Genomic DNA, 144,179 nt, shown 5'->3' on the forward strand with positions numbered 1-144,179 from the left:
ATGAGAAAGGGGTAGGAGGGAGAGGGGCTTGGATGAGGAAGCGGAACAAGCAAGAGGAAATTAAATGAGGTACCATACTGGATTAGATGAGGAAAGAAAGAGCTACTGGGATTACAGGGAGGGGATGGGATGATCAAGAGGACTGTAATGAGGTAGAGGGACAGGGATGGAAAGAGGGACTGGATTGGGGAAGAAGAGGGACCGAGGTGACAAAGAGGGACTGGAAAGACGAGGAGAAAGAGTGATTAGGACAATGAAGAAAGACTATGATGAAGGTAAAAAGAGGTTTGGTGGGAGTTACTGAGGGAGCTCAAGACTGAATATCTTCAAAATAGTACATTGTGCATTTTAATGAAATTTTGTATGCTCGTGAGGCCCAAGGGAAAGATATGTTGCTGTTTGATAGGGAAATGCAACCTGGACCTTTTTTCAATCTGGGTGAAATAGAGGCACAAATAAGGGGATTAAAGAATGAAAAAGCGGCAGGCCCAGATGGGCTGAGACCTGAAGTTTTTGGAGCTTCAATGGACTGGTGGTGTTATGCTGCGCTGTTCCCACCCTGTGTCACAGCGCTCTTCCATGCACCTGGACAGGCAGAATCCTCCTGGGAGGAATAAGTGCAGACCTGTTGCCCTGCATCACGGTGTGCAGCGCTTTACTGTGCCGTTCTATGCCCGGTGGAAGCTGCGGTACAGTACGAGTTAATATGGACTACATTTCCCATGCTGCTCTGTGTTCGGGACATGTGACTCGCTCCACCAATCACGCTGCTCCATCTCCCTTCCGGGCTATGTTCGTTTCCCCTTTCTCTTCATAAATGCAGCTGGGTGTTTAAGAACGCTGATTCTGTTTAAAGTTGCGAACCAACTTCCCGAAGTTACCTCTTCCTTGATATTGCCTTATTGTGTACCGCGACTCTAGCCTGTTTCACGGATTTCTGCTTGCCTTTTGTTTTTGTCCCTGATTCTGCCAGTCTGTGTACCAGAATTCCTTGCCTGTTGACATGGATTCTGCTTGCCTTTCGTTTTGTGTCAGAAGCTGTCAGCTTGTGTACCAGATCATCTTGCCTGTTATACAGATTCCGTTTGCCTTTCGTTTTGCCCCAGAAATGCTAGCTCGTGTATCGGATATATTTGCCTGCTTCCACGGTTTTCCATTTGTCTCCATACACATCACCTCCAGATGCTTCCTCTTGTTTGCCGGACACACCTCTCCGATCAACTACGCGCAGTTCCTCTTCCTTCCCGGGAGCTCCGGTTGTTCAACATCACGCAGCATACGTCTTAACAGAGCTCCAACACGGTGAGTCTGACAACTGCTTTTCTGCGTGCTTGGGAAAGCTACAATCAGTCTGGTTTGAACAATTACCCGCTCCATTGAACCTTGCTACCTAGGAATTATCTTACTTCTACATTACTCTGCCTTATTACTGGGACTGCATACGCTTTGGTTCTACAAGTGCACAGGGGGACGCTGCCAAAAGTGTGCACCAACCCGTACCGAGCACGCTCCTCGTGCCCATCGGGATAAGTACCCTCACTTACCTTCCTGTTTGTTATTTTATACTGTTGTTGTCTTCCCTTGAAGTAATCCCAGTTCATCAAGTGGTAGGAGGAATTGTTTCTGTATTCCTAGTGACTAACCAGCCAGAGAAACTATCAGGTAGATTCCTATAGAGTCTTGAGAATTGTTATTAGCCTATCTGCCCACTGTATCTCACTTCTTGTTCTTTCTTTGCAGCTGGTTCCATGGCGGTGCGTTCTCCCTGCTCTTTTATGTGATCAGTCTCTCTTATTGTTCATACTGCAGAAAGTCATATCATTGAAAAGATCTATAAGCCCCACAGAGAGGAGGCTCGGGTGGAGGCTCCAACCCGAGCTCTCCGATCAAAATCCAGAGTAACACAGACGTGGTCTCCTGCCTCAGTCATTCACCGTCCGGTGAGTAACAGATGGGCTCCGGTTTTGCTCCAGGTCTTTATTGCTGATATATTTGTGTTGCCGCAATCATGGAGAATGAGTCTAATAATTCCAATCTTTAAAAAGGGTAATATAAAGGACCCCCATTGCAGCGTTTGGAAGAATGGGTACATGATAACAAGACAATCCCAGATATACAAGCGGGGTTCCGAACAGGTTTCTCAACCGTAGGTCGATGTTTTATATTAAATGTACTGGTCGAGAAATACCTGGATAGATGGAAGGGTCGACTGTATGTTGCCTTCCTGGACCTTGCAAAAGCCTTCGACTCAGTTGACCGAAAACAAATATACGAAAAGCTTAGAGGGATTGCGGTCTCATTAGGGCTCCTGCAGCTAATTATGGAGCTCTATTGTGATACTTCAGCAAGGGTTAGATGTGCATCAAACTATAGTTATTCTGAACATTTTACAGGTGTAAATAAGGCTGCCTACTGGCCCTTTATTGTTTTACCCTATTCTTCTATGATTTTAATCCACAGGTAACAACTCAGGGTTTGATTCCAACCATTTTAAATGGAGTGACGTTCAGTGCCTTATTACACGCAGACAATATGGCGATGTTTAACCTTACTCCAGGAGGTCTACCGAGGAATTTAGATTATGCTAATCAATGTTTTAAAGATTTAGGTCTTCAGTTGAACTTCTCTAAATCTAAAATACTAGTGTTTGGCAAGAAGAAACCAGTTTTTACATGGCGTCTGAATCAGCAATTACTTGACGCAGTGAATGAATACAAATATCTGTGTCTTCTGTTCTCGGAAAGTGGGGGCTGGAATCATCACATAAAGATGGTAACAAAGTAAGCGTAAAGGCACCTAAAGGGCCTGCTCCATTTTTACTATACTTTTGGGGGGAAACGATTGGACAAGTGCCTCCGGTCAGTGCTGCAATGCTGTATGGAGCAGACATGTGTGGTGCAATTCAATGCGGGGCTTTGGATGCGACGATGAACAGCGGGCTGCGGAAGAGCACAGGTCTGCCTACTAGCACACCATGGGATGCTCTAAGAAATTAACTTGGTTTATTAAGCTTAGCTCTTCAAAGCCAAAGGAGGTTTTGAGTTTTTTCTGAAAGTGCAACAGACTCCTCCACAAAACACGACCGTGACTGCTGCGCAGTGTGGCTCAGCGCTCAATTCTGGTAACGGAAGAAAGAGTTGCTACAGTTCGGGAATACGTTTAATAAAGGTGTGGAAGCTGGGAGATGTAAAGGCACTGGGCAAATGATCCCGCAGTCAGCATAGCGTTCTGCTTAAGGAGAGAGAAGCAGAAGAGGAGTGCAATGATCTCCATGAAAGAATCACATTTTTAAATTCATTGAAACATACTCCAGCGCCAAGGTGCCTTGGTGTGCCCCCTGCTGTACTTACGATTAAGTCCCCCGACTCCCAAAGACATATTGTTATGACTAGACTAAATATACTCCCCTTAAGATTAAGAACACTGTGGTTGGTTAAAGAAAAGTTTTCTCCCTGCGATTTGGGCCAAATCAAAGATATATGCCATTTTTTTATTAGACTGTGCACTTCTGATCACTTTAAGAAAACAGTGGTTACGGCCTGATTTTATTAAAAAAGAAAAATCAATGCGGATACGCAGGGATACTATTAATGATATTTTAGATTGTGATGTGACATTTTTAACAGACTTAGCTCATTGCACTACGAATGCATTGATTGTTATTAACACTAATAGGTGGTGGTTTTTAACCTTTATGACAACGGTTTTTATGTATTTTTGTTTTCAGGTAACTTGCTTTGTATTACTTATTGAGGGTGTATAATTGTATATTTATTTATTTTAGGTGTTTTTGTATGTCTTTTAATGGATTTTACTATATCCGAATAAGGATGAAGGAGATGACGAGGTAAAGAATGAGAAAGAGAGGTGAGTAAAAGGGAGTGAGACGAGGAGGAGGAGCTGGGATGAGGAACAGGGACTGGGATGAGGAAAACAGATTACTAAAAAAGGACTGGGAAGATGAAAAGAATGAAGGACGAAGAAGAGGCGCTGGGATGAGGAATCTGAAGAAGGATTGTGATGAGGCATAGATAGAGGAAAGAGGCAAGGACTAGGGATGAGGAAGATGGACTGAGATGACAAAGAGTACAAGGAAGAGAGAGCCATGCAGACAGTGACAATGAGAACACAGTATCCACAATTTGTTAAAGCACCATGAATACAATTTTGGGAGCATTGCCCGCGGCCAGTGTTTCATCGACGAAGTGTGTTCATGGCAGAAAACATTGGAGAAGAACCGCAGTAAGTAAGATTGCTGAAAAGCACATTGAGATCAGTCTCTGCGACCAGTCAGATACTGGAAAGTCTCAGGTGGGCTACCAGTCCCTGGCAATCAGCATTTGGAGACCAATGCTCTAGGAAAAGAGACCTGCTACCCCTTTCCCACCAGTAGTTTTTAATATGAAAAAATAAATATTGAATACAAATCTGTATCTCTCCTGGTCGGCTCCCTCTTTACCAAAGCAAAAATCTGGAAAGCAAAATTGAAGTTTTGCTTTTGAAAACCCTGTGCTCCAGCACTGCGTCACGGGAAATATATAAATGTGTTTGGTGCCAAGGGTCACCACGCTCAAAGATATTTAGCTGAGAGTTGCTGAGTAGTGTAAAGAGGTCCACTGTATATATGTAGAGGACGGTCACATGATGACCCCTCAGCCTGCACCCCCAGCTCCCCATCTCCCTTCCACACCACATTCAATGGGGCCCCTCAGTGAACACAAGAACAAAGGGACCAAAAAAGACAAATCAAGAAACCCTTTTAGTATTGAGTGTGCCTTCCAATCTTTTGAGCATTCCCCTTTAAGGAAACAATGTTGCACCATTTCTAACTCGCAGCCATTGACGGTTAAAGTTTCTTTCTTTCTTTCTTTGGCATCAGTGCCTTAGGATAAATTTGCTGTTATGAGTCATCCATGTCAGTCGAGGGAGGGCCCGCGGCTGCAAATTTGCAAATGAAACTGACTCGGAGTATGTGAGAGAATTAAAATAAACGAAGCCCATTTTCCTGCTCAGGTAAACTTCGCAGCGGTTACAAAGGTGCAACTCTCCATCAAAAAGGTTTTTTTTTTATTAATCCTGGTTTTTAATCCACATGCTACGAAAACAGACCGATCTAGGGGGAAGCAGGCAATGGGATTATTGGTCCCAGGGGAAGAAGGAGAGATCTTTACCGTGTTCACAGCAATGCTACAATCCAAAATGATGGCAGGCCCTAATATAATTGTAGGTCAGTGGTCTGGTTGTTTATGTATACATTGAATAAGGTAGGGAGTCTGCACACCCTTGCCTATTTCTGGTTTTAATGATGAAAATATTTGTCGCTTCAGAGTCACGGTTTACTTGGCAAAATACTCCCCTGAATATGACAATAATACAGTACATTTTTCTCGGGTATAATCGAGTTTTGATATAGATCAACAAAACGGTCCAATAGTCATGGAGACTTTAAATGTGAATGTCTACCCTACACGTCCAGATCCTGCCTAGTCAATGATCAAGCCGAACTTTCAAATTATGCACTGAAAAATATATGTCTAAGACTATATTGAAGATGTAACATGGTCCAGAGAAGAGTGGGTCTTTTTGCACCCATTGCACAGAACACACACGGAATTGATTTGCTATTAAGGGGAAGAGAATTCTTCCATAGCTTTCCTGGCACAGAATTTCTGGGTAGAGCGGCATTCGAGCATTTGCTGTAGTTACCTGCCTGAAACGTAGTATGGAAATGCTGAAACTCAAGCAAGCAAGGCGAGTGTCCAGAACTAAAGGCCATCCATCCGTAATGTAAGACTGTTGCTGGAAACATTCTAAGTGGTTATCCAGGGTAACCCTATTAGTATAGCACTGCACATGGTGTGAAAAGGACACTGATTTTTGACGCACTCTTTACTGCCAATTATGTTCTCTGTACTTTATAAATTGTGCTGTAGCTGTCCCATTGCCTCCCTCTCACACTTGCCTAATGTTTCTGCTACTACTACTATTGTACAGAGCACCCAGCCATGGGACTGTCCTGTAAGCAGTAAGGCCTTCTGAACACAGCTTCATGTTGAGCTCTCGTTGCTCTGTCCCCTCTTTTCTTGACCCTTTGCAGAAGGTGGGGATAATCGAGAGCCATGACAGAGTTGTGGCGTGGGCTTTGGGACACCAAAGTGCCCATGGTTATGTTAGTATTTGAGGCAGACGATGACGCCTACTGCTATATAGTCTCGGGAGGATAGCTCGGGGGCAATGTGCTCGCCTTGGAAGCAAGCCCACACAAAGCAACACAGGTTCGATCCCCGGGTCCGCGTTAAAAACCTCTGGGTATTAAGCACGTTATGAATAAGCTATCATATCATACATCTGGACCAATGTTAACATACACTGAGAGGAGGCCAAATCCTTTTAACATTAAGTCCATGAACTTGTTTGCTGGGTCTGGACAGTCAAAGTGGCAGAACTGGCTGCTTCCAGCCAACATATACAGCCCATGTACTTCACCATTTCGCTCGCCATCCTTTCCTAAGTTTGCCGGTGGCTTGTGAGAACCTCTACCCGACGGACTACAATATTCTCCTTTTTCATGGATCCTTTCCATTTCCCAAAGGCGCAACACTCTCTGGGCATCTCCATCCTCACGTTGTACATCAAGATCTTAAGCCCCACGCCTGAGCCCTATTGAGGGCGCTGGGAGTGGATATTGTTGTATAGGGGTTGAGTGAGTGTGTCTGGGAGGTCCATGCGAGTATCTCCCTCATCAACATCAGTCAAAGTATCAGGATCGTACTGCTGCTGCTGGACAGACTTCCATGGATACTCATGATCTTCCTCTGTTTTTGCACCCCCCCATGGTTCCATCACCCAGCTCCTAGATACCCAGATTCTCACCACTCACTGTGATAGCCTTGGTGGCTGCATCAGTTGAAAGTGGTGGTTGGCTATAGAATGGCAGTGAACTCGTTTTCTTTACAGGTGCTCTACCCTGCAAGATGCCATATTTTTGCTTTCCCACAGTGATAGAGGCTGATAGGGTCATAGTGACAGTGGCTATAGAGGGGTTAGGGTTGGTAGAAGCAGTGGTAGTGGTGCCAGCGGTGGAGGTGGCAAAGGCAGCTGATACAGCAGTGACTTTGTGGTGACAGTGGTGGTGGTCGAAGGCTGGCTAGCAGGTACATTGTGGAAACATCCTGAGTCTTGGTTGCAAGTCACCTACTCTTCCAGATTGGTCTGTGGGACTCCAGTTGGACTAGGGTGTGGCTCTTTTTGGGTATGATGATTCGTGACCCCTAACTTAAGCGAGTTCTTGGGGCCCATCGTGCCTTACCTCTATGTCATGGCTGTTGGCATATGGATGTGGCTGATTTTGCATTATGGGCAAGAGGCTGCCGATATGTTAAATTGCTCCATGCAGCATCCATGCAAGCCAAACGATTTGTGTGGGTTGACAGACGTATTGCCAATTGCATCCAGGAGCTGTGTGTACATACAATCTGTTGGCAGGGATTGATCCTGCACTGACCTCTGCCGCCCCAGTTTCTGAAGTGGATATGGGGTCATGGGTCGCAGATACATTCTCCTCCTAGCTCTTCAGGAAAAGTGGATTTACTGTGTATCCTCCATTTGCTGTGGTCCCTATCCAGTGTCTGGGCTCGAGTGATCCATCCCTGATTTTTCTTGCCAGCAGACATTGCCATGATCTGGGCCCCAAACGGGCAGGGGGTGCCTCCTTGATGGTCTTATCCACAAGGATGACAACTCCTTCTTTGGAACATTGTGCTTTCCTCTGCGTGGACTGTCAGCACATGGATCAATTGAGCAAACGCACAAAGGGAATTCCATGTATTAGGTTTTCATTAGGACTGAACGCAATGGACCTCATTACGATTTTGCCAGTAGGTAAAAAGGTGACGGTTATTCTGTTCCTGTCACATTTTATGTCTGTAATGGAATACCTGCCACTTTCCCAGCACTGATGAATTCCGAGTTTGGAAATAAAGTGGATGATTCACCTTTACCAAAAATCTGGAGAGGAATCCGCCACTTAACCTCCATAAATCAGCAGAATTACCACAGCGGAATTACCTCTCACAGCAATTCTGCCAAAATACCCATGGAGTCCTATGGAGTAAAACAATTTGGATTTACACTGCCCTGCCACAACTCTAATCCCATGGCAAGTGGCTGTAACGGTAACTTATTTTGGCAGAAATTTGGGAGATGTACTTCGATATCATCGACAAACTCATAATGAGGCCCATGTGTTATGGTAATAATACTTTTAAAGTGCACTGTACCCACCAAAGCCAGTTTCCTGGAGTTGAGAACACACATTAGCCATCTGGCTAGTTTTACAAACAAGTCCTACTACAAGGTCTCATGTTATGGTTAAATGGAAACAAATAAATGTGTTTCCAGATGTTTTCTGAAAATGAGATGATCTTGGATGGGACTAAGGGAAAGAGGAAGATTGTTTCAAAGTTGAGCTGCTTGATGAGAGAAGGATCTTCCTCACAAACTTATCTTTTCACATCGAGGAGCCGAAAGCAGATTTTGAGACCTTGAGTTTAAGGATTGTTGTTGGTCATAAGGTCTAATTTTCTCCTGGAGAAAATAAGGTCCTGTCTGATCGGCATATACTGTGTGTTCTATGCAGCCTTACATTTTACCCTGGCCATTACTGGTAGCCAGTGAAGGATGTGCAATGCTGGTGTAAACAGGGCCTGACTGGCATAACAAATAAGGCCAAGCATAAAAATAAAAAGGGCCCACATTTGTAAACTGCGAGTTGGACCTTTTTGGATAGCATAGCCTCCAAACCCTCTAAATCATCTCTAGCGACTAACCATTTTGGAATGTAAGGTACTGTGAGATTAAATGAGTTACAGATGATTAAACATGTTGGTAAAATGTGGAAACCTGAATACAAGCAGTCTCCAATTTACACACGTAATCACATTGGAAAATATTATTTGTGAATATGTGGGTTTCCAGATCTGACCTTATGATCGGTTCCATAGGCTCTGTGATATTTCCGCTATTTGAAGGCCGCACACAAAAAGACCCATTTATTTTGTCCCTCAAAAAGCAGAAATAGCACAAAACTGGGGGGGGGGGTTCAAGCCCCCACCTCGCAGGCAAGCCGTTCCCCCTGCCTGCTCCCCTTGCCCTTCCCGCGATGGCAGCTTTTCTTATCATTTGGGGGTTTCACTGCCAACCCCCGCTTTCGTCCTTGTTCCCTCACCCCACCACCACCCTTCCCCTAAGCATTCACACTTAATCTCCCACCACATACACACAGAAGCACGTAAACATGCAAACAGTTAAATTTACACCTGCCCTTCACCCTCTGCCATCACAAACATTCCCCCTTCACACACAAACACACACTCACATGGGGTTCCCTCGACTCCTCTTCTGGGTCCCACTGTGCCTGTCAGCCCCTGCACGCACTAGTGTGTGCTTAGATAAACAAAACCAAAATTTCAGGGTGAGAGGTCACACCATTCCAACATTTTAACAAACATAACAGTCACTAGCAATGCATTTTTTTAACTGAATGTATTTTAATGACATCTGGATAAAATTGGTGGGGATAGAGTACCCAGGGGTATTTGAAAAAACAATACAAATAGCTATGATCCAGTAGAAAAAAACTGGATCTCAATGGAAATAACAACAACAAAAAACTGCTACTATTGGTCAATTATTTCAATTGTGCAGTTACAAAATGAACATAAACCCAATTTCATGGACATATAAACAAAGAGCACAAAACAATGCTTGAACTGTGCACTGTTCAGATGGTATTATCGTCGACACAACAGTGTTTCAGCCTAGAAGAGCTGTAAGGTGCAGCTTTGTGGGCAGACCTTCATCAGGACGTGTGATGGAATGAATGGTAGTCCCGGGATCTCTATCTATAAATAACAAATGGAGTATGGTGAGTGGAGTGGTGACCTCAAATATAAAATGATGATTCAGAAAGCTCCCTAGGGATGCTTTGTTAAAAAGAAGGAAAAAACTCTGCAATGGAGGAGCCTAATTCTTACCAAGGATTTATCCCATGCAAGGGTAAGCGAGAATATCCATCATGGGTATAGATATCTGGACGGCATTGAATGTGCCGTTGAGGAAACAAGTGTGTACCTGTAACGACATGAGAAGATCTGTGAGGGTTTTGTACAGATCCTGGTTCTACGCATAAGTGAATGGAAAAAAGGTAAAATCTTACCTCGGGCGGTAAGAGGTGTCATCTATGCTGGTGGTGGTGGAGAGACCCACTGTGGATGGTAGATGCTAACCCAGATTGTTCAAAAGTGACAATACCTGTGTACAACAAGCACACAAGCGTAAGGAAACTATGTAGCTAAGGCGCGTGTCATGCATGAGCAAAAAGTAACTAATATTGGTCAAGAATATATATAAATATAATATTCGTATTGGCTAGTGTCTGGGAGGCATAACTAATATTGGTCAGGAATATATAAATATAACATTTGTATTGGCTAGGGTCTGGGAGGCGTTCTAAACTAACCCAAACTAGTAGCCCAAGCCGAGGAACATTGTATGGCACTTACTTCCGTAACTTGAAGTGTTCATCTGGGCTGTGCGGCGCGGCATCTCTGGACGTGAAAAGCTGCCGAGACAGTGAAACCGTGGCCATGACGACCCTGGGTAATTAAACTAGTGGATCGTGCTGATTGGTTAAGCGGTGGCGCTCCACTGGTAGGGTGTCATCCGACGTGTAACCAATCACCGGCTGTCACGGGAACCCCAGGGGGGGGGCCCGTAGGCCGTGTCGGCCTGGAGCACGAGTGACATGTGCTGCAGGACTAGAATGGTGCGTGCAAATAGCACGTCTGCTGCAGGGCTAGATCTAGCCCGGTGTGCAGGAGCTGGAGTGTCAAGCATGCGTTGCCATGAAGGCAAAACGCCCGATGCACGAGTAGTGTTAAATACAGATGTGTGTTGCGAATGGCCTAAATGTGAGAATGCACAAGCCAGTGTCAGAGGAATTATTGTACGTCTATAGTGGATACAGGCAATCCGAAAATACACACGGCGTGGACCCAACTGTTATGTTAGTGTCCAGCCCCCTGCTGGGCAATCTGTAGTACAGGAATAAAAACATATTAGGAGGTGCATGTTGAAAACACATATGTGCTGGTGAAACAGCGTGTGTGGTTCTTGATTGTTATTCTGTATGTAAACAAAGGGGTATGCTTGTTGCAAAAGATTATAAACATACAGATTGAAGGTGCCAATGGTGGCAACCATATATTCAGAACATTTGTGTATAATCACAATCTCTACCCCATTCATCCACAAGCAACAAGTGCTAATGATGACAAAAGTGAACAAGAACTTAAAAACAACACAACCCAGTCATAAAATCGCATATGACTTGCCATCTGCAGGCGACCATTTGGGAAAACATTTGTTCATAAGTCCTCAAAAAGTGTGTGGCGGTACACATTTGGAATACAACTCGTGATAGTACATTTGATTGATGCAGTATACAACAACAAGGTATGAATGTCAACAATATTTAGTTGTATCCAAACCAGCAGCTAGGCCTGCAGTACAGACAGGTGAAGCGGTACAAAACCACCCCATATATGGACAACAAACCAAACAGATGACAGAGGGTTGTTAAAATGTCTAAATGCGGGGTGACCACACAGTTTTGATAGTAAAGGCTTGCCAAACAGAACAATATTTAGTTTTGACCCAGCATCGAATGATGAGATAGCCCCATGATACGTGAGTGTGATATATAAGACCATTCTTACACTTGCAGCCCACAATTTGTAAATAAAGGAGCAACAAGGTCACACACAGCGTGCAGGGAGAGAACGGGATTAATCAGACTATAAAACCAGGCATTCTCCTTTGCACAACGATTCACTCTTACTCCTTTCATTAGGAACTGTGCCACTGGTACAAGATGGAGTGAGTCCTCGGGTACAGAGACACTTTTTATAGGACGCCCTACCCCTTCAGTCCTTAGGTTACTTACCTTTGCACCTCTAGAAAACATCTAACCCACACCCTAGATTCCATAAATGCCTTGGTTATATTCAACTGACTGTGTGCTATAGCTGAAGCCCCTAGAGAGACATTAATGTAGAGTGGGCCTTGGACAAACTCACTCGTTAAAATTCTTACCTCTGACCTATGTGATGTGTGGTGCAAAGAAAACTCTTGGAGAGAAAATCCGATGTGAAGAACCTGAGATCCTGAAACATTGGCCTCATTACACGGTAGGAGGTAACCATGCCGCTATTAGCGGCATGGCTACTCCCTTACCGCATACCGAGTCCGTGTAGGCTGTATGGGGATTTACCGGGTCTTTCCGACCCTGGAGGACCTGTTAAATCCCCATTCCAAATACCATTCCCCATTCCCATATGAGCCCCCATAGGGCTCAATGGGGAAGGAGCTAATAATGATGCCGCAATTTGCGGTACCGTTATTAGCTCTGAAGTCCCTCAGCGGGTCCCGTCCTTAACGCCTGGTCAGACCAGGCGTTAAGGACAGGACCCGCTGAGGGACCTCGTAGTAGGGTGCTAAGGGATTACCGGCACCAGTGACCTTACCGGTGCCGGTAATCCTTTAGCGCCTACCCTGTAATGAGGCCCATTGAGTCCCGAGACATGGGGCCTTATTACATCCCTGGCGGTAGCCGTGCCTGTAAAACAGGCACGGCTGCCGCCGGAGTTGCATTTTTCCCGGCGGCCAGAAATGGGTAATTACCGGGTCATTACAGCCTTACCGGACCCGGTATTTGCCCATTCCTGGGCACCGTAAAAAATTCTTCCCCATTCCCATTTGAGCCCCATAGGGCTCATTGGGAATGGGGAACCTGGAATCAGTGTTCGCGGGTGCCTTTCATTCTGCCAGGCCAGACCTGGTGGAATGAAAGGCACCTGCGAGCACAACTCGGAGTTTGCCGGTCCAAATACAACGGTACCGGCAAACTCGTAATGAGACCCATAGTCTTCAAAGTACGATACAGAAATTGTTTTTGCACTTAAAAGAATGAAGTATAATTGTGGCAGCTAGATTCCCACGAGAGAGAATTCCCATCAAGAAAATTATAGATTTTTCCTCCTTTAGCAAGAGCAATCAGCAGACCTGCCCTACTGAGGCACTCCCATGAAATAAGTTGCATGGAACTCCATTGCATGGGCTTTCCAGAAATGAAGTCAGAACAATGGTTCATTCACCGCCTGCTTCACCAATCCTCCTCCATGTTGTGTTGACCACCCCAGTCCTTGAGATTGGTCAAAGTCCTGCCAATGTGCTTGGACGTGCCTTCTACATCAGTGGTTTATCCATTGCTAATTATAGCACATTTGAGTAATTATTTGGAGGCTTTAGAGCTGGTGTATTTTTTTTGTCACCCTAATTGGATTTTTCTTTTCTTGTAGTCTTTCAGCACTATGTTGTTCCACCCGATTAGGTTCAGAAGAGGTGCTTTACCCTCAACCTGCTATTAAGCCAAAAACAAGCATACATTTGAAGCCAGGTAACCTTTTTGTGCCTTAAATGGTAATGCTTTCAACAAAGTCTGCCCTTTATCTTTTACTCTTCCTACAGCGGGACGTCGGAGGCCAGAGGGGTCCCGCTTTAGGAAGGAAAATCCTTTTCCAAGATGGCTACCATGGAAAGGGAAGGCGGGGCTACGTACAGAGACCCTCTTCCCTTTTCATGGCAGCCTGCAGAAGGTGAAGGCAGAACCCTATGACCATATTACCACAAGCACATATATTTTCCCTTTCAAACCTATCCCACTTTCGAATAACTTCACCACATAGCCGGTCCAAGGTGGACATGGCCACTTTAACACAATTTTCCATCCTTTGCGGTCATGGCCAGTAGCCAGATTGTCCGGGTCATGACCTTATACCATGACCCGGACAATCTGGCCACTGCCCATGGCCACAGGCTATACCTCAGTCACCAAAGGTATATCACTATTTTATGTACCTATATCATGACACTTGTCAAAAAATAAAAACACGGGCACATTTGCAAAACCATGCTTAAGGACCTTGCCAATGCTCCTTACACGAGTTTGCTTGAAATCAGCTCCGCCCCCCTGGGCTTATCTGCGCCTTCCCAGCCCCGCAGCGGTGAAGCCCGCGGCGGGGCAAGGGCGCGGTGTTTGGCGCCGCTTGGTGGGTCTCCGGGACTTCCTGCTTCATTGGCTCCGCCCCCCTGGGCTTATCTGCGCCTTCCCAGCCCCGCAGCGGTGAAGCCCGCGGCGGGGCAAGGGCGCAGTATTTGGCGCCGCTTGGTGGGTCTCCGGGACTTCCTGCTTCATTGGCTCCGCCCCCCTGGGCTTATCTGCGCCTTCCTAGCCCCGCAGCGGTGAAGCCCGCGGCGGGGCAAGGGCGCGGTGTTTGGCGCCGCTTGGTGGGTCTCCGGGACTTCCTGCTTCATTGGCTCCGCCCCCCTGGGCTTATCTGCGCCTTCCTAGCCCCGCAGCGGTGAAGCCTGCGGCGGGGCAAGGGCGCGGTGTTTGGCGCCGCTTGGTGGGTCTCCGGGACTTCCTGCTTCATTGGCTCCGCCCCCCTGGGGTTATCTGCGCCTTCCCAGCCCCGCAGCGGTGAAGCCCGTGGCGGGGCAAGGGCGCAGTGTTTGGCGCCGCTTGGTGGGTCTCTGGGACTTCCTGCTTCATTGGCTCTGCCCCCCTGGGCTTATCTGTGCCTTCCCAGCCCCGCAGCGGTGAAGCCCACGGCGGGGCAAGGGCGCGGTGTTTTGCGTCGCTTGGTGGGTCTCCGGGACTTCCTGCTTCATTGGCTCTGCCCCCCTGGGCTTATCTGTGCCTTCCCAGCCCCGCAGCGGTGAAGCCCGCGGCGGGGCAAGGGCGCGGTGTTTGGCGACGCTTGGTGGGTCTCCGGGACTTCCTGCTTCATTGGCTCCGCCCCCCTGGGCTTATCTGCGCCTTCCCAGCCCTGCAGCGGTGAAGCCCGCAGCGGGGCAAGGGCGCAGTGTTTGGTGCCGCTTGGTGGGTCTCCGGGACTACCTGCTTCATTGGCTCCGCCCCCCTGGGCTTATCTGTGCCTTCCCAGCCCCACAGCGGTGAAGCCCGCGGCGGGGCAAGGGCGCGGTGTTTGGCGCCGCTTGGTGGGTCTCCGGGAGTTCCTGCTTCATTGGCTCCGCCCCCCTGGGCTTATCTGCGCCTTCCCAGCTCCGCAGCTGTGAAGCCCGCGGCGGGGCAAGGGCGCGGTGTTTGGCACCGCTTGGTGTTCGGTGCTGCTGGAGTCCAGCCGGAGTCCTAGGACCTAGGAGCAAGATTCGTGGGACTGGCACTGGGACAGGACTTTGAACTCAGAAGTGAGCTTGGGAGGCGGACTGCGATAGAGGTGTGTGGCGTGCCACCCCATAAGTATCTGGACACTGGACACTGAAACCCCACAAGAATCGGCTATGGCGCAGCCGACTACTGACCCCTTATCCCCGTTTTCCACACTCCTGTCCCGCCCCCATCTCACTGACCATGACCCCCCCCTGCAGAAATACCAGCGTAAGATTGTGGTATTGAGGAGACAGCGACCACAGGGGGGGTACCCTCAGCAACTACCTTGGGCACTACTTTGGGGGCCATTGGGACATGTGCCGGCTTGTTTGCCACTAAGCCCATTGCTAATCAGTCCCTGTCTATGTCTGGCACCCTAGCAGTAACACCTAATCCACCTCCAGTAACGTTCTAGCAGCACCTGGGGAGCCAAGACACTGTGCATTCTAATCAGGGTGGACTGTTCAAGCTGTTTCCGGATGACAGCGCAGTTGCTGGTGGCAAGCCGGAACTAAGCCCTTCCCTGTCCCAAAGCACGGCTCCGGGCCTGACCACAGCAACACCCATCGAACCTCTCTTCCATGGAACCCCCTCAGCACTTGCGTCATCTCTCCTGGCTTTAGGGGACAGACTGGAACAACTTGTCCAAAAGGGCAAACTTTCCTCCAGCTCCCATGACAGTTCGTGGAGTGATGTTCTCTCGTCTACAAGCTCTGGGGCTAGCCCGTCCCCCCGTTTGACCCCACCCCGGATGGTCGAGACCATCAAGCAACCAACTGTCGCCAGTAACCATGAGTGTAACATGTCCATCGCCCGACTCCCAGAGGAGGCTCTGTTATATATGGGGTGTGGGTGTAACCAAGTTCTGGCGGAACTGGCCATCATCAAGGATCTCTTACTATCTGTACTAGAGGCCCAACCGAAGGGTGGTGGAATTGCCCAGGAGGAGCCCTTGGTGACCGCTTCAGCTGCCTTGGGGCACAAGATCTCATCCCTGGAAAGTCCTGTGGAAAGTTTCCCCCCAGTCCTGACCACCCTCAAAGGGACTGCCGTCCCCCTTAACCTGGCACTAGGGGAATCGCTCTCCAACAACGGGCCCTGTGTTCCCCATGTAATTACCAGGGAGAGTAGCAGGGTCTCCAACTTTAGTTTAAGGTCTTTGCCATCGGTGGCTCAGTCCTCTGCCATCTTGGGCTCTGTGGGTATTGAGTCCAATCCCTCTGTACATGGAAAGCTCAAACGCCCTATTGTCTTCCTACAGGGGGTGCCCAAATTGGTAGTAAACAAGTCAGAATCAAAGGACGCCCTACTTAACAAATGTCTATTTTGGCTGAACACTTCTGGAGGTTGCCCGTTTGTACGTAGAGAAGCTTTGGTGGGCTGTTGCAGAATTCCAAGTATGGATAAGAACACCTTGGATAGTATTAAACTCTCTTTTTGGGACCATAGTACAGCTAACCGGGTTTTGGAAGGTTGGGGGCGGGCAGGCCATCTAGCTATGAGGGGGATTTCAATCAGCATGCGCCCTTTTCTAAACTTTGCTGCCCCTCCCAGATCCGCCAGAGTAAACACTGGGGTTTTGTCTAACAACAGCCCCCTCTCAGGGGCAAATCTGACCACCTTGGGCCAGAGGCGCCTTGGGAACTGGTTGAAGTAAGGGGATGGTGGGTTTAGACCATTGTCTCAAAGAACTGTTTAGGGTCTCCTTTGAAGGGGGTGGCATGTTCGAACGGCCTTGTGTTTTTCCTTAATGTTGTTTTCCTGTAACTCTGTTTCTGATTTGTATATTTATTTCTAGAATTGTTTTTTTGCAGGATGTACTTTGATGGTCTTTTTTTGGGCCGAATAAAGGTGTTTGATGATGATGATGATAAAATCAGCCCATGTTTTAGTTGTTCAAAAGTGTCGAAATGTATGTATATAAAATAGTCATAGAACTTAGCACCCACCTAAAAAAATCCATTCAGACTTTATACAAACATGACTGTTAGGTCTATAATCTTTCTGAAAACCTTTGTCCACATTCGTCAAATGGCAAAAAAGTTATAAGCCATCTAAAAATGGTGAGAACCCCCTCTAATTTAGCCCCCTCCTGATAAAATCCCACCAAACTTTAAAAAAAACATTTATATCTAGATCTAAAATTCTTTTGCAAACTTTTCTGTAGATTTGTCAAATGGCTCCACATTTTTTAAGCCTTTACAATATTATGGGACCCCCCTCTAAATGTGTTCCCTCTTGACAACACGGCTTCACACTTTCCAAACCCATTCAGAATAAAGTCTAGAATAACATACCAAAATGACATGCAGTTTCATTGAGTGGCGCCAAAGTTATAAGCCATCCAAGAACTGCTTTTCACCAACCCTGTAATGCAGAAATAGGCACAGATGTCCCCAAACATTTGAAGTGCCTTCAAACTTCTGAACTGTTTGCAGACTTTCGGGGTGAAAAACCCCTGTTTTTTGGCTTCTCATGGCCATATCCCATCCCATACTACGCACCCTTCACCTCTCCAGAGATTGTTTGGTAAGTTTGACAAGTGCAATGTTGTGTTTTTTTGTTTTTACTGCGATGTCCGCGGACACTGGCGGATGTCCGTGAATCCAACATGGCAGACGTTTCCCAAAATCTGACGCACTTCACGTTTTTTACCATCCAATCAGGGGGTGCGGCCGATGTCTGCGGACATCACGTCACCCTCTCGACCAATCGTATGCCTGTCCGCGAACCGGACAGGGAAATGGGTCAGCGGAGCCAGATATCACTAGTTTCTTTTACCTAGATTTTGCCTGTTTTAAAGAAACTACTGTATGGATTTTCACCAAATTTACAAAAGCACGCTTTCGGACCCAAGCCGCCGCTCCTGCCGCTAATTTGGTGAAAATCCGTCCAGCGATTTGGGCTGTAGGCGTGAGCAAAGTTTTTTCCATTCAGTCTATGGAAAAAAAATTGGAACCTCCCTATAACTTCCCCCCCGCCCCCTTGACGAAACCTCACCAAACTTGCTAAAGAAATTCAGAGCGGGCTATATACGTTTCATGCACAGTTTGGTGAGGATTCGTCCAGGGAGAGCCAAGTTATAAGCCGCCCAAAAAGTGCTCTTCCTATGGGTTTAGGATCTTAACCATAACTACACGGCCGCTAACACAGGCCGTGTAATATGTTCAATGAAAAAACTTTGTTAAAGGGATGTTATGGTCATAAGTAAAACTGAAAACCTCCAGAAATGTGCCAGTTATGGTAAGGTAAGCAACCATAACGTGCGCAACCACCGTGCACTGCTAAGACTAACACCCAGGACATCAAAGATGATATCGCAATGGCATCACAACATAATGGAATGCACCTACCACAAACCATTACTGTACACCTCATATCACCTCAGCACAACTCTGCAAACAGACTTACATACACCAGGTGCTTTTTTCGAAAACAAGCTCTTACTAAATAGTAAGTACACTGTATTTATTTCTCTATTATTACCATTCATTATATAAACAATTCTTATAGAGAGCATTAAGAGTGACACCTGCTTTGCAGACCACCTTGGAAAACATATATCATGGCATCTGCCATGGCCATTCCTCCTCCCCAGCCACAACCACCACCACCACCACCACCACCACCACCTGGAGGGCCTGGACAGGGGACCAGGCATGTAGGTTCAGATGAGGATCTAGAGGAAGGTGAAGATGAACTTAGGGAATTGAAATCTATCAATGTTTTTAAAGGTAAACTCAAGACGTGGCTTTTTAAATAATCTGTTTTAACTGGCACCCATAACTTTTAACTTTTAATATCCTCTTTATCTTCTGCTCATTGTTTCATGTTTGTATGTAATTTTGGCGCCCTGAAGCCTCCGGGTCCAAGGATAGCACGGTATAAATTATTAAGGTAAAGTAGAGCAAGTCCCTATTTCCAGCAACCAAAGTGAGTTCTGGACAAAGGTTAAGTGCTGTCGAATGGCGCTATGTTTATGTTTGTTTATGTTTGACATTGATATAGCGCGCCAATTACCCTAAGGCTTAAGGGTGCTTTAACACAAAACTCAGACAAAAACGGACACAGAACAAAACTGACCGAAGGCCAGGCCAAAGAAGGAGAACAGGGTCAAAATGCAATGGGAGATGAAGATCTATGAAAAAAGAGCGGTTTTCAGCCCTTTCTTGAAACCTCAGTGGATGCTGTGACCCTCAATAAAGATGAAAGAGAATTCCACTTCTGGGGAGCTGCAGATATAAAGGCAGCATCCCTCGAGGCTTAAGAGCCAGCAAGGCAGTCTCAGTGCCATGGTTTATACGAAACCCAGACTTATACTCGTGGTAGATATGATTCTGCTCCAAGAAGATGGAAATCTGATTATAAGCCACCCTTTCCAGAATCTTCAATAAGAAGGGTGTGTTTGTTATTTGTCTATAATTGGATGAAGTAAGGGGGCAGAGATTAGGCTTTATAAGTAAAGGTGTGATACACGCGTTTTTAATGTTATTTGGGACCTTATTATGCGCGAAGGACACATTAACAAATTTCGTCAGAGCTGGAATAAGGACTGGAGAACATTCTTTAATAACAATAGATGAGCAAGGAGCCCCCTGGCAGCTAGTGCTTTTTTTTAGTTTGGAGATGACCTTGGCCAGTTCTTGTTCCGAGATGGGCTGAAAGCTGAAGGAGGCTTGTTCCTCAGGCTTATTAATTATGGTGTGTAAATTATCCTCTAACACTTGCTTCGGCATATCGAGTTTCTTTTCCTCGATCACCTCTCTGATTTTCTCAGGCTTATTGCATACGGCCGATTGTATTTCCATACACCATGCCTCATCTTTGCTAATAGTAGCTTGCATCGGGCCCGGAGTGTGGGACGGCTCTTAAGATTTTAAACAATTCTCGGCTATCTGATTTTGCGTTTATTATCCTGGTGTTAAAAGATTCTTTTTTGGCAGAGTATGTAGCCAATTTAAAGTCCGCGGACACTTTCTTATAGGCTTCGAGATTGATAGAATATCTACATTGGCACCAAATATGGAAGAGTTTAGTTTCCTTGGATTTGAGTGCTTTCAGCTCTTCATTAAACCACGAGTTGCGTGCTACTGAAGGTTGTGTTTTATTTTTAATTGGCGCAAGCTTCTCTGTGACTGAGCAGAAGGAATTCAAGAGTGAAGTTGACATTTCTTCAAAATTGTCTGTTGCAATGATCTGATTGTTAAGGGTGGATGCCCAGTCAGCGAGATGAGTGAGATTTAACTTATTTCGATTTCTTACCTTAAATGATAACTTAGGCAAAGTAGCTTTCCTTTCAAAATAGTCCATCTGTATTTGAAAACAAATACAGAAGTGATCTGACCAGGGACAGGCGTTAACCTCTATATTTGAGAGGCTCAGGTTCGTGGAGGACACCCAATCGAGTGTGTGTCCCTTAATATCTGTGGGGACTCTAATTAGTTGAGACAGGTCTAAAGAATCAAGTATATTTTCCATGGTTTTGGCTGTAGCGTCTGTGGCGCATCCCACCCATAGATTAAAATTACCAAATAAGACTAGTTTAGTTTTAGGTTTGAGAAAAGATAAAAGGAGGCTATTCAGGGTAGCTGCGAAAGTGGATTCTAGTGAAAGAGCTCTATATAATAAAAGGATATTCAAGATATTTTCTGCGCTTACCGCTAATTTAACCCTAAGAAGTTTGGTACCGGGTATTGAATCAATCTTACAATCTGATGTTCTGAACTGAAATTATATGATAAGGGCCACACCCTCCCCTCTACTAGATGTTCTAGCCTTTCTAATTATGTGATAGCCCTCTAGAGTAGCTAACTCCAGTATAGGATCTGGTGCCTCATAGCCCCAAGTTTCTGTGAGGGCACATATATCCAGATCTAAGTCCTGAATAATGGTTGCTACCTGGGTGGCATGTTTTAAAAGGGATCTGGTATTTAGCAACATGCATTTCAGGGAACAGGCAGTCTGGGAAGGCTTGTCGGTGGTAAACTTGTCCCTATGGGTAGGCATAAATACAATAGGTGTTAAAGTTTCAGTGCATTCTGATGAAGCGCCCTGTAAAGGCTCTATTATCGAGGTAATTTGCACTGACGTGGTGCCTGCCACCACATGGGTTGTTAAACTGGAGTCAGTTGGATCCAGTTGGGGGTCTTAACTGATATAGGTGGATACGGGGTCGGAAGCAGGGGGGTAATCTGCTTGTCAGTAACCCTCAAAAGTGGCTGACAAGATAACTGTTTATCGAGAGAAGTCTCCAGTGAGGTGGAGCTAATATTAGTTGTCTCCCCGGGAGCACATTGTAGACATAATGCATCCACGCGGTCTCTAGCTTGTTGAATAGCAGCCATGACCTCAATAATACCCATGTTGCCGACTTACCTGGGAGGTGTAGTCAATCCTGACCCCTGGCTCCCGTAACGAACCGGAACAAACCGGCTCCTACGCGCCGGCACTTACGCGCCTGATGTGAAATTAAGTACTAGGCAGAACTACAATCTTCAAGGGAATTGTAGTTCAATGGTGTCTCTGGCTCCAATCAACACGAGAGCGGCTATGACCTCATTTACTAGCATGAATGAAATATTTAAGCAAGAGTGTCCAAAAACAATTTCTAGATAGGTGTCTCCAATGTGCTTTAATCTCAAACTGTATCTGAGACAGCCGACACGTGTTTCGGCATTCGCAGCTGTTTTCAAGGCTGTAAAGCATTGTATACATAGGTGATTGGCACATATATGCAATCTCGCACACTTTAGTACACCATCGATAACACAACTTTGTAAACTCTTTTCCCCCAGAACGCCTCCTAACTTCATAAATAACAACCTGGCTTACTAAAAGTACCCACTAACTTTCTTTTACAATTACAGGAAAGAAGAAGATTGCCAAAACCTGCTGCTGAAAAAAAGAATACCCTTCACATCCTACAAAGTAAGTACATTGTATATTTCTGTAATTGTAACAAAATATTTCCACTATATATTAGGCCAGAGTATTCTTTTCCAATCAACATTTATTTCACTCTAACTCATTATATTGCAGCATTCACACTCTTTCTATTCCCATCTGAACATCACCATTAAAATACCCACTGTTTTCTTCAAAATATCACAATGTTTCTACGTATTCAATCACACCACCACTCCCTTCCTCACTAACCCAAGCCATCACACCTCTACAGACTCTTACTCTTCCAACCTTCCCAACCACACCTATTATGCCACTTCACAATCAAACAGCACTCTATTCATCTCTACAATGACACCCACACATACCCATGCACCATACATGCATATACATTCCACAACTTTCAAACCCAAACTTTCTTTTTTCCCCAACAAACACAAAAAATGCCTACTAAAAAGCAAGTCCATCAAAAACAAAGAGAAAATCAAGCAGGTAAGCATAAAAGCAAGCCATATAGTCATCCACCTCTAAAACAATTTATAGAAAACATTAAGGTGTCGATTCATGGAATTAATGTGCGCCGAAAATTCCCGCGCAGAGGTGCCAAAACGTGCGATTCGCAGTAAAAGTGCGAAAATCGCAGTGCAAGTGCGAAAATCGCAGGGAAACCAGCGCACATCGATTCATGGAAGCCCGTGCGCGAGAAAAATATTGGATGTGCGCTGAAAAAGTGCACGGCGCACGCCGGCGCACAGGATATCTAACGGCGTGCGCCACGGCCACAGCGAAATCGCACATAGCGCGGCGCACACAACAAAAGTAGGCGGAACACGGGGCGTAACACTCGGAATGGGGAACAACTCGTCAAAATGTGGGCATCACGGGGGAAGTACAGGAGGCAAGTGCGCGGAACGCCCACACGCTCGCCTACAACACGTATTCATGGAATCCAATAGGGCAAACCAGCGCACGGTCAAACCAGCGCACAGGCCCAAACACGTCCGCCACAAGAAAGCAGGTGGTAGTGTCCCTGCCCCTGAAATAAATGTGCGCCAAAATGTGCGCCAACAAAAAGCACCTATATACAGCTATGATGAATGTCACATACTGTGGCCCTCTAAGACAAATGACATGCAAAGGGGTACGCGACAAACACGGACACCCGCTGTGTGAAAAATAGCGTGTGCGTGTATTCTGTGCTGCGCGGAAAGTCCCACACGTGATTTGCCTGGGTACGTGTATTCTGGGGTGCGCGGAAAGTTCCACACGCAATTGGCCTGGGTACGTGTATTCCGGGGTGCACGGGAAGTCCCACACGCGATTGGCCTGGGTACTTGTATTCCGGGGTGCGCGGGAAGTTCCACACGCGATTGGCCTGGGTACGTGTATTCCGGGGTGTGCGGGAAGTCCCACACGCGAATTGCCTGGGTCCGTGTATTCCGGGGTACGCGGGAAGTCCCACACGTGATTCGCCTGGGTCCGTGTATTCCGGGGTGCGCGGGAAGTTCCACACGCAAATTGCCTGGGTCCGTGTATTCCGGGGTGCGCGGGAAGTCCCACACGCGTTTGGCCTGGGTACGTGTATTCTGGGGTGCGCGGGAAGTTCCACACGTGAATTGCCTGGGTCTGTGTATTCCGGGGTGCGCGGGAAGTCCCACACGCGATTGGCCTAGGTATGTGTATTCCGGGGTGCGCGGGAAGTTCCAAACGCGATTTCAGCAGGGTATGTGGATTCCGGGGTGCACGTGAAGTTCCACATGCTAATTCTGCAGGGTACGTGTATTCCGAGGAGCGCGGGAAGTTCCACACGCGATTGCAGCAGGGTACGTGGATTCTGGGATGCGCGTGAAGTTCCACACGCTAATTCTGCAGGGTACGTGTATTCCGGGGTGCGCAGGAAGTTCCACATGCGATTTCAGCAGGGTACGTGTATTTCGGGGGTGCCGGGTAGTACTACACGTGAATTGGCCGTGTGGGTCCTCCCAGGTGTTCCCTCTACACCCTCCACGGCCCCTGCAGGCAGCCCACACCACAGGGGACTACCCTGCACCCCTGCTCATGTCCCGCAGGCAGCCCATCCACCATGGCCATGCCCCCCAGCCAACCCACATGTCACCTTGCACTACTGATCACCAACGCATGTCTCCCAGCACCCCCACCCACCAGCAGTCAGGGGCACCCTCCACCAGGCCCCCACTCATGTCCCCCTGCACCCACACCCCCCAGCAGTGAGGGGCACCCTCCACCAGGCCCCCACTCATGTCCCCCTGCACCCACACCCCCCAGCAGTCAGGGGCACCCTCCACCAGGCCCCGACTCATGCCCCCCTGCACCCACAACCCCCAGCAGTGCGGGGCACCTGCCAGCAGGCCCCCACACATGTCCCCCTGCACCCCCACCCCCCCAGCAGTCAGGTGCACCCTCCACCAGGCCCTCACTCATGTCCCCCTGCACCCACACCCCCCAGCAGTGCGGGACACCTGCCAGCAGGCCCCCACACATGTCCCCCTGAACCCCCACCCCCCAGCAGTCAGGGGCAGCCTCCACCAGGCCCCCACTCATGTCCCCCTGCACGCCCACCCCCCAGCAGTCAGGGGCACCCTCCACCAGGCCCCCACTCATGTCCCCCTGCACCCACAACACCCAGCAGTGCGGGGCACCTGCCAGCAGGCCCCCACACATGTCCCCCTGCACCCCCACCCCCCAGCAGTCAGGTGCACCCTCCACCAGGCCCCCACTCATGTCCCCCTGCACCCACACCCCCCAGCAGTGCGGGGCACCCTCCACCAGGCCCTCACTCATGTCCCCCTGCACCCACACCCCCCAGCAGTGCGGGGCACCTGCCAGCAGGCCCCCACACATGTCCCCCTGCACCCCCTCCCCCAGCAGTCAGGTGCACCCTCCACCAGGCCCCCACTCATGTCCCCCTGCACCCCCACCCCCCAGCAGTCAGGTGCACCCTCCACCAGGCCCCCACTCATGTCCCCCTGCACCCACACCCCCCAGCAGTGCAGGGCACCTGCCAGCAGGCCCCCACACATGTCCCCCTGCACCCCCACCCCCCAGCAGTCAGGGGCAGCCTCCACCAGGTCCCCACTCATGTCCAACTCATGTCTCCCTGCACCCCCACCCCCCAGCAGTCAGGGGCACCCTCCACCGGGCCCCCACTCATGTCCCCCTGCACCCCCACCCCCCAGCACTGTGGGGCACCCTCCACCAGGCCCCCACTCATGTCCCCCTGCACCCCCACCCCCCAGCAGCCAGGGGCACCATCCACCGGGCCACCACTCATGTCCCCCGGCACCCCCACCCCCCCCTCCACCAGGCCCCCACTCATGTCCCCCTGCACCCCCACCCTCCAGCAGCCAGGGGCACCCCCCACCAGGCCCCCACTCATGTCCCCCTGCACCTCCACCCCCCAGCAGTCAGGGGCACCCTCCACCAGGCCCCCACTCATGTCCCCCTGCACACACACCCCCCAGCAGTGCGGGGCACCTGCCAGCAGGCCCACACACATGTCCCCCTGCACCCCCACCCCCCAGCAGTCAGGTGCACCCTCCACCAGGCCCCCACTCTTGTCCCCCTGCACCCCCACCCCCCAGCAGTCAGGTGCACCCTCCACCAGGCCCCCACTCATGTCCCCCTGCACCCCCCCCCCCCAGCAGTGCGGGGCACCTGCCAGCAGGCCCCCACACATGTCCCCCTGCACCTCCACCCCCCAGCAGTCAGGGGCAGCCTCCACCAGGCCCCCACTCATGTCCAACAAATGTCCCCCTGCACCCCCACCCCCCAGCAGTCAGGGGCACCCTCCACCAGGCCCCCACTCATGTCCCCCTGCACCCCCACCCCCCAGCAGTCAGGGGCACCCTCCACCAGGCCCCCACTCATGTCCCCCTGCACCCCCACCCCCCAGCACTGTGGGGCACCCTCCACCAGGCCCCCACTCATGTCCCCCTGCACCCCCACCCCCAGCAGCCAGGGGCACCCTCCACCAGGCCCCCACTCATGTCCCCCTGTACCCCCACCCCCCAGCAGCCAGGGGCACCCTCCACCAGGCCCCCACTCATGTCCCCCTGCACCCCCACCCCCCAGCAGTCAGGGGCACCCTCCACCAGGCCCCCACTCATGTCCCCCTGCACCCCCTCCCCCCAGCAGTCCGGGGCACCCTCCACCAGGCCCCCACTCATGTCCCCCTGCACCCACACCCCCCAGCAGTGCGGGGCACCTGCCAGCAGGCCCCAACACATGTCCCCCAGCAAACACGTCATCACAATTCAGATCCCAGGCTCCTATGCCCACCCATATCCCACCCCACGCCACCCCAGTCCAAACACCCAACCAAGCTTTACATCCATTCAAAATTGAAATACCCATTACATGATAGATAACAAATAAGCAGTATGCGCATGAGTACAAGTCCGTCAGACCCACACAATGGCAACACATGACTGTGAAAACCCACATTGTGACAGGCATGAAACCAATGAGAGAAGTCCACACATTGAAGTAAGAAACAAAAATGTATTACAGTGTAAATGAAGTGAATGAAATCTAAACAAACAATAATGGCAACAAATATCAAAATGCAGCATGTCCACAAAAATAATAAATAATGAAAATGGGAATCCAAAATAACCGTAAAGAAATTGTGTCCAAAGTCACCGTCCATCAAAGCAAATCCAAAGGGAAAGTAAAGTCAAAATCCATTGCTCCATGGTGAAAAAATAATAAAAGATGAAGGCCACAAATCCACTGTCAAACTATGTACAAAGAGCAAATCCAGGGTCCATGATCCCAACGATGTAAATGAAACCTACAATAAAACCTACCTAACTAATAACTATATACAAAAAAGTGGGGCATAGTGCAAGCGCCCCAAATTAAAAAAACAAAATAAAACCTAACACTAACTATATACAAAGGGGGCGGGCTAGTCCAGCGGCTCACTCCGTGGTGTCCCGGGCCAGGGCATCATCGAACTCCTGTTCGATGTCCCGGAGGCGGTCCTGTTCCATGGCCCCGAGGGTCCGCAGGGACGCCGACATGTCCTCCTCCAACTCCCTGCGGATTGCCTCGAGGCACTCGGCCCGCCTCAGGGCCCTCCGCATGGAGTTCTCCGCCCTGACCATTGTGAGCCGCGCCTCTTCCGCCCGCCGCCGCTCCGCACCTATCTGCTGGCCCAACCGCTGCCACACGGAAGACACTTCCCGTCCTGGGTCCTCCTGCCCTCCGGCCGATGCCTGCCCCTCCGATGTAGATTGCCCCGAGCCATGATGCCTCCCACGTTGACTCCGCTGCTGCCTCCGAAGCAACTGCCTCTGCCAGCACGACGGCATCCAGGCTGATGGAATCCACCGACGCCGTCGTGCACGTGCCCTGCCCAATGATGCCGGCACATCCTCCATCTGCTGGGGTCCAGTTGCTGTGGTGTCCACCCCTGCTGGACCTCCGACTCCCGACTGTGGCAGGGATGGGATCCCCACCAAGCTGGCTGCGTTGGTCAGGGCAGGTCCACAGGGGGCCCTGGTGGCATCTGGGCTGGAAGACGGCATGGAGAACGACTGGCGTATAGTCTCCACAGAGGAGGAGAGGGCCGCCAATTGGCCGACACATGTATGAAACCCCCGACCACGGCCGATCCCAACTGGGCCACGTCGGCACGGTGCTATTCGTGATGACGTGCAAGCTCCTCCCGAGAAGTATGCACGTCATCACGAATGACACCCGTACGCAACGCGACACCAATTAGGACCTTCTCCATACGGCCACGGGGCCCCTCGTCCACAGGTGGAGGGGAGTCAGATGACATGGACATCCCCCCTACCTGCGGACGGGCCTGGGATGGGGCATCCCTGCTGGTGCATGGTGGTGCAGTCACAGTGTCAGAGACAGTGACATGCACAGGCCCCTCCACGGCGACCTGTGCTGCCTCCTGCCCCTGGACTGCACCACTTGCACCAGCAGGGATGCCCCCACCAGGCCCCATGTGCGCCTCAGTAGCGGCCTCCTCCTCCTCTGTGGGAACCACCAACCTGGATGGCTCCACACCGTCTTCCGCCGTTGCAAGCCCCTGTGGGGGCTCACCCACCCCTTCCGCTGCAGCCGCGGGGGCATCCCCGCCGCTTTGCTCCACAGCGCCGTCTCCGCCCTCTTCTTCACTTGCCGCTGTGTAGAGGGAGACATAGAACACAAGCATCAGGGTACTGTACAATGGTCCCCTAGAAAGGAAGCAATAGCAGATGAGTGGCACTGTCAAAGATCACTTCCATCATGTCCCTCCACAACACATGGGTCAGTGCAGGCAAAACACACGCAGTAACAGGCATGGCACATGCTATGGACATTTGCATACATGTCCAAGGGACTCTCCAAACATACAATGTTGTTATGGAACTCACATGCATCATGGGTCATGCCTATCACATGCACACACATCACCGTAGTTTCACCCATCTGGCCTTGTACACCCCAGACACAGTGGATACAAGGATAACTAGGCTGCATCTGTGAATCTGTACATTGTCACAGACATGTGTCATGCATCCATGGCATTCACAAGTCACAGACACGCAGGTCAGACACGCAGACATGGATACCATACAAGTACATGACATCAACACCCGTCCCTCACCCCCACCCATGTCCAGGAACAGAGACTGACATGCTCTCATGTGTCCAATCCGCATAGGGCTCCCCATGTTGCATTTAAACACATGCACCAACCGTGTGGTTCACACATTACTGGTCTCACATGCATGACCATGATGTCCCTGCACACATACATGCGTACATGGCCTATGTCACACATACAGGCAAGCATCAGACAACCAGCACACTGCAACATGCCCTGTCTCACACAGCAATGCTTGCCCACTTACCGCTCAACTCCAGACGGGTCTGCCTCGCAAGGATGTGGGCGTGAAGCGCTTGGTCTACACGTTCCAGGACCCTCAGCTGGATGGTACTCATGCGGCCCCGGCCCTTCTCCACGAGGCGCCGGGCCTTCAAGAGGGTCCTGGACCTCAAGTCCTCCCAGCGCTTCTTGACTTTCTGGATGTTGCGGGTTGCCACCCCCTCCGCATTGATGGCAACCACCAAGTCGTCCCAGATCCTGTCCCGTCCTTCCTTGTTGGCGCGTGACGATCGAAGAGGGCATCATACTGCCCCAGGACTTGCTCCACCAGGACACCAACTTCGGTGGCAGTGAAGCTGGTGCCCCTCTGCCTCTCTGGCCGGGGGTTGCCACTGGTGCCAGATGTTGCAGTGCCCGACATGGCAACCCCAGAGGCAGGAGTGGGTGGGCAACTGGGTCCTGGGGCTGGGCTGTGGAGCGATGGTATACCAGTCGGCAGTCTTCTGTTCCAGCAGGGGTGGACACAGCAGCAACTGGACCCCTGCAGATGGCAGATGTGCAGGCACAAAATGGCAGGGCACGGTGGCAGCAGGCAGGCAGGCAGCAGCAGATGGCTTGTGGAAGGCTGCTCGGGGCTCTGGGGGGCAGTAATTCGGCCTTCTGGGCAGGAGCGTGGTCTTCCGTGTGCTTACGCGTGGCCAGCTTGATACGGAGTGAATTGGCACGTGAAAATCCTGCACGTCAACGTGAAATTCGAGGAAAGGGCCTTAGCGCGTAAGCGCGTCAGCACGCATACGCGATTCCATTGGACCAAAGGCCCTCCGCGCGTAAGCGCGTCTGTGACGTGACGCGCGCGGGTGTTTCCCTCATAGCACGTGATGACAGAGCACACGTGGAAACACTGCACGTCAGAGTATCATCGCGTGTAATTGGAGGAAAGTGCGCGTACACGCAATTGGCCTGGGTACGTGTATTGCAGGGCAGCGCGGGAATTCTCACATGCGATTTGCTTGGGTACGTGTATTACAGGGGTGCGTGGGAAGTTTTACACGCTCGCCAACAACACGTATCCATGGAATTGAACGGGGCTAAGGCATGCGCACAAAAAAACGTGCTAATCCGGAAACACGTACGCCAGCAGGAAGCAGGCGTGCGTCGACCCGCGCAGCATAAAAGTGCGCGCAAACAACAAACAAGCTCATAGCCAGGATGAATATACCGTTCCTAGCAGCAGTGGCCGTGGGTTACCAAAGGAGGAGGAGGATAGTGAGGGCCCGAATTTTCACACCCAGAACCAGCCTTTTTTGGGATGCCTGATGACCAGGTGTATGGGAGGTACAGGTTTCCACCACACATAATACTGGACCTGGTGAGTGAGTGGGAGGATGACCTCACATCACCCACACTGTGCTCCCAAGCACTCAGCCCCCTGGAGAAGGTCCTTAATGTACTGCACTTCTTGGCCACTGGATCATTTCAGCGGACAAGTGCCATAGTGGGTGGGGTGTCACAGGCCACGCAGTCACGCTGCTTACACCAGGTCTTGAACATCATCACTGCACGCCCATCAGTCCACAGGCACATATACCTGCCCAGAACACCTGCAGAAAGGCAGGCTGCCGCCCTGGATTTCTACAGTGTGGCACAATTCCCCAAAGTGCTAGGTGCCATTGACTGCACCCATGTGGCACTACGTCCCCCCAGGGCATCTGAGCACATCTATAGGAACCGCAAGCACTGGCATTCCATCAACGTGCAGGTAGTATGTAATGCCAAGGGAATCATCACCTCAGTATATGCCAACTATCCAGGGTCCACCCACGACAGCTTCATTTACCGAATGTCTACTCTAAGCCGGGACCTAGAAGCTGGGCGGCATGGCGATACATGGCTGCTTGGTGAGTATGAATGCCACTGCACATGCATGCATGTCAGATGCAGAGTTATGTCACTACCCCACTAATGATACCCATCACCTCCTCACCAGGGGACAGTGCCTACCCTCTGAGCACCCACATGATGACGCCAATTCGGAACCCCATCACGCCTCCCGAGGTAAGATACAACACAGTCCATATTGCAACCCGGGGCATAGTGGAGCGCACATTCGGAGTGCTCAAGTCACGCTTTCACTCCCTTGACCGTTCTGGCGGGCAGCTGTTATATGCGCCCCCAGTAGTGTGCAGGATCATAGTGGCAGCATGTGTCCTGCACAATGTTGCAACACGCCGGGGCCTGGATGTGGACATGGTAGTGCCCCCACATCCCCAACCACATGCACGCCCGCTGCGCATGGGAGAGGAAAGGGCACGGGGTGAGGCAGCCCGTACACAGCTGGTGGCTAATTACTTCACATAGAAATCACACCCCTGTGGAGTGCACACAGCCCTGGCACATACCATCTGATAAGCAATGATGACTCGACCTGACAATTATGATGAACAAAGGGACAGTCAACTGTCAGAACCATAGCAGCCTGAGATTGTTCATGTGGAAGTGTCACAATGTGTGCATCCCTACCTACACAAACACCACCAATGCACTGTCATCAAAAGACACACTTCCATGCAGCAAAAATGAATACCCACTTGCAAAATACAACATGAGAACAGTGCCATGTCTCCCAACCCCTCCCCGGCACGGCCACACAACACACCATGGCATGTCATGCAATGTGAGAGCAAACAAATTAATCCCCACAACATGCCCCAAGTGTCACCAACTACAGTGTCCCTAATGGAAACTGGCCACACATGAAATGCTCACAGTAATGCAGGACCAACAACACACATTACCAAATACTTACCAAGAATACCAATCACCTACACAACCTCCAACCTACCATAAACATGACAGTACAGACTTAAAAAATTGGTAGCCTCACTACCTGATAATGCCAGCACTTCGAACACTTCCAAGTATACAGTGTTAGTGCCACGCAAGAGTGTAGGTGCACTGCTTACAACATGGACTCCAGTCCCAAAGTAGACCGCCTTGTGAAGACATGAGAAATGGACCTGCAAATTAGGAGGATGAGATGGATGCAGAGGCACATATCAGTACACCATGCAGTGTACAATACAACAACAATATGCACTAGGAATGTATACACAGTATTGACTACAGACTGCCCACACATCAAATGGGAGTCCAACGTCACCGTGATCGTCAATGTCACTTGGGCACACCCTTTGCAAGCCCATGGAAACGGGAAGCAGGAGGGGTGTGTGTCACACAAACCCAAGCATCTGACCCAAATTCAGGACAAGCCTGCATGTGCCCAGCCACAATACAGCGTATACCCACGGGAGCCACACAAGGCAACACACTGTCCAAAAAATCAAAAATCAAAAAAATAAATAAATAAAAAATTGCCATTAATGGGCCCGGGGGGGGGGGGGGGGTTGGGGAGGCCACCCAGGAAGTCCGAGGACAGGGCCACCCAGGAAGTCCGAGGACAGGGTGCACACCAAAACCCACCTGTGTGGATCTTGTGGAAAAAAAACACCTCCATGGGCTCATGGCCTGCACGGCTACCCTATTGTGAGAGAATCACTGCTGTCGCTCTCCCCAGACTCTGCAGCTGCCTCAGGAGGTGGTGGCACTATGGGAGGCAGCCCACGCAAAGCCCTAGTCTGGTCCTCCATGGCAGAAAGCATGCAGGTCTGGAAGGTCTGGTTCTGGAGGATAATCGTGCGGAGGTCCCCATGCAATAACTCACGGGATGACCGGACCTCCTCACGAGTTGCCTGCATCTCAGCTGAGAGCGTACGTGTGAGACGCTCCAGCTGCTGTTCTGTCCTTGTGTTTGTTGAAGCCTCAAGCTCAACAAGAGTCGTCCTGAGGTGACGGAGTTCCACCCTCAGGGCTTCCCTGTGGCCTTGGGACTCTATGGAAATGGCTTCCCGCAGAGTCGCCAGTGCCGCCCGCCTGTCCCTGTCGGACGCCAACATGTCCTCCCTGTGTGACTGGCAGATGGAGTCTGTTGCCTGCTGTAGTCGCTCCATCAGCCTTTCTGGGGGGACAATGGAAGTGGCCACCCTATCCATGGCCTGAGCCATCATCTCTGATGATGCTGCCTGTTGGGTTGCCATACCGTATATGGATTGCTCCCATGCGGTATTGCCAGGTGGCGTACGGCCACCACGTCGGCGGGCACCACACCTGTCTGGGGCAAGGCGAACTGCGCCTTGCTGTGCCGGCACTGCCTGAGGCTGCAGGACTGCATTCCCCCTCTGATCTGCTGGCCCAGGAACAGGATCAGATGTTGCGGAGTGTGACCCTGCATCCGTAACCACCAAAGGCGGACCTGCCAACACTGACATCCCCATTGAGGGTTCTACCCCTGGTGCAGGTGGGTCAGACAGAACAGAATCCCTCCCAGGAACACTCACCTGCGACGGCACATAGGTCTCATCATCCGAATCGACACCTGAATACAGCTCGGGGGAGGTGCACCCAGACACCCCTTGAGAGCATGACCTGCAGCAGTTGTGGGTTCTCACCCACCACCACACCACGTCCCTCACTGGTGGTCGGTCGGCCCTGAGACCCCTCCTGGGTCTGCACCATCTCCACAACCCCAGCAGTATCAAGTGCGTCATCCCCTGCAAAGACATGAAAGAAAAGAAATGGAAACAGGCATTAGCACTATGGCACACAATTAGGGCTGAGAAGCTACAGAAGCAGTACTTGATTGACACATGTCCCACATGACTAAAACCCTCCCATGCATGCACCGTCACTGCGTATGAAGGGGAGGCAAATGGCACACATTGATGACACCAAGATGGAAGATCAACTCATTTGCTGCATGCTGCCTAGCAGTGGCATCACACATTGGCCTGTGATTGGCAGGTCAAATACACATGCCATCACACAGATGGCATGTACCATAGCCATAAAGTGAAGAGGGAGAGGAAGGCACCACTTGTTCATTCAGTCTAGTTTGCTCATGAAATTGCTTTTTTAATTGAAATAGTTCAAATGTTTAACCTGGAGCTGCCAGTCCAAAATGGTCCTATAGCACAGGGACATGTCTAAACAAATGATATCCAGGAAACAGTCAGTCCACTTTACCATAGCCATGTCAGACATGTGACAATAGGACTGAGAAATGCCTAGTAAAAGTGGTGGAATGCAAACAATCTGCCTGAATAAACAGAGAAAAATAAGCAACAATGTTGTGGCAAGATGACACTTCAAGGGCAACTGGCGTGGTGTTGGGCTAGATGTCTACTGTTGGCAGAAGGGATACTGCTATACCCAAATGCTGGTGCGCAGAATGTATTGGATGAAGCACATGGGTGACCCAAACCACTCAGGCACCCACACCCTCACCTGGCACCCAAACAGAAGCCCTCACACACACACCATGCACATGGATGACACACACACACATGCATGTGCACTCACCGGACAATGCCTCGTAATCTGCCAGTTCTCCCACGCCTTGGATCTGTTCCTCCGTGACGTAGGTCCCAGCAACATGCTCATGTGGAGTGAGTTCTTTGTCCTCTGCTGGAGACCCACCTCCAGTCACTAGAGTAGCGACATGACTTGAGGCCAACTTATTCTTTGCCCTGCGCTTCAGGTCATTCCAGCACTTGTAGCATTCAGTAGCTGTGCACCTCACGATTCCAAGGGCACTTTTGATGTCCGCGATGGTCTGCCAGTGTGCCAGACGTTGTGCAGGTGCGGTCTTGGATCCTGCAATAATCACCATTTCGCGGTCATGTGCGGACACATACTCTACAAGTGCATTCAGTTCGGCCTCATTGAAGCTGGGCTTACTTGACGGGCCGGACTGTGTAGCCGTGTCTGGGGCATCAGCCTCTACTGGACGAGCACTCTTCCTCTTCCGCTTGGAAGGTGGTGGGGATCCTGAGTGTCCTACGCCGCTCTGGACACTAGGGGCAGGAGCCCCGGTGGACTCTGTACTAGGAGTGTGGGATTTCACACTCAGCATGGGAGTTGGTGCAGGCATAAGCTCAAGTGTGATGGTGTCAGGGGGAATGTCAGCAGGATGGACTAGGACCGACACTGTCCTGGCTGGGTGTGTGAGAGGTGGGGTGGATGGAGCCGCAGCTGCCCCTGCAGCCTCCCCACCCTGCCTACTCGGGGCAGCAGATGACCTAGCTGCCCCTGATCCACGTGGCCTGATGACACCAACGTGCACCGGCGCACGTGGCCTAGACCTGCTGACCTGGAAGTCAGCCATGGAGTCACCCTGTGCCAGGTCTGGTGCCACAGTGGGCTGGTCCAACAAGGGCTGAGCATGGATGGTGTCAGCCACGTTACCCTCAACCAGGGGGGGGCATGGGTGTCCCTGACTGGTCCTCCTCACATGGGGGGGCTAGAGGCACCCTGCAAGTGACGGCCACGTCCCCTACCGGATCCACCACGGCCACCACTTGGGGCTCGGCCACCTTTGCCACCCTTACGGCTTGGTCGCCTCCCAACCATGGCACTGATGTTATTGTGCGTATGGGAGTCACTGTAAACTATTGTCCTGGGCAATTGGGGGTCAAAGGGGTTGGGTACCAGATGGTAATCGTGCCCTAGTGCTCTAGCAAGGCTGTATGTCACCCCTGGGGAAAGATGACGGGTCACGCAACGCACAGGCACCCCACAAAAGGGAAGTAAGGTGCACGCAACCCCTCCTAGACCACGTGTGTGAAAAAATAAACCTGCACTACGCTGTGGCACCCAGAAACACAAGAATGAACGTATGCGTGTCACACGCAGCCTAGAATGACCTCTGAAGGGGTACGCGACACACGGGGCAAGCACAGATGTTAAATACGTGTGCGACTCACCGTCTGCCAGGAAAAAAAGCGTGAAAAAGACACGCGTGTGCCCGTTGGCAACACCCCCGCCAAAAGAAGAATTGTACGCTGTCTGAGGAGACAGGACAACAGTAGAAGGGAACGCTGTTTGAGGAAACAGGCCCAGGAAAAAGAGGAAAAGAGAAAAAGCTGTCAGAGGTAACAGGGAGTGCGAACTTGAAACGCCGTGAAGTAAATCGCGTGTGAACCGACAAGAAGTACAGATTTCACCCTCTCGCTCTCCACGAAAAGCACGTACAAGGAAATGGTGTTCTACACGTACCTTTTATACACACGTCACAGACGCGCATACGCGCTGAGGCCATTTCCACCAATTACGCGCTTTGACACTCGGACGTGTATTTTTTTTTTTTACACGCGCCATTCTCAACGGCCATGCGCGTGACATCATAGACGCCCCTGGGGGCCTTTGGCCCAATGAATTAACGTACGTGTGCTGACGCGCTTACGCGCTAAGGGCCTTTCCTCGAATTACACGCAGACGTGCTGGATTTTCACGTGCCAAATCACTCCGTATCAAGCTGGCCACGCGTAAGCACACGGAAGACCACACTCCTGCCCAGAAGGCCGAATTACTGCCCCCCAGAGCCCCGAGCACGCTCCCACCTGCCATCTGCTGCTGCCTGACTGCCTGCTGCCCACGTGTCCTGCCATTTGCTGCCTGCACATCAGCCAGGGGTGCTGTTGCTGTGACCACCGCTGCTGGAACCGACGACTCCCGACTGGGATACCATCGCTCCACAGCCCAGCCCCAGGACCCAGTTGCCCACCCACTCCTGCCTCTGGGGCTGCCATGTCGGGCACTGCAACATCTGGCACCAGTGGCAACCCCCGGCCAGAGAGGCAGAGGGGCACCAGCTTCACTGCCACCGAAGTTGGTGTCCTGGTGGAGTATGTCCTGGGGCAGTATGATGCCCTCTTCGGAAGGTTGCGCGCCGACAAGGAAGGACGGACTCGGATCTGGACGGACATCGTGACGGCCATCAACGCGGAGGGGGTGGCAGTCCGACTATTCCATCATGTGAAGAAGCGCTGGGAGGACTTCAGGTCCACGACCCTCAAGAAGGCCCGGCGCCTCTTGAAAGCAGCGGATGCTAAGGGGCGCCGGGGCCACTTGTCGGAAGATCAGATGAGGGTCCTGGAACGCATATCCCCAGCGCTCCACGTCCAGGTCCTTGAGAGGCAGACCCGTCTGGAGTCGAGCGGTAAGTGTACATGCATACTGATTGTAAGCTGTGCGTGTGGTGGTGTGGCAGGAGTGTGCAGGTTGCACATGTGGTTTTATGTGGCCAATTATGGGGGGGGGTACAGGGCCGTGAGGCTGACACATGCGAGGGTTCTCATGTGTGACACATGAATGGTGCTTGTGTGTGTAGGCTTGCATGGCAAAGGATGTGGAAGAATGATTGGCAGGTGTGACATGGATGCCGATCTGAACACTGCGACAGTTGGCGGAGGTGTACACATGCATGCAAGTGTGGTGGTATGTGTGCATGTGTAGTGTACTCCCTGTGTCGCATGTGATGTCTGGCTCACCTTTGCCTGCTCATGCTGTTGTATGTGTATGGATGGTGCTGGCTGTTGCGCTATGGCTGTGGTATAGCTCATGTGTGCAAGTTGAAATGACATGTGTGTTGGGGATTGTGATGCCATGTCTGAGGTTTGCCAATGCCACTCATGTACAACTGTCATGTGTTTATGAGTCCATTATACAGTGCCCTGATGCCTGTGTTTTATTTCTCCCTGTCTGCAGCGTCAACTGATGAAGAGGGCGGAGAAGGTGCTGTGGAGCACAGCGGCAGGGGTCGCACCACCAGCCGGAGACGCAAGGCCCGGCTCCCCTCCCAGGTTGTGATCTCGTCGGGGAGTGAAGTCCGGTGCCGCGTCTGAGGCCGCAGCTGCCGAGGGGAGGTCCAGGAGGTGGAGGTTGGAGTTGGACTCCTCAGCAGCAGAAGGGGCAGCTGGGACCCCACAGGGCCCAACGGAGGAAGATGGCACGGAGTCATCCAGTTTGGTGGGGGTTTGGTGGAGGAGGAGGCCGTGCAAGCAACAGAGGCGGGGTCTGGAGGTGGGGATTCCACTGGTGCTAGTGGTGCAGTGCAGGACCAGGGACAGGTGGCAGCACAGGCTGCCGCGGAGGTGCCTGTGTGCAATCCTGTCCCTGCTCCTGTCACTGCATCATCTTGCACCAGCAGGGATGCCTACCTCCAGACCCATTCTCAGGGAGGGGATTGGCTTACACCAACTGGCCTTCCTCTCCCTGCGGATGTGGCTATCCTGCAACAGGTTGAGCCTGTCCAGGGTGGGGTGGCGTTGCGTCAACGGGCCATGCGAGCTGACCTGCAGTCTTTCCATGATGAGACTGCACGTCTTCTCGCATGGCTCGTTGACCGCGTTGACCCACTGGGACAGCTCACCATGGCCGGATTCCTCCGTTTCCTGGACCTTGTTCCGACCCCCTCCTCAACGGAACCCCCTATGCCCCAGTCGTCGTCCATGCCATCTTCCCACCCATGTATCACCTGGGTGCCCTGTGGAGCTGCCTCTGACCGTGCGGCCAGGCTGGTGGACAACAGATCCCTGCTACAGTCGGGAGTCGGACGTCCAGCAGGGGTGGCCACATCAACAACTGCACCCCAGCTGGAGGAGGATGTGCAGGCACCATCGGACAGGGCACATGACAGCAGCAGCAGCAGGAGGCTGTAGGTGGGTGCCACGATCGCTCGGGGCCTTCGACATCGGAGGGGCAGGCATCGGCCGGAGGGCAGGAGGACCCAGGACGGGAAGTGTCTTCCGTGTGGCAGCGGTTGGGCCACGCCATAGATGCGGAGCGGCAGCGGGCAGAAGAGGCACGGCTCACGATGGTCAGGGCGGAGAACTCCATGCGGAGGGCCCTGAGGCGGGCCGAGTGCCTCGAGGCAATCCGCAGGGAGTTGGAGGAGAACATGTCGTCGTCCCTGCAGACCCTCGGGGCCATGGAACAGGACCGCCTCCGGGACATTGAGCAGGAGTTCGATGATGCCCTGGCGCGCAACATCCAGAAGTGAGCCGTTGGACTAGCCCGCTGACATTGTATGTAGTTAATTAGTGTTAGGTTTTATTTTATTTTTTTAATTTGGGGCGCTTGGACTATGCCCCACTTTTTTGTATATAGTTATTAGTTAGGTGGGTTTTATTGTAGGTTTCATTTACATCGCTGGGATCATGGACCCTGGATTTGCTCTTTGTACATAGTTTGACAGTGGATTTGTGGCCTTCATCTTTTATTATTTTTTCACCATGGAGAAATAGATTTTCACTTTACTTTCCCTTTGGATTTGCTTTGTTGGACGGTGACTTTGAACACAATTTCATTACGGTTATTTTGGATTCCCATTTTCATTATTTATTATTTTTGTGGACATGCTGCATTTTGATTTTTGTTGCCATTATTGTTTGTTTTGATTTCATTCACTTCATTTACACTGTAATACATTTTTGTTTCTTACTTCAATGTGTGGACTTCTCTCATTGGTTTCATGCCTGTCACAATGTGGGTTTTCACAGTCATGTGTTGCCATTGTGTGGGTCTGACGGACTTGTACTCATGCGCATACTGCTTATTTGTTATCTATATATAATGGGTATTTCAATTTTGAATGGATGTAAAGCTTGGTTGGGTGTTTGGACTGAGGTGGCGTGGCGTGGCGTGGCGTGGGGTGGGATTTGGGTGGTGCATAGGAGCCTGGGATCTGGATTGTGATGACGTGTTGGCTGGGGGACATGTGTTGGGGCCTGGTGGAGGGTGCACCACAGTGCTGGGGGGTGGGGGTGCAGGGGGACATGAGTGGGGGCCTGGTGGAGGGTGCCCTGCACTGCTGGGTGGTGGGGGTGCAGGGGGACATGAGTGGGACATGAGGGGGGCCTGCTGGCAGGTGCCCCTGACTGCTGGGGGGTGGGGGTGCTGTAAGACATGAGTGGGGGCCTGGTGGAGGGTGCCCCTGACTGGTGGGGGGTGGGGTTGCTGGGAGACATGAGTGGGGGCCTGGTGGAGGGTGCACCACAGTGCTGCGGGGTGGGGGTGCAGGGGGACATGTGTGGGGGCCTGGTGGAGGGTGCCCTGCACTGCTGGGTGGTGGGGGTGCAGGGGGACATGAGTGGGGGCCTGCTGGCAGGTGCCCCTGACTGCTGGGGGGTGGAGGTGCTGGGAGACATGAGTGGGGGCCTGGTGGAGGGTGCCCCTGACTGGTGGGGGGTGGGGTTGCTGGGAGACATGAGTGGGGGCCTGGCGGAAGGTGCACCACAGTGCTGGGGGGGGTGGGGTGCAGGGGGACATGAGTGAGGGCCTGGTGGAGGGTGCCCCACAGTGCTGGGGGGGGTGCTGGCAGACATGAGTGGGGGCCTGGTGGAGGGTGCACCACAGTGCTGGGGGGTGGGGGTGCAGGGAGACATGAGTGGGGGCCTGGTGGAGGGTACCCCTGACTGGTGGGGGGTGGGGTTGCTGGGAGACATGAGTGGGGGCCTGGTGGAGGGTGCACCACAGTGCTGGGGGGTGGGGGTGCAGGGGGACATGAGTGGGGGCCTGGTGGAGGGTGCCCCACAGTGCTGGGGGTGGGGGTGCAGGGGGACATGAGTGGGGGCCTGGTGTAGGGTGCCCTGCACTGCTGGGTGGTGGGGGTGCAGGGGGACATGAGTGGGGGCCTGCTGGCAGGTGCCCCTGACTGCTGGGGGGTGGGGGTGCTGGGAGACATGAGTGGGGGTCTGGTGGAGGGTGCCCCTGACTGGTGGGGGGTGGGGTTGCTGGGAGAATGAGTGGGGGCCTGGTGGAGGGTGCACCACAGTGCTGGGGGGTGGAGGTGCAGGGGGACATGAGTGGGGGCCTGGTGGAGGGTGCCCCACAGTGTTGGGGGGTGGGGGTGCTGGGAGACATGAGTGGGGGCCTGGTGGAGGGTGCACCACAGTGCTGGGGGGTGGGGGTGCTGGGAGACATGAGTGGGGGCCTGGTGGAGGATGCCCCTGACTGGTGGGGGGTGGGGGTGCAGGGGGACATGAGTGGGGGCCTGGTGGAGGGTGCACCACAGTGCTGGGGGGTGGGGGTGCAGGGGGACATGAGTGGGGGCCTGGTGGAGGGTGCCCTGCACTGCTGGGTGGTGGGGGTGCAGGGGGACATGAGTGGGGGCCTGGTGGAGGGTGCACCACAGTGCTGGGGGGTTGGGGTACTGGGAGACATGAGTGGGGGCCTGGTGGAGGGTGCCCCTGACTGGTGGGGGGTGGGGTTGCTGGGAGACATGAGTGGGGGCCTGGTGGAGGGTGCACCACAGTGCTGGGGGGTGGGGTTGCTAGGAGACATGAGTGGGGGCCTGGTGGAGGGTGCACCACAGTGCTGGGGGGTGGGGGTGCAGGGGGACATGAGTGGGGGCCTGGTGGAGGGTGCCCCACAGTGCTGGGGGTGGGGGTGCTGGGAGACATGAGTGGGGGCCTGGTGGAGGGTGCACCACAGTGCTGGGGGTTGGGGGTGCTGGGAGACATGAGTGGGGGCCTGGTGGAGGGTGCACCACAGTGCTGGGGGGTGGGGGTGCAGGGGGACATGAGGGGGGGCCTGGTGGAGGGTGCCCCACAGTGCTGGGGGGTGGGGGTGCTGGGAGACATGTGTGGGGGCCTGGTGGAGGGTGCACCACAGTGGTGGGGGTGCTGGGAGACATGAGTGGGGGCCTGGTGGAGGGTACACCACAGTGCTGGGGGGTGGGGGTGCTGGAAGACATGAGTGGGGGCCTGGTGGAGGGTGCCCCTGACTGGTGGAGGGTGGGGTTGCTGGGAGACATGAGTGGGGGCCTGGTGGAGGGTGCACCACAGTGCTGGGGGTGGGGGTGCAGGGGGGACATGAGTGGGGGCCTGGTGGAGGGTGCACCACAGTGCTGGGGGGTGGAGGTGCAGGGGGACATGAGTGGGGGCCTGGTGGAGGGTGCACCACAGTGCTGGGGGGTGGGGGTGCAGGGGGACATGAGTGGGGGCCTGGTGGAGGGTGCCCTGCACTGCTGGGTGGTGGGGGTGCAGGGGGACATGAGTGGGGGCCTGCTGGCAGGTGCCCCTGACAGCTGGGGGGTGGGGGTGCTGGGAGACATGAGTGGGGGCCTGGTGGAGGGTGCCCCACAGTGCTGGGGGGTGGGCGTGCAGGGGGACATGAGTGGGGGCCTGGTGGAGGGTGCCCTGCACTGCTGGGTGGTGGGGGTGCAGGGGGACATGAGTGGGGGCCTGCTGGCAGGTGCCCCTGACTGGTGGGGGGTGGGGTTGCTGGGAGACATGAGTGGGGGCCTGCTGGCAGGTGCCCCTGACTGCTGGGGGGTGGGGTTGCTAGGAGACATGAGTGGGGGCCTGGTGGAGGGTGCCCCTAACTGGTGGGGGTGCTGGGAGACATGAGTGGGGGCCTGGTGGAGGGTGCACCACAGTGCTGGGGGGTGGGGGTGCAGGGGGACATGAGTGGGGGCCTGGTGGAGGGTGCCCTGCACTGCTGGGTGGTGGGGTGCAGGGGGACATGAGTGGGACATGAGTGGGGGCCTGGTGGAGGGTGCACCACAGTGCTGGGGGGTGGGATTGCAGGGGGAAATGCGTTGGTGGGCAGTAGTGCAAGGTGACATGTGGGTTGGCTGGGGGCATGGGCATGGTGGATGGGCTGCCTGCGGGACATGTGCAGGGTAGTCCCCTGTGGTGTGGGCCACCTGCAGGGGCCGTGGAGGGTGTAGAGGGAACACCTGGGAGGACCCACACGGGCAATTCATGTGTAGTGCTCCCCGCGCACCCCTGAAATACACGTACCCTGCTGCTTTTGCTGTGATACTTCCCGCGCACCTCTGGAATACACGTACCCTGATGGAATCGCGTTTGATACTTCCCGCGCACCCCTGGAATACACGTACCCTGATGGAATTGCGTTTGATACTTCCCGCGCACCCCTGAAATACACGTACCCTGATGGAATTGCGTGTGATACTTCCCGCACACCCCTGAAATACACGTACCCTGATGGAATCGCGTGTGATACTTCCCGCGCACCCCTGAAATACATGTACCCTGATGGAATCGCGTGTGATACTTCCCGCGCACCCCTGAAATACACATACCCTGCTGCTTTTGCTGTGATACTTCCCGCGCACCTCTGGAATACACGTACCCTGATGGAATCGCGTTTGATACTTCCCGCGCACCCCTGGAATACACATACCCTGATGGAATCGCGTTTGATACTTCCCGCGCACCCCTGAAATACACGTACCCTGATGGAATTGCATGTGATACTTCCCGCACACCCCTGAAATACACGTACCCTGATGGAATCACGTGTGATACTTCCCGCGCACCCCTGAAATACACATACCCTGCTGCTTTTGCGTGTGATACTTCCCGCGCACCCCTGAAATACACGTACCCTGATGGAATCTTGTGTGATACTTCCTGCGCACCCCTGAAATAAACGTACCCTGTTGCTTTTGCGTGTGATACTTCCCGCGCACCCCTGGAATACACGTGCCCTGATGGAATCGCGTGTGTTACTTCCCACGCACCCCTGATGTACACGTACCCAGGACAATCGCGTGTGAAACTTCCCGAGAACCACTGAAATACATGTTCCCCGCTTGGCGTTTGCTGTTTGGCAGCCCTGTGAACTGGTCCAGGGTTAGCGCAGCCCTTTGCAATGATTTGGGAATTTTGAAGGCTTTTCCTTGCGCGTGGGCGTTCTTGGGGGCGTAACTGGCGCTGCTGCAGGGTCGCTGCGCCACTCTGCGCCACGGCTGGTTTTTGAGGCTAAAATCCATGAATACGCTGTGCGATGAAAAGGATTTTATCGCACGTGGCTGGCGCAGTGTATCGCACGGGGACACTGTGCGCCAGCCGCTTGCGCCACTTTTGTGCGAAATTCTATGAATTACCCTGTCAAACTAAAAAGCTAGTGACATCACTCCACAAAACTAAACTAGCAATGACTAAAAAAGTTAAGTCCCCTCTTCCAGAAACTAAAAGTAAAAGAAAATGTACAAAGAAAAGCAGACCTACTAATGAACCTAATACTATATCTACCAGTGTTAACGTAGCCACTATAAACCAATCAAAAAATAGTATTTTATAAAAAATGTTCCACCATAGAATTCTTCACAATCTTATAACGAAAGCTGAAAAATCACAATCTACACTTAAAAACTACTAAAACTACTGCATCAGACTGAACCTCGAAGCTCTAATTGACAGCTCATTTCTACTAAAGAGAAAATTGTTTATATTTATTTTAAACAGAAAGAAACCACTAACTAAATGCATTAATACATTACAAAAAGTACATCTAAACATATGCAAAGTCAATATAGATACCTTTTCAAACGTCTGTGATGGAGAATGGATTCTCACAATGAAGAGGCTTATAAACAAGAACAAAACAAAGAATTGCCATAGACAGTGATGGCCTAGGGTATAACATTGTAGAGGACACCCTTATGACAAAGAAACCCTTATAGAAAAAACATCCCCAACAAACTTTCATCCAAATATTCCATTCACCCAAACAAACTGTCCAGTGTACAAATGGACATGCAGCTCAATGTTAAACATACCTGAACAAATCCTTTAAGACAATTCCTCAATCACTATGTGAAACTAAAAGACAAAAGTAAAAGTAAAACTTTACAAACTATGGACTCTTGTCCAGTGTGCAGCCACACTGGAGTTCGAGGATGTTTATTAGCCTGCATTTTAGGAACTGCTTGCAAAAGCACCTTCCACCACATAGAAATGTTAGTAACACATCATTCCACTTTACAGAATCTTGTGCATAGACTATACTATGCAACCTGCTCTAGAACTGACTGCAAAATGTAAATGGCATTATCCTATTTGAAACAGCCAAAGAACTCCTTAAAAAAATAGATCACATCCAAAAGTAAATAATTTGGAACTGAAGTTTACTTAGAAAATTCGGTAAATTCAGAAAGCATTACCGAAAACCTCACACACACCAACCTCCTAACAAACATATACAAAAAAGAAATAGCTATGTTTCAAAACACATGTGCTGAAAAACCAGACCAAGTATATGTCTGTTGTCACTGAACTTTTTATAAAAAGAGCACAAAAATAGTAGATATGGCCTGCAAAATAGAGGGCAATAAAGAATCCTGATAGCTCCAATTAGCTTCATATCTAACAGCAGAACATAAATACAAAATAACGGACCCCTCAAAAGTTTGCATGTATTGCAAAACAAAGCTGGACAATAACCAAATGCTGTCACATGCTATCACTAATAACTTAGAAATATGCCTACTTCCAAAGCCTCTCCAACAACTTAACTTGTATGAATGCATTAGAATCCAAACAGTACACCCATTTCAAGCTATAATATGCCTTCAACCAAATCATCCAAATTACCTCCATCTGAGTTACTAAAGGGTATCTGTGGAAAAGTAGTATAGTTGTCATTAGATCTTAAATAAAATGTAGAACCTCTAGGAGTACAACGACCAATAGATCAATCTTTGATTGTACTAGTTTATGGTGTACCAACAATAGACAAAAATATGTGGCAACAACTAGTCGACTTAAAGTTAGACAAGCCCTACAATATCTGAAAGAAAACAATGAATACTAAAAAGATCGAAACATAGAGGAAAACGTAACAGAAACTATGCAAATAATTCAAAATTCATCAGCAACTGGCCATTTTGAATGTGTAGATCTTGTTATTGCAGCCAACATTTTAGACCAGTATACAATTCACCCACTACACTCCAAAGACACCATTGAAGATGCATTAGAAACATATCAAATGCATCAAGTTAAAGGATCCCCAATGAGCGTATGGGAAAAAAGTGTAGAAGCACGTTCTTTTCCTTTACTCTTTCCTACAGGAAAAAAGGAGGAAGATATGATGAATGGTCCACACAAATTAGTGCATCAGAATATCGCTCTTTACGACTGTATTTTGAAGACCCCAGATTCAGACAAAATCTAGACTACAATTTCCACCTCCGTTCGAAAGTAAACTAGCACATCTATATTATGGAGTTGCACACACATTAAAACCAGGCTCTAATTTTTTTAACCTGCCCGCTACCCAACTGCATAAAAAAATAAAAGACAAAGATGAAGTTTTGCAGTCAAGTATCACAAATCTCTTGGCAAACATGCGTAGTACAAAGAAACTCTGGTTACCATGTCACACTGATGTACGTCGTATGCTTAGGAACTTAGGCCCACCCACATGCTTTACTTTAAGTTATCCAGAGTATGCATTCGATCACTTGCACGACTACTTACGCACTGCAAACCAAAATAAAGATGAAATAGATAAAAACACCAGAAGAACTCTGTTCTATTGACCTTGTCAATGTATCAAGGTACTTTCGCCATTGCTTCATTGCAATGCTGCACTTCATTTGCAATAAAACCACGCCTTCGCTCGGAGAAGTGTAACACTTCTTTTGGAGAAAAAAAATCAATCAAGAGGATTACCACACATCCACATGCTTTTGTGGATAAAAGATGCTCCCGAATTGGGCCATAGCAGTGATCCCACTGTTTTAAAGTTTTTTGAAAAATATATTATCTGAGACATCCCTCCAGAAACCACAGATCGTGACCTAGATACACAAATCGTACGCTTCCAAAAACATAAGTGTGGCAAATACTGCTGATGTACATATAAAAACAAAAGTAAATACTATACCAAATGTCGGTTTGGCTTCCCTAGAACTGTTTGCACATAAAAAGTAAATAGCTTGATGTCTTTTGCTAGACACAGTGTAAAAGGCAAATCCCCTAAAAACACATACAACATTAAAAGGGACAAAGCATCAAAGTACATCATTTTTTACAATGCAATCACTGCCCTCTTGTGGAATGCAAACCTAGACATACAATAAATTGTAAACAATTCCACTGCAGTTTCAAGATAAGTCACAGCCTATCTCACTGAAGCTGAGCAAACGGAGCTAAAAGACCTCTGGGATGACACATCATCTTACAAAACACTGTCCCAAAAATTGTACAGCTTCAATATAAAAATGCTGCAAACCGCTTAACAGATACAGCCTTATATGGCAAATCTGAACACATTGGGCCTCATTACGAGTCCGGCGGTAACTTTGGCAGTAAAACCGCCTGGTTACTGGCGGACTCGTATTACCATTCCGCCTCTGTGACTCCCAGAAATACCAGGGCATTACGACCCTGGGGTCCTGGGAATCCCGGAGGCGGAATGGTGTAAATCCCCATTCCCATTGAGTCCCATAGGACTCAATGGGAATGGGGAAGTGGAAACACTGGCACCATCTTGTGATGGTGCTGGTGTTTCCACGTCTGCCTGCAGGCGGGAGGTGGTCAACCCGCCAGGTCAGACCTGGCGGGAAGATCACCTCCCGCCTGCAGGACTCGGGATCGGGCGGTCTGGAATTAACTTTGGCGGCGGGTTTACCGCCACTGTTAATTCTGCACCGCCCGACCTGTTCATCCCGAAAAAAAGTACTTAATTCCTACCAAGAGATAGAAACAATAGCCACAAATGATCCCAACAGCCAGGACATTTTAAAAAAACAAATGCATTCACACATACTACTCAAACAGAAGTACTGCTTTGGAAAACATGTGCCTGTACGACATAGCCCACAACTACTTCTACAAAAACAAAGTCACACCAGATGAGCCAACTGGCTCATCAAATATTCAGTCTCAACTTGTGAAGGAAGCCTAGTGTAACTTACCAAACCCAGCCTAAATATTCATATAAAGTTATCATTTAAATCTCTGCAACATAGAGAACGGTATTCAATGGCTCTTCTACAACTTTTTAAACTGAGAAAAGAAGAAGAATTATTAGGTGGCTAAGACTCATTTGAAGTTTCATTCAATGCAAATGAAAGCAGTATAACAAATGCCAATTTCAAACAATACAAAGAAATGTTGGACAATCAATGCCATCAAGCTTAACTAGATAAAGATACTCCTGAGGGCAGTCAACCTTCCCTCAAAGGAAGCCAAGAACCACTTGGAGAACCACTGATTCTAAATAAAGCAGAAATAACTATGACTGAGGTAGAAAATACCACGCATCAAAATAAACAATCTCAAGAAGACTTGTCAGTGCTCAAATCACAGCTAAATGATGAACAACTCACCATTTATATAGAAGTCACTGAAGACGTTGGACATGGTTTTAAACATGAAACTAAAACTTGCACCTGTAACAATTATAATCCTCGGCTACTGTATATAAGTGGTGTAGCTGGTTCTGGTAAAACATTCTTAATTAATATAATCAGCAAACTTCTACAAAACTTTACAAACAGCCCCCACAGGTTTAGCTGCCTACAACATAGGAGGTGTAACTTTACACCGATGACTACTCCTTCCAGTAGAACACTAAAACAAGTTAGAATACTACAAATTATCAGCAGAAGCTGCTGCTGAAGTACGCACAATTCTGAAACAAATGAAAGTCTTTTTAATAGATGAATTAAGCATGGTTTCCAGTCTCATGTTGGCTTTAATTCACCTCAGAATGCAAGAAGTCCTAAAAAACAACTACGAATAACTGTTTGGAGGAAAACACGCTATTGTTTTGGAGACCTCCTACAACATTAGGACACAAACAATGCTGCAACACACTCAGCAGCATTGGAAATGTACATCTCTGGGAACATTTTCCCTACAGAGAACTAACTCAAAACATGTGTCAGTCTACATGACATCATCTATGCTAACAAATAAAAAATCATTAGAACGGGTCTGCTTACTAAAGATGCAAAATTCATCTTAATTAGTATACAAACCCAGGAGCTATATGGGCAAAACGCATCTGCTCCTGATGTTATGCAACAATTAGCTCAACAAAATATAAAATGCATGTCCTTAATGCCAACCCTTCAAAGTTGTATTCAATTCAACGAAACAATGTTAAAAAATGAAATGCAAACCATACTGCATATCAGCTCCACAGACAAACTATGAGTGCATGGCATGACACTCCCTATATGTCAACAAGCAACGGCACAACTAAATAGCTTAGAAAAATCTATCTCCAACACAGCTGGATGGGAGAAAATATTAACTTTGTACCTAACCTGCAGAGTAATTCTAAAACATAACCTTGATGTAGATCAAGGTTTAGTCAATGGAGCAATTGGTACAGTTGTTGGCTTCCAAACATATCCACATGACAACAACATTCCGTTTTTCACCATCCACTTTGAAAAAATTGCAGAAGTTAACAAAATTGGCCACACAATAGCACTTTCCTTCTTTTCAAAGACATGTACGTACATAGAGAACCATATTCTCTGTCTCTTGCATATGCTGTCACTATTCACAAATTGCAAGGTCTTACCCTAGATCATTCATTGATTGACATTGGTAGCACAGTCTTTGAAGAAGGCAGGAGGTACGTAAAACTTTCACATTTCCGTACACTCAAAGGTCTATTCCTAGTAAACTTTGATGGAAACAAAGTAAACGCTGACATTCCTTGCATCCTAGAATACAACAGGCTACGTGCACTATACACCCCCATCTAGATATGTACTATGTACCTCAAAAAAGGAAACCTTTAAAAAGAAAAACTAATACAAACATAACCTATAACAGATCTCCCAACAATACCGCTACAGAAACAATGACCAACTTCTTCATCAAATAATTAAATCACAAAACTGTCTTGTACAAACTCAACTGCACATCAATCAGAAAACAAAGAGACAAATGTCTCTTCTCCAAAAATATCTGCAGGCCCATCAAATGATGCACAGACAGAATTCTCTGGTCCATTTAAATTCAGCAACACAACTGGAGTAAAAGGCTTTGCAAATATAACAATCAATCTTCTCTTCCAATTGGCACCAATCATTCACAACATTTACTTAAACCATTCAGACCAGTTGTGTTTGCAAATGCTTGTCCTTCATAGAAATGCCACAAATAATACTGACAGCACTTACAATGTCTCTGGCATAAGGCAAGAATTGGATTAGTGTGCAGAAATGATAACATTTACCATAAAACACACAAGAAGCTCCTCAATAATTCCAAATGTACTTACTACAAGTACTGGAAACCAAAAACATCCCTATAAATGAAATATTTCAGATTTCATACACATGAAAACATACATGCACTCTCTACAACCATGTTTCACAAGAGCACCTGCCTAGCGAACAAATTCTATATGTATCAATACCAAATTGTGAATTCAATTCCAATTTACCAGCTTCTGCAGAATGCAAATCATAGCATATTATGCCCTTGTTGCAATTAAGACAATCATTCCAGCATACAAATAATCTCACATAGCCAATATGTCATAATAATGCTTCTAAGGTACAATGCAGTTGGTACCAAAAATAACTGTAAACTCACTAGCTTTACACACAGCCAAGTATCGGTTGGCAAAAAAACCTTCAGAGCAATAGGCATAATAAACTACACCGGTGCCACAACCAGTTCAGGGCACTATACTGCACATGTCAAAAGAAGTGGTGGTTGGTTTCAATGTAACAACACCTCTGTTACACCAAAACACAGGTTACCATCAAACCTAGAAAATGCCTACTTAATCTTCCTTCAACCCAAATGCGCCCACTAAACTGTAGCACAATCAACAGTAAGAATATGCAAACAAGTAACTAACTACATCCAAAATACTAGTTAGAAAACACCAACCGGTATCTAACTACTTCAAAAATGTCCTTCATTACAAAACACTACAAAACATCTTCTAAAGGCTAATGTAGTTAGAATATGCCAACAGGTACCCAACTACTTTAAACATTCCCTTAATCAGAACATACTTCAAACAAACATACTATCACACTTACACTCACATAATTGTAATAGATTTTTTAAAATCCTGTATAGATTTTTTTCCAATGACCCACTGATTATTTAATGTCAATACAAAAACAATGTATCATACACTAATGTTGTACCTAACATAGCATATAGAATGTACTGTTTATGAGTGTCAAAAAAGTAAATATATATGTAGCATTGTATGCAATGAACACTCTTAAACTATCCTGCTTAACAAATAATACTGCTTTTTTCCACAGAAAATGAACCAGAGATTCCAGCTTCATTACTGTATGCAACTAAGTAACTGTACCAAGTATAACCAAATAAATATTCCATAATCAATAGCCTCAATTGTATTACAATCATAAATACCATATACTGTTCAATATCATTCTGCCATATTACAAACACTGTAAACTCCCACTACATTACCTATAAGTACAAGTACGTACAATACACCTTCAGATAACAAAACTCACCCTGAACCCCCAGCAATTTAAATAATGTCAGTGGACACTAAAATTGACCGCAGACTCGGTGGCTTTTGCAAACCCTTTTTTCACTTATGAAAACAGTTCCATATCATCTTTCTTACACACCCAAATGTGTTTTCCAGACTTTTTCCCCACTGCGCTAAACGCGGACACCACAACTGTCAGCAGACACTGCGACTGTCCGCAGACCCAACATGGTGGGCGTTTAAAAAAATATGACGCACCTCACGCTTTTCACTAACCAATCAGCGGGCTTGTCCGATGTCTATGGACATCAGACCGCCCCCTGATTGGACGAGAGGGCTGTCCGCGAAGCGAATAGGGAAGTCCCCGGACTGAACCCAGATATCACAAATCTTTTTCTACCTACTTTTTGGCTGTTTTTAAAAAACTACTGGACGAATTTACACCAAATTTACAAAAGCATGCTTTCAGGACAAAACGGCCGCTCCTTCCACAAATTGGGTGAAAATCCGTCCAGCTGTTTGGGCTGTAGGTGTGAGCAAAATCTTTTTTCCATTGCATCTATGAGGATTTCCACACATTTTGGGACCCCCCCTACAACTTTCCCCCCTGGATGAAACTGCACCAAACTTCGGGAAAATCATTCCGAGCGGGCCATATACTTTTTTTGCAAGGTTTTGTGAGGATTTATCCAGGGGAGGGGGGTGAAGTTTTAAGCCACCCAAAAAGCGCTCTTTCTAGGAGTTGAGTAACTTAGCAATAACTACAAAGCCGCTACCACAGGCCGTGTAATATATATACATACACCTTTTGCGACACACAGCAAAACATTTAATGAATAAAGGCAATAGGTCACTTGGTGCCTACATTGAATGCCATGCACTTGTCTTATTAAGTACTTACAAACCTTTACACAGAACGAGCATAGCTGCAAATGTGTTCAGGCACATAAAGCTGAGCTGAAGTTAGAGATGTGAAGGCAAACCATCCTTGGAGATGTGCAGTGTTGTCTGTGAAAGATGTCTTGAGATGAGAGGGCCCTAACTAAAAGCGACTGCTCCATGAGGTTTTGTATCTCAGTAATCACCTGGTGAACTAGAAGTTTTAAATGCAAATGCCTGCTGCTCCTACTGGCCACCTTCCATGATGTTCGGCAGAACTCTCTATAGGGAATGGAAGATTTAAAATTGGTCAATAATTTGACAGGTTATCTATATCTGTCTGTCAATGGTTTCTTAAAAAGAAGAGTACCGTTAGTGAGTGCTACTGGAATAGTCCCAGATAACAATGACCAGTTTTTCTCAGATACAAAACTACAGATGTTAAAAGTGCACGATCTTTGTAAATCTTGGGAGGGCAGCAGTCTGACGGTGACTCAGTGCACCTGCTGTCTCTCAGTAAAGGCAAATATTATTCAGTGTTCAGAGGTGTGAATAAAGACAGTGTTGTCTGGCTCTTGTTTTCCATCACCGTACCAAGTATACATAGGGGTGGTTGTATCAGGAATGGTACAAGCTACCCCTTCTTAACATTTTTTATTTTTTTTAAATAAAGGTGCAGATTTTATTGCAGTGCTTTGTGAAGAAAAGATATAGGGGTTAATTCATAGAATTTAGCACACAAGTGGCGCATGCGGCTGGCGCACAGTGTGCGCGTGCGAATCCCTGCGCCAGCCGCGTGCGCTAAAATCCATTTCCGCGCACAGCGCATTCATGGATTCCAGCTACCAAAACCAGCCGTGGTGCACAGTGGCGCAGCGACCCTGCAGCAGCGCCAGTTACGCCCCCAAGAACGCCTCTAGTGCAGGGAAAAGCCATCAAAATCCCCAATCCAGCGCAAAGGGCTGCGCTAACCCTGTACCAGCACGGCAAGCGGGCTACGTGTATCACTGGGGTGCGCGGGAAGTACCTCACGTCATTTCAGCTGGGTACGTGTATTTCAGGGGTGCGCTGGAAGTTCCACACGTGATTCCATCAGGGTACGTGTACATCAGGGGTGCGCGGGAAGTTTCACACGTGAATTCAGCAGGGTACGTGTATATCAGGGGTGCGCGGGAAGTTCCACACGCGAATGTCCTGGCTACGTGTATTTCGGGGTGCGCGTGAAGTTTCACACGCGATATCAGCAGGGTACGTGTATTCCAGGGGTGCGCTGGAAGTTCCACACGCGAATGTCCTGGCTACGTGTATGTTGGGGTGCGCGGGAAGTTTCACACGCGATATCAGCAGGGTACGTGTATATCAGGGGTGCGCGGGAAGTTCCACACGCGAATGTCCTGGCTACGTGTATTTCGGGGTGCGCGGGAAGTTTCACACGCGATATCAGCAGGGTACGTGTATTCCAGGGGTGCGCTGGAAGTTCCACACGCGAATGTCCTGGCTACGTGTGTTTCGGGGTGCGCGGGAAGTATCACATGCGATTCCATCAGGGTACGTGTATTACAGGGGTGCGCGGGGAGCACCACACGTGAATTGCACGTGTGGGTCCTCCCAGGTGTTCCCTCTACACCCTCCACGGCCCCTGCAGGTGGCCCACACCACAGGGGCCTACCCTGCACATGTCCTGAAGGCACCCCATCCACCATGGCCATACCCCCCAGCCAACCCACATGTCACCTTGCACTACTGCCCACCAACTCATGTCCCCCTGCACCCCCAGCCACCAGGGGCAGCCTCCACCAGGCCCCCACTCACGTCCCCCTATCACCCCCACCCCCCAGCAGTGCAGGGGCAGACTCCACCAGGCCCACACCCATGTCTACCACCACCCCCACCCCCCAGCAGTGCAGGGGCAGCCTCCACCAGGCCCCCACTCATGTCCCCTATTACCCCCACCCCCCAGCAGTGCAGGGGCAGCCTCCACCAGGCCCCCACCCATGTCTACCACCACCCCCACCCCCCAGCACTGTGGGGCACCTGCCAGCAGGCCCCCACTCATGTCCAACTCATGTTCCCCTGCACCCCCACCCCCAGCACTGTGGTGCACCCTCCACCAGGCCCCCACCCATGTCCAACTCATGTCCCCTATAACCCCCACCCCCCAGCAGTGCAGGGGCAGCCTCCACCAGGCCCCCACCCATGTCCCCTATCACCCCTACCCCCCAGCAGTGCAGGGGCAGCCTCCGCCAGGCCCCCATTAATGTCTCCCATCACCCCCACCCCTCAGCACTGTGGGGCACCTGCCAGCAGGCCCCAACTCATGTCCAACTCATGTTCCCCTGCACCCCCACCCCCCAGCACTGTGGGGCACCTGCCAGCAGGCCCCCACTCATGTCCAACTCATGTTCCCCTGCACCCCCACCCCCCAGCACTGTGGTGCACCCTCCACCAAGCCCCCACCAATGTCTCCCATCACCCCCACCCCCCAGCCACCAGGGGCAGCCTCCACCAGGCCCCCGCTCATGTCCCCTATCACCCCCACCCCCCAGCAGTGCAGGGGCAGCCTCCACCAGGCCCCCACCCATGTCTACCACCACCCCCACCCCCCAGCAGTGCAGGGGCAGCCTCCACCAGGCCCCACTCATGTCCCCTATCACCCCCACCCCCCAGCAGTGCAGGGGCAGCCTCCACCATGCCCCCACTCATGTCTCCCATCACCCCCACGCCCCAGCACTGTGGGGCACCTGCCAGCAGGCCCCAACTCATGTCCAACTCATGTTCCCCTGCACCCCCACCCCCCAGCACTGTGGGGCACCTGCCAGCAGGCCCCCACTCATGTCCAACTCATGTTCCCCTGCACCCCCACCCCCCAGCACTGTGGGGCACCTGCCAGCAGGCCCCAACTCATGTCCAACTCATGTTCCCCTGCACCCCCACCCCCCAGCACTGTGGTGCACCCTCCACCAGGCCCCAACTCATGTTCCCCAGCCAACATGTCATCACAATCTAGATCCCTGGTCCCTATGGTCAGCCTCCAAATGCAAAACGCCCACCCGAGTATTGCATCCACCCACTTAGAAATGACAATAACATGATAGAACACCAATTGCAAGTTTGGAAACGAACACATGTCCCTCACATACACCCAATGGGTGTTAGTGAATCTCAAAACCCATATCATGATATGCATGAAACCAATGAGATGATACTACACATTGAAGTTTGATCAAAAAATATATATTAAAGGAAACATAAATTGATCAAAAATAAACAAACAGAAATGGGAATGTAAAAAAATGAAAAGAAGCATGTCTGTGAAAAAATGCAAAACCAAAAATCATAATCTAAAGGAATGGTGTCCAAAGTCACAGTCCACAAAAGAAAACCCAATGGAAAATTATAATTGAAAGCCATTGCTCCATGGGTAAATTGCAAAATAAAAAGAAAATCCAACAGTGAACTATGTACAGATGAACAAGCCAGGGTCCATTATCCCAACAAAAGAAATGAAACCTATCTAACAACACTAACTAATAAAAAAAAAATATATAAAAAAATGTGGCCCATTGTCCAAAAGGTCCAAAAAAAATGCAAAAACAAAGGAAACCTAACACTAACTACAGAACTATGTACAAGGGCAGCGGGCTAGTCCGACGGCTCACTTTTGGATGTCCCGGGCCAGGGCATCATCGAACTCCTGCTCAATGTCCAGGAGGCGGTCCTCCTCCATGGCCCCGAGGGTCTGCAGGGCTGTCGACGTGTCCACCTCCAACGACCCTGCGGATTGCCTCGAGGCACTCGGCCCGCCTCAGGGCCCTCCGCATGGAGTTCTCTGCCCTGACCATCGTGAGCCGTGCCTCTTCCGCCCGCTGCCGCTCCGCATCTATGGCGTGGCCCAACCGCTGCCACACGGAAGACACTTTCTGTCCTGGATCCTCCTGCCCTCCGGCCGATGCCTGCCCCTCCGATGTCGAAGGCCCCGAGCCTTCATGGCTCCCACCACGTTGCTGCTGCTGCTGTGCCTCTGCCCGTGAACTGCCTCCTGCTGCCTGCACATCCTCCGCTGGCTGGGGTGCAGTCGTTGATGTGGCCACCCCTGCTGGACGTCCGACTCCCGACTGTGGCAGGGATGCCTCCTCCACCAGCCTGGCCACACCGTCAGAGGCAGCTCCACAGGGCACCCAGGTGACTGATGGGTGGGAAGATGGCACGGAGGATGACTGGCTCATAGGGGGTTCAGTTGAGGAGGGGGTCGCAGCAAGCCCCATCAAACGGAGGAATCCGGCCTGGGTGACCTGTCCCAGTAGGCCGACGCGGTCAACGAGCCATTCGAGATGACGTGCAATCTCCTCATGAAAAGACTGCAGGTCACCTCGCATGGCCCGTTGATGCAACGCCACACCAGTCAGGACAGGCTCAACCCGGACCCGGATAGCCACGTCCGCAGGCAGAGGAAGGCCAGTTGTCGTGAGCTCATCCCCTGCCTGAAAACGGGTCTGGACGTAGGCATCCCTGCTGGTGCAAGATGATGCAGGGACAGGATCAGGGACAGGATTGCACACAGGCACCTCTGCGGCGGCCTGTGCTGCCTCCTGTCCCTGGTCCTGCACTGCACCACTAGCACCAGTGGAATCCCCACCTCCAGACCCTGTCTCTGTTGCTTGCACGGCCTCCTCCTCCACCAAACCCCCCACCAACCTGGATGACTCCGTGCCATCTTCCCCCGTTGGGCCCTGTGGGGTCCCAGCTGCCCCTTCTGCTGCTGAGGAGTCCAACTCCAACCTCCGCCTCTTGGACCTCCCCCCGGCAGCTGCGGCCTGGGACGCGGCACCGGACTCCTCACTCCCCGACGAGATCACAACATGGGAGGGGAGCCGGGCCTTGCGTCTCCGGCTGGCGGTGGGATCCCCGCCGCTGTGCTCCACAGCACCTTCTCCGCCCTCTTCATCAGTTGACGCTGCAGACAGGGAGAAATAAAACACAGGCATCAGGGCACTGTACAATGGACACATGACAGTTGTACATGAGTGGCATTGGCAAACCTCAGACATGCCATCACAATCCCCAACAGACATGTCATTTCAACTCGCACACATGAGCCATACCACAGCCACATCGCAACTGCCAGCACCATCCATACACATACAACAGCATGAGCAGGCAAAGCTGAGCCAGACATCACATGCAACACAGGAAGTGCACTACACATGTACACACACCACCACACTTGCATGCATGTGTACACCTCTGCCAAGTGTCGCAGTGTTCAGATGGGCATCCATGTCACATCTGCCAATCAGGCTTCCACATCCCGCTGTCACATGCATCCATGTTGCATCACTGTTGCACCCTTGTCAAATACACACAAATGCACATGTACACAGTGCTGATACATGCAGCTGAAAACAACATACATGCGTGACATCACGAACATGTCTACTTACATACACATTCATCCAAACATGTGTGCCCACACAACTGCATTTGGCATGCAAGCCTACACACACAAGCACCATCCATGTCTCACACATTACAGCCCTCGTATGTGTTAGCCTCACGGCCCTGTACACCCCCACCCATACACGACCCCATACAAACAGATGTGCAACCTGCACACTACTGAAACATCACCACACGCACAGCTCACAATCAGGATGCATGTACACTTACCGCTCGACTCCAGACAGGTCTGCCTCTCAAGGACCTGGACGTGGAGCGCTGGGGATATGCGTTCCAGGACCCTCATCTGATCTTCCGACAAGTGGCCCCGGCGCCCCTTAGCATCCGCTGCCTTCAAGAGGCGCCGGGCTTTGTTCAGGGTCCTGGACCTGAAGTCCTCCCAGCGCTTCTTGACATGTTGTAAGTCGAGGACTGCCACCCCCTCCGTGTTGATGGCAGTCACAATGTCAGTCCAGATCCGAGTCCGTCCTTCCTTGTCGGCGCGGGAACTTCCGAAGAGGGCATCATACTGCCCCAGGACTTGCTCCACCAGGACACCAACTTCCCTGGCACTGAAGCTAGTGCCCCTCTGGCTCTCTGGCCGGGGGTTGTCAGTGGTAACAGATGTTGCAGTGCCCGACATGACAACCCCAGAGGCAGGAGTGGGTGGGCAACTGGGTCCTGGGGCTGGGCTGTGGAGCGATGGAATCCCAGTCGGGAATCTTCGGTTCCAGCAGGGGTGGTCACAGCAACAGCACCCCTGGCTGATGTGCAGGCAGCAAATGGCAGGGCACGTGGGCAGCAGGCAGTCAGGCAGCAGCAGATGGCAGGTGGGAGCGTGCACAGGGCTCTGGGGGGCAGTAATTCGGCCTTCTGGGCAGGAGCGTGGTCTTCCGTGTGCTTACGCGTGGCTAGCTTGATACGGAGTGATTTGGCACGTGAAAATTCTGCACGTCAGCGTGTAATTCGTTGAAAGGCCCTTAGCGCGTAAGCGCGTCTGCACGCCTACGCAATTTCATTGGACAGAAGGCCCCTCAAGCGCAAGCGCCCCTGTGACGTGACGCGCACAGGCGTGCATGGGCATTTCAGCGCACGTGAAAAACTGCACATCCGCGTGTAATCCGAGGATAGGGCCCATGCGCGTAAGTGAGGTGACGCGCGCGGGCGTTTCCCTCAGCACGGGTTAAAGGTGAGCGGGCCCAGCAGTTCGCTGTACGTGCCTTTCGTGGAGACCGACGTGTGTTGCTGCTTCCTGTTGTTTCGCGCGCCATCACAACTTCACAGCTATCAAGGACGTAGCTCTTCTTTTGGCGGGGGTATTGGCTACGCGTGTTTTTCTGCATCGCGCTAGTCAGACGGTGAGTCGCACACGCTCTTTTTCCCACTGCGGGTGCCCCTGTGTATCAGACCCATTTTCGATGTCATAGTAGCCTGTGTGTCCCACGCGTACGCATTATTCGTGTTACTGGGTGCCACCGCGTACTGCGGGAGGTTGAATCCATGCACGTAGGCTGCAGGGTTGCGTGCACGGTTTTACTGCAGTTTTGGGGTGCCTGAGCATTCGTGACCCGTCACTACATCACCGGGGTCACATACAGCCTTGCAGGTGCAGGGGGGCTGTTAACATCTTGCTTCCCACCCCCTTCACCCCAATTGCCCAGGTCAATTGTGGTGTACACCTCCCATTGGCACCACTCCATCTGTGCCGGCGCTACTACATCTGTGCCATGGTTGGGAGGCCACCAAAGGTGAGGGGCGCCTCAGCTGGGAGTCCTCCTCGTGGCGGGCGTGGTCGGGGACGTGGCCGTGGTGACCAGGGAGTAGGGGGACTCCAGGGTGTCCAGGGTGGCCACAGAGGGGGAAGAGGCAGGGGTGCGCCACTTGAGCACAATGTTGTGCCATGTGTCGGTGCAGTCATGCCACCACCCCCTGTGGTTCCGGGGGATGCAGCTTCTGCATCTGGCACTGGCGCCCGTGTGACCCGGCAGTCCGTTCCATCGACTGCCACGGGCACAAGGGTAGTGGTAGCTGCAGGTGCAGCTGTGGACACCGCCACCCAGGCTCAGGGTCTGCCAGCGCAGGCAGCGTTGGCACTTGAGGAGCCCTTGGTAGATCTCCAACAGGCCAGGAGGGAAACCATAGGAGCAGGCCGGGCTGCTCAGACCAAGACACGTGTCCCTGGGGCAGTCATGTCATCTGCTGCCCCGAACAGCCGGGTGTTGGCAAGTGCAGGGGCAGATGCACACAACAACACCCCGGTTGTGAGTCTGCCAACCATGACCGTTGCGGTCAATGACCCTGCCACAGCTGATGTTGCTGCGCAGGGTCCATTAGTGGGCACCCAGCTGCCACTGACACAAGTCAGGCCTTTGGTCGTCCCTCCACCTGCCACTCCCTTGGCTCAATCCACCGAACCCACTGGCCATACTGGTCAGGGCGGCATTAGCCAGCCAGGGTCTGCGCCACAGTCCAAGAGGAGGAAGGTTGCACCTGCAGCACAGGCTGGGACCCCACACACAGCCACGACCTCCTGCACGTCGAGGAAGAAGCCTTTCTGCAAGCAGGAACTGGACTTCCTCGTGGACTACGTGCGGGGCCACAGCCGTGACATGCTAGTATGACTACGGCTGCCCAACGTGACACCCACTGGAAGCATGTTGCGGAACATGTCAGTTCATTCGGCCATGAGGTGCGCATGGCGCAAGAGTGCAAAAAGCGTTGGAATGACATCAAACGCAGCACTAAGGCTAAGCGTGCCTCTAATTACAACTTGACTCTGGTGACTGGTGGTGGGCCTGCACCAGAGGAGGAAGAGCTCACTCCGCATGAGGCACTCGTTGCGGAGTTCATACCACCTGAATTGGTCGAAGGAGTGGGAGAGATGCTGGACTTTGATGCCCAGTCCAGTGAGTGTTGATGCGTGTTTGTTGAGGACGTGTGTGTTTCACTTGTGGGATGTGCTGTGCATGATTGCCACTACATGTGATGTGTACATGGTTCTGATGTGTAAGTAATGCAATGCTTCCGTCATGCATGTCTCCTCTGCCTGCATGCGGAGACTCCATGTAGGCATGCTCCCTTGCCCCTCCTCCTCCACTCTGCACGCCAGTTCCACCTTTGCACTGGTGTTCTTCAATCTTGCCAATGTGTACTTTCTTGTTCATGCGTCCTGTGTAGATGCTAACTTCAGCGTAGAATCTGCCAGACATATGCCGTGTGGTACAGCCTTAGTACTTGATGCAGGGTATCTCACTTGTACTGTGCATAGGTCAGATGTCCCGCAGGGACATGAGTGCCCATTCATGCTCCATGTGCATTGCACGCATGCCCCTATGTGTCCTTGACTGGATGATCACTGTAATACAAGTCCTTGGTTACATACATTGCCTGCCATCTCATCAGCCTTCCCATGTCAACTGTGGCTCAGTCCTGCGTTGCACACATGTTTAGGGTCTGACAATCTGTGTGGCTCACAGGTCTCACCCTGTTAATGGCCAATGACTCTGTCCAACTGTTGTTGTGTCTTCTTCACACATGGGCGGAATCCAGAGTTTTCATCATGTGTCCTGCTTACTGTCCCAGCATCATTTGCAGTGTTGTCACTTGAATCACATTAAGCTGTTGATGCCAGTCAACACTGCCTGTCAATACACAGGTGTATGGTCAGCCTTTTGATACCATGCTAGGCATCCCTGCTTTGGTACTGGGGTGGAGGGGTGCTTGGCTTCTAGATATGGTACACATTGAATGCACAATGCACGTGATGTCTGAATTTGACATTGCACTGCCTTCACATTTCCTGGCACACACCATGGAGTCCTTGTACATATAGGTAGTGAGTGGCGTACACATTTTCTGCACTGCATAGACCCACTTCCATGGAAACTGCCACCTTTCAACAGGTCTGATCACAGAAGCAATTCAAAGTTGACCCAGCATGCATGCCAGGTTATATATTGTGTGTCACATGTCTGCCTGATGTGTTTGCTGTCGGTGTGTGTGTGTGTTGTGTGCTTCTGACATGTCTAGTGACCTTTTTTCTCTCTATTTTTCAGGTGATGACGCAATGGAGGCGGAGGATGGTGTTGTCATGCCAGACACAGGGTTGTTACCACTACATCAACCCGGCACTAGTGGGGGTCGTGGGGTGGTAGGCCACGAAAACCCCCAAGTGCTACAGTCCATCTTGTCTCTGGCTGCCTATGAGTCCAGCCTTGATGACGACTCTGACGTACATGTTGAGTTGGATGAGCATCAAGTCCATGTGTCAGGGGTGAGTGATTCTGATCTGGACACTCCTCTGTCTGCGACACCTGCACTGAGGGATCAGAGAGTCTTGGTTCCTCCGCCCGTGGTGGATCGGGACACAGGGTCACCCTCCACACCAGTCACTGATGTGCCTGGGACATCACGTCGACGGGGGCATGTAGTCGTGCAGCCGTAGGCGGTGCCAACACAGCGAGGACCCCCGGTCCTTGGGTCCCGCAGGGGTCAAGCCCAGCAACGCGGTCGCCGCGCGCAACCGCAGTATACTGAGTGGGAGCAAGACATGACTGCCAATTCAGAACGGCAGGGGGCAGCAATGGAGAACATCGCTGAGAGCATGGAGCGTGTGGCCCGATCTGTGCTCCCCCCTGCTAGGCAGGTGCTTCTCCAGCAGCAGGCGGCACGGTCCATGGCCCGCTCGCTCAGGCTGGGCATGGCGGCCTCAGACAGGGCACGCCAGGCTGAAATGTCGTCTCTGCGTCAAGCAATTGCTGCTCACGCAGAGGCGCACATGGATGCCCTGAGGGAGGAGTATGCTTCCTTCAGATCCACTCTGGGTGTCCTTATGATGTCCCAGAGGCAGCGGGCAGAGGAGAGGTTTGCACAGCTTGAGCGCACCATCTCGGCTGAGCTACAGGCTTGCCGGGAGGTGCAGCGGTTGTCCAGCCAGGCCTTGCAGGAGGAACTCCATGTTACACGTGCTACCTTGCAAGAGGAAGCATGTGTAGCACGTGAGGTTCTGCATGCAGACCTACGTCACATCGTCACACAGAACCAGGCTCACCCGTCCGGCACACTTGCTGCCGACGAGGGGCAAGCTGCGGCTAGGCGTGGCCAGGCTACTGTGCCACATCCTCCTTTCCAGGATGAGCCAGACTCGGACGACCATCCATCTCCCACATAGGTCGGGCTGTGCAGGCGTTGAGCCCATGGAGGTTTTTTTTTTTGGCTCAGCATCATCGCATGTGGATGTTGAGCAGCACCCTGTACCTCCCCCCTCCTGGGTGCCTCCCCTGCCCCCCGGGTCATATGTGGCCATTTTTGATTTTTCTTTTAGTTTAGTTAGTTAAGTTTCTGTTTGATAGTTAGTTTAATTAGGTAATGTAGGTTTTCCATAGTTAGTGTAATTAGTTAATATAGTTTAAAATTGCTTGTCTATTGTGCTTTCATGTGACGGTGCGGTGCTTTGTGGCTTTTGGAAGGCATCCACTGTCTGTTCCAGCTGGGCCCTTCAGGCTTGTCTTGTGTATGTGTTTGCTGCTTGGGGTCCTTGACTCACATATGCCACTCCTGCCTCCCTTATCCATGGGCTCCTAAGGATGGTTCGGTGTCACAACCTTTTACACAAGGGCTTTGGACTGTCATATCTGTGGCATGTCTGGTGCTGTGTGACTTGTATTTACACCCCTAGTGGGGATGATTTTGGTGTTATTGTCCACTGTTCAGCTTTTGCTAGATGGGGTGTTTCATGATTAATGTGTACATTCATTGCTATGCATTGTGTAGTATGTTTCTTATCTTTACTGTACACGTGCTTGTTGCAATTCATGCTGTAGATAGTGTTCCACACTTTGGATGTGAAAGACGGACTGATGGTGTGATTTATGATGTGACTCTCTGACATGGTCAAGTAATGAGATGCCTGAAGAGACACACACAGATGACTTTGAAGCATGAATCATGTGTTTCATGCCCTTTCTGCAGGAGGATGAGCCTCCAGAGCACCTTTGCCAGCAGACATGGCCCATTGGACGACGGAATTCTGGACACGTTTGTTGGTGCCCACATGCACATGTGTGCACAAGCAGAGGCACAGGGATTGCAGACCTACATCCTAGAACTGCTGACTTGTTCCAAGGAACTCCAGGCAAGGTGAGCTGGACAGGGGGGCCACAACACAGCAAAGCTTGCACCAGGCGAGTTGCACATGCAGGCTTAGTCACAGCACTGAGGGTGAGCTTGGACGAATATTGGTGTTGAAGCACACAATGCAGCTCAGATGTGTTGGTGGACTGATGGCTGTTGATTGTAAGGTTGTCTGGGACACCTGCAGGGGCAGTGGCACATACCCTCCGGTACACCAAGGTCCATCGAGGCACTTGTATCAACCATGTAGCCTTCCGAGACATGGAAAGGGGCAGCTCACAGGGACATACAGCAAGGGACATACTCGGGTGCAGTGCATTTCATTTCCATGTACATTATGATAAATGCACTGCCAACTTTGTTTCGGTCATGGTGGTACACAACTTGCTCTGAAGTCATGGCTTGCTATATGGGTATGTCTGCTTACCCAGGGAACATTGCATGTTGTGTGAATTGTGACACATTGGTGTTCCATTTGCCACGCACCCACCAGCGGCTGACTTACTGCATTGACAGTGTATGACCCATCACAGGGGTAATGTTATATATGGGTACGAAGCATCTACACCAAATTGTCTGTTTGTAGAGTAGTTTGTTGCTATGGGGCATGTTTGGTGGTGTGTTTTTGTGTAATTGGCAAGTACAGGTTGTTGACTGTGGCTCTCTTTGCAGCATTGCAGTGCTCCTGTAACCGGACCTGAGAGTGCGCAGGCAGGAGGCCAGCACTCAAAACCAGAGCTAAGTGTCTTGTTGTTTTTCTTTCAAACTGCTCTGCATAGGCTTGCTGGGGGTGCACTAATGCATGGATGAATGTGTACTTCAATTTGGTATGTTTTTTTCCCCCTAATCACCCGGAATCCTATGCAATTTTGAACCCTGTACCCTCTACCCGGTGTTCCTGCTTCCCGTACCTATCCAAGCAACGTTCCCTAACCCTCTTTCCCCGCTGGGGTTGCGGATGCCTGTGTAAGCCCCAAACTTGCAGGCGCCAAAACCCTAGAGGGGGTGGTTGGTTTGTGCCACTCCTAAGCCTGGACTACAGAAGGCCATGACAATGATGTCCAAGTTTGTTTGTATTGTGTATGTGTTCATGCAGGTAGTACATTTTCGTGCATTCCCTACTTTCATGTGTCATTCCTCCTCCCCTCTCCTGCCACTCATTCCAGTTATCCAGTGTGCCAACACCTGTCCCGACTGCATATCCCTGAACCTCCTTCCCCTCCATGGTCTCAGGGGCCTGTGTGAGTTTGACCTTGCAGGCACCTGGGACACGGTGGGGGTGGTTGTTTCGTGACACTCCCGCGCCTGTACACGGGACCTGTGACAGTACACATCCGTTCATGGTGCATCATTCTATGTTATGTACCACACATGTTTCACATCCTGTTGTGACATTGTTTTACTGTGCTACCTTGGTTGTTGCATCATTGTGGTAGTACTTGGCCTTTGTGAGGTACTGATACGTCAAGTCATCTACTGGAGGGTGTTCTGGTTTGTTTTTATGCCTTGGATTTTGTGATTTTGGAAATGAGTGTGGATTCTGAGGGTGCAGGCACCTTTTTACACACAAGGTGGGAGATGGTGACGAAGGGTAAAGGTGATCCTGTGGCCAGGTGTAATTGAGGGTTGAAGGCTCCATGACCCAGGTGCAGTTGTTCAGTGGGTCATGGTCATTTGTGAGGGAGGGGGGGGTTGTTGTTGATAGTTGCCTTGCCCTGCAGTGTGATGGGAACCCTGACATTGTAATGGTGGTATCCTATGTACATGTTGTGTTCTGCTGATCAATGCCTGTTCATGTGTTGTGTTTACCTTTCAGGTGCGAGGGGATAGTTGTGGTTTGACATGCTGGGGTGTACACATGGTGAATGTTCACATGTGATGTGCAGAGAACACTGATGGTCACTTGATTGCACATGCATATGTTGAGTGCATGTCCTTGCTGACCCACACACTTGCACTCTGATGCACTACATGTACTACCACCCTTGCATATCCACGTGTACACTGTTTGCCTTCTGGTGCCCACTGTGTCCCTGCAGCACATGTTCTGTGACCAATTATGGGTCCTGTACATGCCTAATTTGCTTTTTGATGTGGTCTGTCACTTAGATGTGATGCTCAGGGTGTGCATCACACACAATGGCTGTTCACTGTGCTGTGCGCTGAGCAGTGTGTTGCAGGAGTAGGACACAGCACAGAGAAGCTGCAGTGTTGATTTTGCAATGCACAATGTGCATGTAGACCGGCATTCATTGTTATATTACGTCTACAACTCTTGTAATGCATTTGGAAATGACTTATTTTGGATGGGAGGTTGTTGGTCAGTCATTTCATCTGATTCCAGGTCAGGCATCATTGTCTGATGCCACTGTACATTTTGGACATGGCAATGTGTACCTTATTGTTACTGTGTTGGTGTATGGGTATTGCTTGCCATGTCATGTTGTGGTTTGGGAGGGTTTGAGTAACATAACAGTGATGGCCATGGCCTGTTTTGCAGGTGTGTGTGATTCACACCTTGCATGTCAGGGTCATCCGCTTCTCAAAGCAACTAGCTGGGGGTAGATCTCTCTCCGCGGCAGGGCCCTCCCTCTGGAACAGCCTTCCTGCCTCACTGGAACTTGAGGAGAACCATCTCCGGTTCGGGAAGCACCTCAAGACCTTCCTCTTTGCTTCTGCTTTCTCTCTGCCTCTCCCTTGCAAAATTCTTCACTGGAACTGCACTGGATCTGCAACTGAGCCACTCTCACCGACCTCGGTCCCTGGCCCAGCCACTCTCCACTTGCACTGCCTCCCTGGCAACCCCTGCACTGCGGTACTGTCTCTCTATCCCTACAGCCCCCCCTTCCCAGCACTTGTCTGCACTTACCTTTGCAGTTGCCAGCAGCTGGCCTATGTATTTGTTTTTTGGTCTACTTACCCTGTACTGCACTCCCCCCCTCCCCTTCCCCTTGCACTTTTCCCTTACCCCTACCCCTGCACTTGCACAATCTAAATGACACCTGGCCTAGTAGTACCGTTGTCTGTCTTCCCTTGTTCCCCCCTCCCTGCCTCATCGCACCTTGAAATACTTGTGTATAGGCCATATCATGTCATGTCATATGTGTGCCTTTTGGTCACACAGGATAGCTTGTGTTTAAGTAGCTAGGGATGCAGACAATGTGGCACTTCCATGGCAACTATCTCAGGGGGGTAGGGTTGTGACAGTTGACTGTCTCTTTGTCATCATCGATTGTCACCTGGTATGTGCCAGGCCTGTGTGCACTCCGCAGGGGTGGGAGTTTAGGTGAAAAATGTGGCCACAAGCTGGGTCCGGGCTTCCTCGCCACGTGCCCTGTCCCCTCCCATGGGCAGCACCTGTGCCTGTGGTTGGGGATGTGGGGGCACCACCATGTCCACCGGGATGCCCTGCCGTGTTGCAACATTGTGCAGGACACATGCTGCCACAATGATCCTGCACACTACTGGTGGTGCATAGAGTAGCTGCCCGCCAGAGCGGTCAAGGGAGCGGAAACGTGACTTGAGCACTCCGAATGTGCGCTCCACTATGGCCCTGGTTGTAATATGGGCGGCGTTGTATCTTACCTGGGGTGTTGTGGTGGGGTTCCGGATTGGCGTCATCATGTGGTTGCTCAGAGGGTAGGCACTGTCCCCTGGGGAGGTGTAAATGGTTGTGATTATTGGGGTTTGTTTATTTGTGTGTGTGTGTGTGACATGCATGCATGTGCAAGGGCATTTGTACTCACCTAGGAGCCATGTGTCGCCATGCTGCCCAGCTTCCAGGGCCCGGCTCAGGGCGGACATTCTGTATATGAAACTGTCATGGGTGGAGCCAGGGTAGTTTGCATAGACAGAGGTGATGATTCTCTCTGCATTGCATACCACCTGTACATTGATGGAATGCCAGTGCTTGCGGTTTCGGTAGATGTGCTCAGTGGCCCTAGGTGGACGTAGGGCCACATGGGTACAATCTATGGCACCGAGCACTTTGGGGAAGTGTGCCACCCTGAAAAAATCCAGGACAACGGCCTGCCTTTCTGCGGGTGTTCTGGGCATGTATATGTGCCTGCGGACTGAGGGGCACGCTGTCATGATTGCCAGTACCTGGTGTAGGCAGCGTGACTGCGTGGCCTGTGAGACCCCCCCCCACTATGGCAGTAGTCCGCCGAAATGACCCAGTGGCCGAAAAATGCAGGACATTGAGCAGCTTCTCCAAGGGGCTCAATGCTTGGGAGCAAAGGGTGGGGGATGTAAGGTCATCTTCCCACTCCCTGACCAGGTCTAGGATGATGTGGGGTGGAAACCTATACCTGCCATGGACCTGGTCGTCAGGCATCCCAAAAAGGCTTGTCCGTGGTGCGAAAATGCATGCCCTGGCTATTCTCCTCCTCCTGCGGTGTCCCACGATCAGTGCTGCGACAAATGGGGCATTCATCGTAGCTGTATATACGTGTTTGTTGTTTGCGCGCACTTTTATACTGTGCGCGGGGACGCTTCCGCCTGCCTTCGTGTGGCGGACGCGTTGACACCTGTGTGCGTCTTTTGCCGTGCGCGGGTTTTCCATATTCGAATACATGAATACGAGTTGTTCGCGTGCTTGTGGGCGTTCCGTGTAGTTTCCTGCAGTACTTCCCCAGTTACGCCTTCTTTTTCACGCGTTATTCCCCATTCCGCGTGTTACGCCCACTGTTCCGCACACTTTGGTTGTGTGCCCCGCGCTATGTGCGCTTTTGCTGTGCGCGTAGCGCACGCCGTGTATGCCTGCGTGCGCCATGGCTGGATTGGGCGCACGGACAGCGGGAAACACACGCAGCGTCTTCCTTGAATCGCACACGTGCGCGTGCGCTGCGTTTCTCGCGCTTGCGCTACCTTGCGCCTGCTTGCGCTGGGATTTTCGGCACACGTTTGCTCCATGAATCGACCCCATAGTTGCAACAAGTGAAAGGGTGCAGTTCCTTAACAAACAGACATAATTAACTCTGCACAAAGAATCAATCCTTTCCCTAGAATAGGATTTGTTTGTCTTTCTATTGGCTTGCTTATATATTCTGTAAAAACTTCGATAGGCTTCTGTAGCTATGGGACCATAAGAATATCTTCAGGTCCTTTCCAACTGGTTTTTGTGTTTTACATTTTTTTATTTCAGGAGTGAAACATTTAGGCCCTGATTCATGGAAATATTTGCGTGGAAAATCGTGGATTTGCGTGCTATACTGCGTGCACATCCATGTGCAGCAATTCATGGAACCGAATGCTCAGAACTTTTCTGGGACTTGCAAGGATTCCACGCAGGTCCAGCTCATCTCTGCGAGTGGACAAGCGCCTTGCGCGAGCGACCATACAAAGCGTGGGCGAGGCCTGCACAGAGGGTGGAATATGGGGCGGCACTCAGAAAAAGAGGAAGAACAAGGGAAACAGTGGGCGTTACGAGGGACGGGGTGCAGGCAGTCCATAGCACGCCCACAAATGGGGCATGACAAAGCGTATTCATGGAGGGGACCGAGCAACCACTCGCCTGCAAAATGCCCAACGCAAATCCTTCGATCTCTCCGCCACCCTACCAGCCCTTGACACCTAATGCCCGCACTTACCCATGCACTTGCCACATGCTGGCTGTTTATTTATTTATTTACTTATTGTTATCATCTGTCCCTGCCCCCTTCCCACGCACTTGTGCGATCTGAATGACACCTGGCCTAGTAGGATCGTTGTCCGTCCTCCCTCTGTTCCCCTCCCTTGCCTCGTTGCGCCTTGAATAGGCGCATTTTAAATATATCATATCACCCGAAGGCAGGCGTAAAGACACTTTCACATAGGAATCGCAGCGCAAAGGTGGGTTTGCATGTTGGATTTAGGGGTGCATGTATGCAACAGGGGATATGATCGGACTTAGGGGTGCTCGGATGCAGTGCAGTGTGGTGCAGGAACGGTTTCTGGAGGTTCGCACGCAGATTTTCAGAGTTTTACCCAAGTTATGATAAATCGTATGCATGTTGACGGGTGCCGGTACCAGTTACGGGGTACCACGCACAGGGTCCATGAGATATAGGCCTGATTGCAGGGGACACAATGAACTGTTAGAAGGTTGCGTGTATGGACACCTGGGGGAAAATGCAAAGGTAGCTGTTATGTATGTTTTTGCTTTGCATGGGGGCATGGCAGGGGTGTTCCGGCTGCGACTTGCATATACGGTTACTTTGAGCAGAACATTCCATGAATTTGCGGTGGCACATTTCTTATTTTGCATGCAGGCACACACAGTGTCGTTCTCGGCATGCAGCTTTTGCATGACAAATGCACACTTTTCGATGAATCAAGTCATTGGTGTTTAACCACTTTTTTGTCTCATATTTCTAGGTGTGAGTGAAATTTGTGCATCTTGGACAAAATAACAAAGCAGGTAGGGGTGATGTTTAACTGAATGGCTCAGGCTCTCTAATGGTGAGGATTAACTAACGGTTATGGGTTAGCCAAGAGTTCAGAATGGACTTTAATTATTCTGCCTGGATTTCCTTCCCAGAAGAGACTTTCTGGTGAAGGTTCTTGATACAGTTTCTGGGTTTCCACAAAGCCCTGAATATATATATATTGCTTCAGGCTTCCTAGCAGAGACACTTCAAGCCAGTAGCAGTCTCAAGGGTATGTCCCCCGTTCTTCGTCTTACTTTCATGTGGCTTCGTCTTTGGTGTCCTTGGGAGATGTTCTTCTTTCTGGCAAAAAGGGTTGCTTTTTATCTCATCAATATTGTCTCAATATTGTCTCCTGCTTTAGGTCGGTTGCAGTCAGGACAAATAAACAAGGGCTGGGGCAAAAGCTCTGGAAGTTCTGAAAGCTCCCAAAACTCCAGATGTGGGCCAGGTGAGATTGGCAGGTCAAGGGGGCCAACTACCCTGTTACCCATTCGTCTGTTCTCTCTTCTTTTCTCTCTCTGTCTTTCTCTCGCTCTCTCTCTCTCTCTCTCTCTCTCTCTCTCTCTCTATCTCTCTATCTCAGTGCCTCTGTCTTTTTCCACTATCGTCTTGCCTCTATCAATGAATCCTTTCTCCTTAAACTGCCACCTTTCATCAGAAGGAAGCTCTTTCCCTCATTTCAACAGTAATCCCGTACTGCATCTCTCTGGGTCTCTTAGGGCCTGTCACTCTATTCTCCTCCCACTGATAAAATCTGCATCACCTTCGTACCCCACTTTGGTTCCTTCCACTCACATCCACTATTCAACCTTGTACCACTGTTCCTCTTTAAAACTCTCCAAAAAAGAAATTTCTCCTCAAATCCTTTCTCTTCAACACTTCAGCTTTCAATCAAACATTCCCAATTTTCAAGAAGGGCAATTTGGCTGAACCTAAAAACTATCGCCCTATTGCCCTGCTGGATGTCTTGGGAAAAATCTTTGCGTCACTGGTATTGGTGCGATTGAATGAGTGGGTGGTGACATCTGAGAACTACAATTGTCGGCAAACGGGGTTTGTGAAAGAGGTTTGTTGTAATTTAAATGTATTACTGATAAACCTACAGAAAATCAGATCAATAAGGGAAGGAACTAAAATGTATTTAGCTTTCATAGATCTGGCGCAAGCCTTTGATAGTTGAAATAGAGATCTGCTATGGAAGAAATTGTTAACTCTGAACTTCCCGAGAGCTCTCCTTTTGGCTATTAAGGCGTTTCATATGGAAACATCAATTCAGGTCAGGCTGAACCATACAGGCCTTTTGTCTGAAGGTATCACTACATACAGAAGACTAAAGCAGGGTTGCCCTCTAGCCCCTGCTTTATTCAACCTGTTCATTTCAGACTTAAAGGATGTGATGTATTCAAATGTGGCTTTCCCTCCCAAATGACAATCTGGTGGGCTGGATGATGCATGCAGATGATTTGGTCATTCTTGACCAAATGCCCATTGGACTACAGAAGAAACTGAAAATTCTGCAGGATTAGGTGGAGCACAATGGATTGAAGATAAACGTGGCCAAATCTGAAATCCTGTTTTTGCAACATTTAAACAGGAGAAAGAAAAGCACTTTCCAATGGCTCTTAGAAGCTGAAATTGTTAGACCAGTGGAAACAACAAGGTATTTGGGAGGAAGTACCCTATATGTTCATTCACTTTTGTTTGTTAGTTCTTTTTGAACTAATTATAGGTGTACCTTTTGACCTTCCCTTTTGACCTACTTACCTGAACATGAGGAGCAGGGGTTGCGGGGATGTCCCCCGCTCCTCATGTCCAGTTAAGTAGGTCAAAACAGGGTTGCGGGGGTGTCCCCCATATCCTTAACAATGGATGCAGGGGACAAAAATTGCTCAGGCCCTCGTTTTCAATGAACGTTCAAAAGGGGGGTCCAAGCAGTTTTAAGGCAGGCAGTCAGCCCGCAAACAAAACGTTTGTGGGCAAATCGTACACATCCATTTGGGAATGTGTATACATTCAAGTGTAAATGATGCTCCTCCGATTACCGAGCTAAAAGCAAAGTTAAAGTGCGTGGCAGCCCAATGTGTAGTAATACATACAAAATATGGAAAATTCTCATTAATTCCAGTCTTAAAATTCTATAAACAGAAAGTGGTACCAATATTGTCCTATGGTGCTGAAGCTTCATTGTGCCTCTCGTGGGAACTCTGGGTTACCTTGAAGGGTATTTTTTTTGGAGAAGGGTCCTACGTCTATCAAATTCTGTACCAATTACAGTCACAAGATATGATCTAGGGCTTCTTTCAATCTATGCAACGTTGATCTGGAAATCTCTCTCCTTTTATCGTAAACTCATTACAGATGTAAACCCTCCCCAATTTGCAGTTTTACGAGAAAGAATTGGAGATAACTATGGCTGGGTATTGATGCAGTGGGTTGACCGGAGTATAGAGATATTAATGGAGCTGGGTACCACAGAATATTTGGTAAAGATCAACCCTAATTTGGATCGAGACAGAAATGAGGAAAAAGGAGCACACATTCTTTGGGCATCTAAACAAATAAACGAAACCCCTGAATGCATTACCAAAATACCTGGTTACATTTCCTAACCCCGTATCACTGTGACTTTTTTATGAGAATTCGGATGAATGTGCTTCACACGAAGTAAGTTTTAAAACCACTTAAACAAGGGGGTATCATAAATGAGGATTGCAGATTGTGTAATAGTGCAACAGAGACTTTGCAACATTTTACTCTTTTCTGCCCAGCGTTGAGAAGCTTCAGAACAAATTACTTGGGTGATTTTAGATCAGAGATGCCATCATTAAGCACAGAGGGTTGGTGGGAATTTGAATGCCGGGGGCGAAAAATATTAATTTTTATTTGCCTTAACTAAATATCTGGATGACATTTTTAAACATATGTTTATAGGCAATTTAGCAATGGATTGTGTGTTGTTATGATAGGAAACGTTTGAAGGTCTTAGTCAAATTGTCAGATTTTATATTTTACTGTAATGTATGATGAACTGGTGTAATGTATTTTTTACTTGTGTTACTTTTTTGAGATTTTTTTTACTCATGATAAAGGTTTGTAATGAACTAAATATTAATAAAAAAAGAAAGAAAAATCTTAGATCACCGCCAGCTCATTCTCACCCCCTTAGATTTCTCTCAACCTCTTTTTGAGCAACTACACCCTGTTTGACCACCTCTCTATTGGCACCTTGCTTCCAGCTCCAGCCCCTCTCTTGCTGCTTCCACCGGCATCCTGCAAAGTTGGTTTCTCTCCTTTTACAAGCCTCTACCTCTCTAAAATTCTTAATGCTCCGGTCAAGTACTCTCCAGTCTATAACCACTTTCTGCAAACACTCAGCCCTTTTTTTATTGACTTAGGTCTGCCTCTTGGAAGGTCTCTCTTTTCAGTGGTTCCCCGGAGGAATCCTGACTGGAGTTACCCTGGGATTTGGTTGACTGGATTGTGCATATTACGGTCAAATATGCTATTTGTTCATGGTGCTGGTTGTGCAGAGACAGAGTGGGCAGAGTCTACTTTAGAGTTGGGCACCATTTTGGATCTCACTTGTTTTCCCAGGCATGCTCGGTGGAGTGGTCACTCCATGTTGAGTTTCAATTTGTGCTTCTTGTCTGAGCATCTCCACCTAGCGATCTCCCTCAAATAGCTCTTAACCTACGGACTTTCCATGCCACCAGATGGTGCAATTAGTATCACACTTGTTGCTCTGATGCAGCTGGCCAGTGTTTCTAATATATTTTGTCACTGTATATTCAAGGATGTACAATGCAAAATGAGATCGATACCGAGCATGCAAATCAGAATTTCCTGGGGAGATTGGTAGATAAGTGACTGAACCCAGCCTTGTGATGGCAAGAGGCAGAAGTGAACTGATGGTCTCAGTATACTGCCTCTGGGTCCAGTCACCCTTCCAACCGTACACATACACCACCAAGATGATTTTGTCACATGACTCGTCCTCCATATCCCCTTGAACCACCTTTTGTGCACATCGTGGATGGATTGCACACTTTTAAACGTAGTGCATGCCCCTTTATTTATTAGTTAGTAACACAAGTGCCTGTAGGAGTTTCTTTCATCTTATCTCATCCCTTGCTCCTGGGTGAAGCCAACTGTAGGGGTATCATTTTGGAATCCTGGCACCTACCGGTACCCCACACCCAGAAGGTTCTCAAAGAGAGTGAGGTAGAAAGAGGGCCACACAAATAGATGAATCCTCATTCCCCAGTCGCTATACACTGCCAAGAAGGTAAGCCTTGCTTGTTTCACGCAACTCCCAGTTTATGCCTAACACAGATCTGCTCTTAAATAAAAAAGAAAACTTGTTATCCCCCGCCCGGCTAATACGTGTGTCAAGCATTCTTTTCCTTAACAGAGCATTTATGAACCCCAACCAAAATAACCATATCAAGTGACTTCTCCTCTTCCCCCCCAAAAAATCATATCCATTGCAAGGTCGTTAACCCGTATTTGACAAATATCAAACTTATAAAAAGCACGGTACTCATTTTACTGCACAAAATTGCATCAACAATACACAGAAAGAAAGAAAAAAAAAACATATCCAGAAAGTACATTTTGCATACATAAAAGAAACAGACCTATTGGCTTTGTAAATGGTTTTTCTTTACAAGTCTCTTTCAGTTCTATGTGATTTTACCGACGGACATTACAGAGTGTTACATTTAATCGCAGAAAAAATAACGAAAAACACTGAATGTCTTTTGTCTTTTTAATTTGGCGGTCCCCCAAAGCCCCTTATTTTTTAGCCTTATAACGCCACCCCGACCCATTTTAACCCATTTACCCCACTACCCTTTATATATTTATTTCATGTTTTTCGGTATTGTGGTCCACTCTGAAATGTACCACTCTGTAATCTTTTCTATATATTGACTGGGTAGCGTCTCTTTCTAAGAATGCTAAATACCATTGCTACCCTTGCTCTAGATGAAGGAGAAACATACACCAATGAAGCCAGGCATCTGCAAGAAATCAAGGATCTCACACAGAAAGTTGTTCAAAGGCTGTTTTTCAATGTAATTTTTTGGGACAATTGTTTGCTCTTTGAAACCAACCACCTTTCTGGTGACGCGTGTTTCGCACCATACATGGTGCCTTTTCAAGGTTTAGGCCACACATGATGTGAAAACCATTTCAACCTTTCAGTGTGGTCTGAGACTAGGGGTACCGGTCCAGGGACATCATTTGGGGGTTTCCAGGGGTCGCATCTGCGACCCCTGGGGGCCACAGTTGCAACCTCTGGGACTCCCTTGTGACCCCAACTTAAAATAAGAAAAGAATTTGAAAAAAATACTTTTTTTGCCCCCAAAAAACTGGTTGCTCCCGGGGACCCGCCACACCAGTTCTCACAGCTTCCTGGTTCCTGTTTGTAATATGATGTGTGTTTTGCATGTGTGAAGTGCGTGTCAGATGTATGTATCTGAATGCTGGGTGAATGAGAAGTGATATAATGTGAGTTTTTGAATGTTCTGGGTGGGTGTGTGCCTGTGTAGACAATGTAATGAGTGGATGTAAGAGAAGGAGTGAGTGACTGGTGGGTGGATGAATGAGAAGTGATGTGATGTGCGTTTTTTTAGTGTTCTGGGTGGGTGGGTGTGTGCCTTTGTAGAAAATTATGCAATGAGTGGATTTAAAAGAAGATGTGAGTGAATGGTGGGTGAATGAAAATTGATGTGATGTGTTTTTTGAATGTCTGGGTGGGTGGGTGGGTGCCTTTGTAGAGAATGCAATGAGTGGACATAAGAGAAGGTGTGAGTGACTGCTGGGTGAGTGAGAAGTGATGCGATTTGTGTTTTTGAATGTTCTGGGTGGGTGGGTGTGTGCCTGTGTAGAGAATGCAATGAGTGGATATAAGAGAAGGTCTGAGTGACTTGTGGGTGAATGAGAAGTGATGTAATGTGTGTTTTTTAATGTTCTGGACGGGTGGGCGTGTGCCTGTGTAGAGAATGGGATTAGTGGATGCAAGATAAAGTGTGAGTGACAGGTGAATGAATGGTAAGTGTTGTGATGTGTGTTTTTAATTGTTCTGGGTGGGTGTGTGCATGTGCAGATAATGCAATGAGTGGATGTAAAAGAGGTTGTGAGTTACTGGTGGGTGAATGAGAAGTGATGTGATGTGTGTTTTTGAATGCTCTGGATGGGTGGGTGTGTGCCTGTGTAGAGAATGCAATGAAAGGATGTAATGGAAGTTGTGAGGTACTGATGGGTCAATGAGAAGTAATGTGATGTGTGTTTTTTAATTTTCTGGGTGGGTGGGTGTGTGTGTGCATGGGTAGAGAATTTTAATTAGTGGATGGGTGTGTGCCTGAGTAGAGAATGCAATGAGTGGATGTAAGAGAATGTGTGTGTGAGTGACTGGTGGGTGAATGAGTATGAATGTGATGGTGGGTTCTTCAATATTGTGGGTGGGTGTGTGCGGCGCCTGTGTAGAAAATGCAGTGGGTGGAGGTTTGGTGTGTGCATGTGTGGTGACTCCAGTGTGAGCGAGTGCAAGAGGAGATGTATTGGTCAGTGACCGGTGGTCCTGGGAGACTGGGGATCACTGGATCATTTTTGCCACATCATTTATTGACTTTGCATGTTTTATTGCTATTTTTGGGCAAAGGAAAGTTCCTGTGTGCCATACCCTGACTAGACTGGTATTTTGGTGCAGTCAACGTAACAGAAGGGACTGCTCAAAAGATGTGGAAAGACGTCAGAGCTGCAAACTATTGAAACATAGGGGTGGCGTCCTGCCACATAAATTCAAAGCAATTTTCCTCTGCATTTATATTTGCTGCAAAGGTTATGTCATTTAGCATGCTAAATATCAAAGAAACTGTATACTCATGTTTAACAAAGGTATGAATACAGAAGAAAGTCAATGGTGACTATTAGCTTACTTATTTAGCTGATGTCAGAAAAGAACATGGAACCCGAGTTAGTCTTCACAAATACATCCTAATGGTTGTTTCCAATGTGTGCTGGATATTTGAGAGGTAACCAAGTCTTTGGTCTACGTCTAGATATTGATCAGATGGTGTGTAGGGAGGGGCATGGCTTGCCCAGATGGTGTATTGTCCCGTGCTGTTGCTGATTTGAATCGCCTCCGCAGAGCTGACTAAACCACCTCCGGATTTCCACTTACAACAGCGGGACGCCCCGCATCCACACCTTAGTGTGTGCGCAACCTGCAACGCTGCTGCTACCAGCACACCTTGGAAACAACCATTAGGATGTATTTGTGAAGACTAACTCGGGTTCACTATTTACAGTTTCATGTTTTATGTGTTATGTGATCATAATTGCTGGAGAACTGCCTTGTTCTTATGTATATGCATTAGCAAACCTATGACCATGTGTGAATAACTTGAATTGAGTCTCCAGTTTGCCTTCTGTTTTGTTCTGTTTTTTAATATGTCTGCCAATCACTAGGCAGGTGTTGTTCAAAAAAAACTACTAAATACTATGTGAAATTGAACCCATGTTCTTTTCTGACATCATCTAAATAAATAAGCTAATAGTCACCATTGAGTTTCTTCTGTATTCATACCTTTGTTAAAAATGAGTATACAGTTTCTTTGATACTTAGCATGCTAAATGACATAACCTTTGCAGCAAATATAAATACAGAGGAAAATTGCTTTGAATTTATGTGGCAGGACGCCACCCCTATGTTTCAATATTTCGGTGCAATCAGTCTAGCCATTGCTTGCTGTGGCATTACATTTATTATTCGGCATCTTTAAAAAAGCAAGCATGATAAGTAGTGTTACCTCGCTAGACTGATATTTTTGCGTAGCGGCCTGTATATTCTTCACTGTATCATGACTTTTTATTAACTGAGCATCTATGAAGAATCAATCAAGATAAATGTTCTTATAGGTCTAGACTGGCTTACATTGGAACCAGTTTGGACAGGTTTTCCTATTGTGACATGTCACTTGTAATGCCCAAACCAACAGGAGTATGTACTTACATAGGAGTACTGGCATAAATTGGCAGGGCCAGTTTTGTGCCCAGTGCCAGTAATGATACTATAGAAAAACGTCTTAAAGCAAACATAAGTATAATAGGTTTCTTCTATCGTAGTGGTAGGTGAAATATATATATGCATTTATAGCCAGGGAATTTTGTTTATACTAAATCCTGCTCAATGATTTAATTTTCAGGCCTTGCTCGTCCAGCATTTTTCTTCTGGTTAAACAGCAGCGCACGCCTCCCCAAGTCAGTGATTTTTTTTTGGCTAGTTTAACACAGCAACTACACAGATAACACGTACTTCTGTGTCCATTGATCTGTAGATGTTTCATACACTAGCTGTAGCCTGCCTTACAGATTTCGGTTACCCTGTTAGAATTACTGCATTATGTATGTTTTACATATAGACCCCACGTGGAATCTGGAAAATTGCATTCCCCAAATGTGTCATCGTGGACAAATGATGCCTCCCACTGTGCCTCGGTTCTTATATTTGGCTCAAATTAGAGCACCTGGAAACACGAGTGCTAGATGCATCTAAAAAATCTGAAGGTCATTTGCCATCTCTTCCTGTGATGTCACTTGGGGGTGGGGTCAAATTACATCACATCCTGTGATGTCATCAGGGGTCAAGGGTTGTGTGATGTCACTTCCACTATCCCTGTCATTTTGGTGAAATGACGTACCTGTACTGGGCGCTTTCGCCTCGAATTTTCATTAGAACAAAAAGGATGCTCTTACCAGACCACACTCAACCGCACATTTGTTTTTCTTGGCACGTTATTAGTAAGTTTTGAAAAGGCGCCATTTATGGTGCAAAACATGTGTCAGCGCAATATGCAATTGTTCACACAGCACAAACCATTTACAAAACAAATGACAACAAAATGCACCCTTTGCAAACTACGGGTGTGACAACCCTAATTTCTTTGGCCACTAGTTTTCAGCAGCCTGACACTGCACATCAGAAGTATCCACTACCCGCCAGGGGCCCAACCAAGGAGATCTAGGCATTCACAGCATCGAAAGCTAGAACTGAGCCCTCAGCTCCCTCTTTGCACTCCAGATAAGGCATTAAGCAAATTGCAAATCTATATTCACAAATGTGCAATTTTCAATGTATTCCTCAAATGTATGCGTTCCGGTTGACTGGCCTGCACTGAACTACTGGCACACACCACCCAGAGAATGTCAAACAAATAGCAATTTGCAAATACAGTGATGAATATTTAGGCGCAAGGCTCCTTCTCCTGTTTTTATAATATTGCCTTTTCCATTAGAGATTGGCGCAACTTGTCGTGCTTTCTACCCAACTGCAGCAAAATCATCTTGTGCGATTTGTGTGAGCGGGAGAGCGGATGTAAATGACCGGCAAAGAGGACAACAACTGAAGCTGCAAAAGGCCTCGAGTAATGCAAAATAGCCATTTGACCAAATGGCAACTCCTGAAACAATAAGCGTATGCCGTGAATAGCTCACAGCTGCACACCAAAAATACAAATTTAGCAGATCCATGCAATGAGCATCCAAAAATGTGACAGCATAGAGGAGGTAAAAAAAAAGTTGCAATTTGCCAAATATAGTAGCCATCAATGACTTCTGGTAGCCCCGATTATGAAATCGAAGGATTGATATAACATAGCTGCCAAGTTTCCCACTTGTCACTCTTGGTCCCAGTTTCCTGAGTTTTCCACAGAGGAGGTCTCAAGTGCTGTTAGCTAACTCAAGTCCGCCCCTCCTTCTGACCCTGTCCCCCCTTGATACCCTTAAGGCTATTATGCCTGGCATGATCATAGGGGCCACGAAGGCAGTCAATCTCGCCTGTCAGTCAGGCTCCATCCCTAGCCCCTTCTTAAAAAAACATCACCGGATTCTTTGGTTTTGCCCAATTTCCATCCTATCTCAATTCTTAATTAAGTTGTTGGAATCCTTGGTTTCTCCTCTTCTGTCTTCTTTTCTTGAAACTTCTTGCTTTTTTGACCCCTTCCAGTCAGGTTGCGGACAGAGCGTGGAACAGAGAGTGCCCTGGTGTCCTTAGTTGTTGACCTGCCATGCTGGTTGACTGAGGTGGAGCAGGAGCCCTGATATTACTAGATCTGTCCAGGGCATTCAACACCATTGACCACTCCATCCTGCTGTCCCGCCTGGCTTCTTTGGTCCCATTCTGGCATGCTTTACCTCCTTCCCGGCTGATAGGGGCCAACAGCTTTCTCTTTCCCCCTTTTCTTCCTCACCTCAAGCACTTCTCCTGTGGTGTTCTTCAAGGCTCTGCCTTGTCCCCTATGTTATTTAACATCTATGTTCAGATGCTGGTTGACCTCATCTGCTCCCGCAGCTTCCGATGCTATTCCTATGCTGATGACACCCAGAATTTGGTTCAGTTACATCTAGACCAAGATGAGGTGTTGCTGAGCCTGTCTGAGTGCCTGGCGGCCATGGCAAAGTGAATGAATGGGAACTGGCTTAAGCTGAACGGCGACAAGACGGAGGTCCTAGTGGTGGGCGTCCATTCTAATTCAGCTCTATGGCCATCTTCTTTTTAGCCATCTGCCCTGGTTGATCTTCTTATTCCAGTGACAGTGGTAAACAAAGTAGGGGTTTTTCTTTCTTCATCACTCTTGATGGCTCCTCAAGTGAGTGCGGTCTGGCTAATGTGCCACTTCCTTCTTAAAGTGGTCTGTAAAGTACTACCATTTCTTCCTTGTCATTTGTGACCTCTGACCTTGTTGCTTTGCTAGATACTAGTCGAATTTACTATTTTAACGACTTTGTAAAATAGTAGGCTGTAGCCGGATGTAGGTTTAGCAATTTTAAGATTTATTGCAGCGTTAACTTAAACAACAGCTCTCCTTGTGCACATCAAACAGTATTAGTTTTCATGAAGTTTGGTTTTCGTGAAAGGGTTAATGAAGTCCAGAGTTCAAAAGAAGCTCCACTTGGCTTCTCGCATCTTTAAAAGGGAAAATAAAGTCAACTTAATTCTTTTTCTCCACGGACCTTAGCCTTCAGTCTGACTCACCCTCTGTTCACGGGGTTAAGAAAACAAAAAGACAAAAATCCACACGGAAGGCACAGTCCTTGATTAATGGTTGACGGCTGGCGCTTCTCCTCAGCAAGTCCGCCTCTGATAGGGATCTCCCCTGTGCCTCTCAGTGAGCCTTCTAGTACGCCCAGTCGCAATCACCTTTCCATTCCTCTCTGGTCTCCGGCTCGACTTGCAGCTGTAATCAGAAACACCTGGTGAGCTCTCTGTTGCTGCATTTAAGCCCCTCTCTGCTCCTCTCCTCCCTTCAGTCTCCAGCCAGTTTTCCCTCCCATTCCCCACACCTGCAGGGCGTTTTCGCTCCTCATTCCACCCAGTTTCATGCACTGTTTGACCCCACCCTGTATGTTTCTGGGGCCACCCCTCTATATGCGGGCTGTCTGCATTGTACCAGTGCCAGTCTCTGGTACACTTATTTCCATGCTGTATGATTGGGTTGTACCTATGCCGTTTTCCCTTTTTAATTCTGTCTCTGCCCCCTCCTTGGTTTCGTTTCTCGTGGTGGTTTCCGGGACATGTAGTTTTTTTTTGATTTGCTGTGTTAACCTTTTGTTGGCTAGGTCTCATTACTAGAATAGGGTCCTCCCTTGGTTCTGTTGCCTCTTTGACCACCTCACATACTCCCCCCTGGGAACTAGGCCGTTCGGGCATGTTCAAGGCCCTGGACAAGTAATCAGCGACTAGCTGATATTTTCCGGGTTTATGTACTGTAACAAAGTGATAGGGTTGAAGGGTTAAGAACCACCTAAGGACCCTATGGTTCGAGTCTTTTTGGGTGGCTAGCCATCGAAGAGGGGCATGGTCTGTAAAGATGGTAAACTTTCGACCTAGTAAATAATAACGAAGAGATTCCACGCCCACTTTATTGCCAAATATTCTTTTTCTAAGGTGGAGTATGGTATATCATGTGGGAGGAGTTTTCTACTGATGAAGGCTATTGGGCAGAGGTCTTGTTCTGATCCTTGGGATAGCACGGCACCTAGACCACATCCTGATGCATCAGCCTGTAAATAGAAGGCTTTTGAGAAGTCTGGGCAGTGTAGAACAGGTTGTGTTGATATTAGTTGTATTAATTGGTGAAAAGCTTGTACAGCTTCTGGCTTGATTTGAAGTGGCCGGTTGATTTTTAAGGCGTCTGTCAGTGGTGCCGCTATGGTAGAAAAATGTGGTATGAATCTTCTATAATATCCTACGAACCCTAGAAAGGCTCGGATCTCTTTCCGTGTTTCCGGTATTCGTAATTTTTTCAAAGCCTGTATTTTGTCAACCAACGGTGTGATTACTCCACCTCCCACAGAATATCCCAGATACTTGGTAGTTTTGGCTGCCAGCTTGGTTTTCTTGGGGTTGATATGTAGTCCTGCCTCTTGTAAGGACGTAATTACTTGGATTAGATGTTCTAAATGTTCCTTCCAGGTTTTACTAAAAATCACTATGTCATCCAAATAGGCAGCTGCGTATAGTTCATGAGGTTTCAGTACCTTATCCATTAAGGCTTGAAAAGTGGCAGGAGCCCCGTGCAACCCAAATGGTAACACCGTAAACTGAAATAGACCTTGAGGTGTTGCGAAGGCTGTTTTCTCCTGATCCGCGGGGTTGAGCGGTATCTGCCAATATCCTTTAGTTAAGTCCAAGGTACTCAAAAAGGATGCAGCTCCCAGTTTCTCTATTAGTTCATCTATCCTGGGCATAGGGTAGGCTTCATATCTGGAAATGGCGTTTAGTTGCCTAAAGTCCATACAGAACCGGGTGGTACCATCTGGTTTGGGTACTAGTACCACCGGTGAACACCATGCGCTCTTGGAGGGAATAATGGTACCTAGTCTCAGCATGCTCTCTATTTCTTGTGCTATCTCCCCTCTTTTTGCTTCAGGGATTCTATAGGGTCGGAGGTGTATAATCTTGCCGACCTTGGTTGGAATTGAGTGAGTAGCCATATGAGTCCTTCCAGGTAGACTTGAGAAGGTCTCTGCTACAGGGCCCAAGGTGTCAAATAACTCCATTCTTTGGGTGTTGCTTAATTATTCCCCCAAGCCCACATCTTGTAGGTTATCAGCCGAGTGTGTGACCATTTGTTCCGGGACCGACATCTCTACTAGAGACGTACACAATATTGTTGGGTCTCCTTCTTTCACAACTTGAGTAAATTAATGTGATAGTTCTGATGTTTGTTTTGTCTATCTGGTTGCTCTACCTCATAATTAACTGGACCCAACACCTTTGTTATACTATATGGGCCTTTCCATTGGGCGAGCATTTTGTTCGTGTGAGTGGGTAATAACACCAGCACCTTGTCTCCTATTTTAAGCGTCCTAGGTCTGCTTCCTTTATCATAATACTTCTCTTGCGTTTCTTGAGCCCGCCCCAGGTTTTCCTGAGCATAGTCTCTGAGTTTTCCCAGGTGATCTCTTAGTTCATTCACATATTCCGTTAGGGTTGTTTCTTCCTGTTGTTCCCAAGTGTCCTTTAGTATTCCCAAGATAGATTTTGGCTGTCTCCCAAACAATAATTCAAATGGGGAATACCCTGTTGAGGATTGAGGTGTATCACGTAAAACCATCAATACCCATGGCAGTACCTTCTCCCACCCCAGACCAGTGGGACTGGTTGCTCTTTTTATCATTTGTTTGATGGTTTTGTTATATCTTTCCACCAGCCCATCAGTCTGTGGATGGTACACAGAGGTCCTTAAATGGTTGATGCCAAGGGTCTTGCATACTTCTTTCATGACGCTCGACATGAAATTACGTCCTTGGTCTGTTACAATCTCCAGGGGAATTCCCACTCTAGCGAAATAGGGTAAAAGTACATCACATACTTGTTTGGCAGACATTCCTCGTAATGGAAATGCTTCTGGATATCTAGTGGCATAGTCCACTACCACTAGTATGAACCGGTATCCTCGGCTGGTAGGTTCCATTGGACCCACAATGTCTAGCCCTATTCTCTGAAATGGCTCCTTGATCAATGGCATTCTTTGTAAGGGGGCTCGTGCTGGGATATGGGGGCGTGTTTTCTGACATATTGCACACTCTTGGCAGTATTTGGTTATCTCAGCGTACACTCCGGGCCAATAGAAGTTTTGCAACACCCTTTTTATGATCTTGTTTTCAGCTAGATGTCCCCCTGTGTTGTGATCATGTGCCAGCTGAATCAGCCCTTTCCTGTAGGACTGGGGAACCAACAATTGCTCCTTCTTTATGTTATCAGATCCTTGGGTTACTCGATAGATTAACCCCTGTTTCTCTTTAAAGTAGGGAGTAGTAGGTTGGACCCCGCTAGTGTCTAGAGCTTGTTCCCTGGCCCTTTTTAACGTTTCATCCAGCCCTGTTTCTGTTTCGAAATGAAGGCATATGGTCCCCCATCTTCCAGTCTATGATGGAATTCTTTATACGCTTCCTGATTCACTCGGTTTCTCCTTTTTTGGGCCTTAGATAATTTTTCCCGACTACATGCCCCCAATAGTTCAATTTTTGAAAACGGGGCTTCTCTCAACCATCTATCGAATTCAGGTAGATCTGTTCCTATTAGCACCGGAGCGGGCAAGGTAGGAATAATGGCGGCTTTGATTGGCACCTCCTGCCACTGTATTCCCAACACAATGTTTTTAGATGGATACCTTTTTACATCCCCATGCACGCACTTTATGTCAATGTTTCTCACCTGTTCGCTATCTTGCTCGCTCACATGGGGCTGTATGGCCGTCTGTCGGCTTCCGCTGTCCATCATTGCTTGACGGGGATGTCCATCCACTGTGACCTCTATCACGTAAGGTAGTCGTTTCCTTCTGTATTCCTGTGCTTGCATGGATCCGATTTCCATTGGTTCAGTTTTTGGTTTTTTGGAACAGAAACGCGCAATATGCCCCCACTCTCCACACTCAAAACATTGGGGTGCCGGTCCTTTGCTTAAGCCAGCCCCGTTAGTGGGTCGGGGTTCGGCCTTGTTCCTGGGTTCGGTTCCTGGTCCTTTATAGGTTCCGATACGTACTTGGGAAGCTTCCACACTTGGTCTCAATTGGGTGGCAGGAAAAGGTCGGGTGCTCCCTGCCTTCTGAAATGCTGTTGCCACGTCTATTGCCTCGGCCAGTGATAGATGGTGATGTTGCCTCACCCACCTCTGAATTGGTCCGGGTAAGGCATCAATGAATTGTTCCATCATTACTTTATCTTTAATCTGTCCTATTGTGGCTGTGCCTGTTTGCAGCCATTTTTCCGCCAAATCTTGCACTCTGTAGAACAATTGTCTTGGACTTTCACCTGGTTTCAATCGGGTTTCTCGAAACTTGAGCCTGTAAGATTCTTCATCCATGCCAAGTCTTTCCAAAACAGTTTTTTTAATCTCGGTATAAGGAGTGTCTCCGGTGGGGTTAGCCGCTTGGTATGCCCCCTGCATCACCCCTGTGAGCAAGGGAGCCAGATAGAAAGCCCATCTGTCTTGTGGCCATTGGGCTGCTCTAGCTATTCTCTCAAAATTTACGAAAAAAAAACTGGGGTCTTCTCCTACTTGGTATTTTTGTAATACCGTAGGCGGTATTACTGGATGCGTCCGGGTCGTGGCCACTGCTTCTCCCAGTATTCTTAAGACTTCCCTTCCTTGCTCTTGGGCAGCACTTTGCACTTGTATGGCCTGTTGAAGGGCTTGTCTGTCCGCCTGCGCCTGGTGACTTTGCACTTGTAAAAGTTGCTGCAGCTGCTGTTGCCCTTCTGCGAGTGCCTTTACCACAGCTTCCATGTCTTCTGCTTGGGCGTTCTCTTGAATCCCACCGCTGCCACCACTGTAAAATAGTAGGCTGTAGCCGGATGTAGGTTTAGCAATTTTAAGATTTATTGCAGCGTTAACTTAAACAACAGCTCTCTTTGTGCACATCAAACAGTATTAGTTTTCATGAGGTTTGGTTTTCGTGAAAGGGTTAATGAAGTCCAGAGTTCAAAAGAAGCTCCACTTGGCTTCTCGCATCTTTAAAAGGGAAAATAAAGTCAACTTAATTCTTTTTCTCCACGGACCTTAGCCTTCAGTCTGACTCACCCTCTGTTCACGGGGTTAAGAAAACAAAAAGACAAAAATCCACACGGAAGGCACAGTCCTTGATTAATGGTTGACGGCTGGCGCTTCTCCTCAGCAAGTCCGCCTCTGATAGGGATCTCCCCTGTGCCTCTCAGTGAGCCTTCTAGTACGCCCAGTCGCAATCACCTTTCCATTCCTCTCTGGTCTCCGGCTCGACTTGCAGCTGTAATCAGAAACACCTGGTGAGCTCTCTGTTGCTGCATTTAAGCCCCTCTCTGCTCCTCCCCTCCCTTCAGTCTCCAGCCAGTTTTCCCTCCCATTCCCCACACCTGCAGGGCGTTTTCTCTCCTCATTCCACCCAGTTTCATGCACTGTTTGACCCCACCCTGTATGTTTCTGGGGCCACCCCTCTATATGCGGGCTGTCTGCATTGTACCAGTGCCAGTCTCTGGTACACTTATTTCCATGCTGTATGATTGGGTTGTACCTATGCCGTTTTCCCTTTTTAATTCTGTCTCTGCCCCCTCCTTGGTTTCGTTTCTCGTGGTGGTTTCTGGGACATGTAGTTTTTTTTTGATTTGCTGTGTTAACCTTTTGTTGGCTAGGTCTCATTACTAGAATAGGGTCCTCCCTTGGTTCTGTTGCCTCTTTGACCACCTCACAGACTTGTTTCTGGACCAGCCTATTGGCCTCATACACCGATTTCAGATGTTGCAAAACCTTTCTGCCCGGGTGGCCACTAACTCTCCTTATGGTGTTCATATCAGCCATATGCTTTGTTCACTTCACTGGCTCCTTGTGGTCCAGAGGTTCAAATTTAAATCCTTTTGCCTGGTTAACCAGAAGTTCTGTCGTCATGGGGCTGACTATCTCCAAGATACATTCTGCCCCTATGATCCTGTAAGGACTCTCCAGTCCTGCAATGCTCGTCTTGTGGCTATCCTGGAAATTTGGTTATCAACGGTTGGAGGTCATGCGTTTACCTTCGCCGCAGGTAAATTGTGGAACAGCCTGCTACTTGCTTTCAGGTGCATTGAGAATCATCTCCAATGTTGTTTGAGGCTGCAGTTATTTGAGCCTACCAGTGTATTCCTCGAGACAGGATGCCCCTGTGTGAATGGCGTGCTACAAATCTGGTTAACATAACAGACCATGCGAAATCTTTGAGCCAGTCCTGTGTTTATTTAAAAAATATATATATATATATATATATATATTCATAGGCACCCCTCTGCGGGAACACACATGGATAAATGGCCTATGCTTTGGGAAGGTACCCACTTGAGAGTCCGCAACCACAATTTCGCTCACTGTACCTTTCACAAAAGGGAAATATCCATTTGCATATCAGTCTTTGTCCCGCCCACATGGGCAGTCCAGCACCAAAATGCTATGGCAATTCTCTTCTGAACAAGAGTACCAACAGCAACACCAGACACATGTTTCAGTCTTGTTGGGCCTCATCAGTGTGGTGGAGCTGTGCCTCTCTAAGCACAGTGAGCAAGGGGTCCATGTCTGGATGACCCTAGGAAACCTAGGGTGACTAAAACTAAGTCCCTTAAACAATCAAAAAATAATCATAGGTGCCCCTCTGCGAGAACGAACACAGCTAAATGCCCTGTCCTTTGGGAAGGTACCCACTCGAGAGTCCGCAGCTGCCCTTTAGCTCACGGTACCTTTCACAGAAGCGAAATAACCATTTGCATATCAGTCTTTGTCCCGCCCACATGGGCAGTCCAGCACTGAAATGCTATGGTAATTCTATTCTGAACAAGAGTACCAACAGCAACCCCAGACAAGTGTTTCAGCCTTATTGGGCCTCATCAGTGAAGTGGAGCTGTGCCTCTCCAAGCACAGTGAGCAAGGGGTCCATGTCTGGATGGCCCTAAAACTTTGGGTGACTAAACCTAAGTCCCTTAAACAGTCAATACATATTCATAGGCGCCCCTCTCCGAGAACGAAAACAGCTAAATGGCCTCTCCTTTGCGAAGGTACCCACTCGAGAGTCCGCAGCCACACTAAGCACAGTGAGCAAGGGGTCCACATCTGGATGACCCTAGGATACTTAGGGTGACTAAACCCTTCCTAGGGAAGAAATGAAAATAGAACGAGGATTGTTCCAATTGGCCCGGGAGAGAGAAGGTACCAGAGTGAGAGTGGACTGGAAAGTCAGCCGCTCCAATGCTAGGTGCCCAATAAAAGAGCCGTATTGGGAAGGGAGACCAAAAACATGCTGAAAGAGACCTGATTTTTTTTCTTGGTCCTGAAGAAGGCGGGTCTGCATCTCTTCACACCGCTGAAACGTGTTGAAAGCCACTGTGATTTCTGTGTTCTTGGTGTAGACCCTATACACTTTGTACAACCATTCAGACTAGTTTATGTATGATTTTTTATGATTTATGATTTTAGTACCACGTAGGTACATTCATGATTTTCCTCATGGGCATGTGATTCCTACCTTTGCTGAATTGGAGTATAAGTGTAGACAAATTTCCCCCTAACCGATTTGTTCAAGTTATGAAATGACATATGTATTTTTCTTTCATTTTCTTTTGTGTGTTTTTTGAAATCCATGAAATTGCCACTATGAATTGCCATATGTATTCTTTTTTTGTTCTCTTATTCCTGTGTGCCTATTTGAAATTCATGAAACAAACCATTTATTTAATTATTTTCTTAACACTTTCCAGTGTATCTAAATCATTGTTTGTTAACCAAATTCAGCTTTAAAAGCACGTGCTTGTACACCTAAATGATGTGATATATTTCCATGTAACATTACTATATGTTAATTTACATTCGATTAATTCATTTGAACAAATCCTGATGGGAACATCCCTTTTGTATCTGCACGTGTGTCCTGAAAGGCATATTTATACAGACGGTTGAAGGCTGGTTTGTTTTCAATTAATCGCAACCACCGGCATTGCTCTGTGGAACTCTCTAGGCCATTGTTTTTCATACTGCCATCTCATTGCTTAAATGGAAAGACTACATGCAAATCAGGGTTGCTCTCATCGCAAAATGGGAAGTCCAGTCTGAATTGCTAGGTCACCTCCATTCTGCATGAGATCACAACCAACCCAGACATGTTTCGGCCTCATTGGGTGTCATTAGCGAGGGTAGCCATGGTCTCTAGGCAGGGCAAGCTCGGAGCCACATCTGGGTATACACACCCTTGCTGGAGTGCCCATTTGCAAAACTGAAGGTTGATGGCTGGAGGGCCAGTGCTAATGATAATTCCTAACCTTTTAGCCATCATTCTTCATTCTTGTTACAGGGCATTGGGTATTTTATTAATATAATCCCACCGACTCATTCATGTTTGGGCAACTGCCTATGGGTGTCTCAGGAGAAATGTGGTGACTCAGCAAGTAAAACACACTCACATGTCAACCATGGATTTCTCACCTACACACAAATGTAGCAATGTACACCTCACCCATGAGAAAGTGCACATGACATCTGGGCAAGGCTATTGACACGCTTCACACATGCTACTAAGTGTGCCCACTGCCACAACACACAAAACAGTGCCACCAAACCTTTGGCATCCTGAAGTGACCTTTCAGATGTTTTCACAAAGCCAGAAACGAGTTTCTGTACAACCAGTGGCCTGCTGCAACAGTATTGCCGCGCCTAGGAACTATACAAAACCACAGAACACAAAGGATACGGATGAAGAATCCAGACTCTGGGACAAGATGGTGGCAACACAGGCTAAGGTCAAGCTAGAAGTGAGGGACAACTACTGTTAAGGTTAGTCAAAACATGCAGCACAGTACATATTAAATGCTTGGCTACAGATTGCCACACTCCACATAATCAAACTCTTTATCCACCCATACGGCATCCGCACAGTGGTTCAGTCTCTAGTGATCTCCCACATTGATAGGGGAAATGCCCCCTTGCCCGGAATCCCGGCACACATATGGGACCACTCAAGGCTGTCCACCGCGCCGCAGTCCACATAATTACAGGCAACCACACCTCTCCCTCTCTGTATGAGCTTCGCTGGCTCCCACTCCTCACCAGGATCTTATTAAAAACTGCTTGCATCATCAACAAAGCAGTCTTGAGTGGCACACCAACATACCTGGCAGCTAAACATCTCTGGAGGCCCTCGCACCTCCTATAGTAAATGCACGAAAAGGCCAGAGTTATAGCAAGCTCCCAAAATTAATATCCATAAACAGTCCTTCTGCCACACCACAACCCTGAGGAACTCTATCCCGCGGTATGCTCAGAACACCCCCACCATGCTCCAGTCGCAGAGAACACTGAAATCATGGCGTTTCCATTGATGCCTCCCACACAATCTATTGAGGTGTCTCTGTAAACATTCTAAGACGCTTCTTTGCTCTATAAGTATCAACAAACCCTTTCTGTTCAGACAACATTGGAGTTTCTCCTGCATTCATGTACATCTATTTCAGTCAAAGCCTCCACGACTCCTTTTTGTTCTGTTCAGCTACCTAACAACTGTGACTTTGGCTTTCAATATTTCTTACATAATTGACAAATGTCTTTTGCTCACAGACTGTGTGCCGGGGCACCGAAAGCCCGCATCACAAAAGGTTGCACACAAAAGTGTAGTGTAGCATGCTGTGCCCCAGGATTCTGGCGCTGCAGCACATAGAGCACGTACAGACGAGAGAAGCAGGTAGCCAGAGCCTGCATCAGGTAAGTGGGTCAGGGTGCAGGAGGGGGCACAGGGTGCCATGCAGTGGCTCGGGATTCAGGGGGGACCCCCGTCATTGACCTGGGAGAAAGTCACGCTCAAACAGTTGCACCATGTCTTTGCTAAACAGATTTTAATTGTGTATTTAGATCAGTTGTTTTTTTTCTTGTACCAATGAAAACTTTCCATTGTTGGGGCTATTTGTGTTGTCTTTGCACTATGGGTTTTTATAGTATGTGTGTGTGTTCTCATGATTTTGTTATACATGCCATTTACAATAAAATACCAATGCACTCTTTTATCGAAAATTACGAAATATTTGTTTTCTTCCACAGTTGATTTTCTCCTTCTTCAATTCTCAATAATTATGGCCGCAATTCATCCATACATTTACGAGCCTGCGTATAATGAAGAGGAAATGCATTAAAGAGAAAGTCAACGAAAAGATGGTGAATCGAGTGAAAGTGCTGATGATCAGTTGAAGGATTCTGATCCTCGTTGCATGGAAGACATTTCCACTTGGTCTACATGCCATTGGTGTGATGTAATGCCAACTTTGGTGGAGAACAGTTGCTGCAGAGAAACTCTGGCTGCTTGGCCTACATAGCCAAAGGAGAGCCTCCACCACTATGCTTGACCCAGCTGCAAGTCTTCAGGGAAGCCTGCCTTACAAGATCCAAGTTGAGAATGCAGATGGTGCAGATGCTCAAGCTTATAGCAACTGTTCACCCTTGTGCTCCTAGTAAGTATTGTGTCTATCCGTTTTATCTGTGACAACCTTACACTATATCCTTTTATGTTGTTCTGCAAGCCCATTGTGATACTATGGGTTGGCTCACAATATATATTTTGATATATTTAAAAATGTAGTGTTCGATTGGCCGCCAGGGGGCGCACGGAGAATGCCGTGCCCCGTTTGAGCTCGCTCCTCCATGGTCCCTAATTTGGTCTGAGCCCCCACTTTGAGGACCCCCCCGCAGCTGAGTTTCAACACGGTGTCTGGCGAGGGCCCCCCCTCTCTGCAGCAGAAAATTTGGAGAAAATCGGACGAATCTTCACCCACTTCTGCTCTTTCGAGGCTGACACCCTTCCCGCGTGAGAAAACGAAAGTAACGAGCCCAAGCGCGGGCCTGTCTGACTGAGGCTCCCGGGAGTCTCTGCGCCGAAGAAGACGAGGCCTTGGGGCCCGAAGTGCTGCAGCGACGCAGAGTGAGTCCCGTGCCCCCCGCACCCCCCGCCCTGAGAAACTTCGCTGTCCGACGAGGAACATCACCGGGCGCCGCTGGTGCCCAAAGGACTATCCGTGGCCTGCGGTGTGCGCCCTGCGCATACTGCCAGCAAGAGCCGTAAGGTGTGGAGGAACCCGGAACCTGTGGCGGCATAGCCCCTTGCCCCCCGACATTGATCCACATCTGCATCGGACCCATCAACCGGAGCCCCGGAAAGTTCATAGGGGGCTCCGCACCGGGGAAGGCGAGGCTCCGCGGCTCATGAAGCCGAGGCAACGCGGAGTAAGCCGCACGCCCCCAGCGCCCTTTGCCCCGACAAACAGCGCCTTACGAGACGGAACAGCATCGGGCGCTGCTGAAAACAAGGTCCACCCGCGGGACACGCAGCATACGCGGGCCATAAGGAGAGGAGGAACTCGGACCCTGTGGCGGGGAATCCCCCTGCCCCCCAACATTCACCCGCACCCGCACCGGATCTGAAGCTGGGCCCTCCCCTACCCTCATGCATACCTCGTGCCCTGCCATTACGGTTTGCAAGTAATCCGGAACTTTCTAAAGCCCCATACCCTCTTTGATCAACCATCTCCAGCCTTTCTCCTGATATTAGCCCACCAGTGGTTGCACAGACTGCTAATACAGGTGCTCTTTCCTGTAGTCATCCGGTACGGTGGTTTCAACCTAACAACTGTGCTGCCCACTACACGACTTGAGGCGTGTGCCCTCCTCAGTCGCGTTAAAGATGTCGGATCCTCCTTCCCCCACAGCACGGGGCCCTGTTCACCACCCCCGTAACTCACAGAAACCTAACAACTTGGGGTAGGGCTCTCAAGCCTCGAAACGCGTGCCCCACTCGATCTGACCTCACCCCAACCTTCAAGCTAAAGCGGAACCTATCCAGCAGCGGTAAGCGGGCCCCAACACACAGCCCCTGTGATCACCCTACCACGGAGTCGGTCCTGCTCCAGTTAAGAAAACCCAGTCACTCACAGCGCAGGTATGTGACAATGCATGGAATCACATGCCCGGCGCTCCAGGGATAAGGTCCCCTACTTTTTTTATCCTCCATCAGCCACACTTTAAACCCATCCCGAGGCCCTCGCACTCCACGCATTGAATAAAGAAACGAGGTTCCGGTTGAGGGGTATCCTTAAGGTTCCGTTGTTGACGCGGACTTTCACCCACTTTTCTTCTCCCCAAGACTGGCAGACCCAACACAAGTTGAGTCCCAATCAGTGGCCTGATAGCTCACTTTGACTCTATGGACATAAAATTGAAACTGGCCAAATTCAAATTCACTCCGCCTCTAAGCGCACCCCACCTTCTGAAGCCCACGGTCATGGCATCCAAGAGTGCCGGAGAAGCACTGACAAAAGGTGATATCGCTGACCTCCTCTCAGAAATGAAAGGGATGAGGGCAGACATTGGGAACAAAATCGATAAGATCACAAACAGAATCGACAAAATGGAGGAGAGACTTGAGGAGGTCGAACACAACCAATCCTCATCAAGCACGCTAGAAATGCAAATCAATCACCGCCTGGTTGAAATCGAGAACAAGGAGGAAGAGCTCCGGTTAAAAGTTGATGATTTGGAAAATAGAGAACGTCGGAACAATGTCCGTGTTTTTGGTATCCCTGAATTGGAGGGCGAAACGGGAGCACATCTGAAAAAAGCGTTCCATGACATCCTGAAAGTTCTATTCGGGGACGACGGGATAGACGAACCGAAACTTGATCGCATTCACAGGGCCGGAGGTAAGCCGGGTGGCCCGAGGTCCGTCCTGGTCCGGTTCCACAATTATGCAGACAGGGCACGGATCCTAGAGAAGGCCAGAGTGGCACCGCAGATCTCCCTGGAGGGGTCAACCATTGTTATCTTTCAAGACCTGTCTTCCCTTACGCTATCTCTACGTAGGAAGTGCCTACCGATTACAAAACTTCTTAAAGACAAAGGCATCAGATACCGGTGGGGTTACCCATTCTCTCTCTCTTTCGACTGGGAGGGCACAGAAATGAAAATGAGCTCTGAAAAAGACATCACCAACACCATTACGGATCTATTGGGCCCTCAGGCAGATGGATCACACGCACCAGCACAAAGGAACGCAGATGGCTTATGGCAAACCAAAGGTCCCCGAAGAAGGCGGATGCAGGGGTCTCGGAAATTCCGGAGAATGAACACTTCCTCCGAAATGGAACATTGACTCTCTTACCATCACGATCACCCACCTTTCTGTGGGAATTTTATCGGAGAAACTACGTGGGTGGTGAGCAATCTGCAACGAGACCCACTGCACCCAGTGACATAAGGTACAGGCCGGTGTCAAGGGGGTAAAATGTTGACGAACACGATTATACCTGAACATGGGGCTAATGGTGAGTAAACCCTGGCTGAAACGGTGGAAAGCCTCATGCTCTAGGATATCGAGTGATATGAGCTGGGGGCTCGAAAGTTAAAGTTATGTCATGTACTATTAATTAATGGACTAAAAGTTGAGCGGTTCATACTGGTGGTTCGAATTCTGTTTGGTGAAGTTAACCCGACTGAATTCGGACGCCACGAGTCGAGATGGCTGAAGACGACCCTGTATTGGGCCGCTTTGTTTCTGGAGGATGGGGGGAGGTGGGAGGGGGGGGAAATGTTGGAATTTTGTGGACTATTTCTTTGCGATACAGGGATGAGCTGCATGATTTGTTGGATCTAACCCGACCTTGTTCCATTCACGAAGGACAGAAATTGAACTTTAGAGCAGGAGAAATAGAAAAGGCAGAACGACAGGCACGAAGAATAGTTACGGCATTGCCAAACATCTATAATGGCAAACACACCCGACATTGATTGTCTACGCATATGCACACTTAACGTCAAAGGCTTAAACTCCCCCACAAAACGCTCCCTCATGGCCAGAGAATTCACACGCTCCAAAATTGACGTCTTATTCATCCAAGAAACACACTATCTCAGGGGCACGGAGAGATCAATCCCGAGCAGAGCTATTGGTTTTTCCCTGTGGAGCTCCGGATTATCTAAAAAAGCAGGGGTGGGGATACTCGTGCGGAAGAGTCTCCGTATGTCAATTCACAATACCTGGGTCGACGTAGAGGGGAGAACTGCAGTCATAACAGGAACCATACAGAACACCCCTGTCACTCTGGCAACGGTCTACGCCCCGAACCAGGGTCAGACAAGATTCCTTCACAAAGCGGTCGAAAAGGTGTTTCAGATGGCACAGGGACACATGATCCTGGGAGGTGACTTCAACTTGTGGATGGACAGCTCTTTAGACAGGCAAAGCAGGACCAATGCACCCAGCTCGTCTCACGTAAATAACGCTGCAGAAGTAAAGGCGACATTTTCATTGTTTGGTCTAACCGATAGCTGGCGTCACCTCCACCCCACGGATCGTGGTTTTACCTTCCACTCTGCCCCGCACGACACTTTTACACGAATTGATTACTTGTTTTTGTCCAAAGATCTCTTGCAGGAAACCACTACTGCAAATATATACCCGATCTCATGGTCGGACCACGATATGGTAATAGCAGAAATACGCTGGGTGAAACATACTATACCAAACAAAAAGTGGAGGTGCAACGACTCATTATGGAAAGATGCGGTGTTCAGAGAAGAATTTGAGAAAGAAATCAAACAATACTTCATGGTAAATGATACTGGAGACATCTCAAAGGCAACGGTATGGGAAGCAGCCAAAGCCACCTGGAGGGGCGTCCTCATCAGAGAAGGAGCTCGCAAAAAGAGAGAACGATCGCTAATTGAGAAAAGTATCAGAGAAAAATTATTCATGGCTGAGAAACATGCCCAATCAAAACCACATGAACGAGCGAAACACATCAAAGAGGCCAAGGAACTTCGGGAAGAACTCAAAGTTTTGGAAATCGGCAAAATATCCCAAACCTTACAACACCTAAAGCAAAAATTCTATGAGAAAGGTGACAAGGCGGACGCCCTCCTGGCGGCCAGGCTGCGCGCACAGAGAGCTGAGAGATGGGTGGACACCATAGAAAGACTGGATGGCACGCTCCTAGACACTACAGAAACATCTCCCCAGGGGATTCGAGAAGCCTTTGCTTTCTTCTATGAGGATCTATACATGAGTGACCCCCCCTCCCCACCAAATACCATCGAGACATACCTTCAAAGTGTAAAACTACCGTCACTAACACGCGCAGAAGCCGAGGCGCTTGACGTTCCCTTTAGTGAGGATGAAGTTGCTGACGCGATCAAGCGGCTCAAAACAGGGAAGTCCCCTGGAGACGATGGTTTCACCCCCGGATTCTATAAATCATTCTCCACGTATATTGCTCCATTCTTGACAACACTCTTCAATGACATCTTCGAAACAGGCAAAGCGCCACCCTCCTTTGAACAAGCCCTCCTCACAGTAATACCAAAAGAAGGCAAAGACCCAAAACTCTGTGGATCATACCGCCCCATCTCGTTACTTAACATTGACGCCAAAATTTATGCGAGGGTGATAGCAGCTCGTATAGAAGTCCACTTACCACGTTTAGTGAACCCAGACCAGGTGGGTTTCATACTAGGAAGACAAGGTGCTGACACTATACGGAAAACACTCCACTTGATTCACGAAGCTCGAAATATGCCAGCAGATCCGACCCTTCTTTCCTTGGATGCTGAGAAAGCGTTCGACAGGGTGGATTGGGATTTTCTAGAAAAGGTCCTTGTTGAGGTTGGCTTTGGCCCACGGCTACGCCTAGCCATAAAAGCACTCTACACGTCTCCACGAGCATCGGTTTCAGTCAATGGCGGCTACTCCAGATGGTTTCCCCTGGAGAGAGGTACAAAACAGGGATGTCCGCTATCTGCCATTTTATTCGTCCTGTCGCTTGAGCCCCTTGCACAACGACTGCGGTCTGACCCCAGCGTCCATGGGATCAAAGTCGGGGACAAGGAATACAAACTTGGCCTCTACGCTGATGATATACCGCTACATCTCACCTACCCGCTTGAATCCATCCCGACAGCCATGAATATTATTGAAGAATATGGAAGGATGGCAGGCCTGAAGATCAATACCGGCAAATCCATCATCCTCCCACTAGACAGATCCAGAGATAATGAAGTCGAAAGATTCGCCCCGTTAGGAATGAAAGTCAGCCTCACTACCCTGCGATATTTGGGCGTTAACGTCACACGTACCTTGGACACCTTATACGATGCCAACTTCCCCCCCATGTTAATGACATTGCAAGGCGACATGCTAAAATGGGACAAACTGACAATTTCTTGGATGGGGCGCCTAAATGCCATCAAAATGGTAATCCTACCAAAAATTCTATACTTGTTCCAGATGCTCCCCATAAAAATACCCAAGAAGTTCTTTTCCGAAATAACCAAGTCCATGATGACCTTCCTGTGGCAAGGTAAAAAACCAAGAGTCCCTAAATCTCTGCTGTATCTCAAGAAGGACGACGCTGGTGTGGGCCTCCCCAATTTAGAGGCATACTACAGGGCAGCCCAGTTGCGTGTACTAATCCCACACCTGAGACAGCAAACAAACCTACACTGGATAGACCTGGACAATTTTCACCTCAGACCATACACTGTCGGTGAATGGTTATGGGTCCCTGGATCTCGATTACGTCATAACATTCGGAATCACCCCATACTCGGAACCCTCTGGGCAATCTGGAAACCGAACAACGCTACGAAGGGAGTTACGACCTGGCCCTCTCCCTTGGGACACATATGGGTCACAGGAATTCGTGACGACATACATGAACCTCTGAGCTATCAGTCCTGGTACGAAGCTGGTCTGGAACGAGCAGGGCAACTATGGAGAAACAAGACTTTTATAACTATACAGGAACTCGAAGATGCTCTTAACATAGGCCCCTTATCGGTCTTTCAATATTTGAAACTGAAAGGAGTAATGTCCCAAGGAAAATGGAAAGACCAACTACAAAGAGACCTCACACCCTTCGAGAAAATACTGGATACTTTCGTGGGCTCTAAAGGCCTGATAAGCTCTATGTACGCCGCGCTGATATCGACGGATCTAACTCCTTCCACGAAGCTGCGGAATAAATGGGAAACCGACCTCGGTGGTCCTCTTCATGATGAGATGTGGCTCCGGATATGCCGACAAACAACTAAAGCGTCAATATCATGCCAATATAAGCTCCACGCCATCAAACTTTTGTATAGATGGCAGTACAACCCGCTTCGACTGGCGAAAATGTACCAAGGATCAAATCCACTGTGCTGGAGGGGCTGTGGTCAAGAAGCAAACTACTGGCACATGTGGTGGGGCTGCAACAAAGTCCAGGCCTTCTGGGATGAGGTCTTGAGTTGGATTAAAGACCTTGAACAAGAGGATAGGGAGAAAGACCCTCTACTGATACTCTTCGGCCTTTCCCAAGAAGAAGACACAATCCTAAAAGCTCCCAAGATGATCTTGGGCCTCCTGATGGCCGCAAGAGCCTGCCTCACAATGACTTGGAAGAGATCATCCCTCCCCTCTAAAGAGGAGTGGGTGAACGTCGCACGGTCCATCTTCAGAATGGAGTCCCTGACCGCTGCCCTACATGAGAAAGGTGCCTCTACTGATACAGAATGGGCGGATTTTCGTGCGAAATATGTCTCATAAAATGTGTGTGCATGATGCTGTATTTCCACTATATCGCTCTATCATGTCGCCGGTGTCATTGTCAAAAAGTCTTAAATTTTCTGCCTGTCGTGCTGATTGCTGAATTGGCTAAGGGAATTGCCTTGCTCTCACAATATGTACGGACTGAACGGGAAGGGAATCGAAAAGTCTCGTGCAATGTAGATCTGAAATCGATAAAATGTAAGATGCACTCCTATGTTGCTCTCTCAAGGTTATATGCCACAATATGTGTTTCTCTTCTGATTTTTGCCTTTTTTTTTTCTTTTTTTTTCTTTTACTCTTATGTGAAATTGTACAATGTTGTGCTACAAAACCAATAAAAATTGAAATCTCAAAAAAAAAAAATGTAGTGTTCTTTGTTCATGGTAAACGATTCCATCGTCTATTTCGAGACTCAAAAAAATAACTTTTAGTCAATTACAAGCTATGACCAAATGCTCTTCCAATCTTGTTTTTTTTTTCCAGTGCACGTATACATTTTAAATAATATCCTTATTTCAGAAATATTGGACTGTGACTCACAAAGTATGTTTTTGAATTCCTATCTAGGCCTTATTTTTTCCAAGATAGGCCAGAAAAGATGAATGCAATTATTCGATTAATTCAGCAAAACGTTATCTTTTAAACAGACGATACAAGCTTGTGGACTATCGTGCTCTTATCTGATACATTTAAGGAAGACTGGGATTCCGTGTTTGATGTATTATACCTGCCTGTGTCATTCGAGCCACCCGTGAACAATTTTCCAGTGCCTCTGGGCAATACACTGGATTTTTACAGACAGTACCACTACCATATCAGTATAATTTGTATATACCTTCCAAACATTTTTCAAAAATGCTGTTTTTATTGAAATATGTTATTTTCAATAATATTTGTCTCTAACAACTTGGAATTGTTTACTAATTATTTCAAGTGTATTTAATTTCAAGATTTTAGTTTTCCTAACGACTTAAGTTTTTCTCATATGTTCCCATTAACCCTAAAGTCACAATACCAAATACTCAGTTGCATTATAAGGAGGATTGCATTTCTTTTTCTTATTATTCCTTAACATGTTACTTCTTTGTTTCCAGTACTCTACATTTCATTCAGTTGTATTTAGTCTTTTATTAAATGTTGACAAACTTTACACTTTCACAGTCATAGGGAATAGAAGCAACAAAGTAATGATGACAAGTGAATGAAAGTGTTTGTCCAAATCACCAACACTACAAAATCTATTAATAAAAATGGTATGCTATACCAGCAAGGTCAACAAATGTTATTGGGACTGCCCTGAATATGTTACCAATATTAATCATACTCGATCATAATCTATCCAAACACTTCTCCCTTATCATTGCACTATTATCACTTTGTCCTTGCCTTTTCATTTGGGTTGTATTTAGGGCCAGCAGGTACACCAGAACATAAGTGAATATACAACTCAACGAGTTCTTGTCTGTTCACACTTGTCCACCAAAGACCCGATGTCTCCATAATCCACTTTGAAGACCCCTCCCTGCAATCAAGATATCTGTGTGTTCTTTGCAAGGTGCTTGCCCTATTCTGCTTGCTTCCTACTTAGCCACGCCGCTGCCTTATCAATGGGAGTTCTCACTTGGGTCATGCGTTCGCAAGCGGGGGCGGCTGGTTGGGCACGCACAAGATGGCAAACAGCATGTACAACTAAAAGGGGTCTTTCGCACATAGCCCATTGGCCACATGGCTACCCCAGACCTGCTGTCTTCGTACTCTCCTTTGAAGACCCCGTCCCTGCAATCAACACATCTGTTTGTCCTTTGACAAGGTCCCGGGCCTATTCTACTTCCTGCGTTCAGTTCCATCCCCTGTCTCTTATTAAAGGCAGTTCTTACTGGGGCCATGGATTCGCAAGGTGGGTGGAGTCTCATGCACAAGGTGCCGATCACCATGTACAACTAAAAGGGGTCTTTCGCTTGGGACCCATTGGCCACATGGCCATCTCAGACCCAGTGTCTCCAGACTCCCCTTTAAAGATCCAATCCCTGCAATCAAGATATGTATGTGACCATTCACGAAGCCCTTGAGCTTTTCTGGGAACTTCATCCTTATTCTCCCCATCCCTTATCAATGGCTATTCTCACTTGGGCCATACACTTGCAATGGCTGATAGTAAGTGTATGCAGTACTTTACGAAATTTTACATCAATCCTTCACCTTCCTCAATCTTTACACATAGCTAAACATGGCTATGTCTCAATTGTATATCACGCTCATGATTAAAATGACCAACAAAATTTAAGGTCAGTCCTCCCATGGGACAAATTGAAATACACACCCACTTTTCAAAGTCTTTAAAGAAGACTTCAAATCCTTAGCAAGTAAACATCTCTGCAGTTTACTGCGGATATCAATGTATGGCCTGCTCTCTTTGTTGCCCAATCTCCACATCCATTTTCACTACTACAGGTAGTTGAAGTCTTGGTTATTAAAGTGTGCTCATTTTCAACTTCATATATTTATAATGCCTTTTAGCCAATTGGAATCCAAATTTTCTTTTCATATTTCTCAATTACTTCTTCATTATCAACTTTTCAATGTATTATATCTGTAACTGCTGAACCCATATGCATGCATTAGTAATGGCCGAACCCAGAACCCTCACCCGTAATGATAGGCTCACAACTTGTTTTAAGTTTTGGCAATAAAAAGGCTGTAGGATTTTATTGTACAGATATGGGTTATGACAATAACAATATCACATATCATGATGGTATCATACTTTTGGGCACTGGGTCCTGAGGTTACCCCCTCGGACCCGTGCCGCCTTCTTGTGTCCCACGACTTGTTGTGGGCACCGTACAGTGCCTTGTTTTTATTTTTGTTCTTCTCCCCTTTTTGTAGGGTGGGTGGGTTCTGTGGTAAAGAAGCAAGAAGATTTGGAAGACACTAAGTAAACAGTGAACCTCCTGTTTGCTTGGGTCCCTGTTCAGGGTCCACAAACAGATTGTGTTTACTCAGAGCATGCTGCTCTCATTTATAGGACCCAGGGAAGCCCTGGGTCTTTATTGTGTATGTGGTGGGGGCCGCTGTTGTCGCAGCCCCCGGCCGGATAGCCGACTGTCGGACCCCCAGTGGGGGCAGATCTTTGAACCTGGGGCCTGCCTGATGGTTGTTTCCTTATGGCGCTTAGCACCTTGCTGTTTGGAGGAAGGGTGCGATGACTGTTCGCACCTTACCCTTTTGTGCTGCTGAGACTGTGTGTCTCCGTAGCTGGGGGGAAGGAGAGGAGCAGGCGCGGGGGGTTGGGGCTGCCCCTCTCCCAGCTGCCGATGGTAACAGCAGTTACCCTGCCTCGCTTGTGGGATGCCCATGCAGCATTGCCCATAACTGCTGAACCCATATGCATGCATTCGTAATGGCCGAACCCCGAACCCTCACCCGTAATGATAGGCTCACAACTTGTTTCAAGTGTTGGCAATAAAAAGGCCGTAGGATTTTATTGTACAGATATGGGTTATGACAATAACAATATCACATATCATGATGGTATCATACTTTTGGGCACTGGGTCCTGAGGTTACCCCCTCGGACCCGTGCCGCCACACACGGGCAGGTTCCCGGCTGGCCGTGTTCCCCCAAGAGTATGCCCTAGAGACAGCCCCTGTGAGCAAGAGTTGTATTGATTTCCCGAAAAAAATGCTCCATGCCCTGGCTGGACAGATGGGTGCCGTCGTCGAGAAAAAGGTCTGGGTTGCCTAGTGTAATGGCTGCGTGTTTTATGAAACCCAGTCCTCTAGTCATACAGAATCTCTCTATGGTCCTGTTCAGTTTTCTTCTGGATATGTCTATAGATTTGTAGCAGTTGGCCCCTAGCCATTTCTTTCTTGGTAAAATGGCTGAGAAATATATTTCGGTACCCCTCCAGTTGTGCGAAATGCCTGCTAGGGAGGAGCACATTTCTTTGCATAGGGTGCGTCTAGCTGTGTTGACTAGGTCGTTGCCCTCTAGATGTATGATCAGGAATTCTGGTGGGTCCCTGTATGCCACCAGTTCTGCTAATGTTTCATGGACGTCCGCCCAACGTAAGCCTCTGTATCCCCACCATGACGTAATGGTGTTTCTGAAAGGTGGCCCATCTTTAGTCTCTTCTGCCCATATGCCTGTCCCAAAAATGAATGAGTGGCCAACTAATCATCTGATCGGAGTGTGGTCCTCAATTTGCCTGTTGTTTCTGTGGTGGTGGGAGGGAGCGAAAAGAGAGACAATATTATTAGGGTGGATGGCTATATCGGTTGCGGTCTGATATATCTTTTATAACAGTCTGACTTCCATCCCCCTATGTTTTTTAGTAGTTGCGGTGCTAAAACCTCCTTGCCATGCAGCGGTGGCGGCACCTATCCTGATGGAATGAGTGCCGAAATGTTTGGGATCCCACCCTGCTCTGCTGATTGCTTTCATCAGCACTCCTTTAACTTGGTAGCGGCTTAGGGCCGATGCATCCTTGTGGATTAAAAAACTCCCCCCCACTTTAGGTTGTTGTGCGTAATAGAGGTTGGTGATGCACACCGGGCAGTTTGTTGCCTCGTCGATGCAACAAATATTGATGGTTCTTTTTGCACCCGTTTTCGACTGCGGCATTTATATATTATCTCTCCTATCTCACCCTGATTTCCATGACGCCCAGGCCGTTTGTGGCCTTGGTGCTGGAAGCGATGAGTTCTCCTACCCGGAAAGCCCCGCAGTAGGCTAGGAAAAAGGCTTTTTTAAATAACATTATCTCGTAAGGGTGGCAACATATGGCTTCCAAATGGCATGCTATCTGTACCAGTTTGGTGAAGTCACGGGGTCGGCGGGTGTCCACTTGCGGGCCTTCCAATCTGCCCCATCCCTTCATTGCATAAGAAATGAGTGTGTTCTGGGTGGGGTCTGAATCGGCCCGAATTTTCATAAAGTATGAGATTGCCACCAGGTGTGTTTTAGCCCAATCCCTTTTGAAACCTTGTTCCCGGGCCCATTTTAAGAATACTTCTATATCTTTAATCGTTATTACTTCTACATGGTTTAAACCTGTGGCTTTGAATACTGTTTTCAAACACTTACTGTACTGTGTTCCTGTGGTGCTTGCCACCACCCTCTCTGTCATCTCTGTTAGGAAGCCTGTGAGGTTGTTGGCACCTGTTGTTGTTGTGCCTGAATCTTGTTGGGCATCCCGGCCTGGGCTCTCTGGCACTGGCGTTGATGCCAATGTGTTGCTGGCACCCCTTTTAGAGGTGCCTGCTTTGTATTGGTCATCCCGGCCTGCACTCTCTGGTGCTGGCGTTGATGCCAATGTATTGTTGGCACCTGTTTTAGAGGTGCCTGGTTTTTGTTGGGCATCCCGGCCTGGGCTCTCTGGCGCTGGCGTTGATGCCAATGTGTTGCTGGCACCCCTTTTAGAGGTGCCTGCTTTGTATTGGTCATCCCGGCCTGCACTCTCTGGTGCTGGCGTTGATGCCAATGTGTTGTTGGCACCCGTTTTGGAGGTGCCTGGTTTTTGTTGGGCATCCCGGCCTGGGCTCTCGGGCGCTGGCGTTGATGCCAATGTCTTGTTGGCACGCCTTTTAGAGGTGCCTGCTTTGTATTGGGCATCCCGGCCTGTGCTCTCTGGCGTTGGCGTTGATGCCATTATTCTTGTCTTCCCATTATTGCCCAGCATTCTGCTGGTATTGGCGCCATCTGTTCTTGGGCGTGCGGCTCTAGCTCTCGGAATCTTGTCCACTGGAAGCGAGATAAGGCATCAGCAATGTTGTTATCTGCCCCTGAAATGTGCTTCGCTTTGAGTACAACGTTTACTTGTAGTGTGACTGTTGTAATGGCTCGTAATACTTTTAGTACTAAAGGGCATTTCGTAGACCTTCTGTTTATGGAGCCCACTACAGCCATGTTGTCGCACCAAATCAAAAGTTCCGTATTCGCTAGTCGCCTGCCCCAGATGAGGAATATTTCTAGTAAGGTGATGTTTCTTGTCCACCCTGCTGTTTGCCATGAATTGGGCCAGTGTCCTGCCACCCATTCGGAGTCTAGTATGGCTCCAAACCCCTTGCTCCCAGCTGCGTCGGTGTATAGGACCCTGTTAGACCGGGTGTTTAAAGGCATTCGCCAAAGTAAGGACCCGTTGAAATCTCTGAGGAATTTTCCCCATGTTTCCAGGTCCTGTTTCACCTCTCTGCCTAGCCGGATATGCAAGTGTGGTTTGGTGAGTGATTTGATTTTGAACTCCAGGCTTCTGGAAAATATCCTCCCTTGAGGTATTATTTTGGATGCGAAATTGAGGCTGCCTGCTAAGGATTGTATTTCCTTTACAGTCCCCTTATCTCTCATTATCAGGTTTTGTATTTTAGCCCAGAGTTCTGTTATTTTTGTTTTTGGGATTCTGCAGAGCCCCTTTGCTGAGTCTATTTCGATGCACAGGAAGATTATGTTTGTGTCTGGTTTGGTGTTTTTTTCCCTCGCTAGGGGTAATTCCCCACTGTGCGGCCATGTGCTCCAGGTTTGATAAAGCCGGGCCGCATTCCTCGGAGTTTGGTGACCCTATGACCATGAAATCGTCTAGGTAATGCACTATTTTTGTCCCTGGTCTCTGCTTTAGAAAAGCCCATTGAAAAAAGGAACTAAATTGCTCAAATAGTGCACAGGGTACTGCGCGCCCCATGTGAAGGCATCTATCTACGTAGGATTTGTTGTTAAAAGTGAACCCTAGCCACTGCTGTGACTCTGGGTGGACTGGCAAAAGTCTGAAAGCAGATTCGATGTCCAGCTTTGCCATCAAGGCGTTTCTGCCGCACTCTTGTATGAGCCTTACCGCTTCTTGGAAATGCGTGTAAGTTACAGCGGATTCTGTGTGTGGGATGCCATCGTTTAAAGACTGGTCTTTGGGGTAGGATAGGTGATGGATTAGTCTCATTTTTCCGGGTTCTTTTTTGGGAACCAGGCCTAGTGGAGATATTAAATAGTCCTTTAGAGGCATGGCATCCCAAGGACCTGCTACCCTGCCCAGTTGCAGTTCTTTCTTGATTTTGGTTTCTACTATATGGGGGTTGTCCCTGGCTGACTTTAGATTCATCGGGATGTATTGTGACCCAGAGCCCTTAAATGGGATGAAAAACCCTTTGGTGAAACCCTGCGATATTATCCTGCTGGCTTCTATGTCTGGGTAGCTGTTTAGGGCGTCCCTAAAATTGCCCGGGTTGATGGGCGTTCGTCCTGGTTCTAAAATTGGAATATCATTCTTTCTTGGCTGGGAGTCTGGTGCAGTTGCTTGTTGCATGGTCGCCGTTGCAGTTTGTGCAGACGTTTTTGTACCAGCATTCTTTGCCCCATATACACTGGTTTTTCCCAAAATTTCTGCATGGGATGTTGGATTTGCCAGCCTGCTGTTTGTTCTGTCTGTGGGCATTATGTCTCGCCGCCCAAGGCTGGTTCCTCCGAAAGGGCTGCCCCCCTTTTTTGGATTTATCATTGTCATGTGATTTGCTTACTTGCACATTTTTAGCTATTTTTGGAAGAAGAATGCATGGTATCTTCTTCCTATGGAGGTTCGGCGTTGAGGGTGTATAAATCGTTCTGGACTTCATCCCACTCAATGGCCGGTCTTTCTGACATGCTCCTCCTAAATCTGATGTCGTATGCAAGCCATGTCGTCCCCTTCTGTGTTACTTTTACTTCCCTTATTTTATCAACATATGCCCAGATCTTCCTACCATCCATGGGAAATTTTTCTTCATATATTGTTGCTAGTATGGCAAAGGCCTGTAACCAGTTGTCCCAGTTTTGCTCGACCTGAGCGTTCCTGGCAATGGCTTTCTCTTCTATATTTTTTTGGGATCTCTAAAAGCGTCTTTCCCTTTGCGCTGTGCTTCTATTAGGGAAAAGATTTCTATAAACCTTTGGCCCATATGGATTCTTTGATTGTGGTATCAATGTTCCATGCCAAGCATCTTTTGTATCTATTTAATATCTCTGTTTGGAAAGATTTCATTTTTTGTTCTACTTGCGCATTACAGATTGATATAATGTCAGTTGTATTGCTGCCGGGTGTCCCTGTCGCGCCTGGGCTGTCTGCGCCTGGCGTTGTCCATGCTTTTTAGGGCACCTGTTGGATCAGTTGCTGGAGTTGTGGAGGCTGTTGCATTTATAGCTGTGGCCGCTATTGGCAACTGCTGTACTTGTTGTGGCGGAGTTGCTATAGGTGGTGTTACGGGTGGATTGACAACCGTTACAGTAGGTTCTATTGTGATGGGGGAGTTTGAGGCCCCGAGTTCCCTTGCGGGCGGCGTCTGTTTCCCCCTTATTTCTACCATTAGTTGCTGCAATTCAGCTATATTCTCGCATAATTTTTACAATTTTTTGGTACCTTTTCCTGGCGTCTTTGGATATTTTTCTCTTTTTCAATGGTGCAGGAACCTCCTCCTGGCTGGGTGTGCTGGTAATTCCTTCCCTGGGTAGGCCGTACATGTTTTCTCTAACCCATGCCCATCCGTATGGCTCTGCCGCTTCAATGGCTGCTAGCAATTGTGGTGATTTGGGCATCTGCGCCTGTTTTGGGGGTGCCCATGTTTTTCGTTTGGGGCCCATGTTTTTCTATGCCTGCTATAGGAAAAAGAAAAAGGCTTTTATCACGGAGTTAAACCGTTGTTATCGGCGAGTCCTTTGCGCTTGTTCTATTTGTTGCCCGTGCTGGGTAACTGTTGACTGGTGCCTTCTTGCCCAGGTTTCCGAAAATTCGGCAGCCCCCAGGCTTGATTTACTGATTTAAATAATTGGTTTCGCTGTGAGATCGCCCTGCAATATTACAGAAATTATTTTAAATCTGCAGTCTTCGGGCCCGCCGAGCTTGGCAATGTGTTTGCCAGTTCTGCGTGGCTGTCAAGCAAAGACGAGCTCCCAAGCTGGTTTGTGACTCTGCTAAGTTTAAAATTGGGTTGTGTTATCCTGCCCCGTCTGCCTTATAACCCGGGGATCTGGTCCACTGTAAATACAATGTATCTCTTCTGGACATAAATGTCTATTTTTCTTCTCTCGTAGCCCCAGCGCGGTGGCTCACCTGTAAAATGTTGAATCGGAAAACCGTCCGCGCCGTGCTGTTCGAGTGCCGCTTCTCCTTCGTTCGCACTGGTTTTGTGGATGATTCCGCAGCACGCGTCTTTGTTTGCTGTGGATTGGACACGCTCGCTGCTCGCTTTTCGATCGATGCCGAAAATGTTGAAGCTGACAGCGTCCGCACTGGCCGTTCGGTTGCCGTTTCTTCCTTCGTTAAAACTGCATTGCAATTGGTTTGAACAGTACAATGTGCAGGAAGGAAAAAGACACTGTGATGTACAGCGAACTTCAAGAATTGCTAAAGAAGCAAGAAGATTTGGAAGACACTGAGTAAACAGTGAACCTCCCGTTTGCTTGGGTCCCCGTTCAGGGTCCACAAACAGATTGTGTTTACTCTGAGCATGCTGCTCTCATTTATAGGACCCAGGGAGGCCCTGGGTCTTTGTTGTGTATGTGGTGGGGGCCGCTGTTGTCGCAGCCCCCAGCCGGATAGCCGACTGTCTGACCCCCCGGTGGGGGCAGATCTTTGAACCTGGGCCCTGCCTGATGGTTGTTTCCTTATGGCGCTTAGCACCTTGCTGTTTGGAGGAAGGGTGCAATGACTGTTCGCACCTTACCCTTCCGTGGCTTTTGTGCTGCCGAGACTGCGTGTCTCTGTAGCTGGGGGGAACGAGAGGAGGAGGCGTGGGGGGTTGGGGCTGCCCCTCTCCCAGCTGGCGATGGTAACAGCAGTTTCCCTGCCTCGCTTGTGGGATGCCCATGCAGCATTGCCCATAAGTACTACATTACATCTGTTAGGTGAATGACCCAAAACCTGAGCGATAAAAAAAATCCCAAATAGGCCAAATAATCAATGCACCGTTTGCAAGGAAAACAAAGTTTTATTACAATGCGTTTGCCATTTTATGAGCCTCTGTGTTCCCCTGTTTCTCGGCCTGCATGTGTAACGCTCACCTGATTCCCGTAGAGGCGCCGGTCTTGACTGGGCGTATACCGTATCTTCAAAGGTGATGTGTAACACACGGCTGGCTCTTTGGGCTGGACCTCTGTGCACTGTATGTCTGACTCGAAGGGTAAGATGTCTGCAGATAGAAAATATGGGATTAATGAACTGGGTTATTGAATGTCTCTCTCTTCTTGCCTTTCTCTTCTCCTGTAGAACCCCAAAGGTTAACGCTCTCACCTTAGGTAAGTGAACGCCGTGCTCTCCATCTGCCTCGGGGCAGGGTGCTGTAACCAGTTTCTTCACTGGATAAGGGGAGCAGGCCTCTTGACTTCAGAGGACTGCTGTCCGTCGTTTACTGCACGAACGGTAAGTTTCGAGTAATTCTAATGTCTTTAAAAGTCTTTAGTAATGATGTCTCTTGTTTTGCAGGGTTCCGGCGATGGCGGATGATGGGCTGAAGTGAGTTGAAGATGGAGCCCGTGTGATGAATAGAGGCGCCTGGAAGCACGTAAGTAAGCGCTTGTTGCCTGCTTCACGATGCGCTCTAACTGTCTTTTTATTTTGCAGATACAAGTTCGGAGCGGCTTCAGGGTGCCGGAATACCCACTGGGTTAGATGTGGATAGGAGTAATGGCACGTGAGTATTAAAGTTCCCCAATGTCTTTAAACGCACCTTGTTTTGTCTTTCAGATGCCGGAATGCAGTGCGAAGACCTCCGGAGCGCACGAAGAGTAGGTAAGCCTTTGTCTTTCAGATGCCGGAATGCAGCGCGAGGCGTTGGTGACAGCCGATGGACCAGGTAAGTGAAGCGCTGTCACTGAAGACCGTAATGCTAACCTGTTCTTTCTTGTCTTTATAGGTGTTGCTGAAGACTGGATTCAGGATGGTAAGCCTTTTTCCTTAGGCACAGGATCAGATGCAGAAGACACGATGAGCGTTCTGCTGCAGAGGATGCAGAATAACGCAAAGCAAGATTCATCCATCGGGTGTGGTTTAAATAGCCTCCTGTAGTGCTTAGGTGTCTCCTTCCACAGCCACGCCTAGGTAAGAAAAGAGTTCCTGCTTTCCAGAAGAGTTCCAGTGTTCTGAACCTAGGGAGTGGCTCCTGCCCCACCCAACAGGAAAAGTAGTTCCAAACAGAAGAGGATCAGAGGCTCAACTGGCAGGCAAGTAAGCAGCATGGTCTGCTGCAGGTAAGTCCACCCAACCATTATGAGCCCGGCGCTTCCAGCGCTGGGACTGGGCATATTTATGAGCCTGGTGCCACTGGCGCCAGGACTGGGTCCAAAAGGTCCCAATTGGGACTGGTTGGCACTCGGAACCTGGGTTATGGATCTGCTTCCAAGGGAGTTGGGAAAACCCTGACCTTTTGGAAGCAGAGATCATGACAGCATGCTGTAGCTTCCCTGGTTCCTCTATCTCCCTTCTCCGACCTCCCAGCCCGCCCCATGTGCCTGATTGGTCCTTTTTGAGGCACCTTACTGAGTGTATCCACTGTGATTCCACCTGGCTGTGTGTTTTCCATTGTGAGCACCAGGTGAGTGAGACTACCTTTGGTGAGCCTCCTGGGCCTGCCTTTCCCATTTTATGAGCCTCTGTGTTGCCCGTGTCTCGTCCTGCACGCCGTAGCTTCCCTGGTTCCTCCACCTCCCTCTCCCTAAACAGCCCGCCCTGCATGCCTGATTGGCCAGGCTGTTACTCAAGACTCACCTACCCTGGGGAGCCCTCTGCCCGGCAGCCCCTGCGCTAAGGGCCCTGAGGCAAAGAGTGGCTTCTACAGTGGTGGCTCCAAGGCGTGTCTGCAGGTGTCAGCACGGGAAGCCAGTGAAGCCAGCGACCAGTTATCAACCAGCAAAGGAAGTGGCATGGGTGGGGAGTAGAGCAATTACTTTACTCCAGAAAGCCCTGCCACTCTACATTGCCCAACCTCAAAACTTTGAATTTTAGCAAACACACAGACAGAATTGTGAATGTTAGCAAGCAACACACTTGAAAACAATTTTGAATATTAGCCTGCGTCGCATCAGGACTGATTTGTGAATATTAGCATGCACCACAGTTAGATAGAATTGTGAATATTAGCATGTGCCACATTTAGATAGAATTGTGTATTGTATATTAGCCTGCGTTGCATTTTAAGTGATTTCAATCCGGCACACATCCAAGTCAACGCCTAGCGTGTAATGCAAAACTGAAATCCTTATATATTTTTGTCTAAAAGTTATTTATTCTGAACGATATATCACTCATATCACGCCCTGCTCCTGGAACCCCCCCTCTGCCCCCCCCGGTCACACTGAACCAGGAATCAGGCTAGTTTGCAAAGTTAAAATATTTATTTATGTATTTACAATTTAATCACACTATGTTTTAATGGGTACACAATAATCACCAATGGGGTGATGTAACACAGAATAATCTATTTAATACACAAGGAGTAGTAGTGAGCAAAACCATTCAGCACAGAAATAATACTTTTGTGTGTGTGTCTGCAGATCAGATAGCACTGTGGTTAAAGGTTCCCCCTGCACACCACTCAACTCCCAATAGGCAATGTAAAGAGATAGGAGGAGAGAGCAGGTATTCAGGAATAGCAGAATTCAACAGAATAGCAATCCCACTTCCCCCCCTTTCAAACACAAGAGAAAACAGAATGGACTGTCAAGCTGTCTGAATGGCTCTTAAAGTTATCTTAGAATGAACTGGGCTAAAACAGTAATATGGCCCAAATTACTGAAATTGCTATAAATTCTTATGGGAGCCACTTTGGATAGTTGCACACGAACACACGCAATGATTTGATACCAAGAAACAATGTTAAATCTTAAATTCAAGTTGGAAGCAATCAAAAGCTGTTTTACACGTGTCAGAATTTCCCAAAAACGAAATTTGCAGCAAACTTTTCACTGCGCGATAATCGCGATAATGGGAGAACCGTATGAATTTGGGATGCGGTTTTAGATGCGATTTAAAGCTGAGGATGACTATGAACAAACGAATACCCCACAGGAACACAGCCACTTGATCAGGGTGACTGCCTGCTAAGGACTCGCCTTCTTCAGATGGGAAAAGATCAATGCAAAGATAGTTTTAGCAATACTAGTACAGGAGGAAGATAGGATAGATAGGATAGAGGGTTCAAACAATTCAAAAATACTCCTAACAATACAGGTTCTGAATACAAGACAGGATGGGTTTAAGATAGGGATTAACTAAAGAAGGTACATATGCTAGTGACACAGTTCTTTCTATAGATACTCTCTAGATATGTTTTTAAACAGAACCATCAGGATTCTGGTCCGTCAAGATTCTGGTCAGGGAATTAGATCTGGTTCTAAGACAGACGCCTTGGCCCATCGGATTGGATCTGCAATCAGCAAGGCGCTCTGGTCACAGCATGGCACTGGACTGGACTGGATCTGCAAGGCGCTCTGGTCACAGCACGGCGCAGGACTGGACTGGATCTGCAAAGCACTCTGGTCACGGCACAGGACTGGATTGGATCAGCCCTTCCTGGTTCTGATGATAATTCTTTCAGCAGGGAAGCAGTACAGCGCAGCCCTGTTGTAGTATGATGCTTCCTCTTAGGTTGGTGGGGTTCTAGTTCTGTGATTTGAGGCCTAGCTGGATTTCTGCTTTACTAAGTTTCTGGAGTCTGGAGCAAGGAAGATGTAAAGTTCATTAGCAGGGTGCTCCACCAGCATCGGTATAGTGAGTGAATCTGTCTGTCCTTCTGACTGGTGAGCTGTCTCTATTTATGCTATGATAAAGGGGTGTGTGGGCTGGGTTATCCTAAGCTCGCCCCTTTGACAGTTGATTGGGTCAGAGTCTCCTCTCTGCCTTGATAGGAGGAGAGAAACAGGGTGCAACCTTTATGGTGTGAATTTATGAGGCTGAGGATCCACCCCTGGTCCCTTGAACACAAAATCTACTTTTGGCACCATGCATATTTACACATGTGCAACCTCTATAAGAATCACATATACAGATTACATATTTTATATAGCAGCTATCCCTCCAAACCCCGTAGCGGTGGGATCTTGTCTTGGCTTTTCACAGAATGTTGCCCTTTTCATCAGAAACACAATGTCCAATTTATAAGCAAATTTCTACAAGTGTGCGCGTTTAACATGGGCATAAGTGTATAAAGTTTCAGACATCTAGCAGCAATATATTTTGTGTGAAATCACATTGTCTGCCATTTCTTTCCAGAACATGTCACACGATTTTGCCGCCTCTTGAAACGTGCAGCCAAAATGTAGATTCACAAATCTGTTACTGCTATATTTTATACAATTTTCATTGGAAAATGATAAGTCTTTTAAAAAGTGTTCTTTGTGAAGGTTCAGCCACAGATGGTTGTTTGTCTCCGCCTCCTTCTGTCTCCCTGCAGTTCAGAAGCAGTCTCCTCCCTGTTTGCTCTTGGCAGAGGCCATTTATGACTGTCCTCACACCCCGCATTTCCTTAGTGGCAGCTGTTCATTGTTCCCTTTTGCCTCTGTAGACCAGGTTCTTTCCAAACCTTATAATTATCACTTTGGGGTGATTTCCTCTTGGGGGGAAAGGCCATCCTTCTGTGGAGAAACCTGATATTCCAGTTTGGTAGCTTTCAGTCAGGCATGATTTAATTGTTAATTCTGTTGCATTTTCCCTTAGCTTAAAACAAACTTGTGATTTCAAAATAGCAGCTAGAATACTTATTCAAGGTTTTAAACCATGGGATAAAAACAATTACAACATAGGTTACTCTCAGTAACAGGCCTCTTAGATTGTAAACATTTGATTTCAGTTTATATACATGGTTAAAGTTTAATCAGGCTGGCTCCTGACAGCTGTCATTCAGGCGGCCCAGGGTACCTCACCCAGATTTTTGACAGATCCACAGATAGGCCACTTTTGCTGTGGAATTTTCTTTATGCTCTCAGCTTTTCAGGACCTTGCAAGTTCACAATGGTTTCTTAGACTAAGTGAATTATAGCACCCAGGAAGAATTTTGGATGTTTGAGGGTGTTTTGTACCGGCATTCTGCAGTTTCAGTAACAAAGAAAAAAAGATTTAAAGCAAGATTTTGGGGTTTCATTTAGCAACACTGCTTTTTCCTTCTGTACTCCATTTTTACTTGTTGTGGAGCCCAGTGACATATTCCAGGAGTGAGATCTCTTCTGTTCCACCACTGACAACATGCGTGGCAGATTGGGCAGCCAACTTTTTGTGCGTTGCAAAGCGTGATTTTCAGAGGTTTCGGCGCGCACAAGGGTTTTGTAGCCATTTTGATGTTCCTGGCACCATTATAACAAAGCGCTGCAGCATCGCAGAGCAGAAGTGGGTTAAAACATCCCACAGAGCCCCCCTCACGACTTGAGGTTGACCGCCCGTCAAGGGGAAGTCGGGAAATTGGGATGTTCTTTCTTTGGTCCAGGTTGAGAAAGTCGTCTGCTTCTCCCATCAGTGCTGTATCGACATGCTCTCCTCGCCGGTTCTGGATGGGAGTATGGAGCAATACTACGGGCTCCTTGGGTCTTTCCTCCCAGTCCCTGAGTGGTCCTCCTTGGTAATTAGAAATTCTTGCTTCAGAACAGAGCATGGTTATGGAAATTTCCCCACTACTACTCATGTAGTGGGGCAGATGCATACATTTGAAATACAATTTACAATATTCCCCGCCTGGATTTATTAAGGGATTTATTAAGGATTCTTCTAGGTATCCGGAATGTCCCCCTTTGGGTTTCCGGTTTGGTCCTCTATTTGCCGCAAAGTATGCCTAGGATGGCAAATCTTCAGCTGGTTGATGTGGACCCACTTGTCTTCCCCTTCTGCCAAACTGCCCTTAGGGATGCAGATTTTGTAGGCGACTGGTGAGATTCTGTCTACAATTTCAAAAGGACCCTGCCAAGTTGGGAGGAATTTGTGCTGTTTGGCTTGGTTCCTTTGGAAATTGTACAAGTAGACCCGGTCTCCTTCTTGGCATTCTTTTTTAGTTGTCTTAAGGTCATAATGGGTCTTCATACTGTCTGCCGATCTTTCTAGATTCCGCTGAGCATAGGCAAAAGCATACAAAAAAGGTAGCAGGCGCCCCTCTCTCGAAAGAACAAGGCATGGTAACCTGTTCAGTGGTTATTAACCACATTGAGAGTTCGCAGCCATTGCTTTTTGCTCACTGTACCTTCACAGATGGGAAATATCCATTTGCATATCAGTCTTTGTCCCGCCCACAAGGGCAGTCCAGCACCGAACTGCTATAGCAATTCCTCTCTGAGCAGGAGTACCATCAGCAACCCCAGACAAGTGTTTCACCCTTGTTGGGCATCATCAGTGAGGTGAAGCTGAGCCTCTCTAAGCACAGTGAGCAGGGAGTCCACGTCTGGTTGCTCCCAGGTAAACTAGGGTGACGAACCCCAAGTTCCTTTCAAAAATACAAAAAAGGTAGCAGGCGCCCCTCTCTCGAAAGAACAAGACATGATAACCTGTTCAGTGGTTATTAACCACGTTGAGAGTTCGCAGCCATTGCTTTTTGCTCACTGTACCTTCACAGATGGGAAATATCCATTTGCATATCAGTCTTTGTCCCGCCCACAAGGGCAGTCCAGCACTGAAATGCTATGGCAATTCCTCTCTGAACAAGAGTACCATCAGCAACCCCATACACGTGTTTCAGCCTTGTTGGGCATCATCAATGAGGTGAAGCTGAGCCTCTCCAAGCACAGTGAGCAGGGAGTCCACGTCTGGTTGCCCCCAGGTAACCTAGGGTGACCATCCCCAAGTTCCTTTCAAAAATACAAAAAAGGTAGCAGGCGCCCCTTTCTCGAAAGAACAAGGCATGATAACCTGTTCAGTGGTTATTAACCACATTGAGAGTTCTCAGCCATTGCTTTTTGCTCACTGTACCTTCACAGATGGGAAATATCCATTTGCATATCAGTCTTTGTCCCGCTCACAAGGACAGTCTAGCACCGAAATGCTATGGCAATTCTTCTCTGAACAAGAATACCATCAGCAACCGCATACACGTGTTTCAGCCTTGTTGGGCATCATCAGTGAGGTGAAGCTGAGCCTCTCTAAGCACAGTGAGCAGGGAGTCCACGTCTGGTTGCCCCCAGGTAACCTAGGGTGACCAACCCCAAGTTCCTTTCAAAAATACAAAAAAAGTAGCAGGCGCCCCTCTCTCGAAAGAACAAGGCATGATAACCTGTTCAGTGGTTATTAACCACATTGAGAGTTTGCAGCCATTGCTTTTTGCTCACTGTACCTTCACAGATGGGAAATATCCATTTGCATATCAGTCTTTGTCCCGCCCACAAGGGCAGTCCAGCACCGAAATGCTATGGCAATTCCTCTCTGAACAAGAGTACCATCAGCAACCCCATACACGTGTTTCAGCAAAAGCATGTTGCAGGTGTTTTCTCAGATTCTCAACATACTCATGAGTTGTGGAGGCATTTATCAAGGTCTGCTCTTGGGTTCTGTAGAGCAGATGCTGGGGTAGCACCATCCTTCATCCAGTCATCAGCTCAAATGGAGACATTTTTGTTGCAGAAGAAGGGGTAGATCTGATGGCCATCAGGACAAGAGGTAATTGAATGTCCCAACTTGACCCAGAATCTGCCACACATTCTTTTAATATGCTCACAATAGTTTTGTTTTATCTCTCAACTCCACCACTAGAGGCTGCCAGTAGGCAATGTGTAGTTTCCTTTTGACCCCAAGTATCTCTCACATCTTTGTCATCACTTTGTTAGTGAAGTGGCTACCTCAGTCTGAATCAATCCTTTGGGATAGTCCAAAACGCGAGAAGATGTGATTAATCATCAGGGCAGCTGCTGTTTCTGCCTTGCAATTTGGGGCCGGGAGACATTCCACCCATTTAGTGAACAAGCACGTTACGGTCAACATGCACTTGTTGCCCTAGAGGAGTGAATCACGGGCCCGATAAAATTGGCTTGTAAATCTGACCAAGGTAGTGTCATCCCCCTCTTTTGGAGGGGAGCACGGTGTGTGAGTGATGTTGGCTGAAATTGTGCACACACAAGACACCCCTTCAAGTATTGGTCGAGGTCCTGCCCCATCTGTGGCCAGTATGCAACCTCTCACAAGATTTCTAGTGTCGTGTGAAACCCGCGATGACCGACTGGGGTGATTTAGTATCAAACTTCGGAATGAGGTAGAGACCACCCACTGGTCATGGCCAGCTATGGATCTCCTTACCAGCAAACCGCCTTGGATTCGGAACATTTTTGAACATTTCAAAAAACACTCTGAGGTCCTCTTACCCAATGTAATTGGTATCTGTCATGGGAAAGTTCTCAGGGTCCTCAATGTGTTGATAAAACTTACCAATTATTGGATCCCCTTTTTGAGCTGTAATCAAATCAGCATCTGGGGTCCCCTTACTCCATTGTGCAGTTGAGAGTTCATTGTGAGCATTTATCTGGGACGTAGTGATAGCAGGGACTCGATCTCAAGTAGATCCTCTTGGATGGCTCCGGTTTTGGCCAGCTGATCAGCTAGGTCATTTCCAGTTTTGTCTGGACCCTCTACTTTAAAATGACCCTCGATCTTTTTCCAGTAGATGGTCTTCCCATTCGAGGTGACCAGATCATCAATATTATGTAGTCATTTTCCATGTTTCAATGGTTTGTTATTAGCACATAGCATGCCTCTGGTATTCCAGTTAACCAAGTGTTCCACAAACCCGTTCTGTACATAATCTGAATCAGTGATTATGACCTGTTCGTGGAGTTGGTGTTGGACAGCAGTTAGGATGGCTTGATGCACAGCCATCAACTCTGGCACTTGACTATTTCGGGGACCGATTTTGTACCCAGCTGAGGGTTCTGGGGCATCATTCACCCATGTGTTCCCTACACCGGCCACCAGTTCCTTTTCCATGTTGTTGTCAACATGGTAGGAGCACCCATCCACATAGACAGTGGACATTCCCTCACACTGGTCTTCTTCATAGACTTTGTGTGGGGAATTAAGGTAGGCTTCCATGTTGTCCTTGATTTTAAGACTTTTGTCCTTTGTTTCTCTGGCACAATCATGCAAGTCAGCCAGACCTTGCGCGAGGGGACTCTTCTTGTTTTGGCCATATCTGACCTCCACAGGAAAGCCTTGCATTGACAGAATCCAAGAAGTAATTCGGGAATTACTCAAATTTCCGGCCTGGATCCTGTCACTTTTAAGATATTGGAAAGGTTGGTGTGGAGTCTCCACTATGATGTGTTCCCCCTAGATAAACGGGCGGTAATTCTTCAATGCCCACAACGTTGCCAGGAGTGCCTTCTCACAATCGTTGAATTTTTCCTCCACAGAGGATAAAGTTTTACTCGCATAGGAGATTACTTTATTGACCTTATCATGCTTTTGATATAATACTGCAGTCAAGCATGTATTTGAGAACCCTGTCTCCAAGAATAACTCCTATTTTTTGACAGGGTAAGCCAGGCAAGGCTCTTGTGAAAGGCTTCTTTTGAGTTGTTTTACTGCCTCGGCTTGTTCTGGACCCCACTCCCATTTGACCCCCACCCCTTCAAAAGATGGATATGGGGTCTTGTGATCTCTGCGTAATCCTCAATGAACTTTCTGCTGTAATTAGTTAGTCCAAGGAGGCTCCTTAGTTCCCGCAGAGTTGTGGGGTCTTTTATTTTCTGGAGGGCTTCTAATTTCTTTTCCTGGGGACAGAGAACATGAGGAGTTATCTCATGCCCCAAAAAATTGACATGGGTTCTGCACCAGTGTGTCTTTTGAAAGGAGAGTTTTGCTCCGGCAGCCCTCAACTGTGTCAGGACATAACGGATCTCCTCTATGTGTTCCTCCACAGTTGAGCTTTTGACTAGAACATCATCTACATAGGCCAGGTTACCCCTTTCACCCAGGTCGGGCAAGCCTTGTGTAGAAAGATGTTAAACTCATTGCCGGAGTTGATGTATCCGAAGGGAGTCTGGGTCCAAGTGTACTGCTGCCCCCGAAGGTAAAGGCCAGCTTGTATTGGTCCTCCCTACTGACAGGTACAGTCCAGTACCCATTGGTCAGGTCAATTGCAGTGAATACCTTTGACCCCTGGATCTGGGCCAGCCCTTGGTCAATGTAGGGAAGAGGCCATCGGGAAGTGTGGACCCGTTTGTTGAGCTCCCTTAGGTCGGCACAGAGTCTCCACTGGCCGTTAGGCTTCAAAATCCCCAGCACCGTATTATTGAAGGTGCTGTGGACTGGACGAATTATCCCACTGGACTCAAGGTTCTTAATTATTTCAGTAAGGGACTCCATTGATGCCAAAGGCAAGCAATATTGTTTCACAAACGCTGGAGTCCTACAAGGGTCTGTGGGAATTGTTGTTGTGTGGATGTCGGTGCAACCACAGTCATATGAGTCCACCGCAGAGAGATCTTGAAAATCTAAGAAAACTTGTTTCAATTTTTGCTTTTGCTCCAGAGTCTCACAGGTATCAGCTAGGTTGACTCTCTCTTCAACCATCTGCCTGAAGCCTGGAAAGACTTCCGGTTTGGCTATCTCAGTGGCCTCCTCCAGTTGGGTGGAGAAGTCCCTGGTCAGAGTGCTGATTTGGACTGATGGCTTCAGGTGGGGGAGGCAGTCCTTGTGGACTTGAAAGATCACCTCATACCACCTGAAGTCACAGGTCACATCCTCCTTACCATAAGGGCAGGAGGAGTACACAAGGAAATTCCCCCCATGCTGGGTGAAGATCCCGTCTGGTGTTGTGTCATTGTCACTATCACTGTCAAAACAGACCTTGGGGATTGGTCCTAACAGTTAATTACCTAAATCTATGGAAAAATGTTGGTCATCAACCGCCATTCCAATAATGGTGCCTGTGCCCAGAGTGATACTCTTTAGGTCGCTGTTATCCACCTCTATTGGAATGGTGTTGTGTTCTATGTTGACTAGTGGTGTTGGGTTTACCCCCAACCCTTGCTGTTTGAAATGAGCGTTAAGATGGACATAGGCATCAGGATTTTTCAGTTTCTGTCCTCTTTTAATTTTTACTTCCAGTGAGAATTGTCGGGTCCGCTCTGGGATGGTGACTTCCTCTCCAATCTGAATTTCAACTGCAAATGGCAGCAGTTGAGCTGACCAAAATGCTTTCTCTGGGTCATCAAAGTCCATGGGATTACCCGCTAATCGGGACCAAGCTTTGAAGTTGATTAGGTCCAAACTAATGGCAAAGCGATTGAGAATGACACTGCCTAAATAAAATGCAGCAGGGACATCTCACACAACCCAACAATTATGGACTATGCTCTTGTTGTATTGAATGTGGGTATTTCTCCCCCTTCCCGAATTCAGCTGATCAAAGGCCCTTTTTGACAGAAGGGTAGCTTGGGATCCAGTGTCCACCAGTGCCAAAATTGTACATTAGCCCTGAATTTGGACCAGGGCATAACATCTTCCCTTCTTTTCCTCAAGGGGGCAAAGATAATGCACATTTTTTGGCCAACTGGTGGGTTAATTCCCTTGTTTTGGATACCGACAGAGAGGAGATTTAGGCAGGATTCTGTTTGGGATCTTGTGAACCTGTAAGAAAAAGGTGACAGCTAGATATGGGGATGTTTTGAGTTTTGGGTTCCCCTGGTTCTGATTCTGGGCTGCCCCCCCCCCCCCCCCTTTTTGGAGGCAGTCGCCAGGATGGGTTTGAACCAGGGGATTTTCGTGCTGGTCATTCTGGGTACTGATGATGGGCAGTTTTAACTCGGTCCCCACATCTACTCAGTCTGGATTTGGATCCTTTGGGACCCATTTTTCTTTGGGAGGAGTTCCCCCATCCCTGAAGGGGAAGATCCTTTCCCAGAATCCTCTGAGGACCCCTCTCCTTCAAACTGGAATATTTTCACCTCTGCCACAAAATGGGCCTTCTTGGGCTCTTTATCTCTCCTCCCCAGCTTCTGCTCCTTGGGTTGCAGACTTTCGGGGTGCAGGAGATTTTGGTTCCGGTTCCTGGGTTTCCAGGGGTTTTTTACAAGTGGGGAAGGGAGCTTCCTCCAAGGCTTTACACCCAGCTTCCCCTTATGCCTCCTCCCTGGGAACCGGTGGGTTGTTGGGGTTCTTCCCCCGTCATTGTTCTGGAGCACCAGACCCTGGATTTGAGGACTTCTGAGCCGCCATGCTCATCTGAGGGTTCTGTTGAGCCCTCAGCATGTGACCCAGATCCTGTGCCATGTTCTGGACCTGGCGCTCTAGTTGGGATACCCGCTCTGGCTGGTACGGGGTCCTCCGGTCTACCCTGGTTTGATCCCAGGAAGAGTACTATCCCTTCTCACATAATACCCCCGGTTAGGAAAGTTTGGGTACCCCTCCACCCTTGGCCTCCCCCCTCTCCCAGATTGGGCTGTCTGGGCTCAGGAAAGTGGGGAAAGAAAGAAGGGTTGTTTTGGGGGTTGAAGTTTGGCAGGTACCGGGGAAAGACATTTGGGCCGGCATTTGGGGTATTACTGCCCTCCTGGGAAAAATGAGGAGGGAAGTTTCCTGGGTTTCCTGCTGCCTGGTTGGATTTCCCTCCCCTCCCGCCCTTGGCCTGGAGGAGTCCACACAAACCCCAGGATGGGTCTATTTCCCTTGTAGCGTGGGCTGATGTAGTGAGGGGAGTTAGGGGTCCCATTTGTGGGGTTACCTCCCTGTTTCCCTCTTTGGGATTGGCCCGAGGGCCTTCTTGGTTTGGGTTTGGTCGGGTTCTACGCGGGAAGGTTTTTAGGCCCCCCAATCTCCAGATCTAAAATGGGGGCAACCTTCACCTCCACCACCTTAGCAGCAGCAGGGTATTGGTTGCTTTGGGGCTTTTGCTAATATTTTTATTTTCCAACGGCTTCTGTACTTCATAGATGCTCATTGCTTGTTCAATGACCCAGTCTAGTGATCTTTTCTCATGAAAGTCCCTCACTAGCTGGGCCATAATGTTCTTATGGAGATCATGAAAGAAGGTGTTCACAAATTCCTTACTGTCAGTGCGCACCCTTCTAGTGGTCTGCGCAAAGGCGCATTTCAATTCCTGAACAAATTCTTGTGGGGCCTGGTCTTCCCCACATTGTAAGTTGTAGGCTGCCTTAAAAGCCTCTTGAGGATTCCTATAAATGGAAAATGTTTCAGGATGGCCGCCCTATAGGTGGACCATCTGGAATGGTTCTGATCCTCCAGCCCCGCAAAGAAGCTGGAGTACTCAGGAGAAAATGTCCACTTTACGTACTGAATACAGCTTTGTCTGTCCTTCAGATGGAAAGTCTCCATCTGCTCAAATAATTCAAGGTGCTACCAAACCAAATATTTGGCATTTTTGTGGTAGGGCGTGAAAACGCTCCTAATAGCTTTTATTTGTTTCAGGGGATCCTTGAGTAAAGCCCTCTTAACCTTGTTGGCCTTTTTAGTTCTGGTCACCCTGGTCCACTCATCCCCTGACTCAGAGGCACTGCTACCAGAGGCTTCTAGACTCTCCCGGATTCTCCGAGCTTGGGAATGGCTGGCAGAATGTGGGGGCCTAGTCTCTTGGGACCTGTGGCACTCAGAGGAGCCTTCTGACTCTTCCTTGCTCCCAGGATTGGTTGAGTACCCCCCCCCCCCACTGTCCTAGCTGGGAAGAGGTTTTGTATGCCCTTGGTGGGCCTGGTCTCGTGGAATTCCCCACCAAATTTCACTGCCTGATCTCTTGGTAAATTATATTTCTGAGGATCCATTTCTCTGATTCTCCCCTCACTGGAGTCTCCCTGATCAGAGAAGATGGCCCTAGCACTTGGGAACCTGTACATAGATGCCTGCCCATCCAGTTCTGGGAGGCGCTGACCTATTAGCCCCATATTTCCCAGTGTGTTGAAGTCTACCATCCCCGTAGCCCTTGGTTCCTGTGAGCCAGTGGACATGGGGGTGGCAGAGTCCATGGAATTGAAAGGATTAAAGTCTCTGGTGAGAACAGAGTTCCTGAGGTTATGCTCAGGGGTTTCCATCTCCCATCTGACCTCATCCCTCTCAGCCCCTGCTCCCTGATGGCATGCAAGAATCTGACCCTTTTGTTCTTCTATTAAGGCCTTACTGGTCGCTATTAGTTGTTCCTGCATGGCTATCTGTCTATGGAGCCTGTCATTTTTTTCACAGAGAGCCTCATTTTCTCTCTGTGCTTCCTGTCTGCTTTGGGAGTATTTGTCCAACCTTTTCTGCAGGAGACTCACCTCCTGAGTTCTGTCCTTACTGGCCTGATCATTCTTTGCCAGAACATCTTCCACCCCCCTGGTGTGCTCTAACAGCTTTTCATAGTCCATTTTGTGTTCACCCAGTCCCTGAAGGGCCAGGTGATTTTCTTCCTCCTTGGTTTTTAAATGGCTGACTTCCTTGCCTAAGGCGTCCCTTTCCTGAATTAGAGTACCCCTCTGTGCAGCCAGGTCGTCCCTTTGTTTTTTAAATGCCCCAGCTTTCTGGTGCTCTTCATCAAACTCTGTTTGGGATTCAAGGTCTTTGATAATCAATTTGTTATTTTCCACTTTTACCTGGTCTATCTGGTCTTGTAAGACGTGAAGCTGTTCTGCACAGGATCTCTTAAATGTTAATTGTTGCACCAGTTTTTGTTGGCTCTGTTTTAAAGAGTCCAACCTTTCTTGACACTCTTTTTGAAGTGCCAGTAATTTGGTATCTTGCTCTACCTTCTCTTGCTGCAGGAGATCCAGATCTTCCTTTACATTTGTCAGGTACTGTCTGGTTTCTCTCTCTGAATCTTGGCTCTTTTTTAGCCTTTGCTCTGCAGAGTCCAAATCAGTTTGGGTTTTCTCTAGGGATTGTACTTGCCTCTTTGCCAGATCTAGGTTTTCGGCATATTTTTCCTGTATTACTCCAATATGGAGGTATAGGTAAGCCGCTATTTTGGCAATTTTACATTCCTATTCTTTTACGCTTGGGGACATATACAATTCACTAAGTGCCTGGTGTAATGGACACTGGTCCTGCCATTTATCTAATTCTATGGCAGTGATTTGTTGTTTGATTTCCTGCAGCCAGACATTCTCATCCTGCTCTACCCATTCACCCCTGACAAACAACTTATGCAGTAGGTGGCCTTTTGCCATATTGATTTCCACTGGGGTCGTCATTCCGGAAATATGAATTTCCTTCTGACTTATCTCAGGATTATTTTATTTTTGCAAAACAGGCCCAACTCCTTTGAGTATTTCTATTGAAGGGTGTTTTTACAGTGTCGCACAGTATGGTAGCCCAACAAGGTGTATATACCCTGTCAGTTAGCACGCTGTGTTAGACTGTCACAAGTGGTATGTCTAATTCAGGATCTCGTGACGAGCCCCCAAGCTGTAAGTGATTTCAATCTAGCACACACCCAAGTCAATGCCTAGCGTGTAATGCACAACTGAAATACTTATTTATTTTTGTCTAAAAGTTCTTTATTCTGAACGATATACCACTCATATCACGCCCCTCTCCTGGAACCCCCTCCGCCCCCCCGGTCACACAGAACCAGGAATCAGGCCGGTTTGCAAAGTTAAAATATTTATTTATGGATTTACAATTTTATCACACTATGTTTTAATGGGTACACAATGGGTACACAATAATCACCAATGGGGTGATGTAACACAGAATAATCTCTTTAATAAACAAGCAGTAGTAGTGAGCAAAACAATCGAGCACAGAAATAATACTTTTGTGTGTGTGTGAGCGGATCAGATAGCACTGTGGTTAAAGGTTCCCCCTGCACACCCCTCAACCCCCAATAGGTAATGTAAAGAGATAAGAGGAGAGAGCAGGTATTCAGGAATGGCAGAGTTTAACAGAATATCAATCCCACTTCCCCCTTTCAAACACAAGAGAAAACAGAATGGACTGTCAAGCTGTCTGAATGGCTCTTAAAGTTATCTTAGAATGAACTGGGCAAAAACACTAATATGGCCAAAATTGCTGAAATTGCTATAAATTCTTATGGGAGACGCTTTGGATAGTTGCACACAAACACATGCAATGATTTGATACCAAGAAACAATTTGAAATCTTAAAATTCAAGTTGGAAGCAATCAAAAGCTGTTTTACACGTGTCTGAATTTCCCAAAAATGAAATTTGCGGCAAACTTTTCACTGCGTGATAATTGCGATAACGGGAAAACCGTATGGATTTGAGAAGCAATTTTAGATGTGAAGCTGTGGATGTTAGCTACAAGCAGAAGTTCAAATTTTGTTTCTAGCACATAAACTGAGGAAGTTATGGACGTTTTAGTGGAGGTCGTTTTATCGAGCTAGGCGTAAGAATGGAAAACAGGAATGCACTTTTAAAATGACAAAAAGGATTTCTTACACTATAGGATGACTATGAACAAACTAATACCCCACAGGAACACAGCCACTTAATCAGGGTGACTGCCTGCTAAGGACTCGCCTTCTTCAGATAGGAAAAGATCAGACCAAAGATAGGTTTAGCAATACTAGTACTGGTCACTGTACGGCACAGGACTGGACTGGATCTGCAAAGCACTCTGGTCACAGCACAGCACAGTACAGGACTGGATTGGATCAGCCCTTCTTGGTTCTGATGATAATTCTTTCAGCAGGCAAGCAGTACAGTGCAGCCTGGCTGCAGTAGGATGCTTCCCCTTAGGTTGGCGGGGTTCTAGTTCTGGAATTTGAGGCCTAGCTGAAAAAGCTATGCAATGGATTTATGCTTTGCCAAGTTTCTGGACTCTGGACTCTGGAGCAAGGAAGATGTAAAGTTCATTAGCAGGGTGCTCCGCCAGCATTGGGATAGTGAGTGAATCTGTCTGTCCTTCTGAGTGGTGAGCTGTCTCTATTTATGCTATGATAAAGGGGTGTGTGGGCTGGTTTATCCTAAGCTTGCCCCTTTGACAGGTGATTGGGTCAGAGTCTCCTCTCTGCCTTGATAGGAGGAGAGAAACAGGGTGTCACCTTTATGGTGTGATTTTATGAGGCTGAGGATCCACCCCTGGTCCCTTGAACACAAAATCTACTTTTGGCACCATACATATTTACACACGTGCAACCTCTATAAGAATCACATATACAGATTACATAATTTATTATAGCAGCTATCCCTCCAATCCCCGTAGCGGTGTGATCTTGTCTCGGCTTTTCACAGAATTTTGCCCTTTTTATCAGGAGCACAATGTCCAATTTATAAGCAAATTTCTACAAGTGTGCGCGTTTAACATGGGCATAAGTGTATATAGTTTCAGACTTCTAGAAGCAATACATTTTGTGTAAAAATCACATTTTCTGCCGTTTCTTTCCAGAACATGTCACACGATTTTGCTGCCTCTTGAAACGTGCAGCCAAAATTTAGATTCACAAATCTGTTACTGCTATATTTTACACAATGTTCACTGGCAAATTGTAAGTCTTTTAAAAAGTGTTCTTTGTGAAGGTTCAGCCACAGATGGTTGTTTGTCTCTGCCTCCTTCTGTCTCCACGCAGTTCAGAAGCAGTCGCCTCCCTGTTTGCTCTTGGCAGAGGCCATTTACGATTGTCCTCATACCCCACATTTCCTTAGTGGCAGCTGTTCATTGTTCCCTTTTGCCTCTGTAGACCGGGTTCTTTCCAAACCCTATAATTATCACTTTGATGTGATTTCCTGGTGGGGGAAAGGCCATCCTTCTGTGGAGAAACCTGATATTCCAGTTTGGTAGCTTTTAGCCAGACTTGATTTAATTGTTAATTCTGTTGCATTTTCCCTTAGCTTAAAACAAACTTGTGATTTCAAAATAGCAGCTAGAATACTTATTCAAGGTTTTAAACCATGGGATCAAAACAATTACAACATAGGTTACTCTCAGTAACAGGCCCCTTAGATTGCAGACATTTGATTTCAGTTTATATACATGTTTAAAGTTTAATCAGGCCAGCTCCTGCCAGCGGTCATTCAGGCGGCCAAGGGTACTACACCCAGATTTTTGACAGATCCACAAACAGGCCACTTTTGCTGTGGAATTTTCTTTATGCTCTCAGCTTTTGAGGACCTTGCAAGTTCACAATGATTTCTTAGACTAAGTGAATTATAGCACCCAGCAAGAATTTTGGATGTTTGAGGGTGTTTTGTACCGGCATTCTGCAGTTTCAGTAACAAAGAAAAAAGGATTTAAAGCAAAATTTTGGGGTTTCATTTAGCAACACTGCTTTTTCCTTCTGTACTCCATTTTTACTTGTTGTGGAGCCCAGTGACATATTCCAGGAGCGAGATCTCTTCTGTTCCACCACTGACAACATGCGTGGCAGATTGGGCAGCCATCTTTTTGTGTGTTGCAAAGTGCGATTTTCAGAGGTTTCGGCATAAACAAGGGTTTTGCAGCCATTTTGATGTTCCTGGCACCATCATTACACAGTGCTGCAGCAACGCAGAGCAGAAGTGGGCTAAAACATCCCACAGCATCTAGACAGATTTGTGATTATTAGCAAATGCCACACCGAGATAGTATTGTGAATATTAGCCTGCACCGCATCTAGATAGATTTGTGAATATTAGCAAATGCGACACTTAGATAGAACTGTGAATATTGGCCTGCTTCAAATCGAGACAGATCCGGGAATATTAGCAAGTGCTACACTTGGATAGAATTGTGACTTTTAGCCTACGTCCCATCTAGATGGAATTGTGTGTGTTGGCAAGTGCCACACTTGGATAGAATTGTGAAGATTAGCCTCCATCACGTCTGGATGGATTCGTGAGTGTTGGCAGGTGCTACGTTTGGATGGAACTGTGAATATTGGCCTGCGTCGCAGCTGGACAAATTTGTGAATGTCGGCAGGTGCCACACTTGGATGTAATTGTGAAAGTTAGCAAGCAACACACTTGGAACTGTGAATATTAGCATGTGCCACATTTAGGTAGATTTGTGAATATTCGCCTGTGTCGCATCTAGACAGACCTGTAATTATTAGCAAGTGCCACACCTAGATGGTATTGTGAATATTGGCCTGCATCGCATCTGGACAAATTTGTGAATATTGGCAAGTGCCACACTAGGATAGAATTGTGAATATTAGCCTGTGTCACATCTGGACAGATCTGTGAATATTAGCAAGTGCCACATTTAGAAAGAATAGCGAACATTAGCCTGACTCACATGCAAATGCCACTTATATAGAATGTACACATTAGTCGGTGTCACACCCAGACAGAACTGCAGTAGAGCTATGAACATCAGCCTGCACAGGACCCATATGGAACTATGAACGACAACAACAGCCCCACTGGTTTGAATTTGTGAACACTGGCCTGAGTGGCATCTGGGCAGGATTGTGAACATTGCCCTTTGTCGCATTTGGGATGGATTTGTGAATATTAGCAAATGCCACCTCTGACTAGAATTGTATACACTAGCCTGCATCGCACCTACTCCACAGGCCCTCAAATCTAGCAATAGCCCACCTTTATATGGTGTAGGGTGAAGCGTAATGCATTGGGTTGCCTAGGCCTCTGTCCCACTTTGCGGGACTCTCAAATCTAGATGTAACCTCCATCTCTGTCTATTATATGTTGAAACCCATCTATTGTGAAGCCTATACCTTTCTCCCTCTATACAGAACCCTCATACCTAGGTATAACCTCAATTTCTGTCTACTATATAGTGAAACGTAATTTACTATGAAACCTAGACCCCCTCACGACCTGGCAGAACACACCCAGATCTAGATGTGGCCTACACATCTGTCCACTATATGGTGAAAAGCAGTGTACTGTAAGACAGAGCCTTCCCCCCACCATACAGGATTCTCAGAATCTAGGCATTTGACCTTACTGCGAAGGTTAGCTGCGAAACCTATAAAGCCACTAACCAAAAAGCTCAAAATTTCTGCAAACTTAACTCGCACAAAAAACTCACGCAACCACGTCTCGCACAGCAAACCGTCTGCACTTCACCACACTGCAACAACAAACAAACAACACATAAGCCACACCAACAGCACATGAGGACTGACTCCGATCCGGTATTCGCACCAAAGCTCAGCGCATGCTGTATACCAAACCGAAGCTGCCAACAAAACACCACTCCTCTCACTATCCCATTCCCTCTTCACCTTACTAAACCATCCCGCCTTCTCGGTTGCAGATCCGCCTGAGTGCCTGGGGACCAACTCCATTGGTGACGGCGCGCTGTACAAATACTTTTAATGTTTAACATGCAAAAATTATCAGACGGTCCTGTATAACCAAACTAACACAGAGCTCACCCAAGCCAAAGATGTTACATCTTTTATAGTGGAAAACTGCAAAATTTGCAAAACTATGCATAATAAAGATTACAACATGATTCGGCACTCCCCATTGGCTAACACCCATACACAATTCTAATGATCCCCTATAGTCCATTAACCTATTGGTCACGCATTATCTAAAACAATCCCCTAAACATGTGATGTGCTACATCATCATTGTGAAACTTAGGAGTTGATTAACTGCCAGGTACATTGTTACAATCATACATTTCTTAAACAAGTAAATATTCTTGGCTATCACATGATGTGCATCCCTCCGTTGGATCCTGATCAAAGTGTGAATAGCGAGGTCAACTCTGCTTTAATAATACAATGGGCCTCCGCCTTATGCCAGACACCATGGCATGCACAAACATCTCTTTTGTATATAAACGTATTGGCTTCACCTCTGCTCCTCCCATTCCAAATCACGAGGCAGCTCTAACACATCCCCTCCCTTGTCTCTCTGAAACCCAGGTGCCCAACAATAACGTGATCGAGGAAACCACTCTTAAGTTTGAATTTTGCTTGATTATTGATCCCTAGAGTGCGGCACCTGCAGTTCAAATAGGATCACTGCTCTTTAGGTGAGGGCAGTAGTGCTCTAAATCTTCACCAGGCTTCTTGGCATCACAGAACCCCATGCCCTGCTCACATGAATTCATCCTTAAAAAGGCACTCCCTGAACCCAACATTTCTTTCCCAGCTCCTCCGAGCTCTGCAGATGCACTCAATTAACTATTATTGGCACAGCAAGGCTGCCTGTAGCCTTGACAGCAAAATTTCTCTCTGGGGGAAGCAAGGGTGACTTGTCTCAGGATCAACTGGACAGAGCCATAGCTCCACTTTAGGCCTGCTTCTCGTACTTTCACAAAACACATCCTGTAACGTGCCCTAAAATTCAACATGGCGGAACTCCTGCCACCTTAGTCCCAGGACCTAGCCTTTACTGCAACTCTTCTCTGACTCCATCTCACATGCCTACCTACGTTAGCTACCTACTCACGCATCCCTTAAAACATAACACTGTATAATAACGCTAAATCACTCTATATTAAACCTCTGCATCCGTAACATGAATACATTGTTGCACTTTCTGTGCAGCTATATGGCATTTCTTATATGTGCCAAAACTAACTACAAATGGATTCAGACACATTCTGCCACACCCAATGAGAACTACTAGCACTAGGCTGCCTGATAATATTTTTTGCGCAGTCTGAATCTCTTCGCCTGCCTAGGACATTACACTTGCATTCCCACACTCCCCCTTTAGTTAATACTCCATTTACTAACACAGCAGCTTCCCTTCTGCTATAATTCATAGTCTTTGGGCACCCACACCTTGCACATATGACGTAAACTTTCCCTCATCCGTGCATGTTCTTCTGGGGGTAGATGTCATAAAGCAACATTTCCCATCTCCTGCCAAATCTACCCAATGCTCCACATAATTTTCTGGATCAGGTGGGGGTAAGACGGGGTCCCTGGGGGACCAGCTGGTTGTTCTACTCTTACCATCCTGTGCTGTATTTCATCATTCCACCTCTTCGTCTGTCTGTATATGTGTTTTGTGCGGGGAGCAGCTTTACCTGTTGTTATAGACTCCGACATCATCATCGCACTTTTAGGCAGTGTCTTGAAGCAGCACTGTGGAATCATTTTACAAGAACAAATTATTACATTAGAAATTACCATGATAGGAACCAGCACCTTTATGGCTATCACCAACCAAGATAGGGCCTATGAAAACCTTGAATCAAACCAGTCTTCAGCACATACTCCAGCTGCCTTCTCCATAGCAACCCGCAAGTTGTGGAGGGCCCCCATGGCAACATTTAATGCCCGAACACCAATCCTGTACAGGGTTGGACTGGGCCAAGAAATAGGCCCAGACACCCAAATGAAAGTGGCCCACCACTCGTCTCAAAAAAGTGGCCAACCCCTCGCCTCAAAAACAGTGCCCCTCAAACCATCATCCATGAATCACGTCAATTCACAACTTTACAGAAAATTCTACTTATGGCGGGTTCATTTGTCTGTTGCATGTTATGTTTTGTGTAAACGCTTGAGAAAGTGATAACATTCCTTTTGTTTTTTTTTAAAAAAACATCATCATCACACAGCTAAGTACTTATTCTGCAGAATCAGACTCAAGGCATGTCAACTCGTTGTCACCAGTAATGAAAATAGAGTTGCATTTAATAAGCAGTACAGCCAAATGATGACACCAGAAAGTACCTTGCCAGTTGCATTTATGCTCAAATATTACATCACAACATAACTCATAAAATGACATAACTTTGCATACAGTTCAGTGACAGGGTCCACAGCTCCGAGGCGCAGGAGTAGTATGAACCAACCACCCCCACTGCAGTTTTGGGACCTGCTGTAAGTCGATGCTTGTACAGTGCCCCGCAAGCCCAGCATGGAAGGGGGCTTAGGGTGACGATGGTTGGATAGGAAGGGGGAAGGTGGGAAACCGGAATGAGGTTTAGGAAGAGGATATGGATAGGCTGAGGATGTTAGGGTAAGGTTTTGACCACTGTGCACTCTTCCAGCGAGCTGTTACGCAGCACTCATACAAACATACATTCCTGCTTCTGACTCTACACACACACAATATATCACTATCGCAGTATACAAAGGCACAGCAGCATAATAAACACACATGAGATAGTGCAGCACTTAGCTTAGGTTAGTTGTCGCCCAGAGTTGTTTCCTGTGATTTCGTTGTGCCACTGCCAGGATGTGTCATAGTAGCTATTCAAATGCTGCAGGAGAGAGAGTGCTACAATTAGTGCACATATCAAACACTGCCGCATGTGGGCTGCTGTTCACGTACACATGCAGGAGATTTAGCGAGGCCACACATAGCTACTAAACATGACAGTAGGGGCTGCATGTGACTCTGGTAAGTGGTAACGCGTTAGTCAGGGCATGCTGCAGTAAGCAGTTAGTAACGCCTTATTTTTCAAGAACTGAACGGACATAGAAGTCGAATGTCATGAATGGCTCTGCTTTCAAATACCCCTGTGCCTTCAGGCCAGTATTAAAGACCCAATAGCCTGCCCTGCCCAAATCCATCTACCCCACCCTATCCCATTTAGCAGAAAATGGCTTAACACATTGCTCACTTGTTTATTTTTAGTTTGGGGGGGGGGTTTGGCTATTGAGTGCCGCTTTTGCTTTAAGCCCAAACTATTGCATTAGAGTACAGATAGGGAGAATGGTAAATGAGGAGGGACACAAAGCTTGTAGGTGTTTGGTTATTTGCCCACCCATTGACTGCCCAGGGCCATGCTAATCCCCATGGCCATATCCACCCAGTTCCTGCCCCTCCCCGCCCAAAACACCTCTTCGTGGGAATTCTTTGAGCGTGCTTTATTCAAGCCTTACCATCAAACTTTGCAGTGTTTTCTCAGAGCAGCCTTCAAGAGTTAAAGACTTAATTGGAGCTGTAAACCTGCTAATGGTGAAATAAAAAATGTCTTAGACAGGTCTGCCTTCAGCTCCTATGCGTGTCCTTCACTGAAGTCCTGTTAAAACAGGCATTGGGAATGCCATTGGCTTATGTATAAGTATTAGGCCTTTGCCAGGCACACTGTTATTATATGCCCATGCCATGTCGCACCATTTTAATGCTACCGTAACATATTAGGCACAGTGGTGTGTTTCAAGAAGTTTGGCTATGTATAGAACAAATGTCCCATGACCCTGTTTGGGCGGTTTTGCCAGCACATCAGTTCTTAAGCCTCCAGGCCCGAGGGAAAACGAATTCGACAAAAGTTTCCTTTTTTTGTTCTAGTCACCCAGGCAACCTTAATCTGTAGCTCTGTTAAAATGCAGAGCCGTGGGGTAGCCATTATTTGCACATACACCAATTGTCCAAAATATGAAAGCAGAAAAATGCAAGGCCACCCACTCCTAACGGGATATTAATCACAGTGAAGCACAAATGAAAACAACAGAACTGCTATGGTCAATGGCGCCAAACTCTCATGTTTTCTCCATAGAAATGCACACATTATTACCTTGCACTTTCCCAATGCATTTCCCAAAAAGGTTGTTGTAACTGTACTGGTATTTAGTCGGTTGTAATTACGGTTGTACCCTTGTTCATTCTACTGGATATAAACAACCCAAGGCTCAAAATCCCATATGCCACAACTGGAGCCAGTACAAACCATTTGTAACTACAGGTTGTTTATATCCAGTAGAATGAACATGGGTAAGCAAGCAAACACACATGCACACTGAAGCCAGTATCTTAAGGCTTAAGTAAAGTTTGCTTCTTACCTGCCTCTAATCCAGACATGCAGCGTCCATTGTGCGACTGAAAGTGGAAATGTTTAAAGGAGACGGAACGTCGGTATGCTTTTTTCCTCCTTCACTTGAGGTAACCCAGACTCAGCAACTTACACGTCAGCCCCAGCAAAGCCCAGCCCGGCCGCTCCCAGTGTTTTGTAAAATAGTAACACTGCTGGCACCATGGTGTTGCGGCAGTTGGCTCAGGGATGCCTGCAGCAGGCCCTCTGAGCACGGTTCGCCGCCGGGCCCGCCCCAGGCCGCTCTGATGCAGGCAGAAGCATGCTGCATTCATCAAAGAAAGGTAACACTCCGGTGTTACCTTTCTCTGCATCCACGGTGGGCCGCAAAGGAAATCAATGTAACTTACATTAAACCAAACTGGCCCAGGCGTGAGCTTCAAGAACCGGCCAGAGGGCCTCGGCCGCCTCAAATGATTGGGCCGATGGATCTATCCAATCCGGGTCAACAATCAAGATTTCTGTCTTATCATTTAGATAGAATCAATGAGACGCCATCCAGGCTTGGATGATATCGTAGATGATATTTATGCTGTTGGAATCTTGAATGTGGTTCCCTGAGAGGGGGATAAGGAACTGAGCATCATCAACATGGTTTGTGAATGATATACTCGAGGAGTCTAGATGATCAAAGAGGGGTTTTGTGTAAATGTTATACAAGGTAGGGGAGACACAAGACCCTTGTGGAACTCCACAAGACACAAGAGTTGGGTAGGCCGCTGCATTACCTGTGTAGACGCGGGCAGATCTGTCTGCGAGGAAGGAGGAGATCCACTCGACAGCTTGTGGGGCAAGGTTGATGGCCGTGGCGAGGTGCTGACAGAGAGTTAGGTGGTTGACCAAGTCGAAGGTGACAGAGAGGTCCAGTAGGAGGAGGAGGAGGGCTAGGTTGCATGCATCACGGATGTCATCTAGCTGTTTTTTTTAGGTTGACTTGGGGCTGTCTGGGGGCCATCGCCAGGGCAGAAGCCAGATTTTCTATGGCTGAGGATGTTGTGGAGTTCAAGGTATGATTGTATTTGTGAGTAGGCAGTACGGGCCAAGATTTCTAGAAGAAATTATACAGTGGTGATGGGTCGGTAGTTGGTAGGCGAGGTAGGATCTAGAGAGGGTTTTTTTAAGGAGGGGGAGATCCAGGCTTCCTTGAGGGCTGGTGGGACAAAGCTGTTGTGGAATGAGGAGTTGATAAAAGTGGTGATGAACAGAACAAGGACTTTTGCACCATCTTTGATGAGAGGGGCAGAGCAAATGTCCCGTTGGCAGCGTGAGGGTTTCAGGCCTGCAACGAGGTTGGCAGTTTCCAGCTCTGTGATGGGGCGGAAGTTGAAAGGCAGGTGAAAGAGGCAGGGGTGGGCCCAGAGGTGGGTTTAATGCATTCTTGCTGGCTCTAGAGCTGATGGTAGGTTGTTTGATTTTTTCTTGAAGGGAGAGTATGTTGAGGGCATCTTTTATGTTTTGGCACCAGGTGTCATCTTTAGTGAGGTAGGTGGTAGGGACACATGAGGTTTCAAGTTCTCGAAAGATGGAGAATAGTTTGTGGGAGTGGGGCTGAGCATTGCTGATTCTATTGGAGAAAGCAGCTGATTTGGCAGTTAGGCTGGCTTTTTTGTAGATCTTTGAGAAGCTCAGGAAGTTAGCTTTGTTGGTAGCAGATGGAGTCTTCCCCAACTATTTTCGAGGGTGAGTCAGGCTGTCAGGGTGAAGGACAACATCAGGCAAGTCGGCAACCATCTTAACAGGGAGCTGGTGCTCCAGTGATTTTAAAGCAAACAAAGCTTAGGGCCCAGCTGGCATTGCAGTGTAAATGCTGGAATTTGCAGTTTCTTTGTTATATGGCATCAAAACACAATTTAGCTGTGCAGGTTGTGAAAATGTGAGCCCAGCAGGGCTTACCTGAATAAAGTTGTTCATCGAGGTCATTGCATCGGACTGCAGCAAAGGACACAATGGTGCTGCAGGAGTGCCTGGGGTGGTCTGCACTCGAACCTGGTATTTATTGTATGCCATTTAGTGTATGCCAATGTGGGTTTGACACCCTTGAGCACGATTGCAAAAGCCTATTCGAAGGCATTTGATGCCTTAATGGACATGAAGGCCAACTACACATAGATCCGACGGTGAAACTAGTAGCTCTGAGACACAGGAGAATTCCATTTGACATTCAGAAAAAGGTGGAAGTCGAACTAAAAAAACTTGAAGCAAGGATATGCTAGAAAAGGTAGAGTAGAGGGCCCAGGCCATGGGCAGCTCCAATAAACTCAGCACTCAAACTCAAAGAAATGGACGGCATACGGGTATGTGTGGATATGCGGCGGCCAAATCGAGCTACTGGAAGGAAACGTCACTCGACCCCAACCCTGGCACAACATATGCAGTAGTCATCCATCTTCTTGACTATAGATCTCAATACTGGGTATCACCAGGTGCCCCTTCATGAGGCGATAAGATCTATCATGACCTCCTCATCAAATATGGTGCCATTTCGATATTAGGGATGTGCTCTCAGGACTACCCATGTACCGAATGTAAGTGAAGACATTCTCTTCTTTGGAAAAAGAAGATGAACTCAACTGGCAGCCATTTTTCACAGTCCCAAGGAACACATTAAACAAGGAGAAATGCAGGTTGATAGAAAAGGTGGATTTCTTTGGATTTGTAGTTCAAGCAACTGAAAGGTAGCAGACATCAAATCCAGTTCACATTAGAGGTGAAGAGCTTAGCCAGCATGGTCCACGTTTGAGGGTGATTTATTCCCAACTTGGCAACACTGACCAAACCGCTGAGGAACCTGACAAAGAAGACCACTTATGGCTATAGGTGCCAAAGAAAAAATGATGGTTGATAGCACTAAAACGCTTTAGCTGCAGAGACAACAATGGCATTATTTGATGCAGCAAAAGTCACTGAAATGGCTGTAGATGTGAGCCTGGTGGGCCCGCATGTGGTCCTACTGCAGGTAGATCAAACAGTAGCCATTGGTTGATCACTTATGCTAGCAGGACCTTGTCTCCCAAATTGAATGCAAAACACTGCCTTTTTGGGGGGCAGGATGTGGCTGCCACTTGTATATATTAGGGGCACCAAATCACAGTGGTTACAGATCCTAAACCTCTCCCGCCCATCATTCCAGAGTCTGCTCCAAGGCTCCCAATACGCCTTGGGTAATGGCTTTCACAGTCAAAAGACTACAGGGTCACATTAGAATTCAGACCCCTGCATGCGCAACCCTGCAACATATGCCCCACCATCATCCCCAGACCAAATAGTATGCATTATCACCCGAGCAGCAACAATATCAAGAACCATGCCCTCAGACTACTCTATTTAATGTGTAAATATGTAAATACTGGTCCTTGGCTTCCAATGTTAAAGATTTTCAAATGTCCTATAGTCAATGCCCCCGGTTTATGCTGCTATTCTTATCCATTCACCACCCAGCATATATCATTAAATACAAAAATGCTCTCCTACAAATACTCCTTATACTAGTACTACATCTCCTCTCTGTTATTGACTACTTTGTTAGTCATTTATTTTCAAAATGACTTCCTGTTCTTGAGGAAATACAAAATCATGCCGTAGCCAACTGCATGTGGTGTCAAGGTTGGTATCCAATGATGTTGTCGACAAGGAAAAGATCACCAAGGGGGGCGAAATTTAACCAGTTTTGCACCCTGTAGGAAATCTCAGAATAGTAAATAACACCAGTCCTAGAATATGTTGTACAAGGTTTTTCAGAGATCAGGAAAAATAAAAAACATTTTCTGCTAATGGGTTAATTGTATGACCTTTGCTCCCTGCTTGATTTTTATCTAATCTTAATACGGCCACCATAAATTAATGAATGTCATATTCAATTTTATTTGTATGCTGTTTAATGAATTGTCCACTGACCTTTTATCTATTTATACAAATAGTGATTTTGTTATGTGTATAATTGTATTTTTGTCGTTTAATGGATTTTTTTATATTTCCGAATAAACATGTTTGATTGATTGAAAAATAAACGCTTCACTGGCGACCTTTTCCAGTTGACATTTTCACATACACCCTCAAACGTCAGCCAAGGCAGCATGACCTCTCCCGAACGAGTACATTACCAGAAGTAACACTCTATGGCAAGCTCTGAGCATCGATTTTGGGACCAGCTTACAAAATGAGCACTTCATGAGGATGCCCGAAGATTTTTCCAGATACCCAGAGGTTACATTCCTGCCACCCAAGACAGCCAAAGTGGTTTTGCTAACATTGGAAGAGCTGCTTGCTGTTCACAGACTAATTTCTTCACTCCAGACCAACAATGGACCACAGTTTGAGGGTTTTGTCCCATTTTTTGAGGAGGACCATAAAGGGTGGTCCATCCGCCCTGCTGGGCATGCGCCAATGGTGATGATGAAACCTTTATAAATAACATTAAACAAACCTTTTAGGATTGCTCAAAGAAAAGGGAACCCCCCCCTCAAAGACACTCTGATGTCCTTTCTCATGGCATATCACACAACACCTCATGCTTCAACAGCTGAGGGACCAGCTGGAGCATTTCTCAACAGAAAGGTAAGGTCGCTCACCTTGGAACACCAGTCCCGGAGGACATCTGCAATCAATGTAGGTCTGGTTTGCGGAAAGCAGTTGAAGGACATAAAAATGAGAGAACTTTGGGATGTATCCATTGGCGTAGAAGATCAGGTACTCATTCATAAAGGACACAAGCTCCGCCTCCCATTAAAAAGCACCGCTTGGACAAGAGTGGCAAGGAAAGGACCCATGATCATGTCTGAAGAAGAAGCACCAAAGTAACAAAATACTGCAGCTGGTTCAGCAGAATTAGCATGCTCTTATATAGATGAAATGTAGATTAGTGACAACGAAGAACACCCTGCGGCAATGACTCTTCCTACACTTGACGCTCTCTGTGAAAATCTGCAGATCGAAGAAGAGAGCAGTTGACTAAGACGCTCTACACAAGGCGGATTGACACAGGACTCCTTGCAGACGCCTCAAAGGTATCCCATTACAGAAAAGGGAGGGATGCCTCTGCTCAAACTGCAAGACTATGTAAAGGACACTTAAGACGCTTGCGTATTCAGAAAGGGTATTATGAGGCAAGTGGGATGTTGTGATATTGGACGTCCTTGCAAGGGTCGTCCTTCATCACAGGCTAACAAGACAAAGGGATACAGAGAGACACCACCCACTAGGGTGCAGCAGTTCAGTCATCAACTAAGTCATGTTCATGTGGTTTATTGCTTGGCTTCATAAGGGGTGTCCACTGGCACCCCGAGAAATCATCAAGATGGTATGGGGCAATAGTATGCCTAACTGACTGACTCTGTAGCCAAACATGTTTCAGTGAAAGTCTGGTTCATATTGAAAGAGTCTTAGAGTCCTCTCTCTCTGAAGGGTATTTCAACTTTTTTGTGCTGTTAGCAAATGAATTAAGGTGTAAAGTTGTATGCAAGACTGCATCTTTCTGATGGATCCTTCCTCCTAGAAATCTTTCCACGCGGTATGTTAAAGGAATGTTTAAAAAGTTAATAAAAAAGATGCAAGCTAAAATGCACCATTCAGCCAAAATCCCCTCCATCGATGACCCCTCCTCCATTGCAAGATTGCCTTACTGAAGGCTTGTGCGATATTGGCAACCCTTTAAGATTTCAGTGAACTCCTGAGGGAGTCTTGGGAGGATAGCTCAGGGGCATAGGTTGATATGCTGTCTTGCAGTACACAAAATAAGGATGTTTACTCCCTTTATGTCCCCTTACCCTCTCCATTCTTCCTCTAATCAAAATGATAAACAAGTAGCATTTGAATGCCAAGATTAGCAGTCTACAAAGAGGTTACTTGTGCCCGAGTATATATACAGGAGACTTTATCGATAGCATCCAGAAAGTAATACAGTCTGTAGTATTAATGCAAGGTCGTACGTTAAAGATACATGTAGCCCTATGAGGACAGAAGAACTCACATTAGCTGCCTCACAGAATACAAAAGTGCTCAAGCATGGATAGAGGCGTCAATTAGAAGGAAGGTGTCAAATATCAATAAATGTGACAAATTATATGCATTATCCAATAAAACAATTGGCAGGTTATCCCAAGGACTCACCGTGACCTCTTCCTCTGACAGACCCCCTTTCGGTAGTGGAAAGCTCTTCTTGTTCCAAATGGAGAGAAGATAATGAAAGCCTCCCAAGTACCTCTTCCCCTTCCCGGATAAACCAGGTAGAAGAAGAAGTCCCAGGGAAACCCTCTGGGGAAGAAAACCCTGTACCGAAGGTAGCGGTGTGTTGTCCTCCGTTGCAGTCGGGGATTCCGGCGAAGTCAGGAGGGCGTTCGTCTTTGAGAAGAAGAAAGAGACTGGTAAGTATCAGAGTGAAACTGAGGTATAGAATGTAAGGTAAAGAGGAATGTGGTTTACCCTTAAACCGGAACAATGGGGGGAAGATGGTGGCAGTCAGAATCTTCAGAAAACCTCTGAGAGGCAATCGAAGCGGAGCTAAGATCTGTTTTGATGGTGCAGAGTCTTGCCAGTGTGTTCGGAATGCTGGTGCATGATGTGCCTGTCACTGTACGAAGGCGAGGATAATAGTAAGTTGTGAATGTTAGAAAAAACGGGATTGGAGGTTATTGGATATACGGGATTTGGATGAAGCTTACCACGGTCCGGAATGAGACCGGAAGGCAAACTTGGTTGATGAGGAGGGGGAGTCCGCGAAGTCGGAAGACAAAGAGGTAGTTTGAGAGACACTAGAATTGGAAACAGGAAGTTTAGAATGCTGAAGACAGTATTTCGCAAGTCACAATCTAAGACCTAGGAACGAACTTACGTAGCGTTGTTAATGGGGAGTAGCAACGCAACTCCGTGCTGATCTCCGGGACTGATATACCCGCACTCGGGTAGGGAGGCAGTACTTCCGGGAAATCAAGGTGTGCTGAGGCTAGACCCGCAACTCCAGTTACGGCGGCCATCTTGGTAGTAGAAATGGCTGACACCCGCCGTCCTATGGTCCATCGATGCCACAAAGCCCAGCGTCTCCGAAGGGGCGTGACAGTATGCCCCCTCAAAGGTCCCGGGCCTCCCGGTTTGGACGGATGGGACAAAAAGAATCGGCGGACCAAAGTAGGAGCATGAACAGCCGATGCCGATTCCCAAGAGCGATCTGCCGGAGAATAACCCTTCCAGTCAATCAAGAACTGTAGACGACCCCGGAAAAGGCGTGAATCACAAATTCCCGCAACTTCATACTCGGGACCTGTCGGGGTGATGACAGGAGGGGGTACTCCTTTCCGTGCACGGGCGAAACGATCCGCCACGTCTTTCTTCAACTGCGAGACATGAAAAACAGGATGAATCCTGGACCAGGATGAAGGGAGATTGAGCTTGAAAGCTGACGACCCTATACGCTTCAAAACGCAAAAAGGGCCGAAATATTTCGGGGACAATTTGGACGGTACCAGATGACGAGGTAGAAATCGAGATGCCAACCAAACCAAGTCTCCTGGTACCAACCGCGGAGCTGGAGTGCGATGTCTGTCAGCAGAGCGTTTGACCCGGATCTGGGCCTCCCGAAGAGAGGTATTGGCTGTTCGATGTCCCATCTGGATGGCATCAATGAGAAGATCCACATCGGGAAATTTTGAAGTGGAGACCGGACCGCTGGGAAAACACTGAGGATGGTATCCGTAGGAGCAAAAGAAAGGGCTGAACCCCAAGGCTGAATGTCGAGAGTTATTATATGCGAATTCAGCCAAAGGCAACAAGGAACACCAGTTATCTTGAGAGGAGGAGATGTAACAACGCAAATATCCCTCAAGGGTCTGATTTAGGCGTTCCGTCTGACCATTTGTCTGCGGATGGAAACCTGAACTCAATGCCCGGGAGATATGCAAACTCTTGCAGACTTGCTGCCAATACCGAGATGTATATTGTGAACCTCGATCAGAAACAATGGTCTCAGGTAATCCGTGAAGGGAAAAAATCCGTGAAAGAAAAACTCTTGCCATCTGAGCTGCGGTGGGAATCCGCGGAAGTGGAACGAAATGTGCCAATTTTGTGAAGTAATCGATTGTGACCATGATTACTGTGCAACCGTCTGATGGTGGCAAATCGACTATGAAATCAGTGGAAATCATTTGCCAAGGACGGTCAGGGATCGGCATTACTGAGAGGAGTCCTGAAGGGGCGTTTCGAGGGCATTTTGACTGCAAACAGATGACACAAGCGGACACGTAGTCTATGATGTCATGAGTCATTTCCGGCCACCAGAAGTTACGTTGGATCAACTCTTTAGTATTAGCCACACCTCTGTGACCCGCTAGGTATGAGTCGTGACAAAGATTTAGAACTGTCTTTTGTAGTTCACTCGAAGGGAGGAAGAGCTTCTTGTCCTTATAAGCACATCCTTGGACCATGTTGAGTTTCCAGGTCGCCAGAAACTGTGGATTCAAGTGGATAAATTGCAAAGTGGAGTTAGCCACGTTCTGTAAAAACGTGGTAACTACCTGCACGAATGTGGCTTTGGGAAACAGAGGTTCCGATCGAAAAGGCGTAGAAGAGGTATAATCCTTTCTGGACAATGCATCAGCCTTGAGATTGACTCTCCCGGGAATGAAGGTGAAAACAATCTCATACGGTGAAAAGAAGTGTGCCCAACGTGCCTGCCTGCTATTTCGGGTCTGAGCATACTGTAGGACGCGTAAATTACTGTGATCAGTCCTGACCTCAACTGGGTGTCTTGCCCCCAGGAGAAGATGTCTCCACTCTTCGAATGCCTTTTTTATGGCTGATAGTTCTTTTTCTAGCACTGAATAATTTATTTCGGAGGGAGACAGTGTCTTAGAAAGATAGGCTATAGGACATTCTATTCCTTGACCATTTTCTTGAAGCAAAACGGCCCCAAGGGCCTGATGAGACGCATCCGATTCCACAATGAACTTCTTGGTTTGATCTGGAGTAATCAGTATGGGTCCTGTGAGAAAATGTTTCTTCAGGTTCTCAAAGGCAATTTGTGCCTCCCCGGACCAAAGGAATTTTACATTCTTTTTAAGAAGTGTCGTCAGCGGAAGTATCTCTTGCGAATAGTGTGGGATGAAACGTCTGTAGAAATTGGAAAACCCCAGAAATCTCTGCAGATCCTTAATGCAGAATGGTATAGGCCAATCTGTAATAGCTGAAACTTTTTTAGGGTCCATGGATACCCCATTTGCAGAGATTATGTACCCTAGGTAGGCAACCTGGTTTCTGTGAAACTCACATTTCTCTAGTTTGCAATAAAGGTGGTTGTTTAATAGTCTCCGTAATACTTCTTTCACGTGCTGACAGTGTTCTGATGGTGATGAAGAAAAAACCAGAATATCATCTAAATAGACAATAACTGTGTGAAGAAGAATGTCTGAAAAGAGGTGGTCCATAAAGCGTTGGAAGACTGCGGGGGCGTTGGATAGGCCGAAAGGCATTACTTTATATTCATAGTGTCGTAAAGGAGTACGGAAAGCTGTCTTCCATTCATCGCCAGCTCGTATACGAATGAGATGATAAGCCCCGCGGAGGTCCAGTTTTGTAAAGATGGTAGCTCCTTTAACGGCTTCTAGTATATCTGGGATGAGAGGCATAGGATAGCGATCCGGGATGGTGATCTTATTTAAGCCTCGGTAATCTATACACGGTCTGAGTTCCGTAGAGTCTTTCTTTGGGATGAAGAACAAAGAAGCCCCAGCTGGTGAGGTGGATTCTTGAATAAGTCCATTGCAAAGATTCTTTTGAAGATATTCTTTAAGAACCTCCCTTTCCCGTCCTGATAGGATATACATGCGACCGAAAGGAATCGGTGCATCTGGAACTAGTTCCAGGGCACAGTCATCTCTCCGATGTGGGGGTAGTTCAGCATATTGAGATTCGGAGAACACTGTCTGATACTGTCTGTATTCAAAGGGCAATTCCTGGATATGGTTCAATACAGAGATGGAACCCGGATTTTCCGACATGGAGATAGTGGGACGAAACCCAACCGCTCCGTCCGAAAGACAGTGCGTCAAACAATGTTCAGATCCCAGAAAAACAGTGCCCGCCTTCCAATTGATATATGGATTATGAGCACGAAGCCAGGGTAGTCCTAGAATAACTGGATAGTGGGCTGTACGGATTACATCAAAGATAATGGATTCTTGATGGGAGGAGATATTCATCCGCAAAGGTATAGTTTGTTCCTTTATGGGACCTGATGTTAACGGACTACCATCCACGGACTCAACTGGGATTGCCAAGGTCTTAACTGAACACAACCTCTTCTACGCCTTTTCGATCGGAACCTCTGTTTCCCAAAGCCACATTCGTGCAGGTAGTTACCACGTTTCTTAGTAACCCTGAATCCCTGAGGCAACCTGCTCAGATGTTCTTTATCTTTAATCTTTTTTAGGCGTTGCTAACTGTCAAATATCAATAAATGTGACAAATTATATGCATTATCCAATAAAACAATTGGCAGGTTATCCCAAGGACTCACCGTGACCTCTTCCTCTGACAGACCCCCTTTCGGTAGTGGAAAGCTCTTCTTGTTCCAAATGGAGAGAAGATAATGAAAGCCTCCCAAGTACCTCTTCCCCCTCCCGGATAAACCAGGTAGAAGAAGAAGTCCCAGGGAAACCCTCTGGGGAAGAAAACCCTGTACCGAAGGTAGCGGTGTGTTGTCCTCCGTTGCAGTCGGGGATTCCGGCGAAGTCAGGAGGGCGTTCGTCTTTGAGAAGAAGAAAGAGACTGGTAAGTATCAGAGTGAAACTGAGGTATAGAATGTAAGGTAAAGAGGAATGTGGTTTACCCTTAAACCGGAACAATGGGGGGAAGATGGTGGCAGTCAGAATCTTCAGAAAACCTCTGAGAGGCAATCGAGGCGGAGCTAAGATCTGTTTTGATGGTGCGGAGTCTTGCCAGTGTGTTCGAAATGCTGGTGCGTGATGTGCCTGTCACTGTACGAAGGCGAGGATAATAGTAAGTTGTGAATGTTAGAAAAAACAGGA

Source organism: Ambystoma mexicanum, chromosome 8, assembly GCF_040938575.1.
Source record: "Ambystoma mexicanum isolate Mex_15411 chromosome 8, UKY_AmexF1_1, whole genome shotgun sequence".
Lineage (NCBI taxonomy): Eukaryota > Metazoa > Chordata > Amphibia > Caudata > Ambystomatidae > Ambystoma > Ambystoma mexicanum.